Consider the following 124,937-nt stretch of genomic DNA (forward strand, 5'->3'; position numbering starts at 1 on the left):
GCTTGTCTGAGTCTAAAGCCAAATTCATGGGTTGGGTGGAGGTTGTGGTTGGCTTTGGTGTAGACCTGAGCTAAGAAAAAGTCACAGTACTCTCCTGCATAGATTTCTTCCAAATCAATCAGCAACAATGTAAAATGAACATTTTTGACCCTACAAATTCTTAGAGAACTTTTCTGTTTTTAATTGTTGCCATAGGATAGGCTTACTTAGGTAAGTATATCTATCTCAGAATCCAAATGACCTTTATATCTCAGTTTTGGTTTATATCGCAGAATCCAAATGACTGGAAGATGCTTGACCCCTTTCCAGAGTCCTACACGTGCAGCACAATCCAGTTTGTATACTGTGAGGGGGGCTGCAGACCTCATTATTCTGGTGGTACATTAATAAATATACTGTATTTAGTTAACCACAAAATGTAAGATTATAACATATTTGGGTTTTTTATGTACTGACTTTTAATAATGGGTAATCACTGTTTAAATTGTTTACCTTACAAAAATCTTCCTTTGAATAAAAAAGTTTAATTTTAGGCATCATTAGATAAATTCTTACCATTATATTACAAAATCATCAAATGTTGGTGTCCTTTTGTCTCCTTACTCAACCACATTTACACCAGTTGTGTCGTTTTTCCGGATGGGGAGGGCACCATTCAGTAACAATGTGATTTGTACTCCATGGTAGTCCTGAGGCACAAGGGGCCTTTGTTTGAAAAGGACATTACATGGTAGGTAGATGGAGTTTTATCTACACAAGTCAGAAAATAACGAACCCTTAACCATGAGCTCAGACCCAACTATTTCATCTTTCTGATTTCTCAGCTTTAGCCTTTGTTAAAAAGAATACTTATAATTATCCATGTCATTGCCACTGATATCAGTAATAAAAAAGTTTTTTTAATTATTAATAAAGCATGTCATCTTGAATGTGTACACAATGGGAAATTGTGACCTGAAGAGACCCTTGACAGAATAAAACGAGTGATTCATTTTTCAGGTTTTTATTAGTACCTAACAGCGGTATTTAAAGGCTAATTGTCATTACAGTGCACATCTCCAGATTTTTGTTTTTTCTACTTGTCATTTTATTAATTTTAGTCTCCATATTTCAGAAATAACATAGCTGCATTTTACTGAAATAGGCACGTCAATCCACATTTTGCTCTTTTTGTTTATATCTGCAGTCCTATTTAAATTCAGTATTTCCAACCACAAAAGGTGTTAGAAAATTCTATTTCAGGCTTATGAGAAAAAGTACAGCAGGATGTGGTTCAAATCTTAAGCTGTATTTATTTCTGATCCTGTACAGCTAACATTCTACAAGAGTGTTAGGCTGAAACAGTTAAATAACCGTAGGGAACTGGTGGTTTCAAGGTTGTCTTCACTTTCTAAGCCCTTCTCCATATGGAGCCTGAACACAGTTGGTGAGGTCATGCCTGTCTGTGGCGATGCTACTGGAGTTCATGCAAAGTATCACCATATAGGTTAAAACTCTCCAATAAGGCTCTTCACAATCTGCCCAGCTGGAGCAACCCTGTGCTCTCTGTGCACGTGCTGGAAAAGAGGCTCCAGTGTATCGTGGGACAGTGTTTACAACTGACTTTGTAATAGCAGGGGAAAAAATGCATGACTTTTCCTAATGGAGAGCAGTCACAGTCCCATCCGAAGGAGGGAGGATGAGTCTGGTGCACAGCCTGCCACCCACGGAGTGGGTATTGCCTCCTCAGCTGGTTTGGATGGTTTGGCTTAAGTTTTTTAACTTCTTAATAAGTTCAGTTATTTCTTCTATTTTCTTAAATGCAAAATTGACAGTATAACACCTACCTCATAGGGTTACGTGGATTAAATGCCTCGTCGAGTTCTGACACGGTTCTGGAGGGTACCTGGTTCCAAGCCCTGTAACTTGGAGTAAGGCATTCGGTCTGTTTTGAGCCTCAGTTTCTTCATCAGCAAGATAGATGGTAAGACTTAAACTTTACAGGACTGCTATGAAGACTAGCAACCACGTCTACGAGGGGCCTGGCCATCCAGGAGCTCAAACACTGGTTGCTGTTACAGTTTGAGCATTAACTGTGAGGGGGGTAGAATGAAGCTGCCTTTATAAATAATGATATCAACACTTCTTGTTACCACCTTGGAAAGGAACCTAAAAACCAAGCTGATGTGTATTTTGAGGAAGGATACTCAAAACAAAATATCCTATCCCTTAAAAAAACAAAAAAAGACAAACCTGGTTTATCAGTACCTACACTATAGTATATAATCCATGTCACACCTAAAAAGGTAAGAGTCCAGGAGAAAGTGTTAGAACATTACCCTGTTACCATCATGTTAAGTTCATAGAATCATTCTCTTACACCTATAAACTACCATTAAGGACTATTTGAGAATGGCCCTTTCCCTAAATAAGCTGATGAGCTGGCTGCATTGGCAAAACTTAGGCCCAAAGAGAGAATCGTACTTAGGATTGCATGTACTCTGTAATCAGCTGCTAACTATATGGGAGTGAGTGCAATGCACTGGACTATTTGGGAAAGGTGGAAGTTCTCAGAGACACTGAGAAATGGCCTGTCTCAGACTGCAAGGCTCGCACTTGTTAAGGCAGGCTTTTAACCATCACACAAGGACAGTTTGATCTGCAGGACTCTGGTGCAGAGCAGTCCTAATTCTGAAATGTACCTGCAGGCCAGTCACGATGCTCGCCTCCCCAGGTGGGGTGCTCTCCTATGGGCCTGGGATGTAGCTTTCCTAGTTCCTCCACGTGGACTTGTGATCAGGTAGGAAAACGGCAGAAGTGGCATTGGATAAAACCATATCAGCATTTGTGTTTAACCGTATCCACTGATGTCACTTACTCCTAAAAGGTGAAATGGAGCAAGAGAGCTTAGTAGCCATATTTCCAGCTATAAGTTATACCTTACAAAACAAAAATGGATATGCACAGAAGTGAGATGGAAAACAAAACCTTCCCACAGTAAGGCTCCTTTTGTGTAAATAGCTGCACCTTGTAATACCTTGTATTAGATAGCCTATGGGTTTGTTTTTGAATTCCAGAAAACACTACATCTTACCTGCATAATAATTTCCATTTATATAGCACCTTTCAGACAATTTACTCAAACATTTAGCAAACATTTACTAATCGAGTTTCTAAATGCCCCCAACCAAGCTCTTCTGGTAAAACCTATCCAGTAAAATTAAATTTCCAGTTTTAAAAAAATCTATATTTTTGGGGCTGGCCCTGTGGCTGAGTGGTTAAGTTCGCGCGCTCCGCTGCAGGCGGCCCAGTGTTTCGTTGGTTCGAATCCTGGGCGCAGACATGGCACTGCTCATCGAACCACGCTGAGGCAGCATCCCACATGCCACAACTAGAAGGACCCACAACAAAGAATATACAACTATGTACTGGGGGGCTTTGGGGAGAAAAAGGAAAAAAATAAAATCTTTAAAAAAAAATCTATATTTTGCCATAAAGGTGGCAGTGGTCCTTAAAACTAGGAAATCTGCATTTAGTAGCCAATCAGCTACATTTTAGATTGATTTTGGACCCTTTACTAATAACTAAATTACTCCAGTTCTGCTTCTCAGTCATAAGGCATTCCCACACACTAGCTTTATATAAGAATTCTTAACATTGCTTGTGCTTACAGAGTTTGTGATCATCAAAGAAACAAGACGAATGGTGTGCATGAAATACACATTCAACCTTAACCCTGAAAAGAAAGCACTTTTCCCATGAGTTGCAACAGACACTGCTAGTTGTCCCCCAACATCTAGTCTTCTCTTCTGTGGTGGTAGAATTTTTAGCTGGGCACCTAAAAGCCAGGCTATTTCCCAGTGTCCCTTAGAGCTGGGCAAGGCCATGTGACCAAATTACGGCTCACGGCATAGGAGTAGAAGTGATATATGAAACTTCTAGGTTGTGCCCTTAAAATTAAGAGGGCTTCCATCCCCTTCCCTTCGTTCTCTTTTCTGCTGTTACATGAATGTGGTGATGAGCCATCACTACAAGAGCCAGTGTGACACCCTGATGACAGCAGCGCAATGAGACAGAAAGACTCTGGGGTCCCTGACACTGGAACTGGACTGCTCACATGGGAGAAAGAAATGTCTGGTTTAAACCAGTTTGGTGAGGTATTGTTTCAGCAGCCCAACCTGTATCTTAATTAATACAGAATCCTCAGCCATTATTTCTAGTCTGCCTCTCCCCTCCTCCATCTTTAGATAGTGAAAATCCATTAAAAGGAAAAGTATATCTCCAGGATTTGGGCAGGGCTCCAACCACCAAAACTTTAATCTAATCAGTGTTTCAACTCTTTTTTCATTATCACCCACCTAAGGAGCATTTTTTAGACCTTTTTTCCCCTAATCAGCCCCTCCCCATGAAATTTGCATACCTTAGATATACTGTATATCTGTGCTTTACATACATAAAAAGAGTAAGATTTTTTCTTCAATCCCCAATTTTCTCCCTCTTGGGGATATCACCATGGAGAATGCATGCTCTTATATAGATGAACTGATTAATGATAGTTGTGGGGAGAGAAAGATACTCTGAACTTCATTTCCTGGTATCTTAACTGAAAATTCAAAGGGTCATCAAGAGATTGTGATTACAAACTTCTCAGAGGTGGCTGCGTTTGTTCCTCTGTCATGTGGGGATCACTAAACTACGGAATCCACCCAGTACAGTCTACACAGAGTTGGTGGGGTCTTTTGAGTCCTAGCAGCTTTCAGGCCTGGAGAGTTGCGATCAAACCCCTGAATTCTTATGCATAAGGAGGCCCTCAGGCTAGCTTATCAATATTCAGGGTGGACTCAGGAAGCTTTGGGGGGGGGGGGGGAGCACTTCACAAGTGTTCGTGAAAATGCAGCCCAGTGCTAGATTACCCATAATTTGAGGCATGATAAAATATCTGGATTTGAGAGTGTTAGAAACACATACATTTCTGGCTGAAAGGCCTACTTCTTCCTACAGAAAAAAAAAAAAAAAAATCCCAAGCCAGACAATATGCTTTGGCATCTGTTGATAGGAAAAGGCTACTTCTAGGATTTTTAGACACCTGTTGTGTAAATGCCTGTTTTGCAGAGAATGACATCACAGCAGTCCAAAGGAACAAACTGGAAAGACCAGCCAAGGCCACTGGATCATGGACTAGAACAACCAACATCTAGGAATCATCACATTCGGCAAAGAGCTTATGGGATAAAGGATCATCATCTGATTTAATTGAATAACCTGACTCTTCCATGTCGTCATTCAAAAATATACAACAGTTGTTCTAACCATGGAAATGAAAAAGCAAGGTGTAGGTGGGGTGAGCAGCCAAGTAGAGGCAAGAAGACTAGCAGGTGTTAAGGAGGAAAATGAAACAAAGTTGATAATGTTTAAATACTTTGTTAACTTTATTTAATACAGTCCTTGACTAATTGTGTGCCAACGCTAATATGCCTGTAAATTTCACTATTCTAAAACACTACAAATCTAGTTAATAAAAAGTTGATCAAAGGAAGAGAAAAAATACAGTATTTCATAATGCCTTTTGTTAAGAATCTCACGGGGAAGGAGCCATATGTTGACAAATATTTTTAAAGAGGGAAAGAGAACCCCAGTGTAATGTCAGTCCCTGTGCAACTCTGGAGTGACCTGTGAGCACTGAGGAAGCTGATCCCTAGGACTCGACATGGGTTCCTTGAGACCAACCATGCCAACCCAGGTTTGGAAGAAGGCCATATACACACCCTATGTCTGTGGTCTCTGACATGGGTCATACACGGGAGTGCATAAAACAAGCCAGTGGGATGCAGGCAGAACATATTAGGATTTCCATTTGTATTTACTTTACCTAAATATATGTATGTGTGTGGTCAAAAAGTTTGGAGACCACTGCTCTGACTTTCATCAAGACATTTGAAAAGACAACCCTTGTGGACAAGGTGGCAAGTACTGTTGGAAAAATATACATAGTGGGCCAAACTGTCTTCAACTGAATATATGTTCCTGTAAGAGAATCCTCAGCATTGTAAAGATCTCATTTCCCCCAAAGATTTCTATATACTTTATACAATTGTAGTAAAAAAGTCTCCATGGATTCTTTTTTGGAAACTGGCAAATGATTATAAAGTTTATCTGAGCAAATAAAGATGAGAAACCTGCCAAGACGTGTTTAAAAGAAGTATAATGAAGGGGCAATTGCTCTCCCAAATATCAAAGCATTCTAGAAAGAAACATTAATTAAAAATATGTCAAATTGTTGCATACTATTCTTTTTTAAAATCATTTAAACATAATAGTGAGTTTACAAATAGGCCATATACATACAGGAATTAGTATGTGATACAGGTAATTCAAATCAGTAGGGTAAGAATGATCGTGAAAAAACTGTCCAATAGAAAAAAATTAATTATGTCAGAACTCTATCTCATCCCATATTAAAAAGATGCAATATTTTTAAAAACTGGAGGAAAGTATTTTAAAATTTTTACAATCTTGGCATGGGAAAAGTTTTCCTAAGTGATAGAAAAACCCAGAAGCTACAAAGGAATGATAATGTAAGAATGGAAAATCACTGCATAGCGAAAGCCACCATATGAGGTACACAATAATGAGAAAATATCTGCAAGGTATATGACAAAAAGTTAAATCCGTAATCTATAAATAATCTCTTCACATCAAGATTAAATCAATGACTGGCCAAAGAACGCAAAAATAAACCATAGAAAAAGAAATACAAACAGCCAATAACCCCTGATATACCTGCCTCCACCTCACTAATACGTTTAAAATAATCTGTCACTTGTCACCTGACTGGCCAAGATTAAAAATATCCATTGTTGGCAAGGACATGCAGAAATAAGCACCATGATACATGTTGGTGGAAGTGTAAAGTAATAGATTTTTAACCTTTTTGGAATGGAGTTTGCCAATGTTTATCATAAATTAAAATATGAGTTCTAGCAATTCTATTTCTAGAAATATATCCTAAAGAATTGCATGAATATAAGGATATTCTCTACAGCATTGCTTTCAATAGGATAAAACTAGAAACAACCTAAATGTCCAATTAGAGGGGAATAGTTAAATAAATTATGATACACGCATACAGAGGGTTATTACTGTATTGATTACCTATCATTGTATAACAAAATTACCCCAAAACTGAGTGGCTTAAAACAACCATAAACATTTATTATCCTTATTCTTTCTGTGTGTCACACAGTCGGGAGTGCAGATGGGCAGTTCTGACTCAGGATCTCTCCTGAGGTTGCAGTCATCTGAAGGCGGACTTAGAGTTGGCAGGTCTTCCTCCGAAGTGGCTCACCCACATGGCTGGCAAGGTAGTGCTGGTTGTAAGAGTGCTCATACCACTAAGCCCAGCAATTTAAAACTGAACAAACATTGTACATCAGATAGGCAAAAGCCAACAGAATAGGAAAGCCCTCTCCTCCCTTGGTCCTAAGGCAAGATACTTTCATGGGAAGGATGCGAACAGCGTTAATGACTTCTGTGTAGTGCTTCTCAAAGTGCGATGTGCACACAGATAACCGGGCATCTGCATCAAAGTTTTATCTTGCCTAGTAAAGCCACTTTATGATAAAACAAACAAGCAGCTGCTAATGAGTACCATTTCCTTTACTCATGCACGTCTCACAACTGACACATTTTCCCCCAGAGTGAGACAATTTAAGAAAAAAACCCTATACAATAAAAGGGGAGAAGTTCTGTTTCAGGAAGAATAAATTCACATATGTATTTACTAAGCACACAGATGTATTTTATGTAAGGCATCTTCACATGAAAGAGAGATTATATACAGTCTCTGCTCTCAGGTCTGTAACATAGAAAGAAGACACCAACAGTCATGCCGAAACACGACAAATGCTATCTGAAAAAGCAGCTAACATTTATTTTTATTAAAGTCACCCTGCAGATACCTCAATCCATTGGCACAAAATATGTGCTTGTTCCTAATAGCAACAGACACCCAGAGGAGAAGAAATATATCCAACAGGAGCGACTAGGAAAGGCTTCCTGGAATTAGACGGAGGGGCAGTCTTTCCACAGGCGCAGGGCCCAGAAGACCCTTCCTGAAGAGAAATCAGTTCACACGTGGTTTGTGTATCTGCTGACAAAAGGCTTTATCTACTGCTCTTGGCAGTGTGCTTTATATCCAGGTATACCTGCCCTCAAAAAAGGCCTCGCCCTAGTTGGGAGGAGACTAAGACGAAACAGGAGCATATTCTTTAAGACAAAACTGGGAAGAAAACAGCGCCCCCCAGCCCAACGCTAGAGGGGTCTGCAGATGCCGAAGTACCTCGTGGGTACTCCCCGGGCATGAGGAAGAGTCCGAGCGCAGACAAGCGGAACTGGAGCCCACGCATGCCCAGACCGAGCGGGGCGCGCCAGGCCTGGCCACGCGGGAGGCTGGGAGACGTCCAGCGGCCGGACCGCTTCCGTCCGTCTTGCCCTTAGGGCCCCCGCACCCACCAGCCCTGGGGGCTGCTGCTCCCGCCGCCCCTCTCCGGGCTGGGCCCCCGCCCCGGGGCCGCACCTCTCGCTCTGGCCGGGCCGAAGCCGGTGTCAGCGCCCAGGAGCTCCGCTCTCGGGCCCGGAGCGGCAGCGTCCGGGGGCGGGGCCGGGGCCGGCCCGACGAGCGGAAGTGCGCCGCTTCCTTCCGGCCGGCGCCGCACGAGACGGGGCGGGGCGCCCCGGGAGGGGGCGGGGGCTCGCGCTGACGGACGGCTCTCGGGACCTATGGGCGCGGCCGCCGCGGCCCGGCCTCCCCGGCGCGCCCCTTCCCGGGGGCCGCTGACGCCCCCAGCCCCCCATTTCCAGGGTGTCGCCCGCAGCCCTGCGCGGTCGGGCCTGGCTGTCTCAGCGGCTGGTTGCGGGCGGGAGCGCGGCCCCGCCCCCGCGGCCCTCGGCGACCCTGCGCGGCCGCCCTCCGTCCGCGCCCGGAACCGCGCTCGAGGACGGCTGAGGCCGCAGGTCTGTGGCTGCGTGTCGGGCCCCGGCGGGCGGCGCGGGCGCCGGGCTTCGGCGGCGGCCTCCGAGTGGGCGCCTGCCGCGGAGTCCGCCGCGACCCCCGAAAGCCCGCGGCGGGGGCGCTGCTCCTGCGGCGCCTCGGGGGCCCGGGGTGGGACGGGGCGCACGCCCGTCGGCCCGAAATGCGGCGCCCGGGGCGGCGAGGCGGGAGCGAGCCAGCTTGCGGCGGGCGCGCGGGCAGGGCCTGGCTGCTCTCGGCCTCCGCGGCCGCGCGGCCCGCTGTGCAGGCGGCGCCGGCTCCGAACTTCCCGGGCCGTCGGCGTCTGCGGGGCCAGCGGCGGGGGCGCGGGGTGCGGGGACGTGCCGGCCCCCCGTCATGGAGAAGAAAGTGTCGCGTTCGTCGTCCTCGACAAACGTTTAAGGCGGCCTTCCTTTTAATTTGTGGGGAAACTTTGTTTCGTGGTTTGTGCGGTGATCACAGTGCCTGACGCGTAGTTGGCGCTTAAATTTGCTGCCCTGTGTCTTGCCGCGTTCGCGTTTCCCGTGGCGGGCTTTTTACAGCTCCTCTCCGAGCCCTTAGAGAGCTTGCCTCGAGGATGAGGTAATCTGGGGATAAACCGTCTCTGGCGGTACGGCTTCGCCGACTCTCCTCTCTCTCGCTGCTCCACATTCTGCATTTTCGGTGCTGGTGCTTGTCTGTTGTGCTTTTCACGTTTTTTGGAATGAATGAATGAATGAATGGATTGTATAATGTTGGTCGGTCGGTGGGTTGGTTCTTTTCTATAGAGCAAGTTGTTTACCTTTAGGAATTAATAAACTGCCCAAACAGGTGCCCTGCAACTGGTCATATTTAAGAAAGAGTTAGTAAGACCTGTTCGTTGTTCAGAGGAGAGAAGCAAGATGTTCCGGGGGACCGGAGCCAGCTTGCTCAGCGCCGCCGCTCCCCCGCCTCCCACTTGCTGCTTCCAAACCCGGCTCCCGCTCCCCGCCGCTCCTCCCACTGCTGCTCCCGGAGAGCAGCTGCCACCCTCGCCGCCGAGGCATGGGCCCGGAGCTGCCAGTGTGAACTGTTTTAAAAGAGCACAGGTATTAAAATTCAGATACCTGAGCCAAAACGGTATTTCAGTTTTTCAAAATCAGGCTATCAACAGATTTATTACTGAATACCTCTCACATGGTAGGAAAATAATAGAAAGCTGTGTAATCGTGTGACAGGTTGCATGGCACCTGCTATGGGTCAGGAAGGGGAAGGAACAGCAGGGGCTGGTGCGTCACGGAAAGAAGGCCTGGGAGAAGGGCAGGGGCTTGTCTGGGATGCTCACCTGTATCCCTGACTCCTGGCAGTGCTGGCCATAGAGCAGGCACTTCACAGACGTGATTGTGTTACGTAAGTGTTTGTGCTGTGTCTTGAGAGTAGCTTTGGAGGCTGGTTTAGAGTTGATGGGGAAATGGGAGGGCATGCTCTGCAACGGAGGAAGGCTCAAGTCAAGTCACCTAACACAGATGAGCATGGGGTGTGTTGGGGACAGGGTCCTGGCACGTGGATGGGCACTTTACTTCTGTGTTGTTTGTAGGAGTGGTTGGAAGGACAATGCGTGTAAGTCTTTGACACCATGATATCCATCAGACAAAGAAAAGGAATAAAAACCACAGAAGTTTCTGAGGATTATGCAGCACAAGAGGAAAATGTGAAATTGGAAAATAAATTGCCATCTGGTAGGTGCTTTAAATTTAAGCAGCGTTTTGGGTTGCTTTGTATTAATGTGTCATTGTCTAATAGGATAAAAATTCCTTGAGACCTAGCACTTGTGGAAATTTGTTCTGATAGCCTCATATTTTAGTTGTACGTGACTTGATTGCACTGGTTTTGCAGTCATGATCATGTAGAAGGTGCGAGAGCTCTGATTAGAACCCTTGCTTCTCAGCTGCGTGTACAGTAGCTTACGGTTGTGCCCGGCTGGTCCTTTGACTTTCTAGAGTAATGCTTCCCCCACCATTCAGATTTCAGTCTGTTTCTAATTTTTCTGGTTTGCGTATGCTGTTCACACTAGACAGCTTTACCTTGGGTGTCCCATTTCATTAAAGTACTGAAAGATGAATCAAACGTTTTTTTAGTTCTTTATTTTCAGTCAAATTCCTGAAATTTTCTCCTTTGTTTTTTTTTGGTGGGAAAAGTGATCCCATTCGGTAAGTTGTTTATTTAATGCTGAAGACTCTTGCTAAGCCTTACGACAAATGGCATTAATTACCAGCTTCTTGCCTGCAGAGTGCCTTCTTAACCTGGCTTGGTCAAGATTTTTAAAAGTAAGCGTGAAAAATTCCATGTTCAGCAGCCATTTGGGATATCTGACAGAATTTATGTGGATTGAAGCCATGTTAATTCTTATCAGCCAGAGCTAGTAAAGGAATTTTGGGAAACAGTTCTATAAAATAAAAGTAATCCATATTGGGAAGTCATGCCATCCAGCTCATCTACGTATTAGCAATTTTGGACGAGACAGTACTTTCTGAAAACTTTATACTGTGCAAATTCAAGTTTGTTTTTTTAAATTAAGACAACTTTGAGGCTTATTCATTTTACCAAAATACTGTTCAGTATTTATTTGTGTCAGAAAAAAACTTGAAAACTAGAGAAAAGCAAAAAAGAAGGAAAAGAGATTCCTACATACCCACCCATCCTGAGGCCATACCCTGGCACTTCATCTTGCTGTCTGAGTGGTGTGCTCTGCATGTGTTTACCTACAGGCATTCATACGTGGTTTTACGAAAGTGGAATCCTACGTGCCCTTTTGTAGCTAACTATATTTCTCTTATTTTGTTATGACCATATCATAAGTCAGTCAATATATTTTAAAAATATTGTCAGTGTATAGTCGTGTGGCTATAGCATAATTTATTTAATTCCTTATTGAATGTTTAGGTAGTTTTTAACCTTTTATCTATATAGAGAGAACTGTGCTAAATATCCTTGTGGTCAAATATTTATTTAAAACGTTAATTATTTCCTTGGAGTATGTGCCTAGAGTTAGAATTGCTAGTCAGATGGTATGCTCATTTTAGTGTCTTTTTCTACCTGTTGCCGTGTTGTGTTCCGTGGAGGTACCAGGTTCTTCTTCTGCCGGCAATGTTTGGAAAATGTCTGTTTTTTGTACCTTTACCAAAACAGTATTACCATTTTTAAGCTATCAAATTGGCCAACATTTAAAAAGTTACAGCTTATTGTTTTGATTTGGATTTCTTTAATCCTAATGAATTTGAACATTTTTCTGTCTATTTAGTTTATTGACCGTTTTTTCTTCTGTGCATTGCCAATCATTTCCTTAGTCCCTGCTGGAATAGTCATCGTTTTTTTGTTATCCTGAAAGTATTTATCCTATATGAAGAATATTTAAGCTTTTTTATTTGTGCTATAAATATTTTTCCTAATTTATATGACCTTTAGCTTGAGTTATGATGGATTTTTTTCCTGTGGATTTTTAAATGTTAAGTTATCAAGTTTTTGGTAGCTATTAGTGAATAAAGTTATAAGTAGATCACAAATTGAAAGTAGATCATCTGAAAGACTGTTTATATTCTAGACAGGTAACCCATTTATTCCTCCACTTAACAAACCTCATGGTTAAACTGTAGTTATTAAACTGTGCCAAACACAGCCCTAGATACTAAGATGAACGAGGCAATGTGCTTGTCCTCAGGAAGCTCGCATTCTAGTTGGCAAAACAGACAAGTGAACAGTTAGATAGAGTGGGGTGAAAACTGCAATGAAAGTACGAAAACGGATCTGTGGCATCACAGAAATGAGCCCTCACTGTCTGCTGGGACGGGGAACACTTCACCAGTGACGGCAGCTGGAGCTTAGCATACGTGATAGTCTGCAGTAGAACTATTGAATTCTAAATTCTTTTCTGACTTAGTTATTTGTGTGTTTCATTTTTCTAAAGGTTGTACCAGTGGAAGATTATGGAAGATTCTGTCATTTACAATTGGTGGAACAGTTGCCCTGTGCATTGGACTTCTTACGTCTGTCTACCTGGCCACTTTACATGAAAATGATTTATGGTTTTCTAATATTAAGGTATGGGGTTTCTATCGCCATTGTATGATGTGCTCATTGTGCCTCTAGTAGTTAGCCATATAGATGAATGACCAAGACAACACAGTTTTGCCATAAAGAATCCAGTCTCTTAAAAGGTTTGGCTATGGAGTAAAGGGACTTTGGGGCTGGCCTGGTTGTGTAGTGGTTAAGTTTGCTTTGGTGGCCTGGGGTTTGCAGGTTCAGATCCTGGGTGCGACCCTACACACCACTCATCAAGCCATGCTGTGGTGGCATCCCACATACAAAATAGAGGAAGATTGGCACAGATGTTAGTTCAGGAACAATCTTCTTCGAGCAAAAAGAAGAAGACTGGCAACAGATGTTAGCTCAGGGCCAATCTTCCTCACCAAAAGAGAGAGAGAGAGAGAGTAAATGGACTTTGGGTTTGTTAGTTAAAACTAACATCAGAATTTTTATAATAAAGTGAGTTCCCCCATTTTCATTAATTTCAATTATGTAGCAGTTACTCTAATCCAGTATTTTTCAAACTGTGGATTGTGAAATTGGTGCAGTAGGTCATGAGTAACATTTTTCTTTGTGAAATCAGATACAAGAGAATACTGTCCCATATACTAGGGTTGAGAATGATTTGTGAAACTTTAATTATGTGTGTGGTATATTCAAACTGGGTCACAATATACATTTCTTTTTCTGTTGGGTACAGTTTAAAAAAAAAAAGAAAGAAAATAGAAAGCCGCTGCTCTAAATCCTGGAGTCTTAATCTGGCTCCATAGAGGACCTCAATGTGTTCATCCCTTTCTAACAGTATATGCAGATGGTTGGGGGCAGCCAGAATTTTTCTGGGGAAAGAAGCCATAAGTTTTATCACATTCTCAAGAGGGTCTGTGACTTTTTAAATACCAGTTTCCTTGTTGTGTTTTTTCTGTCTCTCTTTTTCTCTCGCTCTCTTTTTAAACATTTTTAGTTGTCTTTTAATTAGGCATTGTTTTCAGAACAAGTATATCACACAAGGAAACTTAGACGTTGCGAGTGTTTTTCATCCAAAATGCTGTAGGTTGCGAGTGTTTTTCATCCAAATATCCTTTGGTTTGGTTCCAAAATGTCATGATCTCTGACCTTATTTACTACTGTGGCTTCTAATGACTAGTTGCTTACAAAGGTAAAATTTACCTTGTAAGGTCAAAGATTTATCTATGAGAATATTCAAAAGAATCAATGCAGAATCTAGAGACAGTTTCCAGAGAGAGAGCGTCCCAAAATATTTTGAGCTTTGGTTCCGTTATTGGAATGCGTCTCTAAAGGAGACTACTTTGAATGACAAGATTAATTTATATGAATAAGTTCTAGTATGTTTATTTTAAAAACCTGTCATATTGCTTTATAGGTACAGCATGTCTCTCTCTCTCTCTCTCTCTCTCTCTCTCTCTCTCTCTCTCTCTCTCTCTCTCTCTCTCTCTCTGTCTCTCTCTCTCTCTCTGTCTCTCTCTCTCTCTCTGTCTCTCTCTGTCTCTCTCTGTCTCTCTCTCTCTCTCTCTCTCTCTCTCTCTCTGTCTCTCTCTCTCTCTGTCTCTCTCTCTCTCTGTCTCTCTCTGTCTCTCTCTCTCTCTGTCTCTCTCTCTCTGTCTCTCTCTCTCTCTCTGTCTCTCTCTCTCTCTCTCTCTCTCTCTCTCTCTCTGTCTCTCTCTGTCTCTCTCTCTCTCTCTATGTTACAGAGACTATCATGGCACCAAATAATAATTCTGATCCTTCAGTGACAGTTGTAGTTTTTCTAGTCAAGAAAAATTTTACTCACCTGTATCTCTTTAAAATGGAGTGCTTATAAACAGATTCTCTAGAATTAGGCAATTTAATGCTTGTTGATTGACAGAAGTATCTTGAATAAAGGCTGAAATATCCCTGTGTGGGCAGACAGCCAACGTTAAATGCTGGTACCTGTACAGGAGATGTGATGACAAAGGTTGCATAACTTCATTTTAAGCTATAAGTATAGTTCTTTAATTTCAAGCGGCCTTGCTAGTATCCTTAAATACACGCCATCATCAAGAAACCTGAGCGTCCTTCATTTTTCTCTCTACTCTCACCAGGTTAAGTGAGTTGTTATACTTTTACCTAGTATTTACTGAGCACCTGTTCTGTGAGTAGCATTGATTTAAAAATTCGAGACGCGAGAATCCAGAGTGTTCCAGGTGTCGGCAGCCATTCAGCCTGGCTGGGGATAGAGGGGGAGAGGGGATATATTGGGAATGGTAAACAGAGGCCAGATCACGCAGCGACCTGTGAGACGTGGCAGAGCTTTCTCTGAACGTAGGAGTGAGCCCTGTTTTTGATGAGGCAGTGATGTGGTCATACTGGTGTTTTAGAAAGGTGGTTTGGGCTACAGTGTGGAGAATTTGAGGAAGGCTGAAGTGAGGGGAAACCACTGAGATCACCCAATTCGGTGGGTTCAGTAATAGCTGGATATCCAGTTAAGACTTGGAGTAAATGAATATCTTCTATGTGTGAGACACTGGTCTAGCCCTGAGAATACAACATTTGAATATGACATGGAACCAAATTCTAGTGAGAAAAACTAGACGCTAACAAGGAATAAGTACTCTAGTGAGAATCAAACAGCGTGATGAGACAGTTATTGGGAGGCTACTTGAGACTGGGAGATAAAGCAGACCGTTTGAGGACAAGGCATCTACCAAGACTTAAATGATGAGAAGGGGCAGCCAAGCTGAGGTCTGTGAGAGCATTGTAAGCAGAGAGAACAGGTGAAAAGGCTCCTAGGAAGGAATAAAGGAAAAATCCGTGTCGAGTTGAGGATCAGAGAGAAAACACACGTGTCCGGAATTTTATGAACACTGAGGAGAATGGTACAAGAGAGGAAAAAGCCAGACCATGTAGGGCTTTGCAGGCTGGACGGGAGTCAGAAGCGGACCGAGTGGAGCTTTCCAGGAGGCAGACTGTGAGGGACATATTGATTCACTGTGTGTGTGGAGGGCGGTTGAGAGGGAAGATTCATCAGTGATGACCTGCTTTCTCCCATTAGCAGGTAAATGGGGGAATAGGCCATTCGTGGTGATAGTGAACCCTGTGGGAGGGAGCATTTCTGGAGAATACAGTGACTTCTGACACCAACCACCCAGAGGTGAGCCCACTTCACAGGTTAAGGGCACAGACCTCCACAAAATAGCCCCTACTTCAGACACCAGTTGCAAGTTTGGGGTTCCCCAAGCTACCTCACTTCTGACCAACTGGCTACAAATTTGGGGGTACCCACTATCTCCTCATGTTCAGTAATCAACTAGAACACATCACAGAACTCGGCAAAGCGTTGTACTTATGATTCCAGTTTTCTTAATGGCAAAAGAACCAGCCAAAGGCAGAGATGCATCAGGCCAAGTCCTGGGGAGGGTCCCATTGTCCTTTCCCTGTGGCCTCAGGACTCCTTACTGTCCTGGCTCGTTGATGTGCTACAATGTGTAGAGTATTGCCAACCAGGGAAGCTCACCTGAGCTCTGATGTCCAGAGTTGTTCCGGGGGTTTCATTATGTAGGCACGATTGATTGAGTTGTTGGCCACAAGATTGAACTCAGTCTCCAGTCGCCTGCCGGTGCCTAGAGGTAGCACTGATATCAGCTGGCTCAGAGCCCCAACCCTCTCATCACATGTTGGTCTTTCTGGCTGGGCCAGCCCGTGTCCTGAGTCATCCCCTTGGCACAGACTATCAGATGTGGTCCTGAGGAACCCACCATGAGTAACAGAGACACTTACCACTCAGGAAATTCGAGGATTTTATTGTCTACCTCCCAGGAACTGGGGTGAAGGCTGCTAAATGGTTTATTTCACTGGGGGCAGCAAGGCAGGAAATGATCTGTTCAGGTTTGGATACATTGTGAGTCACTTTCAAAACAGTCCAAGTAGAGATATGGAGTAAAGGAAGCTAGATTTATGCATCTGAAGGCAGGGCTTCCATCTGTGTTGGAAATGGACATTTTCATATTACCAGCTTGCAGATGTGTGGGCAAGATTGTTTGAGGCATGTGTAGAGTGAGAAAGAGACCCTAGGCTAGATTCTGTTTGTGCCTCAGATACCATCTGGGAGAAGCTATAAAACAGGCACGTCCTCCAACAGGTTTCTCCCACCACCACCCCCATCCCCTGAACTTACATTGAGCTCAGTCTCACTGCAGTTTCTCTCTATTCAAGCAGCAGCTTATAGAAAGGACTTTTCTTTTTTCCTTTTGTGTCGCAAGAGGCATGCTCGGATGTTGTAACTATTTCTCAAACCTGATGATACCCCTGCATAAGCATTTGGTTTATTTTTCATCTTAGATTATGTAGACCCAGTGCTCTGCAGCGGAACTCGCTGTACTGACGTTGGCGCTGTGCAGTCTGGTAGCCACCAGCCTAGTCTAACGATTAAACGCCTGAAACGTGGCCAGTGCAACTGAGCAACTAAATTTTAAATTTTTTAAAATTTTAAGACGTATATACATTTTCTGTGAATATGTGAAAGAAAATTATAGCCATTATTGATCAAAGACATTACTTAGCCGAAGAAAAAGTTCATTTTCAGAGTTTACATGCCTTCATAAATTTACTGTTCTCATTTATACCGTTTTCCTATTGGGGGCTATGGGAGTATTTGAGAAATGTAAATCTGTTTTCCTTCTGTATTTGTTGGTTATAACTTATAACTAGCCTAGTTTAGGCTAGTTTTTTATGAAAATACTTTGAATTAGTTATAATTATCCAGAGAGTAAAAATATTGCTTATAAAATAGACAAATGATACATTGAGTTTATGCGTTCAGAATGATTTTTTAAATGTTCATAGCAGTGTTCGTATTTGAAATGTGGAAACCCTCCAACAGAGCAACTTGAAAGTTGGAGGAGATGTTGCTGTTAACTGGTCATAGAAAATGTGTATGTAGGAGCCTTTCTTTTAAATTAAAAAACTCTTCTCTTACTGTCTTAGCCATTGTATTTCCCTTGCTGGTAAATTGAAAGTATAAGAGGTTTTTTTTTAATATCCTTTATTGAATGTCTGCTGTGTGCTTGGCAGTGTTCTAGATGCTTTTTACACCTGTTGTATTTATTCTGTCTTCAAAGCCCAAACATTTTAACTCTAACTTGTCCTTTAAATGCAGCCTGCTCTTTTGCTGCCCTTTATGATAAACTAAATGCTCTTCCCTGCTGTGCCCCCCTTACGCTGCCTGGCCCCTCAGCAGCGCTGAGTAAATAGTGGTCTGTTTGGTGCGGAGGTAAGCTCTGGGGCTGAGGGAACTGGTGTAGGCAGGGAGACTGGGAGACAGGGAGGCGACTGGCTGCTATAAAAGATCCGCGCTGGAACCGGAGCAGAAGGACGCAGCTTCAGAGCTCGCTTCCCGGCACAGGACATCGTCAGGCGAGGGGGCAGCCAGTCAGTGCCGCTTTAATGATTTGTGCTTAGTAGATGCTAGGGGAAAAATCTGCATGGTCTTGATTCTTTTTATGTTTTTCAACGTGTATTGTGTTTTTATTGTACAGACTATACTGTGGCAACAAACATTTTTATATGAAAAACATTATTCAGTATTCATTACCCTTAACAAAGACGTTTTAATTTTTCCCTTCCATTCTTCATCCTGTATGTGTATATATTTTACCTATTTATGACTTCAATTTTTTAATAATCAGATAGCTATATCTGATGTTATATCATATGCTTTTTTCATATATAGTTAAGTATCTTCACAAGCTTTCACAGCTATTATGTAAATAATTATGGTTATATAATTTATATTTTAAAAATTTTTATGATCTTAGTTATTTCACTGTTTCCATACTTTCCAATTTTGAGTAAGACCCCTAAAATTGCTTGCTTTAACTTCTTGTTTTGAAGTGGCAGGGTAAAGATGTCAGTTCCTTCTTTTTTTAGAATTACCTCAGACCCTTAAGGAAAATGAAAAACAGTCAAATTCCACCTTGGATGAAACTAAGAGAGGTCTGTAATCTGGAACCTCAGTGTACGAGGAAGGGCTGCCAGATCCAGCACGACTCAGAGGAGTGCAGAGAGCTGCTGAGCAAGGACTCTCACGCTGCACACTTCCGATGGAGCTGCCAAAGCTCGGTTCTCCAAAGTCACGGGCATATCCTAAGGAATAAAACTGACAGTCCCCTACATAGGACCATGGACTAGATGGGAGGAGTAATGACAGAAGCATTCCTGGAGACACTTTGGTGTGAAAGAGAAGCAAGCTAGGCAGACTGAAAGGGGTAATCACAGAGACAAGCCATTTTTGTAAAAGTAGAATTTAAGGTGACCAGGATGAAGACTGAAAACTTGCATTTGAATAGCCCTAAAATGAGGAAACAACTAAGGAGCTCAGTCACGTAAACCACCCCATGTCACAAGGAAGATTCCTCCTGGCCTGAGTTACAGCCCTGGCCTCTCCCCCACGTGAACTCCCTGTGAGGAGCTGGTTTGCTAACAACCTACCATATTCACAAATGACTAATAGCCAGAAAGGAACTAGCACGAGATCTGTGCAATAATACTGCAAGAAAAAAGGGAAGAGAAAAACAAGCACAGATGACAGATGAAGAACAGTCACCAGAAAAATTTTACAGCAGAGGCACAAAGATTGTGACTGAACAAACCACATTAAAAAACAAACCAACATAATAGAGCAGTTGCCATTGTGGCAGATGAATTCAGCGCAGGGGTGTAAGAAGGTGCATACCGTCTTCAGGGAGATATAGGAAGATGACAAAGGGAAGTGAAACGTGAGCTGGCAGAACTTAGGCAAGAAATAGAATTAAAAGATATGACCATAATAGAAATCATAACCACGTTGGAATCAACTCACAGGAGACCAGAATCTGCAGAAAGCACAGAAAGAAAAATGTTGGACAGGGGTGGTGAAAGTAAACAAAATGAAATGAAATTAGTAGAGTATTAGAAAGTGACAGCTAAGGAAGACAACAGCAAACATGCATCATTTTTGTCCCAAAAGAAGAGAACCAAAACAATGAAATAGGAAAAAATGTTTAAAGATACAGTTCAAGAAAACTTTGCAAAAATAAGAGAAGACTTGAATTTACAAGTTGAGAGGGCACAATGGGTCCCAGGAAATTTGACATAGAAAAATCATGAACAGAATATAGTTCTACAAAATTGCTGGACTTAAATAGTAGGAAACCTTTTGACATGGAGACAGAGAGATCGAGGTGCCTATATGAGGGGAGATGAAGGTTAATCTGGCTTCCAGCTTTTCCAGAGTAACATTTAACACTCAAAGACCTTGAATGAGGCCTACAAAGAACTCACATAAGAGAATGTAATTTACATATTTTAGTGCAGTCATTCTATCTTGTATAAAGCACCATACAAACTTTTTGGATTCTGAGAAATATATATTTTTAAGAACACCTGAAGAAATTGGTAGAGGAAAAACTTTATCCAGCCAAGAGATAAAAGGCAAAACAATGACAGAAAAACGTCAGTGACGTTCAAATTTATAGAACTGTAGGACTAAGACTAAATAGTTACAGAACAAAATATATATGATATAAACAATGTAATAATGTTATAATTATTATGTAATAGCATAATAACAATGTAACAATATAATAACACAGGTTAGAAGAGGAAGAGAAAGAGAAGGTAAAACATGGAGGGCTCCTGATTTCTGTATCTTTTATAGCTAGAAGTCAAAAAGTTTCATTTAAAAATGATATGTCAAGAAATGAGCATAAAATATATATATAATATAAATAAAATATATATAATATATAAAAGAATTCCAAGAAAAATAATATCAAGTAAAATTGGGCAGGGGAAAAGTATGAATTTCTTAAGATTGTCATTACTTGTTATGGAAAGTCAGTAGAAACTATCCCGAGAAATAAGAATTTTGAAGTTAAAGATATAAAGGTAACCCCTTGAACAAAAACATAAACCTCCCAAATTAGAAGACACGCATACACAGAAACAAGCAGAGACAGATCCTACAGTAAAGGATTTGTTCTAAAGAGCAGTAAAAAGCACGACACAAAACATATTAACAAACACAGATATGTCCAAATATTTTTGTATAAATAAATGGACTTTACTCATGTAATCAAAACTCTGGATCACAAAGCAAAATCCAGATCACATGCTATATGCATGATATCCTCCTAGAACAAAGTTCCTTAGAAGGATGAGACCAAAGGTGTGGATAAGGACTTACTGAATAAATGCATAAAGGAAAAAGAAAGTCTCAGACAGAAAATGTTAAATGAGGCAAAGAAGGGCAGGTTTTCAGTGATAAAGGTGCAGAGCACAGATAGGACTATCCATGCGTCAAATAACTTAGCATTAATATTCATAGAGCAAAAACCACAGGAAATACAGAAGAAATTCAGGAATACGTTTGTATTGAGTTCTAATTCCTTCTCAGTTCATAAAAAAAGCAGGTGGGCAAAAATAAGTAAGAATATAGAAGACCTGGGGAAAATAATGAATATGATAGATCTGTAAATATCTAAAGACAGAATATATGTTCTCAAAAATCCATAGAACATTCACTAAAACATTGTTAAGCCATAAAGAAAATCTCAGATCCAAAAATATAGGAATTATATGGACGATACTCTAATCAGAATGTGATAGTGCTTTGTCTTGGTTTGTTCTTAACTTTGGGGATAATGGTCATAGACTCAGAGTATCCTCTTTGGTTAATTTACTCGATAATTTAAATAAAAATTGGAGATAACTAGTTAAAAATCACTTCCTGGAAATTTAAAAATACTTTCTAGATAACTTTTGGGTCACAGGAAATTAAAACTGAATTTATATAATATAAATGAAATCTAGAAAATGATGAAAACCACGTTTCAGGGTTATGGAATAATCCCTAAAGAAGTACTCCGAAGAAAACTTGTAGCTTTAAATACTGTATTATGAAAGAACAATGAATAAACTTAAATGAATTCATTATTCCACTTACGAAGTCAGAAAGTAAATAAAAATTTAGTGACAGAGCAATAACGATAAAAGGAGAAAGTGATCAACTAGAAAGTAGGAAAACAATTCATAAATGAATGGTGAGTTGGAGGTGAAACTAAAGAAAGATAAAGATGGGGTAGGAAGTACAAATATCCAAAATAAGAAATAACAAATAATTACAGACATTACGAAATACAGTAACAGAGAAATAACTATAGAGACCATGAAATAAGAAAGAGCCACACAGGACTCTTTCATTTGACTCTATGCAAATTAGATGAATGGATGATATTTTAGAAGAATACAAATTAACCAAAAATGGCCCCAGAAAACAGTTATCTCTGCAGATGTGATAGGGAAAACTTGATAAAAGTTTTCTTTCTACCCATCGCATGCCCCCAAAAATACCAGACCCCATTGATTTTATGGAGGAACTTTATCAAACCCTCAAGGAACCAAAATATTCCAATACTATTTGAGCCATTCCAGAACACCGAAGAGGAAAAAAACTTCCAAATTATTTTTATAGATCAGGCATAAGACACCAAAACCAAGGATCAGAATACAAGTATAGTCAGTTTTCCTTATTCCCAGCAGTGATGTTCTATGAAGTCCCTAAGAACACTGAAGGACAGAATACTGAACCATTGCTCCTGTGGAAATACCTACATGTATACAGACACACATGTCACACATAGGTTATAATCTTAAATCCTAAAAACTCCTCCTGGTGAATTCTATTTTATAAATGAGGTTCAGAGGTATAAAGTGACTGGCCTGAGGCCACCCCACTAACAGGTGCCAGAGTTGGGATTCACACACCTGGCCCCCAGCTGGGCTTCTTTCACTGTGCTGCACTCGCCTTAGTGTCCTCATCCTTTGGGACAAACAGGTGGCAGCCCCAGCTGGGAACCGTGCGCATTAGGCGACTCAAATTTTTCACTGTTCTGCACATGACTGCAAAAGTGCAGCAAGTATTGATTTTGTCAGTACTGTCGTTACAAGTAAATTTTAGCTAGTAAGCAAATTTGTAAATCCATAAATAATGAGAATCGACTATATAATCTAGATAATACAAAAAAGCAAAACTCAAACTAATCCCACTTAAGCATATTGAACCAAAAATCCTAATTAATACTAGCAAAGAGAATCTAGTATCACATTAAAAACATGACACACCATGAAAGAGTCAATTTTATGTCGGGAACGCAAAGGAAATTGTTGGAAAATCTATTAATATACTGGTTCACTACATTAGTACTTCAAAAGATGGAAAGCATTTGGAAAAATTCAACATTTCCTTCTAACATATGTAACTCAAAATAAAAATAGACCAGATGAGCCCACCACATCAATCGAATAAAAGGTACAAATCAGGTGATTATCTCAAAAGACACAGAGAAAGCGTATAACAAAGTTCAACAACCATCCGTGATAAAAACACTCAACAAACTAGGAATAGAAGAGAACTTTAGCTTCATAAAGGGCACCTGCCAAAAACCCATAGCTAGACTGAAAGCTTTCCCCCAAGAGCAGGAACACAACAAGGATGTCTGTTCTAGCCACTTGTATTCAACATTGTACTGGAGGTTCTAATCAGGGTAATTAGGCAAGAAAATGAAATGAAAGGCATCCAGATTGAAAGGGAAGAAGTAAAACTCTATTTGTAGACAGTGTGATTTTATATAGAATCCATTTAAAGAAAACTATTAGGACTAATAAATGAGTGTATCAGGGTTGCAGGATATAAGATCAGAATACAAGAACTAATTGTATTTTAATACAGTAGCAGTGAGCAAACCAAAAATGAAATGAAATAACTCCATTTACAATAGCAAGAAAGAATAAAATAGTAATAAATTTAACAAAAAAAAGTATAAAACTTAAACCATGTTCATGATTGAAAGACAATATATTAAGATGGCAGTACTTTCCAAGTTGATCTACAGGTTCAGCATGATGCCTTTCAGAAACCCAAGTGGGTTTTTTTGGCAGAAATTGATTGGATGACCCTAAAATTTATATGGAAACTCAAGAGACTCAGCCAAAATGATTTTGAAAAAGAACAAAGTTGGAAGACTCATACTCCCTGATTTCAAAACTTACTCTAAGGATATAATAATCAGGACAGTGTGGTACTGGCATTAGGATAGATGTATAGATCAATGGGATGGATTTGAGAGTCCAGAAATAAACCCTTAGATTTATGGTCAGTTGATTTTCAACAAAGGTACCAAGACAATTAAATGGAGAAAGAATAATCTTTTCAACAAATGATTTGGGGACAACTGGATATTCATATGCAGAAGAATGAATATGGACCCCTTTCTCATACCATATGCAAAAATTAACTCAAAATGGATCATAGGCCTAAGTGTGAGATTAGCTAAAACTAGGAAAGTTTTAGAAGAAAACATATGAATAAATCTTCATGGCCTTGAGTTAGGCCAAGCCTTCTTAGATAGAATGCCAAAAGTGTGAGTGACTAAAGGGAAAATAGTTAAATTGGACTTTATCAAAATTAGAAATTTTTGTACTCCAAAGTACACCATCAAGAAAATGAAAAGATGACACTTAGAATGGGAGAAAATATTTATAAATCTTCTGTCTGGTAAGAGACTTGTATCTGGAATATATAAATAACTGTTACTTATATAAGGACAAGCCAATTTTAAAAATGAGCAAAAGACTTGAAAGGCATTTCTCCAAAGATAATGTACAGATGGCCAAGAAGCACATGAAAAGGAGCTCAACATCAGTAGTTATAACGGAAGTTCAAATCAAAGGCACAGTGAGATAACACTTCACACCCACTAGCAGAGCCATGATTAAAAAAACAGATAATAACAAGTGTCAACAAGGATGTAGAGAAATTGGAACCCTTCTACACCACTGGTAGGAATGTAAAATGATGTGACTGCTTTGAAAACAATCCAGCAGGTTCTCAAACAGTCAAACATGGAGTTATCCTATGATCTTAGCAGTTCTAAGTATATGCCCAAGAAAAACGAAAGGATATCCATACAAAAACTTGTACACAAATGTTCATAGCAGCATTTTTCATAATAGCCAAAAAAGAGAAACAACCCAAATGTCTATCATGGATAAATAGATAAATAAAATGTGATATATCCATACAATGGAATATTTTGGCAATTTTGAAATAAATTAATGATAACATGCTGCAACGTGGATGAACCTTGAAAACATGCTAAATGAAAGAAACCTGGCACAAAGGACCAGGTATTGTATTGCATTTACATGAAATGTCCAGGATAGACCAATCTAAAGAGACAGAAAGTAGATTAATAATTGCCTTGGGGTGGAGGGCATGAGGGATTTTCAGGGTGACAGCTCAGGGGTGCTGTGTTTTTTGGAAGGGATAATGAAAATGTTCTAAAATTGATTGTAGTAATGCATGCGTAACTGTGACTATAGTAAAAGCCGTTGAATTGTACACTCAAATGAGTGAATTGTATGGTATGTGAATTCTGTCTCAGTAAAACTTAAAAGAATAGATACATACTTTTTTAAAAAAATATAGCCTGCATACATCTCAGACCAAACGTTAAGACCTTCCCCATTAGGGAAACTAGGAGAGTGCTGTCCGGTGGAACTTTCTGTGATGATGCGAAGTTCTTCGTGTGGTACACACACTCTTCCCATTAGCCAAATGTGCTCAGAAGCACATCTTAAGCCAAAGCTATCTGTTACCACTACTATTACTTAACAGTGCTTTGGAGGTACCATCAACATAAACATGTAAAGAAGTAAAAAGTATAAAAATTGGGAAGGAGGAGGTAAAATTTTTTGCAGATGATGTGATTCTATACCTGGAAACCCCAAGAGAATAATCTGAAACATTACAAGCAATAAGAAAATTCAGAAAGTTGCAGAGATTAAAGATGAAATTAAATATACAGAAACCAAAGTATTTTATTTTAAAGTTTGTCAAATTTAAATTGATAGGGAAGGAAGACCCAAATGTGCCCTTTTAAAAAGCACTGCCTGGCAGTGCTATTACCCTTCCTTGTGTCCCCAGCTCCCCAGCGTGACTCTTAACCTTTTGTTCCCCAGACCATCCCCCAGTCTTCACTGTCAGCTGATGGCCTTGCTTCCTGTTCACCTCGTTGGGGAGGAAAAAATTCTTTTTTCCTGGTACCTTCCTAAGTTCTCTGGCTGGAATCCTGTAAATTGAACTTACAAAAGACAGATTAACAAGAGAAAAGCATACAAATTTAATTAATATAAGTTTTACATGACACAAGAACCTTCATAAGGAAATGAAGACCTGAAGAAATGGTTAAAGCTGAGCGATTTGATACTAGAGTGGATCAAGAGTGGAAAGTCATGGAAAACAGTAAGACAAAGGGTGTGAGCTGGGGCCCTCGGCAAGGCCTGTCTGTGTGGACTCCTCTCAGCCTCCCTGCATCTTCGAGATAGCGGTGGCCTTTTCCTCCAGGTGTGGGGAAGGCCCTCTCCCCAGAGTCTTAGGACCTGCCTCAGGGCAGAGGGAGAGGTCAGAGTCCGCCCTGCACCTGCCATTTCTCAGCTTCCTTCAGCTTAAAATACTCAGGATGCCAGGGTGCCGTATTTTGGGGTGGTGTATTCTGAACTCTGTCACCTGAGAAAGTAGAAGCAAACTGGAGAGACCTTCCAGATGCCTCCACACCATACCTGCCTAGACCTGCGCCCACAGACGCTGACTTTCCTTTTTGTCACCTGTGCGAGGTCCTATCGCCTCTTCTCCTGAATCTCATCACTCTAGTAGTTGATTCCCTTTTGCTCTTTCTCCCTTCCCGGGGGAGGTCTATTCGATCCCCACTTTCTCTTCCAGCCAGTGTCCCATTTTTCTGCTCACCTTAGCACCGAAACTCCTTCCAAAGTTTGTCAACCTGTAGTCTCTGTTCCTCTCTCCCTATGCTCTCTCGCGCTCTCTTGCGCGCCTGCTCCAGTCAGGCTTCAGTCATGGCCCTGCTCTTAAAAAGGTCCGGTTAGACTCACTGATGACCTCCAAGTTGCTGAATTTCGTGGTCATTTCTCCGTTCCTATTTTACTTGACCTGTCAGCATTTTTTCTTGGCTCCTGGACACACATTCTCCTGGATTGACTCCTCCCTCTCTGGCTGAGCCTGTGGCTCCTCCACCGGCTCCTCCTCGGCCTCCTGGCTTCTTACTGGCAGAGAAACCCAGGACTCAGCTCCTGTTTTTTGCTGTCCACCCTCATTTCTGAGAACAGTCGAGTCTATAGCTTTAAATTCCGTCTATATGCTGATGGCCCCCAGATGCCTTTCCCTTGCTCAGACCTCTCCCCTGCACTCCAGACTTGCATGTCCAGCTGCCTGCCTGTCTTCTCGACCACCTGCATTCGGATGTGCAATGGGTAGTTCAGAGTTCACAGGGCCAAAATCTAACAGCTGAGCCTCCCTGGCCTCAGGTGTTTCTCCTTAAACCTCCATCAGTGTACATGCACCTTCATCCTTCAGTGGCTCCGTCCTTGAAGAGTCTTGGTTCTCTCAAACCCATATTGAATCCCTCAGGAAGCCCTGTCAGTTGTACTTTGACAGTGTCTGGACTCTGCTCCAGCTCACGCCCTCCGCCCTTCTCTCCTCCTGCATTCTCACGGCAGCCCGCACAGAGGTCCCTGCTCTGCCCTAGCCCCTCTAGTCTAGGCTCAACACGGCAGCTGGGTGAGGCTTTTAAATGTAAAGCAGCTGTGTGTCTGCTCCAAACCCTTCGCATTCAAACTCGGCATGCCTGAAACCAAGCTCCTCACCTCCCCACCTCCCTGCACACACACCCGGCTCACAGCACGAGCCCAGAGTCCTTGTCCTTACCAGGACCAGGTGGTCCCACCACACTACCTCAGGCTCTACTTCTGCCCCTGCCGCCTCCCTGACCTTATTAGCTGACCCTTCCGTGTCCCCTCCACTCAGCTGCGCTGCCTTCCTCACTCTGCTTCAGAGTGCGTGTGGCCTGTCCTGTCTGACCAGCAGCTCTTTTCCACATGGCTCACTGCCTCACCTCTTCAGGTCTCGCTCAGTTGTTACTTCATCCTGAGGCCTTCCCTGCCCACCTTCAGGATCACAGCACCGCCCCCTTCCCCCCCATCACCTTCTCTGCTTTACTTTTTATATTTTAACTGGCTTATTTGTGCTCTTCTCCCTCTACTCCAGATGATAAATTCCATGATGGCAGAGATTTGTGTCTCTTGTTTTCCACTGAATCTCCCAGTGGAAGAATGCTTCTCACTTTTTATTCACTGGGTATTTGTTGAATGAATGAGTGAATGAGGAAGATAGACTGGAGGAAGAAGAGACCAAGTAGAAGCACAGAATCCACGTGGAGGGACGAGTTTAATAGTTGGAGCAAAAGACTCATTCATTCCTTGTAATTTATACCAGTCTTTCTTTGAACAGTCATTTTCCTTTTTTAAAATGCGTTATTCTTTCTCATTGACACGTAAACCCCTTGGGATCAACAACTAAATTCTTATACTTTTTTGTTTCCCCAGCAAATAAGGAATAGGAAAGGTATTTCTCATTTGGCCAAAAGCTCTCAAGTCACTCAGTTTATTTTTTAGTCTTTTTTCCTTGTACTAACAATTTGCACTATTACTCCCTTATTTGTTTTTACATCGTTTGCATATCTTCCCATTGAGTACTCTTGCAAAGCAGCTAGTCTTTAGAATAAATAGAGTTAATCTGCAAAGTGGTGACTACAGTAGTACCAAGATTAATGATTGCTTCAGAGTGAGCCCAGTGGAAGTACTGTCACGCCAGCTGTGGCCTGACCTCCTCACAAACACTGCTTGGCAACTATCAATGTCACAACTTTAATCAACTCTAGGGCAAGAATCGTAAGAATCATTCCACTCTGACGGATGGACGTGAATTTAACCAGACAGTAAACCATGTATGTGCCATAAATATGCTTGCCGAGGGCATGATTCCCAGCACAGAACTTTAAGAACAGCTGTCTCATCCTGAGCTACTATTTCTTGGTGAGATAATTTGTTAACCTAATTCTGAAACAGATTACATTTATAAAGTTAATCTTTCAATAGCTTCCCCACTACCAGCAGCCTAGTTATTTTGGGGGCAATCTTTACATGAGATTTTTAAAGACTAATGACATGTTTCCTCTGCAGAGATGATGTCATTTGTCTAAAAGGGCTTGTTATCTTTTGCGTTTTGCCAGGGGGCACAAACATTAACTCTGAGCAGTCATTGGTTTTTTCTTGATGCTTTTTCCTTTTAGTTCTTCTGTTAAATTACTATATAAACTACTACTTAAATGCTTTCAGCTGTACCTTTCTTTAAAAAATACAATTCTTTTGTCCTTCCACTTCTTTCTGTCCTTATCATCAGAGATGTTTTCATTCTCTCAGCATTGCTTTCCCTGTGGAACCTCTGCAAATTAAAATATGAAGTATTTGTTCATTTTGCATTCTTCGGATGGTAACTTCTACTGGTGTACATTTTCATTGGCACAATCCACCAGACAAAGTGTAAGTTGCTGTAAAACTGGAAAAGTGTTTGAATGAGTAAAGCAGATGTTCTCTTCACATGAAGCAGATGTAAAACTTGCAAGTGTCTGTCTAATAAAGTATAGCATTTGGTTCTCTACAGCTGGTGCTGAGATTACCAATTAATCATGTTTGAATGCATTTTTACTAATTAGGTCCCCCTCTGTTCTTTACACATTCTGAGTATATTAAAGAGAAGGATGAGGCACAAAAGCTTTCTACTTTTAGTACTTTGAGTAGTGCTTTTTTTTCTTTTTCCCCATCTTTATGAAAGCAGTCTTCTTTTATTCTTAGAACTGTGTCTGTTACGAAGGCCCCACATGCACATGGCTGATTTGCCTCTCCAGTTTGATGTGGGGATGCAGGCTTGACGTTAGAATTTTCCATTGAAGGCAGACGTACTTTGAACACTTTAAGGCAGCTGGAGAGAAGAAAAGGAATGTAATTAAACTTAATGGGTTTTTTTTTCTTATTTGTGTGGACAAAAGCTAGTATTTGCTCAGTTAACATCAATTTATAGCCTCCATGGTTACTTGACCAAGGAGGAGCTTGAACATTCTAGAAATGAGTGATACCAGTTTAGTTTCCTTATCAAAAGCAATACAGCAGTTTTTCTGAAAGATTAAAGATGAATAGATTAACGTGACTGCTAGGAAGAGTTGCCTTTACTGCTGTGAAAGATACAACACAAATCAGTAGCAAATGGAAAAACTGAAAGAGCTACATCATTTTCTATGGTCCTTTTTATATAAGGCAGGTGTGCTGATGAAGTGAAATTCCAGAATGGAGCCTTCTTTTCCTGTTTGATTTCCTCAGAATAAATTTGTTTTCTATGAAAGGAAGCTCATTTTTAAGAAGGTTTGCTACCTTATCCCTCTTCCCTTTTTTTAAAAAAAAAGAACTAACAATAATAAAACATAATAGTTTGTGTTTCAAGGTCAATAATTGGATCTTTATGCTCTTAGATAATTGAGTATTTCTTCAGTGCTTTGTTCATGAATTGATTCATCATATATTTTTTTAAAGGATAGGGGAAATATTTAAAGAAAAATTTAGCGGGCGTAGAAATACATTAAATAATTTACAGGTCTGAAGATAAATGGCATGAGTGGCTGGTTTAATGAAATGTTTATTAGTATTTGAAAAATAGCTGGAGCCGGGGGAAACAAAGATGTGCTAAAAGAAGCTTATTGGCCGGAAAGCTTAGCAGTCGCTGTCCCCCCTGGAAAGCTGCATTTGTGGAACATGGCTCTGCTGGAATAGGCGCAAATACATTTTAGACAACATATCGCAGATTCTAGAACCTGTTTTTTTGAACACTGGTGTAAAAGAATCTATAATGACATAGATTGTAATTTTTTGTTCATTTATACTGTTTTATATATGTGTGAAATACAGAATTTAAGAGTATTGTTCCGGAAAGTCTTCCCCATCCTCCTTACTAGTTGCCTCCATATTTTATGTTAATGATTTAAATTTTAAATTTCATGAAAGCATCCTATAACCAAATTGACTAATAGCTATTAATTTAAATTTTTGGTTCTTCTAAAATTTAATACTTAGGTGAAAGCAATTTAATGTTTCTTGTATCCATTTTCCTACATGAACATCTTTCCACCAAGATTACACGTGACAAAGTGAAATTCACGTGGAAAAGTTCTGCCCCATTTCACTAAGAATACCTTATAGTCTTAGAATTAAAGGAAGATTACTAATCTTATATAATGTTGTTAGCTTTTAGGCAGGTGTCTAATGCAATTATATCTCTTTTCATTTGGGAGATATTTTATACTGTCTTTTTTTTTCTAATTGCATAAGAATGGTGGTGTTTTTTTTTAAAGTTTTAATTTGTGTGAAATAAAAGAAAAACATTAACTCTGAAACGTCAACTTAAGTGAAACTGGTTGTCTCCATTTTTTAAAATTGCTTGTTATGGAAAATGTTAAACATCCGCAAAAGTAAGGAGAATAGTATAATAAACCCCTATAACATACACCCAGCTTCAACAATTATCAGTCTTCTGTTGTTTTTGTTTGCCAAGATTTCTTAAGACAGTATTTTCAAAGGTTTTTTTTTTCCTTTTAAGTTGTAGTTCTGTATCCTGTTTCTACAGTGACAATAGATATTTAAATAAAACTAGGTCATGTAAACACAGTAGACCTAACTTCATTTCAGGAAGTGGAGCGAGAAATCTCCTTCAGAACAGAATGCGGACTGTATTACTCCTACTACAAGCAAATGCTGCAGGCTCCAACCCTCATGCAAGGTAATTACAACTAATAGTTTTATTTGGGGTCTACTGCACTCGTCTCAAAATTTCAGCCAAAACATACTTTTGCACTAAAGCATTTTAAATGCTTTATAGAACTTGTATTGTTTTTCTTTGACCTTGTGTAGTTTTTCTTTGTTAACATAATCAATCCGTGAAAATGTTTTGCTCTGCAAGAAGTTAAATAATACTTTATGTAACTCTCCTCTCCTTGCTTCTCACCTCTCCTCCATCCCAAAATTAATGTTTGTGATTTCTTGGTTTTGCTGCTGATTTTCCTTGTGATCATTTTGGAAAAGGTCTTTGCAGGTGAAAAGCATATTTTCTAAAAACAGGAGGCATTTTAGTAATACAAATAAAAATGACAGTTGTCCCTCTTGTCCCTAATGCCCCTATTCATTCCTTTATTTTGCAATTGCCATTTCCCCCATTTTCCTTGTTTCTAAGTGCTTTAGAGCCCATACTCTTTATTTGTAATGGAAGCCCCAAAAAGGATCTGTCGTGCTCAGTGTATGCTTGACATGCTTAACATGGGTACACGTGACAGAAAATTGCCCTTTTCTAAGCTTTGCTTGGATTCAGATATATCTTTGGCAAGAATTCTTCGTGGTGATGTTTTGTACTTCTAATTTTATCACAATAGGAGACGTGAAATTTTAGTTATCTTTCTTTTTGTGCCATAAAAATGAGTCTGTTGGTTCCTATGTAGGTAGCCAGATTCACCCATAATACGGTTAATTACCCATCAGCCTTTCACTTGATGGTTTTAGCAGCCATTGGTGATAATTGCCTACATCCATTAGTTCAATGGAGTTACAAAAGTGACCTTCTAATTCTATCATTCCTCCTGTGTTTATTAGCTGGGACTCTGTTGTATAGAAAACCTTTTTATCATCAACTATTTGATTACCCTCAGGTACAGTTTATATAAGAAAGGCAGAATAAGTGTTGTGTTTTTTCCCTATTCAGCCAATAATCATTATTCTTGGATTCCGTATTTGCAAATTCTCGTACTCACTAGAACCTATTTGTAACCCCAGAGTCAATATTGGTGGCACTTTTGCAGTCGTTCCCGGGCTTGTGCAGGGCAGTGAAAGGTTCTGGTCACCTGACATGCATGTTCCCAGCTGGGGTCAGGCGGGGCAGAGCGCTGCCTTCTTGTTTCAGCTCGCACACTGCAGGGTCCTCACAGTCCATTGAGTGCTGTGTTTTTTGCATTTTTGTTCTTTTTGTTGGGATTTTTCAGTTTAAAATGGTCCCTGAGCATAGTGCTAATGTGCTGTCTGGTGTTCCTGTTGTCTCTGAAGGCAGTGATGAAGGCATGCAGAGACGGTACATGCGCTAGATAAGCCTTGTTTAGGCCTGGGTCAGACTGCTGTTGGCCATGAGGTAAATGTTGATGAGTCAACAATATGTACTACAGAAGGTGTCTTTAGACAGAAACACGCATAAATCAAGGTCGTGTGTTGATCACTTGATGAAAATGCCTGACCAGAGGCTCGTAGGAACCTGACCCTGTATTTCCCACTACTTCAGGTTTGCAGCTTCGGTCTTCATTGCAACTTGGTAGACTATAACCACTATGAATAATGAGAATCAGCTGTACTCCGCTTCCCAAAACTGAGCTGCTTCTCTAGCATCCTCTAAAGCAGTGGTTCTCACTGAGGGGCATTTGTGTCCCTGGGGGACATCTGGAATGTCCGGAGACATTTTTGATTGTCACAACTGGGGGTGGGGAAAGTGTGCTACGAGGATTTAGTGAGTAGAGGACAGAGATGCTGCTAAGTATCCTGCAGTGCACAGAACAGTCCCCACAGCAAAGAATGGTTTACCCCAAATGACAAAATACCAGAAGTGTTGAAGGTGAGAAACTGCCTTAAAGGTGGATAGTGAGCATTTCCTTTTTAAGTATCACTGCCTACTCAGTGGGATTCACAGTCACGTTCCTTTGTTCGCAAGTCAGTGGAAAGGGTTCTCTCTGTCTGACCAAGCCACCAACTTAATAGGTTTATTTTTCTTTGTCTTGCTTTTGGTTTTCAGGGATTGCTGTGTACAAAATTTTATTTAATTATTTTCTACTTATAAAAAAAGTTACATGGTTCCAAAGTCAAACTATAAAACAGGGAGCATTTGGGGACGTCTGCTTCCATCCCTGTCCCCTCCACCCTCTTTCCTTCCTCGCCCTTTATGTAACCATTTTTATTCATTTTTGGTTTATTCTTTTAATATTTTTAATATGAGCAAATAGTTTATGTATTCATATTTCCCCTTTTATTTCCCAAAAAACCTGCTTCATACACTGTTCTGTATTTTGCTTTTTTTCACTTAACAAAAATCTTGACCACTCTATAGTAGAATATAAAGATATTCCTTATTCCTTTCTGCAGTTGCATAGTACTCCTTTGTATGAATAACCATAGTTTATTTAAGTAGCCTTCTTGACTTCTGTTCGGGCTGCCATAGCAAAATGCCGTAGATTGGATGGCTTAACCAAGAGAAGTTAGTTTTCTCACAGTCTGGAGGCTGGCCGGCTGAGATCAGAGTACCGGCATGGTCGAGCTCTGGTGAGGACTCTGCTTGGCGTGCAGATGGCCCCTCTCTTTGCATCCTCATGTGGAGACAGAGACAGAGCAGGCTCTGTGGTGTCTCTTCTGATGACCCGTCATGAGGGCCCCACCTGTGACCTTGTCTCACCCTGATTACTTCCCACAGACCTCATCTCCAAGTACCATCACGTGGGGGTTGGGGCTTCAACACAGGACTTTTGGCGACACGGTCAGTCCGTAACACTCCTGTGTTAGCCTGGTGAGACTGCCACAGCCTCGGATACCACGGACTGGGTGACTTAAACAACACAAATTTATTTTCTCTCAGTTCTGGAGGCCAGAAGTCCACGATCAAGGTTCCTTCAGGATTGGTTTCTGGTGAAGCCTCCCTTCCTGGCCTGTAGGTGGCCAGCTTCTTGCTGTGTTCGCACTAGGCCCCTCTTGTGTGTGTGCAGAGAGAGTGGGAGAGCTCTCGTGTCTGTTCCACTTCTTGTGAGGACACTAGTCCTAGGAGATTAAGGCCCCACCCTTCTGACCTCACTTAACCTTTAGTGCCTCCTTATAGAGCCTATCCAAATACAGCGCCTTGGGTTACGGCTTCAGCGTAGGAATTTGGGGGGACAGAATTCAGTCCAAAACACTCCTGCTGACGGACATGTGGGTTGTTTCTGATCTTTTGCTTTTGCAGATGGCACTGCATGAATGACCTCATGCCTAGTTTGTCATTTTGTGTCATTTTGTCTTTTTGCCAGTCTGTCTGTGGAGTCAATTCTAGATATGGGCTTCCCAGGTCAAAGGGAAAATGCACATGTACTTTTGCTGGGTGTTGCCAAACTCTCCCCCATAGGCATTATGTCCCAACTTTTTTCCCAACTGCGAAAGTTGCACAGTTCCCAAATGCGGTGTGTGAGAGAGCCTACCTCCTTACATCCTCGCCAGCAGAGCATATTGTCAGACTTCTTGATTTCTTCCAAGGGGGCAAGTGAGAAATGATCTCTCAGTGTAGTTTTAATTTGCGCTTCTAGTAGGAGTAAGGTTGAGCATTTTTTCATATGTGTAAGGACTGTGTGCATGTTTTATTCATACCTTCTATTAATTAGTCAGCTTGGTTACAGTAGCAAATGACCTCAATATAGCAATGGAATTAATTCTGTAACAACAGGCTTGTTTCTCACTCATTTATGCAGCCCCTATTTAGAACATGCTGTCACCATGGCAGAGGGAAAGAGCGAGATTGCATTGTCTCTTAAGGATTCTGCTCAGACATGACATGTGTTACATCCACTCACATGCCATTGGTCAGAGCAAGTAACTGGCCAAACCCATCCTGGGGGAGTCAGGGAGGCTGCGTTTACTCTTCCAAAGAGGTGCTGCAGGTCTCATGACAGCAGGGCAGTGCGGGGGCGTGTCAGATCCTCTCTGTTTCTGTTTCTGTAGAAGAGCCATATGGTTTTCTTTTCATTGTACTCACAAAAGTTATAATTTACCTATGTTTGTGTAAACATTTAAGTAATGTCCCTCTAATACATGGTAAGCTCTGTGAGAGCAGGACTGTGTTTTTTGCTTGCTGTTATAACTCCAATCCCCAGCACATCCTCTGGCACATGCTAAAGAATCTATGAGTAGTTTTGAATGAATGAATAATTGTAATTGTAATTATTTTTTCCTGATTTTTTCAAATATCAACCTTAGGTTTTCATGGCTTAATGTATGATAACAAAACCGAATCTATGAGGACAATTAACCTCCTTCAACGAATGAATATTTACCAAGAGGTCTTTCTCAGTATTTTATATAGAGTTCTACCCATACAGGTATGTCGTGTTCTGTGACATTTAATAGTTAATATCAGAGGAAAGTCAAAATCTGCCATTCCTAAATTGAAAGTTTCACCTGTTATTCTGATTTTCAACTGGCCTGGTATAAAAATAACAGTATCCTAATTTTCTCCATACATAATTGTGACCTTTTTATTTATATTTTATAAGATTTTTTACATAGAGATGCTTCCTGGCACAGGGAAGCTAATAAATATTTTTATTTGGAAATATGTAATCTTTCCTCATTTATCTTCGAAGTAAAAAAGAATTGGAAAATTCGCAAATCGCAGTGACTACTTCCCTTGTGCATATGATAAAGTGGATACAGTTAGGTGTGAAACTTTTCTGAAGAATGCAGCCAGAGTCCTCCAGGACTCCCTCCCTCTTTTGCTCTTGGTGGTGAGAAGAAAGGCTGCTGCACACTTTTACTTGGAAAGGGCTGGTGTGGGCTTTTTGCCTAGAATTAGTACTAAGCTTCTGAATATTAAATTTCCACTCTCATATTTTTTAAATGGCAATGAGAAGGATTAGGGCTTCCCTAACAAACATTTTTTATTGTTCCCTTTTACAGAAATATTTAGAGCCAGTTTATTTTTATATTTACACTTTATTTGGACTCCAAGCAATCTATGTCACAGCGCTTTACATAACCAGCTGGCTCCTTAGTGGTACATGGCTGTCAGGACTATTGGCAGCTTTCTGGTATGTCACCAATAGGTGAGTCGGAGTCGGTATCCCTTTCTCCCTTTCTAAAATGTAAGTTAAAGTGAAGTTACTTCATTTCCAGTTCAAAAAAAGTTGTTCTGCCCCATTTGTTTGTCTGGGAGTATTTTCTCTTTGGTTTACGTAGTGGTATTTATTTGTCTTATTTAGTTAGGTACAAATTCCTAGTTACCTATATTTCCAACTGAGGAACAGAGCGTTGAATTGCAAGTCAAGAAAATCATCCCTAATGATCCTTATTCTTTTACCAGTTTGCTGTGTGATCAATATTTCTCCAGCCACAAATCTCATCTCTTAAAGAGGTTTAATAATATTTTTACTGTCAACCTTAAAAAGGTTGTGTGTGGCGCATAATTAGCCAAGTGTAAAGCACTGTATAAATACAAGGAAGTTCTTACGTTATTTAATTAATATCTATTAGTAATTTCTACATACTGGAGCATTATGAAATAGCATTTTTAAAATGTATTGAAGGTATATTGAATTATTGCCTTGATCTACAGTAGCAACACCAGTATTCAGTAGGAGTCTTAAAACTTGAAAATGAGTTTTATTTTGATTTTATTTTGAAACCTTAAGCAAATTCCTTTTTTATTTTAACCTTTTCAAGTGCTTACTATATGCCAAGCACTTTACAAAATGCTTTCTGTGTATTCTTTTAACAGCCCTGTAGGGTAAGGACTATTATTATCATCATTCTAGGGATGAGGAAATTGAAGCTTAAGTTATATATATGTGTGTGTGTATGAGAATATATATATATATACAGGCATATATATGTGTATTTAAAGACATATGCACGTGCACACACACACAGAGCTAAGTCTTGGTGAGAATTTAAATGAAGGGTGTAAGACCACTATATTATGCTGCCTCTTTAACTTTTTAATATAACATATTATTCCTGCTAAGAGTAAGTGAAAGTCAAATTTATTGTCTCTATTAATAATAGAGTAAATAAAAGACATTTATGAAATGCCTCGTATGTGTAGGGATGGTTCTTGGTACTGGGTGTACAAAGATGAAAACTTAACAAGACTTGCCCTCTGGAGGTTCACATTTCTAGGTGAGCAAGAAGCTTTTTAAAATTATTACCGAAGACAAATTTAAGACCCAAGTGTAAATCGCTAAAGGAATAGGGAGGGGCCAGCCCAGTGGCATAGCTGTTGAGTTCACACACTCCGCTTTGGCGGCCCAGCATTCGTAGGTTCAGATCCTGGGCGCGGACGTAGCACTGCTCCTCAAGCCATGCTGTGGAGCCATCCCACATAAAATAGAGGAAGATTGGCACAGGTGTTAGCTGAGCAACAGTCTTCATCACAAAAAAAAAAGACGGAGAGGGAAAATGGAAAACATTGCTGGTGGACACTGATGAAGTTATAGAAATAGAAGTACCAGGCAGTTTGGCATGAACGTTCGTGGGCTTAGGAGTCACTCCAGCATGGGTTTGAACCCCAGTTCTACCACTTAACTAACTGCATCCCTGTGGACAGGCACTTAAAGTTTCTCAGTGCCAATTTTATGTTACAGGGATGATGACAAGGACAAATTATTATTATTGAGAACCAGTAACCAGGATCTAAGTATACTTAATGTGATAGATCTTTCACTTTGGGAATCTTTGAGGTAATTATAGTAAAATCACCACTTTGGCCATTTGTGTTTTCTTTGTGCAGAATAGACACTACAAGGGTTGAGTTCACCATCCCGTTGAGGGAGAACTGGGCGCTGCCGTTCTTTGCAATTCAGATAGCAGCAATTACGTATTTCCTGAGGCCAAACTTGCAGCCTCTTTCTGAAGTAAGTTTTTATACTGCTTTGTATGTTTTTTAATTCCCCTCTTTTATCTAAGAAGCTTAAGAAAATGTGATGTGCATAGTGTCCCAATGCATGTGAATAGTTGTTATTCTGTGACCAACTTTTTTACTTGAGTTAAATTGTTTTCTTTTTCTGAGCCTTTTCCTACTTTGCAAAGAAAATGTTTTCATTTTTGATGTTAAAAATGTGCTCTACATAATCTGCCCTTAAATAGTTGCAGCAAACCCACACACAATTTCTGCAAAGCTGTCAGAATTTTTCAGCCATTGCTCTTGAGATGTGATTTGGTGCATTATCGCCTCCATAATAGCGTGGAGTACACATACCGTATGTGAATATTTACATGCAGAGTGTCACTTTAGGATATTTAGAGCTTAAATAAAAAATGCAAGGGTTTTCAGAGCAACGGTTTATGGTTTTTCTGTTTGGTTTATAGAGATATTGGCTGCTCTTGAGAAAACTTGTGTGCAAGGCTTTTTCTTGCTAGAGACATGTAAATTATACAAAGGTTTTCTTTTCACAGAGGCTGACACTTCTTGCCATTTTCATATCAACTTTTCTCTTTAGTCTGACATGGCAATTTAATCAGTTCATGATGCTGATGCAAGCGTTAGTGCTGTTCATCCTGGACTCCTTGGACATGCTGCCAGCAGTGAAGGTGAGCTTGGCTTTCTCTGCTCACTGGAGATGGTCGTTGTTTAGTGTTTTATATCATAGAATGAGCTCAAAATAAGCACACGCTTAACAATAAAGTTGAAGCTGCTTCTAAGGTGTAATAGAAATATGCTGTGGTCAATTGAAGGTGAATAATTCATGCAGCCTCGTTTGCCCATCGTAACTTTTATTCTGTTTACTTTACATTAAAAGATAGATTTGGAGCACAAATGTCTAGATCAATTGCCTTTTATAGAGATGACTTAAATTTTAAAATATAAGATAGCTCTTTTAAAATGTGTTACTGTGTATTACCTTTTCCTTTTCAAGGAAATCAATGGGTATATAACACATTTTCTGTGATAGTTTATAAAATTTTCATAGTGACATTTAACCAGTATAAGACGTAAATCCCTATTGACTGACCAGAGGTCACATATGAAATATGGCAATTATAAGGAAACCCTTGTTTGTTTCCCAGTGTGTACTACTGTCACTTAATTGCATGGTTTTTTTCATGTGCAGAAATATGTTTTAACGTATCGTTACTATTCATAGTTACTAAAGTAGCAGTAACTTAAGTATTTTCCAGATATATTAAAATATTATCTCTAGATCTAAGGCAGCAATATAGTCTAATACAGAAGAGTTGCACTTGTTTATTCCATGTCAAAAGAGATGCAACAATCTTTGGAAAATGACTGAATCTGAATTAGGAAACGTTAAAGTCGACCAACACATGTACACCATCTGTCTACTGAGTTACTGTAATAGGACAGGCGCTACTGAAAAGCCCAGCCTGCGTAAGACACTGTCCTGTCCATAGGTAGTTTGCCGTCTAGCTTGGGAATAAAGATATGGACAACTAGAACAATTAGAGAGGTGTCTGTATTTCTATAGATGTCAATTTGCAGTAAGGATAAGTGCTAGAAGTCTAGAAGAAAGTTCTTTTTAGGCTGGAAAGGTCTCAAAGAAGTGGGAGGCTAGAGCAGGGCCACAAGTGAGGAGACTAGAGTTCGGATAGAGTGTTGGGGGCAGGATGTGAAGGTAAAATACAGTAAAGAAAGCAAGTAGATAAGGCAAAGTTAAAATATGTGTGTGTGTGTATAGTTTATATATATGTATGAATGATAGCAGATGATGATAATAGAGCTCCAGATGCCTCTAAAAGCCATATGTACAAATGAAGCTGAGTCTATTCCTGTCTGTTCATATTTGCTTTTCCTATCCATGGTGACTTGTAAGCTGAAGGGAAGGAGTGCCTGGTTGCCTTTGTATTTCTCCATGTCATGTGCTCCCAGGCCAGCTGGTCCTCCTTCCTCTCTTTGTATGTAATATCACTTTTTTCTACCTTTTTGTCAAGTAGTTTGAAAAGAACTCTGTACTTTTTTTTTTTTTTTTTTGGAGGAAGATTAGCCCTGAGCTAACTGCTGCCAATCCTCTTCTTTTTGCTGAGGAAGGCTGGCCCTGAGCTAACATCCATGCCCGTCTTCCTCTACTTTATATGTGGAATGCCTGCCACAGCATGGCATGCCAAGAGGTGCCAGGGCCACACCTGGGATCCGAACCAGCAAACCCTGGGCTGCCAAAGCAGAACGTGCACACTTAACCGCTGTGTCACTGGGCCAGCCCCGAACTCTGTACATTTTAAGATAAAAAATGTTATATTGAGCCATTTTGAAAAAATACATAAAATTTTTCTGTAGTGTATAATTTTTCTAAAGTGTAATTTCACAGTATGTGTCAAAAGCCTAAAAATGTGTTTGCCCAAGGAGCCAGCCCTGTGGCTGAGTGGTTAAAGTTCTGTGCACTCTGCTTTGGTAGCCTGGGTTCAGGGGTTTAGATCCCAGGTGCAGACCTCCTCCACTCATCAGCCATGCTGTAGAGGCATCCCATGTGCAAAAAATAGAGGAAGATTGGCACAGATGTTAGCTCAGGGCTGATCTTCCTCAAGTGAAAAAAGAGAAGGATTGGCAACAGATGTTAGCTCAGGGCAAATCTTCCTCACCAAAAAGCAAAAGTGTTTGCCCTTTCACCAACCCTTCCACCTCTAGAAATTTATCCTAAGGAAATAATCAAATATGTTCATTTTCGCAGTACTGTAATGCTGTAATAATAAACTGAAAACAAATCAATAGCAATAGGATATTGTTAGATAAATGTGGCATATCTATATAATAGAGTAGTATATAACCTTTAGTTTCCCCTCTCCCTTTTGAAAAAATAAAACAGAGAGAGAGAATGAGACTTAGGTTCTGGAGAGATAGATGTTAAAGTATTAGCAGTCAGCTATGTGATTGATGTTCTTATATTCTTTTTGTTATAGATCTTTTGAATTTTTCTATAATGGACGTGCATTTCTTTTTTTCTTTTAAATTAGGAAACAGAATGAAAGGTACTGTTTTGGCACACACACAAAACTTAAAGAATAATATAGTTAGTTTATTTCATATTCACTTCTAAACTTCGTGGAATTTTTATATTTGAAACTAGGTTGTTGTTAGAAGAAGTTATAAACATCAGAGTTTAAGAGAGAGTGGTATTATAATGAAAGGAGCCTGAGTTGTAAAATCAAGTTGCTATTATCAGCTCTGACAATAACTGGCTCTTTAAACTTTGGCAAGCAATTTAACTTCTTGAAGCCTTAATTTCTTCACAAATTGGAATCACTGATCTCTAATCATGTCAAATGGGAAAACATCAGAATCATCGATACAGAAAAAGGTAATAGAAATTCAGAGCTGATAGTGTGACAAGAAGCACTGTCTTCTTCAGTTGGTCTCATCTTGCCACATGTGATGGAAAATCTGACCATCAAAAGCTCAAGTTTTCAGTCAGAAATGTGTGCAGGTTCTTACGTATAAAGCAGAACAGTAAATGGTATTATTAAGCATATACTTTTGCATCAATAAGACTAAGAATATGGAGGTTAATAAACTTTTATTAGCCCATTGTGAAAACAACAAGACACATTAATGATCGATGCCTAAGAGGTAATTTTAAAGTACTCCGTATGGTCCAGACAAGATGGAGTAAGTGCACTTTGCCCTGTTCCTTCCAGTAAGTACCACTGAAAGCGCTGGACAGTATATATAAAACAAATATAAAAAGATTTTGAGAGGTGGAGAGAAAGCAGACTGCCTAGAGACCTAGAGACCAGAGGAAGAACATGGCAGTGAGTTCCCAGGGTTTTCTTTCTGCCTCATATATCTCAGACTTGTTGCTGGAAAAGTCAGCAACCGGGAAATACCAGTGGACTCAGAAAAAGCCAAAAGGATCAGAAAAGGGGAAGCTTAGCAAGATAGAAAACTTTTGGATGTTAACTATCCTGTTTCAGCCAAACACCACAGAAAAAAACTGCAGCCCCACTCCCATCTCCACAATAAAAGTTCATTGAGTAGTCTCGATCCGCCCTCAGCCAACTGTAACGAGGTGTTCTCCACTTCCTGCCAGGGCTGTCAGAAGAAGTCTAGTGGGGGCCCAAGCTTTCATCATCTCCCACAGGCATCAGTGAAGGCCACGTGAGGAGCAGTAATGAGGTATCCCCTTCCCCTCCCAGCGAAGATGGTGTCAGCAGAAACCTCGTAAGGAGCCTAAACTTTCACCTTCACCCAGCAGGAATGAGACACCTCCTTCCCCTGCCCCACAAAAGTCATTGGTGGTCAGGTGAGCACCCTGGACATCCATCCCCATCTGGAACTAGTGAGGCAGCATCCTTCCCCTACCGACATGGCATGGCCTGGTGTCAGGGGAGGCCTGCTGCCATGGGAGACTTCAGTAACATCCAGGGTCCCATAGCATAATACAGCACAATCGAAGGTTAGTTATTATACTAAGAACCAGGAAAATCTCTCACATGAAAAGAGACAATGAACAGGTGCCAACATGAAGACACAAGTTGAATTTCTGACAAGGAATTTAAAGCAGCCATCATAAAAAATTTTCATTGAGCAATTACAGACACACTTGAAACAAATGAAAAATAGAAACTCTCTGACTTGGGATCAAGATGGCGAGTTAGGAAGATCCTGGGCTTGCCCTCTCTTATGGACACACCAAAAGTACAACTACGTAGAGAGCAACTATCTCTGAGAGCGACTAAAGACAAGCCGGAAAGATTTTCCACAACTAAGGATGTAAAGAAAAAGCCACATCAAGATGGGTAGGAGGGGTGGAGATGTGGTCCCCAGTGTGGCAACCCACAGGTGGGAGGAATATCACAGCCACAGAGGTCCTTTCTGAGGAGCAAGGGGTCCAAACCCTAAATCAGGCTCCCCAACCATGGAGATCTGCACCAGGAAGATGAACCACCATAACGTCTGCCTTTGAAAACCAGTGAAGCTGACACCTGGAGAGCTGGAGGGCTGTAGGAAACCAAGACTCCACTATTAAAGGGTGCACACAAAAATTTGCTCACTGTGAGTCCTGGCACAGAGGTAGCAGTTTGAAAAGCACCTGGGTCATGTGTGAATGAGATTCACTGACCAGGTTTAGGGCATGTGCCAGAGGGGTAGGGATCTGCTGGAACTTTCTCCACAGATAGAGGCACTGGTGGGCACCATTTTGGTTTTTTGCTCACCTTCTACTTAGTGGGCCCGGCATTGGCATGCAGCATTTCTGACTCTCCTCATCTACCTTACTGGCACCACTCACCCCAGCCCAGCATTGTCCTGCTGACCCCCTAGCTGGTGCTCCTCCAGAGCGGCTCCACCCCAGAGGGCCAGCCCAGCACATCAGAGTGCTCACAGCAGTTGCAGCCAGCTACACTGGAGGCCTGCCCTACCCACCAGTGTCCCACAGCAATTGCAGTCCAACCACAACAGGAGGGCACATGCCACCCACACACACAGGGGACACTCCTGGAGCACCTGGCCCTGGTGACCAGGGGGACCATGCTGCTGGGTCCCACAAGACACAAGGCCACTCTTTCAAGACCAAGACATGTAGCTGCACTACTTAATACATAGAAACAAACACAGAGAGTTGGGCAAAAGGAGGAGACAAAGGAGTATGTTCCAAATGAAACAATAAGGCAAAATCTCAGGAAAAGAACTAAACAAAACGGAGATAAGCAATCTGCTAGATAAAGAGTTCAAAGTAATGGTCATAAAGATAGTTACTGAACTTGGGAGAAGAATGGATGAAAACAGTGACAATTTCAACAAAAGGATACAAAATATAAAAAAGAACCAATCAAAGCTGAAGAATACAATAACTGAAATGAAAAATACACTAGAGGGAATCAACAGCAGATTAGATGATGTAGAAGAACAGATGAGTGATCTGGAAGTCAGGGTAGTGGAAATCACCCAATAGGAACAGCAGAAAGAAAAAAGAATTTTAGAAAATGAGGATAGTTTAAGGGACCTCTGAGACAGGATCAGGCATACTAACATTCACATTATAGGGGTCTCAGAAGGAAAAAGAGAGAAAGGGACAGAAAACCTATTTGAAGAAATAATGGCTGAAAACTTCTCTAACCTGGTGAAGGAAACAGACATCCAATTTCAGGAAGCACAGAGACTTCCAAATAAGATGAACCCAAAGAAACCCACATCAAGACACATTATGATTAAAATATCAAAAGTTAAATAGAGAAAAACTAGTTACATACAACGGAGCCCGCAAAAGACTTTTCAGCAGAATTTTTACAGGCCAGAAGGGAGTGCCACAGCATATTCAAAGTGGTGAAAGGAGAAAACCTACAACCAGTAATACTCTATCTAGCAAAGTTATCACTTAGAATTAAAGAGTTTCCCAGATAAGCAAAAGCTAAAGGAGTTCATCACCACTAAACCATCCTTACAAGAAATGTTAAAGGGACTTCTCTAACTGAAACAGAAAAGGCCATAGGTAGAAATACAGAAATTAAGAAAGAAAACAATCTCGTTGGTAAAGGCCAACATATGTAAAGGTAGTGGATCAGCCACCTAGATAGCTAGAACAAAGGTTAGAGGACAAAAGTAGTAAAGTCATCTATATCTACAAGTAGTTAAGGGATACACGCAATAAAAAGATGTGAAATGTGACATCAAGAACAAAATGGGGGGAGGGGAGTAAAATGTAATGCTTTTAGAATGCACCCAAATTTAAGCAACCATCAACTTAAAATAGATTTCTGTGTACGTAGGTTTTTATATAAGAACCTCATGGTAACCACAAACCAAACACCAATAATAGATACACAAAAAATAGAGAAAGAAATACAAACTAACACTGAAGGAAGTAATCAAATCACAATGAGAAGAAAGTAAGAGCAGGAGAAAGAAACAGAGAAGAACTGCAAAAACAACCAGAAAACAATTAACAAAATGGCAGTCAGTACATATCCATCAATAATTACTTTAAATGTAAATGCACTAAATGCTCCATCAAAAGACATAGGGTGACTAAACAGATTAAAAAATAAGACCCATATATATGCTGAAGCTGTTGTGTATACACACACACACATGCACGCACACAATGGACTATTACTCAGCCATAAAAAAGAATGAAATCTTGCCATTTGTGACAACATGGATGGACCTAGAGGGTTTTATGCCAAGTGAAATAAGTCAGACAGAGAAAACAAATACCACATGATTTCACTTATATGTGAACAAACAAAAGAGAAACAGACTCATAGATACAGAGAACAAACTTGTGGTTGCCACAGGGGGCAGGAATAGAGGGTTCTTGTAAAATAGGTGAAGGGCATTAAGAGGTACGAACTTCCAGTTGTAAAATAAATAGTTCACGGGGGTGTAATATACAGCATGGGGAATATAGTCAATAATATTGTAATAGCTTTGTATGGTCACAGATGGTTACTAGATCATGGTGATTATTTTGCAATGTGTAGGAATGTCGAATCACTATGGTGTACACCTGAAACTAACAATATTACATGTCAACTATACTTCAATAAAAAAGGAAGTAAAAGAAAAATAGAAACTTTTAAGAAAGATATAGAAGATAAAAAGAAGCAGCAAATGGAAATTTTAGAACTGAGAAATTCCAATAATGACAATTTTAAAACTCGATAGATGGGCTCAACAGCAGAATGGAGTGAAGCAGAAGGAAGAATCGGTGAACTTGAAAATAGAACAATTTAGAAATTGCCTAATTTGAACAAGAGAAAATAGACTGGAAAAACATGAGCAGAGCCTAGGGACCTGTGGGACTATAACGAAAGATCTAACCTTCATGTAATCAGAATCCCAAAACGAGAGGAAGAGTGTGAGGCTGAAAAAAGTATTTAAAAAAATGTTTTGAAGGAATAGTTGAAAATTTCCCAGTTGGCAAAAGATGGAAACCTACAGTATCAAGAAGCTAAGCTGATGTCAAATAGGATAAACCCAAATAAATCCATGCCACAATACATCATAATCACACTTCTAAAGATAATGAAAAAAATCTTGAAAGCAGTCAGAGAAAAATGATATTTAACCTATAGGGGAGAATCACTTGGAATGACAGTGGGTTTCTCATCAGAAACCATAGTCCTGAAAGTACAGAATGGTAAACCTAGAGTCGTATACTCAGCAAAAATATCCTTCAGGAAAGAAGGTGAAATCAAAACATTCTTGGATCAAGGAAAACTAATAGAATTTGTTCCAAACAGACCTACCCTTAAAAAATGGCTAAAGGAAGTTCTTGAAAAAGAAAGGGAAATGATAGAAGAAATCTGGGAACATCAGGAAGAAAGAAAAGGCAATGAAAAGAGTAAAAATATGAATAAATATAATAGACTTCTCCTCTTGAGTTTTGTAAATTATGTTTGATGGCTAAAGCAAAAATTATAATATGTGGTTTATAATGTACACAGAAGAAATATTTAAGACAGTTAAATTGTAAATGAGAAGAGTAAAGGGACTGGGAGGTGAATTTTCTACACTTGGCTCAAACTGCTACATCCACACCAGTAGATTGTAATAAGTTATAAACATATAATGTGATAACCCAGAATAACCACTAAAAAATCTATACAAAGAGGTACATTCTAAAATACTGTAAATAAATAAGATGGAATTCTAAGAATGTTCAAGTAACCCACAGGAAGGCAGGAAAAAGAAAGCAGAAATGAAAAACAGAGTGAACAAACAGGAAACAGTAAAATGGTGCATTTAAGACCTAACATACCAATAATTACGTTAAAGGTAAATGATCTAAATACAACAATTCAAAGAAAGAGATGAGTAAAGAGGATTTAAAAAGCACAACCCAACTGTTGTCTACGAGAAACTCACTTCAAGCAGTATAGGTAGATTGAAAGTAAAAGGCTGGGAAAAGATATACCATGCAAACATTAATCAGAATAAAGTAAGATGGCTATATTAATATTAGATAAAGGAGGCATCAGCAAAGAAAATTACTAGGACAGAAAGAGACATTATATAGTGATAAAAGGGTTAACCTACAAGAAGTCACAGCACTCCAAATATGCATACACCAAACAATAGAGCTGCAAAATATGTGAAGCATGAACTGACAAAACTGAAAGGAGAAACAGACACATCCACACAGAGAGCTGAGGACTTCAACACCTCTCTCTCAACGATTGATAAAACACCAGACAGAAAATCATTAAGGACATAGAATTCAACAACAACAGCGACCAGTAGGATCTAATCAACATTTATAGAACACCCAGCAACAACAGAATACACAATGGATTGAATTAAGGATTCAAACTAGAAATCCTACAGAAACATAAGAAAATTTCCAGTACTTGGAAACTAAGCAGCACACTTCTAAAGAACGTGTTAAAGAGGAAGCCTCGAGGGGCCATTGAACTCAGTCACAACAAAAATGCAACATGTCAAACCTTACGTTAGAAAAGAAGACAAATCTGAAATCAGTAATCTAAGTTCCCATCTTAAGAATCTAGAAAAAGAAGAGCAAAATAAACCCAACTCAAGCAGAAGGAAGAAAATAATAAAGAGCAAAAATCAATGAAATTGAAAACAAAAGAAATAGAGGAAATCAGTGAGGTAAAAAGCTAGTTCTTTCAGAGATCAGTAAAATTATAACCTCTGGGAAGACTCCATAATTGCCTTGGAGCATTAAAAACTCAACAGACTTTGATACCGAAGTTCTGAGTCTCTTTGGCTCTAATGTTCTAGCCAGCAGAGCATAGTGGATAAGAACACAGTCTCTAGAGCCAAAATGCCTAGATTTGGGTGAGTTAATATATCTGAGTCATTTAGAACACCACCTGGTGTTTTATGAGTGTTAAACAAATGCTAACCATGGTTAATTATGAATGATGATGAACAGCATGAGCATGATCCACTGAAGAAAGCTCTAATTATTCCACGGAAAAAGAACATATTGCTGCCTTGTTTTTAAACTGTACTGGACTAATAGCACCTGAGAAAGAATATCAGATGTACCACCAATAATCCAGGACTTTCTAATGTAACTTACTGCTCAATTTTACATTTCTGGTTTCTCACCAGTAATGTTTCTTTTGAACCTAGAATATCGTTACATTTATAAACTATACAATCTTGTTATAACCCAAGCTATTGTTTTTTCCTAGAAGTGTGCCTACTTCATATAAAAAGAACTGCCAGCTACAAAAAACGCTATAACCCAAATAAAGGCAAACAAACAAATGTTTTATTTAAAAAATATATATTTGTGAATGAGTTGTTATATTTAAGAGTTCCTACAAATCAATGAGGAAAACATTTATACTTCAGTAGAAAAGAGAAAAAGGTAGAAATACTTCCTAGAAGGGAAAGCATCAAAAAGAATAAAAGACTTAGGTATAAGTTGAACAAAAGAAGTACACACTTATACTCTGAAAAGTACAAAACATTGTTGAAAGTTTTAAACACCTATATAAATTGGAAAAGATACCCATCTTCATGGATTGGAAGACTTAGTATTGTTAAGATGGCAATACTCCCCAAATTGATCTAGAGATTCAGCATGATTTCTCTCAGAATCCCAGGTATATTTTTGGCAGAAATGGACAAACTGATCCTAAAATTCATATGGAAACTTAAGGGACCCAGAATAGCTAAAACAATCATGAAAAAGAATAAAGTTTCCTTCAAAGTTCACACGTTCAAATTTCAAAACTTAGTTCCAAGCTATAGTAATCTAGATGGTGTGATACTAGCAGAAGGACAGACATAAATTGATGGAATAGAATTGAGACCAGGAATAAACCCTCACCAGAAATAAAGTCAATAGAGTTTCAACAAGGTGCCAAGATAATTATGGAAAAAGAGTAATCTTTTCAACAAATGATGCTGGGATAACTGGATATCTGCATGTAAAAGAATAAAGTTGACTCCCTCCTCTCACCATACACAATAATTAACTCAAAATATGTCATAGACCTAATTGTAACAGCTAAAACCATAAAATATTTAGAAGATAGGAATAATTCTTCATGACCTTGGAGTAGGCCAAGCTTTCTTAGATATAACACCAAAAGCACAAGTGACTAAAAATAAATGAATTAGATTTCATCAAAATAAAAAATTTTGTACTTCAGAGATACAATGAAGAAAGTGAAAGACAACTCAACAAAATGGGAGAGAATATTTGCAAATCATTTATCTGATAAGAGACTTCCAGAATATATATAAAGAACTCTTGACAACTCTTTCAATAATAAAACTTGAGCAAAGGATTGGAATTAGACATTTCTCCAAAGAAGATATATAAATGTCTACTAAGTACATGACTAGATGCTCAACATCACTAGTCATTAGGGAAATGCAAATCAAAACCACAATGACATACCACTTTACACCTACTTGGATGCCTAAAAATTTTTTTAAAAAAAGATAATATCACATGTTGGCAAGGATATGAACAAATTGGAACTCTCATGTTACTGGTGGGATTGTAAAATGGAGCAGCCACTTTGGAAAACAGTTTAGCATTTCCTCAGATGTTAAACATAGAGTTATTGTGTCACCCAGCAATTCCACTGCTAGGTAGATACCCAAGAGAAATGAAAACATATCCACATAAAAATTTGTACATGAATGTTCGTGGCAGCATGATTGACAATAGCCAAAAAGTGGAAACTACCCAAATGCCCATCAACTGATGAATGGGTAAACAAAATGTGGTATATCCATACAATGAAATATTGTTCAATAAAAAGAGTGAAATACTGATACACACTACAGCATGGATGAACCTTGAAAACATTGTGCTAATTAAAAGAAGCCAGTCACCAAAAACACATATCGTGTGGTTCTGTTTGTATGAAATGTCTAGAGTATGCAAATCTATAGAGGCAGAAAGTAGATGAGTGTTTGACAGGGACCAGGGGAAGGAAATGAGGAGTGAGGGCTAATGGATATGGGGTTTCTGTTGGAGTGATGAGAATATCTTAAAATTAGATTGTAGTGATATTTGCACGACTCTGTTAATAAACTAAAAGTCATGAATTGTATGCTTTAAATGGGTGAATTTTATGATAGATGAATTATATCTCGGTAAAGCTGTTAAAAAGGAAAAACTATTTCTTCTCTACCCAGTAGTTCTGCTTTTAGGAATCTGTTCTAAGGAAGTGCTTTCGTTCATTCATTCCTCCAGTATTTATTGAGCGACACTGCTTTAGTGGGCATTGTTTTAGGTGCTAGGGACACAGCAATAAACAAAATAAGGAACTAATCAGATATAATGACCTGAGGGATTTTTTAGAAGGAGGTTCGTAATAACACTCATTTCAATAATAATAAAAAGCTAGAAACACTTAAATGATCCAGTGGCAGACAAATTATGGCATATGGTGGAATGTTATGTAGCCATTTAAAATTAAATTTTCACAGAATAGTCATTGATATGAGAAATTATAACGTGAAATAAATGCTACATGAAATATCATACACCACTATGAAATCAAGATAATTTCTGTAGGTAATAATGTTATATTTTGACTCTAGAGCCCACTTTTCTGTCCATTACCATTGCTTTTTTATGTTTTTCTGAATTTTCTAAATCTCCTACAGTTTTAGTCCTAAGAACTATCAGCACCAATTTCCCCGAGTTTCCTTATCACCCAGCAGAAGCACTGAACTGTTACCGGCCATGCTTTTAAATGCTTAATGTGGGTTTGCTTCCTTTGAGGTTAAGAAAACCAAACTATGGGGAAAATCTGATTTGCCACTTGTCTGGCCCGATGCCCAGTTGAGCAAGAGTGGCGGATATGGTGTGGAGAGACGGAAGAAAAGACCTGGAGACGGCATATGAGACATAGAGGTTTACAGGGACTTAGGCATAGGGCATGTCCAGCAGCGGCTGGCTGGACGAGTTGTGAACCTGCTACTGTGGGCAGAGAGGGGGTTGATTATATAGGCAGAGGACAGAGGCTGCGTGCTTGCCAAGAGGGACTGTCCTTGGTAGGACCAGCGTTTCCAGGAACAGCAGCTCACATGGAAGGGCTCTGTGTGCCTTCAAGATGTGACATTCTTTGAATGAGAGAAGATCCAGGTTGGCCAGGGCCCCTGATTGTGACAAATCCCAGGTGGTTGGCGTCCTGCCCAGCAGGGGGCCAGAGGACACATGGCTCTTAAAGGGCTCAAAGTTTATTGATGAGCGTGTGAGACCCTACAGTGCTGATAAAAGTAGAATTTTTCATATGCCATTATGAATGTAAAATTATCTAATTCGAAAGATGAAAAAAGGTATCAACTCGTTCTTAGAGGCTATCTTCTTTTTCTTTGAGATGTTTTTCGTGTTTGGGTTGGTTGAGTTTTGCTTCTTTCAGTGTCAACCTGTCAGCAATTTTTATTACATCAAGAGCTGTTGCTGGTGAGTGCCTGTTAGGTGCTAGGCATTGTAAGACGTTAGCATAGCCGGCCCCCATGCCAGGTCCTTGCAGCACCTTGAGGAAGGTGTCATGGTCCCTCTTTTACAGATGAGCCAATTCCAGCACATTAAGGTCCCACAGCTGGTTTACACCATCAGCACCATGGTCTTGACCGCTGCACTGCGCTGCCTGCTCGGGACCTGTGAGGTCAAAGGGCCTGAGGCCGTGCTCCAGGGGGAGTTCCGTCTAGTGGGGGAGTTAGGCGCAACGCAGACAGATAAGATGAAGCCATGCAGGACACAGTCCTAAAGGGTACAGTTGGGGAAGTTAGGGAATAGCGGGACACGAGAAATGCTGATTGTTGTCTGCAGACAATAACTAAAAGAATTTAGAAGAAAATTGCAGATGCAAACTGCATTTGCCTATTTCCAGAATATTTTTTGCTTGCTTCTGCTACTTCATATTCTCTTTCCTCTTTAATTAATGTTATAAAATTTAAAATGTTCTTAATTAAAAAGTAAATAAACAGGGGGCTGGCCCCGTGGCCGAGTGGTTAAGTTCACGTGCTCTGCTGCAGGCGGCCCAGTGTTTTGTTGGTTCGAATCCTGGGCGCGGACATGGCACTGCTCATCAGACCACGCTGAGGCAGCATCCCACATGCCACAACTAGAAGGACCCACAATGAAGAATATACAACTATGTACTGGGGGGCTTTGGGGAGAAAAAGGGAAAAATAAAATCTTATAAAAAAAAAAGTAAATAAACAGCTGGTATGTATGTGAGTTAGTTTCCTTTTTCAGATTGTGTTACTTGAAGTTAGATGTGTTTTCTGCGTTATTTGTAACTTGAGAGGTATCCAGCCTAGTGACCGACACGTCGGTATGTGGTAGTCTCTCGATAAATCTGTATAACCATGTAATCTTTGCTTGTTGCAGGTGACATGGCTGTATGGTATACAGATAACAGGTTTGCTCCTGGTCTGCGTTCTTCAGTTTCTTAATTCCATGATTCTTGGATCATTGCTTATCAGTTTTAACCTTTCAGTATTAATTGCAAGAAAACTTCAGGTAGGACTTTTTTTGTCCTTAATCACAGTAAACTTTTTTCTTAATTTTGTGATTGATTGGACCTTATTTTCATACAGCATACAAAGGAAAATTTAAGACCAAAGTCCCACTAAAAAGCACTAGTGGCATTATTTGCCCTTTTTTTGAAGTGCATGGTATATTTCTGTTTTTGAGCTTTCTGATGTTCCATCTCTTTGTTTTGACATTTATTATTTCTTAGAGAATTGGAATCATAATTCAGGGATTAGCCAAAGATGCTTATTTGAATGCCATTGATTTAAAGTTGATATAAAAGACAAAAAAAATTTTTTTTTTTCATGTGTGAACTCAAGAGTAAGAACTTCTTGCTTGTGGGAATGTGTTCGTCACAGTCTTTCAAGTTGGTGGACACCTTGTTATTGTTTGATGTAGTAACACTACTCTTTCTCCTGTCCTTCCATATCATATTGATTTTTAAGTGAAATAAAATTAACTCTGTTTTGAGAATTCTGAGAATCCAAATAAATAGGGTATCATATTTGAAAATATTGACCTCATCTTTTGCTTTATTATATAATTAAAGTTTCTGAAATTTACTTCAGATTTGAGGGTCAGTTTCTTTCCTTAATAATGTCACAAAGTCTGTTTTCTTTCTCGAACTATATCAAGAAGCCATTTTCTTTCCACTTCGAGAGTAGTAACTCCTTTTTCTTATTACTCTTTGAGTGACAGCTGCTATGGACAAACTGTCACAAAGATTTTAAAAAACAAGCTTTTAGAGACCGGCCTGGTGGCGTACTAGTTCAGTTCGCGTGCTCCACTTCAGAGGCCCTGGGTCATGGGCTCCTGTCCTGGGCAAGGGCCTGCACACTGCTCCTCAAGCCATGCTGTGGTGGCATCCCACGTAGAAAATAGAGGAATACTGGCACAGACATTAGCTCAGGGCCAATCTTCCTCACCAAAAAAAAAACAAAAAGCAGGCTTTTTAGTTGACTGTCAAAAACGCTAGTTTTCATTCATCATTTCAACCTTAATTATAAATAAATGTCACTCATATTTGAACTCTTTAGACATTATTGTATTTGATAATCTGTAAAGTTATCTGAGGGTTATAAGAAAACTCATATATCAAAGAGCACAATTTACTTTTTTTACACCATTCAATATTTTATTTAATTGGGCTATAGTTCTGTCTGTGATATATGAATTAATGGGTAAATGATCAAAAAATTTGTTCAGTCACTATATCCTGAATACCTTCTAAGTGGCAGACCCCATACCCTAATTGCAAAGGTCTTAAAAAAAAAAAAAACAAACTAGGACACATTTCCTCATCTTAGAGCTTATTATTAGGGAATTCATTACTATTAGAAAGTTACAAATGTTAAGACCTTTTGTAAACGGTGTAACCTCATGAAAATCAGTAGGTAATATTTTCCACATATTTTCCCTATATGTTGCAATGTTCTCTGTATGATCCAATGTTTTAAATACTTAAGTAATCTCATCTTAAATATTTATGAAGTTATATTAAAGTTTAAGAATTAAAACTTAACTCTTTTAATTTCTAGAAAAATCTGAAAACTGGAAGCTTCCTTAATAGACTTGGGAAACTTTTGTTACATTTATTTGTGGTTTTATGTTTGACGCTTTTTCTCAACAACATTGTTAAGGTAGGTTAATAAAATGACGTATTTAATTTAGCTTTACTGAAGGTTACCAGTTTTACTTTAAACAGGCTCGGTTTTAGCTTTGTTTCAGTAACAGGATTATTTTCTTGATTCTAAAAACTGATTTCACTCCTTGAACTCGTCTTTTGAGTTATTAAACTTTTTTAAAAGCATTAAGTACATATTTCTCTAAATTTAAAAAATTCTACTTTTTAGAGTTAGTTTTCTGCACTGTGGAAAGAAAGATGACGTGATTTTTGTTGGGTTAAGTTAATAAATAAGCTGGCTTTACTCTGAGACAGACAGATTCGTGGAGATGGTTTCACCCCTCCTGGACGGCTGATCTCAGGACAGGAGACGTCTGCCTGTGCAGGACGTGCTCCTTCCCCTCCACAGAGAACGGCAGGCCCTCTTCCTGTCTGTTGACTGTCAGAGGAGAACAGCCTCTTCCCTCAGCCAGCCACGTTACACACCTCCGCTCCCGATCCTTGTCACTGTGTTCGGAAACTCTGTATAGTTCATACTTTTCGAAAGCTCGTCTGAGCAGAACAATCAGCATTTCTGAGAGACTGGCTGAAAGATGTGCAGTTTATCCGTTTGCCTGCTGCAGACGGGTGCTGATCTGGGCCTGGCTTACACCAGTAGAGAGCTGCCTGCCTGGACCCCCAAAGAATAACGTCTGTTGAGTTGCGCTTGATGTTTCTCCAGCGCCCTACAACGAGAGGAATTGGAAACACAGTCTGTGAGACTCCTGTTTTTGCTGTACCCATGGGCAAAACTTCTCTTGAGTCTCGGTTCTAGGACTGTTAGGGTCTCTTCTGAGCAGCTAGTTTCTTTTAATCATATGACCCCGTGAGTAACATAAATGCTTTTGTCTTCCTCTCTGCATTTGTTACTAGCATGCATAAGCCCAGATTAGTGGCTCCTCTCTAGTGACTATATTTTGTGTACTAACCTCAGTTCTGGATTCATCTTATTTTCTATCTTCATTTTTCTTCTGATAGCGGTTTCTTCACCTATTTATGTTATATGGATTTTTGTAAGCCATAAGTTAAAAATAACACTATATGAATTAAAATGATAATCAGTAATGATGACTACTGGCCTTTGTTCACCCCTTGAGGGTTTCTGCTGTGTCCTGAGCTGTCTGTCTCTGTGTGAGTGAGTCTTACAGCCGCTGTACCTCCGGACAGAAACCCCAAAGCCAAACAGGCATTACGAGCTGTAGGCCTATATGAGGTTTCAGATCATTGTATCGTTGGTTTTCTGATCTGAATAATCGTCTTCCCTGGGCTTGAGCCGTCTCTCTCTCACTGACCGAAGAAGCTCAGCTTTTATCTACTTTACGTATTGAACTTACGCATAAGATTTTGTTTGAAAAAAATGATTCTGCTAAAAAAAAAAAGAAATGGAGGGAGCTTGCAAGTCCCTCCTTTAGAATTCCTCAGTTCTAAGAACTGTTGTGAACATTTACTCATTTTACACACGCACACGCAGAGTCCTGTGAAACTGGATACTGCGTGTGTGTGTTCAGTGGGATGTTGGCAGGAAAGCGTGCCTAACGCACTAACAGCAGTTTTCATTTTCTCCCTCCCCGATAGAAAATTCTTAACCTGAAGTCAGACGAACACATATTTAAATTTCTGAAGGCAAAATTTGGGTTTGGAGCAACAAGGTATGACTGAATTTAAAGTGTATGTTTGCTTTTTTATATTAAATCATCAGGGACTTTAGAACTTAAATTGTCATTGTGCCTTCAACTATTAATTGCAGGCTCATTTCGAGGAAAAGAATTGTAATTTGTCTCGTATTGAATTTAATGCTTTGCTTTCCATTTGTTCCCTAGAGATTTTGATGCAAATCTGTATCTGTGTGAAGAAGCTTTTGGCCTCCTGCCTTTTAATACATTTGAAAGGCTTTCAGATACTCTGCTCTTTTATGCTTACATATTTGTTCTGTGCATCACAGTGATTGCAGCGTTAGCTGTGGCCTTCCATAATCTCAGGTACGGCATATTTCAGAAACCGAATGTTGTGCTTTAATGAACTTGTTCTGCGTTGCAGAAAAATTGCTAAGTTGAAAATCAAAATATCAGACACAGAACAGAGTAGTATTGTTCAGCTTAAAGGGAGAACATAGCCGATCTTGAGTGGACTCCACTCTGAGTAGTTACGGGTGGAGTAGTTAAGAGACAGCAAAAACTAGTGGCTGCCATGCACACTGGGCTGGGTTGAAGTCCTGGCTTGCACACTTGGGAACAGTGTGATCCTTGAGCCTGTTTTATAACCTCTCGGTCTTTCCACTTCCCTATCTGTAGAAAAGGAATAATGAGAGTACTTACTCTGAAGGTTTTTTTGTGAAGTAACTTAAAACAACATAAAGTACTTAAAATAGTGCCTTATGCCTAGAATATTTTGTAGATTTTAGCTATCATTAGTATTATTATTGACTCATAATCTCTATTTTTTCCCCATTATTAGTTTCCTGTGTTTTTCTACCTGTCTTCCTCTTGCTACCTTTTTTATTTCTGGTGAAACATCAAGAGTTTACTATTTATTTATTTTGTTGCATCTTGTTGAAGGGCTTATAAAGTTGTAGTGGACCATAATTATTAGTATCTACTAAAAGTCTTACATAATAATTGATGTTTTTAAAACTTAGCATGTCTACTAATCTACTAAAAGAAAAAGTGAAGGAGAATAAAGATTTTTTAAAAACTTGTAGCATACTTGCCTGTCAAGCTGCTGGAAGTTTTTTGCATTTACTCTCCTTATTAAATTGAAAGAAAATTAAGTGTAAGAAGTTGAAGCTACTGTCATTTGTGAAAACTTAATGAAGCTCAGAAGGAAGCCCATTTTCTGTGTAGTTACCTTGCCAGTTAAGGTGCTGGTGAACTGTGATTCACAGCCCCCAGAGAGCTGTCCTGGGAAAAAGTCGTTAAAATGAGCCTGGATCACTTGAGGTGTTTTATGATTATTAAGAATGAAGCAACATTGAACCATGAAAATATTTCATTGACTATAAACTATTTTAGTATCTTTCAGAAGTGTTCTTTTTTATACCTAGCTCAAGATAAAATTTAGCCCTGTGAAAATAGATGGAAATTATTCTAGACAGCATAATTTAATATTATTCCAGACACACCAGGTGTCGACAGGACTCTAGACTGCATGCAAAGTGGGAGGTGCGGGTGGCCTGCAGTTTGTGAGAATGTCTGCCGTGCTCACTGTGACCTGTGAGCCGTCTCTGGAAGCTGATTGGGTATATGATTATAGATAAAGATTTTAGAGCATCCTCGTCCACCAGGTAGGGACATTAGGACTTTATTAGAGGAAAAGCACTACGTTAATGAGAGTAATTTAAAAATTATAGTGTCTTAATATGATTAACTTTTAAGTAATTTGAAGGATATTTTATCAGCGCCAAGTATTTAAAGGACTTCTGCCTCTTTAGTACTAGGAAGGATGATGCTATTTGTGTATCCGACACGCCTGCCGTAGTGTGAAGGGTACAGCTGGAAGGGGCACTCTCTTCTGGATTCGTGGGATTAGTGAGAGTTTTCTAGCTTGGCTGGGAGGACAGTGGAAGTGTCGCAGAATCCTCCCAGGTATCAAGGGAAGATGAGGGCATATGTTCTCCTTGTCTGGAATAGTCTTTTAGTATCAATACAGAAGCCAGAGTTTGGGTTGTAATATATGATATTTAAATAAAGATTACTACCAGTGGTGAAAATTACCTCAGAGTATCATTTTAATTTTCTTATGAATCTAGGGTGGTAAAAAGAGGATTTCTAGGATATAAGAGTTCCCTAGTTACAGAAAAGCATCATACATATCTAAGTTTATTGAATTTGTGTGAAGGATAAGTGGGGCCTTTATAAAAGTATTATTTTTCTCTTAAACTGGCAGCCCTTACTGTTGTTTCCTTTTCCCCTTGATGACAAATTGTGCAACATCCGAGCCCGCTCATCCGTCTCCACATCGCTAATGCAGAGACGGCAGACAGTCTGCGCTCCCCGGTGTGATGCAGTATAGAGAACATCACAGCCCCATGAAGTGCTCTTGCCAAAATAAATGAACATGACTCTAATAATTAACCTCTAGATCTAATGACAAGTTTATAAGAAACATGGGAATGGAGAAACATATTAAACACCACCACTAGGAGACAATCAGCCAAACCCAGAAGGTGGGAATAGTTATAGGACTGATGGTACATTTTCTTCAGCCAATAAACCTTAAAAAGGTGGGGGGAATACTTTTATTAATTGAAAGATAATTTAAAGAGACATTGATGAAATGCAGTGTGCAAGCTTTGGGTCTTAATAACTACATGAAAAAAGCAATTGCAATAAACAGGGAAAATAGAGCATGAACTGGGTGTATTAGATGATATTAAGGAATTATTGTTAATGTTATGGGTGTAGTCATTTTTTTTTATTTATTTTTTTATTTATTTATTTTTTTTTAAAGATTCTATTTTTTCCTTTTTCTCCCCAAAGCCCCCCAGTACATAGTTGTATATTTCTCGTTGTGGGTTCTTCTAGTTGTGGTATGTGGGACGCTGCCTCAGCGTGGTCTGACGAGCAGTGCCATGTCCGCGCCCAGGATTCGAACCAACGAAACACTGGGACGCCTGCAGCGGAGCGCGCGAACTTAACTACTCGGCCACGGGGCCAGCCCCAGGGTGTAGTCATTTTAATGTGGCCATATTTGATAAAAATTGTCTGTTAGACGTACATAATGAGATATTGGTAGGTTAAAAATGTGATCATTGGTTCATAAAGGCACTGAGTTCCAAGGTTATGCATACATTTTTACTTTTTCTTATTTGTTTGAAAAATACTGATAATACATTTTTAAAGATCTCTTGCAGTTTCAGTGATTCCAAAAGGATTCTTTTTTGCTGTTCTCTTGTAATTTAAAAGATTGAAACACTTTACATTTTTACCATTTTATTCTAATTATTACTGGTGTTTTTTTTGAGGGATTAGCCCTGAGCTAACATCTGCCAATCCTCCTCTTTTTGCTGAGGAAGACTGGCCCTGAGCTAACGTCCGTGCCCATCTTCCTCTACTTTATATATGGGACGCCTACCACAGCATGGCGTGCCAAGCAGTGCCACGTCCACACCCGGGATCCGAACCGGCGAACCCCGGGCCCCCGAAGAGGAAGATGCGCACTTAACCACTGCACCACGGGGCTGGCCCCTATTAATGTATTTATATTCTGACACTTTCAGCCTCATAAACAAATTCAGAATTGATCCATGCTGATTCATTTTATCTTAGGAAAATAATACATTTCGAAACATATGAAGGCATAAGTTTCTTGTATCTTTAAAAAAGACTTGACTAAATTAACATTATGTGCCCAGCCTTAATTTTGTGTGTTTGCTATTTTATTCAGTGATTCTACAAATCAGCAATCCATGAGCAAAATGGGAACGTGCACAATCGGCCTGAGACCAGAAGCTGCCTACAACTTAATACATACCATTCTGTTCGGATTCTTGGCCTTGAGTACAATGAGGTACTTTTGTCTTATCTGTTTGTTTGATTTCTTTTTTTATCCAACCACTCTTTACCTGATATAATTTAGCAATATAATTTGGAAACTGACAATCATCTTCATTAATAACTATGGTTCCCAAAAAAAGTCCTTGTTTACTGTCTTCTCCCAGTATGAAATATTATTTATAACCAGTTTTTTCCTAATTACCAGCATTCCTCTATTTTTACTTATATGATAGTTGTCAAAAGGCGCTGGACTTAGTGACTAACCCATGGTTCTGCGTCGTTTTAGTAAGACTTTACTGTCACAGACAATTCACCTGCCTTTCCAGCTGCCTCAGACTCCAGGTCTCTACGCAGCCAGCACTTGTTGACCTTTGCCTGTTTCTGTTCTTACAGAATGAAATACCTCTGGACGTCACACATGTGTGTGTTTGCGTCATTTGGCTTATGCAGCCCTGAAATATGGGAGTTACTTCTGAAGTTGATCCATCTTTATAACCCAAAGAGGGTCAGTGTTGTCCCCTTTTCCATTTCTTTTTTATGACTGAGTATTCCTCTCATACCAGGTCTTTTTTCAGTAGTTTCCCATACATCAGTATAATAAAATAGATACTAAAACTTGAAGCTAAAACAAGATAATTGATAAATTATGATTTTATAAGGAATTTTTTTTAATAATTTTATTTTTAGTTTTAATTTTATCTTTTTAAATAATTTGTTCCCAGACCATAGGTTAGAAGTGTTCATTATACAGAATTTGGAAATACTGAAAAGCACAAAAAAGAAAAATCGCTAATAATCCCATTACCCAGAGTTATCACTATTATTATCATAATGTATTCTCTTAAAAACAATTATTAATAAGTGTATGGTAATGATTAATAGCCTATAAATGCAGTTTTGAGTTGTTTTGCCCCATAAATTCACTAGGTGGCAATATGGTAGACGCTACAGGAATCTTACAAATGATTGGGACCCTTGCATCGACTCAGTTGGTTTACATATTGGAGACTCATGCTCTATTAAATTATATTTCTGTTGTTTAAAAAACAAAGTCATGTTTACAAAACAAAACTGTAAGGCAGAAAAGGTCAAAATGCTTTTAATCTAAACAATGTCTTTCTTACATAGATCTGTATAATGCGATATTCGGTACCGATATTAATACTCCTGTATCTGTGCTATAAGGTAAGATTGATTTTCCTCGTTCTTGTCATTAATCATTTAGCAGAATAATTGCTTTGACTCAGTGTACTTTGTGTGTTATTGGCAGATAGAGTGCTTTGCAGAGATTATAAATATCTCTTTAGCTTCTTATGGCAGTTGGCATTGATAGGAAAACTGATCTGTTTCCCAAATAGTATTTAACAAGTAAAAACATTATGGCAAAAACTACTACAATTTAACCATTGTAACTAATTATAGTTTTGACCTACTATTCAGCTGACGCAAATTCTGAAAATAAAGATGTTTTTAGACCTATTTCGAGGTGAACAAAGTAGAAAAATTATTTTCCCCTGTTACCTGCTTTATATAGAGTAAGAAATCTTAAAATGCATCGTGCTTTAACTTACGTATTTTATTAGATACTTAAGATCACCTTTGTAAGAAGGCTGAGCACCTATAAATAAATAATCTAAAATTAGTCTTGTTATCTGCCCTTCAGTTTCCGTAGGAAGTAGTGACATTCTGCATATTCTCAGTCGATGACTAATTTCTGCAGCAGTGTTAGCTGTGCTCGAGTTCTGAGAATCCTCCACAAGAGTCAGTGAGTCGTTGGTCAGGTTGACTCCTTTGTGACTCTTTGGCACATCTTTGAGACTTAGAGGCTTGAACTGTCACCCAGGCAAGTGGCCCAGATTTTTCTATCCAGCTGAGCTCTCACCTTCTCTTTTTAAAAAAATCTTACATATTTTTTAAGTTTAAATTTTTTTCCTTCAAATGTTGTTTTAAGTTAGGACAACAGATTTCAAACTCTCCTGTGTATAGCCCCTGATTGAGGGGAGTGGCTAAATGAGGGGAGGGGGCTCACCCCCAGAGAGGACCGGCTATAGCAGCTCAGCTTTTCGTTTTGTTTGCTTATATTTTCATGTAAGATTTTATTTGAAGCAAAAGCTTTAGACTGAAAAAAAGTTTGATAATCATTATGTTGGATGATTCTATTGTAAATACTTCACAAAGTCTATTCAATCATGTCCCTACCTATCAAAACATTTACTGTTGTGGGCAGAGCACCGTGCTATCTCCTAGACAGTGGGAAACAGAAATAGATTTTTTCTGCCACCCTGCCTCTGGGAATCTCATTGCTCTAATGTAAATAAATGACACTTCTTAAAAATACCTGGAAAGCCAACAACTAAGGATAAAAGAGAGTGCACGTTTAATAATGAATGAGGTAACTTTACCTTTCCACATTGATTCTAAGGGATGAACGTCCTCTTCACAGAAGAGAGACATCATTCTTGTCTCACCAAAGATGTACACACACTACAGCAGTCTTTCCCACTGTCTCTGTGTATGTAGAAGTATGTCTCAGCTATTTATTTGAAATTTTATTGATTTTTTTAAGCCATTTGAGGACTCAAGTCACTTACACTTGATAAAATTGAGGAAAGACCTCATAGAAGAAATAAATTAGGCTGTAGAACATTGACTCTCAAAGTGTGGTCCCCAGTCAAGCAACATCAGCATCGCCTGGGAACTTGTTAGAAATACAGATGTTTGGGTCCCTCTCCAGACCTACTGAGTCAGAGACTCTGGGAGTGGAGTCCAGAGATTTAACCAGCCCTCCAGGTGGTGCCAGTGCACCATCAAGTTTAAGAAACCCCTGCGTCAAACAGGGTTTCTCAGCATTATTCCCGGCACTATTGACGCTGTGACCAGATAATTCTCTGTCATACAGGGCTGTCCTGTGCATTGTGGGATGTTGAGCAGCATCTCTGCTTTCTACCCACTAGATGCCAATAGCACCTCTCTCCCGTTGTGACCTTCAAAAACATCCCCCTTGGGGTAAGACAAAATCTCTTTCCCCTGCCCCTCGAGAACCACTGCTATAGAAGAACCAGTGAAAAAGCTATCATTTCCAGGAAATCTTTGGAGATAGTCCCTGAGTGAGTGAGTAATTCTAAAGAATGCTTCCAAAGACCATTGACAAAGCCTCTCCTAAAGTCCTGGACTTTAGGAGAAATCCTACTGCATCCAGCTTTCACTGTATAAAATAGTTTATATATTTCAGCTTCTCAAACTTGTGAAATATAAAATCACAAAGAAAATAAAGGTATTATGTATATTAGGAGTTACCCTAAATCCGTTTTCCAACTATTGAACAGATTTATCTGTAAGTAATACGAACTCCTATGTTTCAAAGCCTGATTTGAATTTTACTCAGTGATTGTAATGAGGATTTCAAAATTTCCTGTTCATAGTACCAGTTTTGCTTTGTGTCTTTTTAGGATAATCCTGTTTAAAAGTGAAAAGCTTATACTAGTCTCCAGTCTAAAATCAAGAGTTTAGTAAAATTATTACCCTCGTGTTGATTAACTAACTTGGGTTGCTGAAATCTCATAAACGACTGCTGGTCATTTAGAAGCAGCATTTAGTTAATTCAGCACTTATTTTCACATTATTTAAGGAGTTTACCACTAGACTAGATTTTAACATTTTCAGAATTAACAGCAACTTTCAAACTGGAAAAATATCTAATATTGATTGAATTCACAGCTTTCAAAATATGTTTTATACCAAACGACTTAGAACATATCATTAAAAAGTTGGTAGTTTAGTGATTACCAGAATTAGTAGAGATAATGGATAATTGAAATATTACAAAGGTATCATTTAATTACTTGCTTTTATTACATCTCTTCTAAAACCCAGAACCAGTAGCACTGACACCTGATTTTCCATCACAAGCAGTTTTCCTCGTTCACCACCTGGGAGACAAGATGTAAAAGAGCAGCAAAGACAAGATGGCGAGATAGGACAGTGACAAGGCTGAAGCGCAGCTGTAGACCGGCCAGGGGCCATTTTGGTTCCAGTAGTGGTTCTTAAATAAAATTATTATATTTTCAACATCAGTGAAGCATAGATAGATTGTCATTGGCCTTCCATTCCAGTATTGAGATGAATTCTGCAGTGCACGTTAAGATGTAGATGATCAAGTATGTTCAGCCAATTGTCATTTGATAAAACAATTAACATTTAATTAGTTGTTAAATTAAACAAATTATATTAGGAAAGCAGTAGACTCGGAGTGTCATTTTTACATTATATCTGCATATCCTTAAGTTACTCAAGTTGAGTAAGAAGCACCAGTGGCATAAATAGAGTATTTAAATGTACCACATTTTCCTGGAGAGTCCTACTTTCAAATATTCTTTTATTCCATTGTACCTGTACTTATATTAGTGTATATCAAACGATGTGTCCAGACTTTTAGTACAAAAAATATAATCACCATGTTGTGCAATGAAAGCGGGGCTGAATCTAGAGCCAGGTTTCAGGTCATGGCTTTGCCACTTTATGACCTGGTCACATCAGGTTCTGTCTCTGAGCCAAAGTCTCCGTACTAGTAAAGTGGAAAATAAATACGATAGTGATGATGCCTTCTGCATCATCTTTCTCTGGTCCTTGTGAGGATGGAGTGAAATTTCTCTATTCCAGAGCATTTTTGCAGCTCTAAAGGGCTGCTGTCGTCCACAAGTGCACTGTGCATTTAAAGGGGTGTTGCATGGTGTTAGTTACAGTTTTCTCATATGCTGTGAACTTTCTCCTGGTTGTTATTCCTGTCATATCCAAATTAATGGTTTACTAGGTATTGACACCACATACAATAGATTGTTATTAGAGTAAAATAAAAGCTCATCTTAAAAGTTGACGACACCTGTAGTCCTGATTCACTTCGGATCAAAGTAGTTTTGGAAACTTCTGAGTTCAGCTCACTTCTGCCGGGAGGGTCGACTGCAGAGGCTAGGAGGTCCTGTCTTCAGTCACCGTGTTTGTTAGTTCTCGAGTTATGTGCAGTTTCTCCTTCTTCGCTCTAATCTTAGTGCTAGTCGTGGGTGTGGGGTGGATTTTGTTTTTGTTTTGTTTTGTTTTTAATTTCAGTTCTGGCCAGGAATGATGGATGAACTCTCCGAGTTGAGAGAATTCTATGATCCAGATACAGTGGAGCTGATGAACTGGATTAAGTAAGAGGATTTTTTTTAACCTTTGAAATTTAAAGTGCCTTTTAAGAGTCACTGTAGACCTCATTTGGTTTTTGGTTTTGGGGTTTTTTTTGTTTTTTCTGAATTAATTGTAAAGATACGTTCAGTCTCAAGTTTTTCTTTAAAATGCTATATTGGAAATAATTTCTTTCCATTCAAAAAACACTGTCTGCAACCATAATCCCATGAAGAAGGGAAATAGCCACACGGAGAGGGAAGCAGCCTCGGAGGGCACGCTTCTAACCCGTGACGGCAGTGGGAATAAAGTTCTACGCTCTCTTCCAATTTGATCTTTATGATTTCTTTCATCAAATTTTCTATTAATACTGACACATACAAGTATTCTTTCCTTGTTAATCATTTAAAAATTATACGGTAAGCTGTGGTTAATTAGAGTCATAGCAGCTCAGTGCAGGTTTCTTTTTAACTAATCACATTGCCCACGCCTAGGCCTAGAGAAAATTTAAAATACAAAAATAGAAGTTTTCCTCCTACAAACATCGTGATGCCTGAGCATTATATTGGTTCTTACTTTTGCCTGCACTTTGTTGCTTTATGTCAGCATTCAGCATCAGAATGAACTTCATGTTTCAAAGCTTTGGTAATGAACCTGCCTCCCACCAGCAGAAATCAACTTTTCTACCCAGAGCAGCATTCCTGTGCCCCATAATGCTGTGTTTCCTTACTTTACAACCAAAAAGCTGCGGTGTAATTATTCACACGTAAACAGGTGTTGCAAATCTTGTGTGACATGTTCTGAAAGCCTCGACTGTATTGTCTCCATCACTTAGAATTGTAGTAGCCTTATTGGCACTTGCTCATGACTGATGCTTACCAACCAGTACAGGTTAGCACCACGCGTGTTAAGAGATGGTAAATGTTTGATAGCTTAGGTCTCTTGAGTGCGATACATGGATTTTATAGAGATTTATGTTTAAAATATGTGTGTGGCTTTGGTCCCAGTGTCGCCCTGGGTTTGAGTAGATGCAGCAAGTAGAATTTTTCATGTATTTTCAGTGCTGAGCATACTAGGCAGTGCTCTGTCTTTGTTTGTTTATTTAACTTTAAATCATGGCAGACAATTGCAGAGTAAATAACTACTTCAGTGTTTATTGTGTATGGGAAAAGAGGGTTATTTATATAAAGAAAAGCTAATTACTTTGCATTAACTATAGTCACCTGGAAATTAGTGGCATGTGCAGCTGAAGGGGAGCCTGAGATCTCTTTCACAGTGACGCCGTGGATGTGCATGGTACAGGGCACTCGCTCTCTGGTGGAATCCTGAGATCTTCCGCATCTACCTGGATCAGCATTGTAAACATCCCAGCTCCACTCCCCAGTCTTTTAGGAATTAATTATAGCATGATTAAAGACTTATTCCAGCGGAACCCCAAGTAGCCTTTGGCTGTGTTAGCCTGGATGTACTCATTGTCGTGCCTTTACTTTCGTGCTTTCCTCAGAAGTTGTTTAATGTTCTGGTTCGAGAAACTGTGGATGAGAGATCCTTCCCGGTGTGAGGGAGGCAGTCAGTCTCTTATTGCTTGCGTTTGGGGACGTGTCTTTGTTCCTCACTTCCTCCTTTTACTGACAGTTCCTCTGCCTGTGTGTAGACACACTCTTTTTACTTTTTTTTTAAGTTCTCAGCAGCTGACGGATTTATATTGTTCCAAAAAAATTGGTTCCATTGTGATCTAATCTTTCCTGTTTTCCCTTAAAATTCTTCACATCTAAATTATTGTTTTTGCAAAAATAGCTGCTAGGCATGTTGCGAAATAAGCTTAAGTGATGATGAATGTATGCCAAAATAGAGTCTATTTAGACACAAAATGTATTTGTTTAAATCAATATTTAAATCCGCTCTGGTCCGTAGGCTTCATTGCAAACACAAGTGAATGTACTCAGTGTTCTTCTAACCTGCCCTCACTTCTGTTTCTGAAACAGAGAGTAGGACCTTCAACTTTCACCTCACTGCTTTCATTAGTCACGCAGCGTTCGTGATATTAGTAGGTCTGAGCTGTGCTGGAGAAGGCTGTGGCCTAAGGATACGTGGAGCATATCTGACAGTCTGTTGGACACTGTCTGAAGGCAGGTGCCAGACCTCTGGTGGGGTCCCAGCCCTGTCTGAGGGACACCTCCTTCCCTCCATCCCGTCTGCTTCTATTCTCAAATGGCCAGAGTGGAAACACTCATGTCTGTCCTTTGTCAAGGCAGTCATGACAGCATCTTTTAGCATGGGGACACGGCTTCGATTACAGGGTGGCTGCCCTCGGGATAAGTCAGGATGAGAGACGATGACCTGCAGAAACCGTAGGGGCCCCCTGAAGTGACCCTCCGTTGTGGCACAGGGCAGCTCTCAGGGGAAGCGTTGAGAAGAAGCGTACCTGCCATCTCCTGGTCTCTGCTTCGCAGACTCGAAGCTGGGACAAACCACACACTGCCTCAGCATCGCTCTTGTGCTCTGAGGCCCCTGAGCTTCACGTGGAGATTCGCTCTTTCCAAGTAGTCACTGAGGGCTTCTCCACATGGAGGGTGCATTGAAAGACTCCTTCAGCTCAGCAGGAGTGAGTTATTTTCTTTTCTTTTTGAGGGGCTCAGTTATGACCTTTGATGGGCTAAGCAGACAGCCTCGAGGGAACATAAAGCACATTCCTTTAGGGTAACACTTATCCATATGAGAGGGGTCATGCCAAAGGGATTAGGTTTCTGTGAAGGCATTGAAAGCCTTAATATAGAGAGTTATTTCATGTCTGAGGTATACTCATTAATATAATTTAACAGGTATTTATTGAGCACCAACTGCGTACATACAGGACACTGCATTACATGTGTACACATGGGGTGACAGTTGATTTTCACTGCTTCACTGGAGTAAACATCGAACCTCCTCTCAGCACGGTTGTCTTCATTTTTTTCTTCCACATTCTTATTGTTGATTCCACTTGAAGACTAATTTTAGAGACTTAACAGCTGTTCGTGGAAATTTTTTGAGAGTTCTAATTTTTAGTAAGAGAAAATGATGTTTAATGCTTTCCTATCTTTAGTTCCTTAGAGATTTAAATTTCAGTATAAAACCAAGACTGCTTCAGGATTAGGTTTCTTAGTAACCTGCACGGTCATTTTGTCGAAATCAAGCCCCAGAGTGACCCTGTGAGGACTAGAGGTCGGCTGTCCCGCGCCCTCACGGCCCAACCTGTGTGCTCCCCTGCTGCCTGCCCTCCGGTCACACTGAGGGCCGCACGCCGTTTCCCGCAGATTTCCACTGCCTATGTTCATATTTAGCCCTTTTTGCTGATAATGTTTCCTGCTTACAAAGATTAAAAGCCAGTCGTTTGTTTTTCTGGTACTCTTTCAGCAAAACCCAGGTGGTACTTTTATTATGTATGGTTAGAAAGCACATTTACTTCAGCAAGGCCAAATGTCACAGCAGTTGGTGGTTTGTGCCTCATTTCTTTGTGTCCTTAGAGTGTTTCACTTTTGGTTCCTGAAAGTTTTCCTTTGACATTGTGCAAACAAGATAGACCTGTAGATGTGAATATTTTGAGGTGTGACATTTTAACTACTTGGCTTTAGGAGATTTTCACTAGAAATAATTTCTTTCCCGTGATGAAGCCTGCATGTACAGTATTTTCTCAATGGGACTAAGAACATGGATCAAACCTTCTACACATTTAATCAAAGCAGAAAGAGTTACTGTGTATTTTAAATATGATGTAGGTTAAGTTCAGACCTTAAATGCCTATAAGCCTCTTTTATATCTAAGGAATGATTTTGTAGTACTTGCATAATTCTATAAATTTTTAAAGTAGATAAACGACATGTTCACTCATTATAATGCTCAGTTTACCCATTAGTTCAACAGTAATTAACTTGTTGAAGTTTAGAGCTTCAAAAATAAATGAGATTATTTGTTCAAAATGCCATCAGGTCTTCCCAGAATGACATTTAAATTATATAATGTAAATCCGTTTGACCTGAGTCCTTGTCATTATTTAGTGACATTTCTTACAGAATAAATTGTTTGCAGGTTGGGCAGCCTGCTATGGAACTTGACAGAGAGCTATAAAAACAAATTATCCTTTCATTTTATACATCATTTGTTCAAACATTGGTAAAAACTGCTTTGTTTCTCTGTAATAGAGAAGTGTCACTCAGTGGTGAAAAGTGCCTTAGCCGTCTTGGCCACAGACTGCAGACTGTCGGCACAGTGTTCATACGGGAGGGGTGCCCAGCATGACATGTCACAGTGCACAGTGTGCGCTGAGGACAGAGGCCCTGCTTCCGCTGCCTCCTCAGTTTACCACAGAAAACATAGGATACAGGGAACCAGGTGTCTGAAGCCTCAAAAACGTGTGCTTATGTTTCCTTTTGTTCCACTTTGCTTGTTTGTTTTACTTCTGCATGTGCTTTACGGGTAAGCTTACATATGTAAAGTAGCAGTGAAATGTCCCAGGTTTACCGTGGGGCTAGCATAGAAGGCCAAGTCAAGGAGAGTGAAGTGAGCGAACGTGGTCTCTGCTGTGCTCCGAAGTCAGTAGTTGTCAGAGATGTATTATTGCTAGTTCGTTTCATAGGCATTAAGTGCTTGTATTTTGCTACTTTAATATAAAACCAGCGACCTTAATGGAAGACTGTGAACAATTCAGAGGATTGTTGCAGCAGCAGTTGAAACAGATTACATTTCTTTGACACTTTCTGACTCTTTACTAATGAGGCCAAACATTAAAACATGTCACAAATAAATGAGCTTTCTTCCATGTTTTTGTCAACTCCTCTAAGCAGTCATTTGACAGGTCGCCGTGCTCTGCCTGGTGATGGCGGCAGCCGCCCTGGGGACTCACTCGCTGGGGGCAGGGGGCACTCATGTGCTCTCCTAGCATGCCGAGGAGAGAGGCCGTGTTTGCCGTGTCCTACCTTGTCTGATGTGTTTCGTCTCCAGCACTGCTGAAGGCCCACAGGACGCGGTAGTGAAGATGTGAAGGATGACTTACTGGTTTATTCTGAAGCATCCACCTGTAACAGGAGCTGAGCCTGGCTCTGTTAGCTAGTAAGCTTCTTTAAGATGCCTTAGCCTACCAGGTTTGCCAGCCTAGCACGTAGTAACCCCTCAGTAATATTTTTTTGACCAAACAGAGAATAACTTTATCACTCCCCATCGAGCAGTTTGGGACTTCTGACATTTTTAAGCCTTTGTGAACTATGTAGTTCTTCAAAGTACTGTGATCATAGTCCAGCAAGGAGGAGGAAACTGTGGTTGTTACCCATGAATAGATAATGAGCCAGTCATCCATCTCTGCCCACTTATCACATATGTGCTGCAAACAGCTGTGTATCGCCCTGATACTGATCCTGTTACATGTTCAAAACGGTGAGGCTACGACAGCCTTACAATTTGAGGGGATCTTACCTGCTCAGCTGCTGGGTTTGTCTTCAGAGTAGAAAGTTTGGCACTCTTTAGGCAGTAGGACTGCACAGACCAGGATACTTCATCCCCCTTAGCACTCGCCTCCACCTCATGCACTGCCAGACATGGAGACCAGACTCGTTTTCTTCCTGTATTCCAAGTCTGTTCACTTCGTAGGATACACGGACAGCCACTTTTTGGCATTAATATGTGATGTTATTGTATCATTTATTGGAGTGGAGTGGTTTATCCAGTTAAGAGTATACAAAAGGAAGACTGGCTTGGAAAAATGATGGCATTTTCTTTAATTAACGTTCGTCCCTATTTATTCTCTTTAGCAGTTACAGTGCACTTGTAAGTGAGGGCAGCATAGCATACATATATATGGCACAGACTAAGTGTTTAGTAAGTATTGATTGAATTAAACTGGATTTTTGAAAACTTTTCACTAAGGAACACTGTGCACCTTCACAGTCTCCATATAATCCTCCTCTTCCCCAGCCACGTAGGACAGATGTCGAGAATTCCTTGTAAATTGCTGGTTCGGGGGGAAAGAGCAAACATTGATTTGTTCTTGTGTTCCTGGATCTGGTTCTCAGAATGGTGACAACCTGACAAGCACAGCCGAACTCACGTAAACTTTTCCCTGTTGTCATCCCTGTCTGGGCTCTGACCTGAGTAAGGCAGGATGTGGATGATGTCTCATTCCCTCTGTACTCGCTGTGATTCCATCCACTTGTTTTCATCACTTAAGAAAGCTCATTGGAATTCAGGGGAATGAGAGTGTCCTTGTCAGAAAATCTTGAATGTTTCAAAAGTAAATTATTCTTAAATGTTACAACTTGAACTGTAGAATGTCTTGCTCATAGACATCCTACGGCTTTTGTTGGATGGCATTCATACTGTAGTCTTAGCATTAAATAGGAATAAATAGAACACCCTCAGGGGGGCTATGTGAATATGATGGGGCTTCTCTTAGAAACTTTAGCACCAGAGCAAATTTCATGCCGTGGTCTCCAAAAACATTGAGGAGAATGTCTGCTCTAGCTTTCTCTGCAGAGTATTTTGAATTTTAATCATTTCAGTCATTTTGTGGCCTAATATGTAATCTGCCCTAGAGAATGTTCTGTGTGCATTGGAGAAGAATGTGTATTTTGTGGATTTTGGATGGAATGTTCTGTATATATCTACCAAGTCCATCTGGTCTAATGTGTCATTTAAGGCCAATGCTTCCTTATTGATCTTCTGTGTGGATTATCTATCCATTGGTGTAAGTGGAGTGGTAAAGCCTCATACTATTATTGTGTTGCTATCTATTTCTCTTTTATGTCTGTTAATAATTGCTTTACATATTTAGGTGCTCCTATGTTGGATGCATAGATATTTACAAGTGTTATATCCTCTTGTTGGGTTGTTCCCTTTATCATTGTGTAGTGTTTTTCTTTGTCTCTTGTTACAATTTTTGTTTTAAAGTCTTTCTTGTCTGATATATTCATTGCTACCTCACCTTGGCCATTTGCATGGAGTATCTTTTTCCACCCCTTGAATTCCAGTTTGTGTGTGTCTTTAGGTCTGAAGAGTGTCTCTTGTATGCAGCATATATATGAGTGTTGTTTTTTTAATCCAGTCAGCCACCCTGTGTCTTTTGATTGACATATAGTCCATTGACATTTAAAGTAGCTATTGGTAAGAATGTGCTTACTGCCATTTTGTTACCTTTTTTCTGGGTGTTTTAGTAGTTCTTCTCTTTTTCTTTCTTCTCTTGTTCTCTTCCCCTGTGGTTTGATGGCTTTCTTTAGTAGTATGTTTGTGTTCCTTTCTCTTAATTTTTTGTGTATTTATTATAGGTTTCTGGTTTGTGATTACCATGAGGTTCATATATAATAACTTTTATATATAGCAATCTATATTAAGTTGATGGTCTCTGAAGTTTGACCTCTACTCTTTTACTCCCTTCCTCCCATATTTTATGTTTTGATATACTTAACCTGTTTTCTGTGCATGTGTATCTGTTACTCTCTTATCATGGAAATAGATAATCTTAGTAATACTGTCTTTTGACCTTCATATTGGTTTCATAGGTCATTGATCTGCTACCTTTACTGTATATTTGTCTTTACCAGTGATTTTATTGTTTTGTTATGGGTTTTTTTTGTGATAATTTTCTTATTCCTATTTGTGGTCTTGTCTTTTCCACTTAAATAAGTCCCTTTAGCATTTCTTTTAAGGCTAGTTTATTGGTGATAAACTCCTTTCATTTTTGCTTGTCTGGGAAATTCTTTCTCTCTCCTTCCATTCTGAATGATAACCTTGCTGGGTAGAGTATTCTTGGCTGTAGGTTTTTTCCTTTCAGCACTTTAAATATATCATGCCAATCCCTTCTAGCCTGTAAGGTTTCTACTGAGAAGTCAGCTGATAGCTTTATGGCGTATCCTTTTATGTAATTTGTTGCCTTTCTCTTGTGGCTTTTAGGATTCTCTCTTTATTTTTAATTGTTGACATTTTAAACATAATGTGTCTTGGTGTGGGCTTCTTTGGGTTCATCTTGTTTGGTGCTCTGTGTGCTTCTTGTACGTGGATGCCTGTTTCCTTCCTTAGGTTAGGCAAGTTTTCAGCTATTATTTCTTCTAAGAGGTTTCCTGCCCCTTTGTCTCTCTCTTCTCCTTCAGGGTCACCTATACTATGGATGTTAGTGAGCTTGATGTTATCTCAGAGGTCCCTTAGACTGTTGTTGTTCTTTTTAATTCTTTTTTCTGTTCAGCTTGGGTGATTTCCTCTAGTCTTTCATCCAGCTCGCTGATCCCTTCTTCTGTGTCATCTACTCTGTTGATTCCTTCTAGTGAATTTTTCATTTCCATTACTGTATTCTTCAGTTCTAATTGGTTCTTTTTTATATTTTCCAATTCTTCATTGAAATCCTCACTGAGTTCATCCATTCTTCTCCCAAGATCCATGAGCATCTGTATGACTATTAGTTTGTCCTCTTTATCAGGTAGATTGTTTATCTCTGTTTCGTTTAGTTCTTTTTCTGAGGATTTGTCCTGTTGCCTTATTTGGAACATATTCCTTTGTCTCCTCATTTTGCCTCTTTTTCTGTACTTATGTGTATGTATTTGGTAAATCAACTATGTCTCCTGAATTTGGAGAAATGGCCTTATGTAAGAGATTCCTTATGAGGCCCAACAGTGTGCTTACCTCTTGTCACCAGTTCCAAATGTTCCAGTAGTGTCCCCTATGTGGGCTCTGTGTGTCCTTCTCTTGTGGTAGGGTTGCTCTTACTGTGGGTGCATGATGAAGCTAGGCTGTCCCCTTGGCCAGCTGGTTGTAATGGTCAATTGCCACAGTCCCTTCAGTCACTTTATCAGGCATGGGGAGTCCCAGCACAGTTGGCTGCAAGGTCTAATAGTACATTCATATTGCAGTTTTTCTGTTAAGTGAGTAGGGCCTCAGTGTGACTGGTTGCTAGGCTCAGGGCTTACAATTGGTGTAGGCCTCTGGCCTGCAAGGCTGTTGTTGGGCTCTCTCAGTAGTGCAGCTGGGTGGGGCCAGCCCCAGGCATGGCCGCATACAATTGTTTTAGGCATTGGGAGGTGGGGCTTTCCCTATATGGCTGTTTGAGAAGCACAAGTCTGCTGCAGCTGACAAGCCCCACTGCCCACAGGTCCACACACCCTATCAGTGCAGTCCTGCCCCATGTGCACCCCTCAGCCCACTGAAGTGGACCCACTCACTCCACTGCAGAGGCCCTACACACCCCAGCTATGCCTGAGGGCTTGCTGTTGGGTGGGGCCTGTCCCTGGTGCAGGCTGCCTGCCCTGGCTAGATTAAATCAGTGCTCTAGTGGGTGGGGCAGACCCCTGCGCTAACAGGCCAGGGGAAGAAATCCAGTGGCATCTGCCAGCGTCTGTGTCAGCACCCTGTACTAGGTCACAATAATGGTTGCTGCCATGTCTCAGTCCCTGAGGAGGTGGTCCCAGCCACCTCCTGCCTTGCTGAGATGCACCCAGAGCCCACCCAGTGAGTCTCTTTCACCAAAGGACTGTGCACCTTTGTGGTGATTTTAGGTTGCTTTCTGAAATGGGTAAATTTGTGTGTGGGCCCTTGAAGAGCAGGCTTTTTTTTCCCTTATGTCCCATAGCTTTTCTGGGGGGTTTCCCCATTGTTGATAGTCAACAAAGCCAGATATTATGACAGACATGTCAGATGTACTGAGTTCAAAGCTGCTTATTGTGGCGAAGCTCTCCCACTCAGATCCCCTGCTACTCCAGGGAAGGCTTCGTGCCTTAAGATTTCTCCTGGCCGTGAAGCACTGTGGCTAGAGTGTGGCTTTTTTCTCTCTAGAAAGGAATTTATGCGTCTTCCACTTCAGTCAACACTGTCCCTTATTGTGGGGCTTCTTTTTATCCAGTTTCCAGTTCCCTCTCAGGGGTAGTTGTTCCCAGAGTAGTTATAAACTTGTTGTGTCCGTGGCAGGAGGTGAGTTCACAGTCCGCCTACGCCGCCGTCTTCCAAGCAGTCCTCCAGGAGCTGAGTCTAACGATTTCAGTTAGACTTCTCAAAACTGTCTCCATCATTTTAACTCAGTGCAGCAAGCATAGACTCCTCTTTCTTAACACAAGAAGGAGAAATGTATCTTGTAGTATTCCCAGTGGGCCTCTCTGAGATTCTGCATTGAGGAGAACCCATAGTCCTGTTACGTTCTGCACAATAAAATGACACCTCATCGATCTGCAGGTGACTCCCAGGTTTCCAAAGAATGGAAGAGGAAAAGGAAAAGTGCTTTCATATAATCAGGGAGTCTTTCCTTGGTCTTTCGTTGTCGTCCCCAACACGCCATGGGGAGGTGGAGAGCCGCAGCTTGGTGGTGGCGGGAAAGTGAAATCGTAGTTTACTCTTAGAGTGCCCTGTGTTCCGTGAGGTCAACTTTCATAGTCAGGACTAACAGAAGGGAATGTATTGTATTATTGAGTAATGAGATATTGGCTATTTCAGAGTCTTCTTTTCATGTTCTTTTGTTTTTTACTAATTCCTCTTTTTTTTTTCCTGAAAAGTAGTTTATAATGATATCTGTGATCTTTTTTCTTGTTTGAAACAACCACACTTGGAATTGACTCACCATCAGCCATAGCTCCTGGCTGTATAATCTGTGCTTCTCCTCGAGGCGGCCCTTTAGTCCGTGGTAATACAGGAGCCGTGGCAGTCTCCTGGGCTCTCTGGTAGAATCTGCCCCTGTGGGGCGCGCGAGGAAGGAGTGTGGACTCTAGCCCAGAAGACTCAGATTCAGGAGATGCCCACATCCTGAGACAAGCCGATGTAAGAGGAAACCCATCAAAACAGGAAATTAGAAGCTTCCCAACCATTGCCAAAAACAGATACAGAAGTTTCATAAAATTGTTTGAGTGCAGATCAGAATCTCAGGCAGCGGGGCCGGCCCAGTGGCACAGCGGTTAAGTGCACGCATTCTGCTGCTCAGTGGCCCAGGGTTCGCCGGCTCGTATCCCGGGTGTGGACATGGCACCGCTTGGCAAGCCGTGCTGTGGTAGGCATCCCACTTATAAAGTAGAGGAAGATGGGCATGGATGTTAGCTCAGGGCCAGTCTTCCTCAGCAAAAAGAGGAGGATTGGCAGTAGTTAGCTCAGGGCTAATCTTCCTCAAAAAAAAGGAATCTCAGGCAGCCTCCTGTGCTTTTCCCCACTCTGAGCCCTCCCTCATGAAGCCGGGTGGGGCTGAGAGTGTGATATTGTCTTCATTGTTGTCTGTGAGGAAGTCTTAGCAGTGGGGTTAATTCAGACTCAAAAATCTTTTAGCTCTAACACTCCAAGAAAGGCTGTGTTTGCTGGAAGCATGCAGTTGCTGGCCGGAGTGAAGCTGTGCACGGGAAGGACCTTAACCAACCACCCGCACTACGAAGACAACAGCCTGAGAGAGCGGACCAGAGCGGTGAGGCCCGCCTGTGCCTTTCCTCCCTCTTGTGCCCCAGCAGTGCGCTTCCCTTGTTTGGTAAAGTGGGGCTTGTGCTGCTTGTAGCCGATGAGGGACGGCAGAACTTTGAGGCACTGCCTCTCCTGAGTCTAGACTTTGGCCTGCCCCACGTCCGTTAAGGTGTGCTGTTCGGGCCGTACGTTCCTCTCGGTCAAAAGAATTACTGAGGAAAAAACACCTTGAGACGTACAGAAAAGGGCATTTGAGAACAAAGCCCTCAGAGCTTTTGAACCGGAGAGAGAAGGAAAAGGAGTAGAGGCATAGTGGCCACATTTGTGTGTGTGTGTGTGTGTAGGTAATACAGCCAGGTAGTTCAAAGTTCAGAACATACGAAAGGGAACATCCCAGCCCTGTCTCCAGCTGCTGGTGACCCTCCCAGGAGACAAGTGTTACCAGTTTCTGGTGTGTGCTTCCACGGGTAGTCTGTGCATATACAGCTGTCTATATACACACATATTCCTATCATTTTCCCTCTTTTTTACAAAAGAAGTAACATACTACATCTTGCCCCTTTTTTGGGCTCTTAAGATATTTCAGAGATCATTCCCTATCAGTATATTAATTGCTTCCTTGTTATTTTTAAAGCTGCGTGATATTTTGTTATGTGGATATAGCATATTTTATTTGGTTCAATATTTATTTAGGTTGTTTCCCTGTCTTTTGCAAATATGTAAACAATGCTCCAAATAATGAACTTTTATATGCATCGCTTGCGCAGACACAGGTGTGTGTATGTGCATCCGATTCTCACAGGTGGAGTTGCTGGGCCAGGAGGTGTGGGCGTTTGTGACTGAGATGGATGATACTGTATTACCGAGTCACCCTCCCTGCTGATTATGGCAGTTTACCTTCTAGCCAACACTGCGCAAGAGTGCCTGTTTCCCTTAGTCCTCACCAGCAGTAGTTTCAAACTTTTTAATGTTTTCTATCAGTCCTTTCTTAATCCTGGTAGCTGGAAAACTTGTTGAAAACTCTTGTTTGGGGGTGAGATTTTTAACTAGCTTAAAAGCAAATGATTTTTACTAAATCCCCTATTTTTATGAGAATTGTCTGAACTTAGAATCCTGCTAAAAGGGGAATTTTTCGTTTGGCCCAAGTGTTCCAGATAGCCCCGAGTTCAGCCCAGAGTGGGCTATACTGCTTAGACACAAGAGACGCAGAAAAGACGTGTCAGGCGCATGGGGAGCCCTCAGTGCTCCACTGTCTCCAAGATCCTGTCGCTGTCTAGGTACTGACTTTTATGCCCTGAAAGCTGACATCCTGAAGGGCCTGGTGCTAGACTGTAGGTGGGATGACCTCGCAGTTTTAGCAGTGGAAGCAGCTAACCTCCCTGGCACTTCACCCATTTGTGCAGACGCACTGACTTAGGTTCTCGGAACCCAGTCTCTTAGTCAGAAACATATCATTAGAAGTCAGTGGGCAGCAAAGGAAGCCGCAGCTCTCTTCATTACCGCCCCCCCTGCACACACACACACACACGCAACGCACATCCTTTTCCCAGTGCCAAGTCCCAAAAGATAGGCCGCTTCCCGTCTGTGTCTTCACTTCGTGTGTGTGATGCTGCTGACAAATGGGAAGGCAGTGCCTCCTGTTGAACTGCCGCTGGGGGCTTCAAGTTGCTCTTCCTCCGGGAGGGATGAGAGAGCGACAAGTGTAGGGTCTCCTTCTGGTCAAGCAGGTGCAGCATAGCAGCGGTAAAGCAATGAGTGCTGCCCAGCCTGGGACCAGGGACCCTGTGGGGGGCCTTTTCCCTGACTGCTGTTATCAGAAGCTGGGTCTCCTGACAAGTATGTGTGCCCCCAAATGACCATCACCCCAATGGACCCTTTTAGTCTAAAGGTGGAGACTGTGTCTTACTTACTCAGCTGTGTGGTTTACCTCGGGGAAGCGGTCGTAGAATTGGCCTCTGCTGAGGAATATACTCGTAACTTGAAGTAAGACATTCTAAGTCCGCCTCTCTTTGGTGTCTGAGTCCAAGTGCATCAGCAGGACTCCCTCCCCCTCTTCCCAAGGCTGAGGGATACACTGTTCTTTTGAGATGTCCCCCGCACTCCAGAGCTGCAGGGGGGGCCTGCAGCAGGGGCCTGCGTGGAAGAGCGAGGGGAGCTGGTGTCGAGGTCTCAGGTTCAACCCCTGTGGGAGGTTACATCCTTAGCTCTTCCTCGGCTCACTTCCTGGCATTGACCAGTGTTTTTGTCTTATTTTGAAGGTTTATCAGATATACGCGAAGAGGTCTGCAGAGGAAGTGCACGCCCTCCTGACGTCCTTTGGCACCGACTACGTAATCCTGGAAGACAGCATCTGCCACGAGCGAAGGCACCGCCGGGGCTGCCGTCTGCGGGACCTGCTGGACATTGCCAATGGACACGTAAGCTCGCCATCTCGCCGCGTGCGGGGAGATTCCACTTGGAATCCTAAGCGATGTAAATATTTGTCTACTTTATTATAGAGTTATGTTACAAATCAAGCATTCCTTTTTCTCTTGCGTTCTGCAGAACTCCCTCCCCAGCACGTTAGTGACTGCCACGGGCCGGGCGAAGGAAGGTCGACGGGAGCTCCAGGTCTCCCACTCCCTGTCAAACAGCAGCTCTGGCTTTAGCTGCTTTGAATCACGAGGCTCCACATAAAATTTATTTTTTAAGGATTTTGCTGCTAAAATCAAAAGCAAAGCCTCAACCTTTTTTAAATTACAATTTCCTTTTTTTTTTTTTTTTTCTTGCAGGGAAAGATTCGCCCTAAGCTAACATCTATTGCCAATCATCCTGGGTTTTTTTCCTCCCCAAAGCCCCAGTGCATGGTTGTTTATCCTACTTGTGAGTCCTTCTAGTTCTTCTATGTGAGCCATGGCTGCAGCGTGGCAACTGACAGACAGGTGGTGTGGTTCCATGACCAAGGAAACGAGCCTGGGCCACTGAGGTGGAGCGCACAGAACTTTAACTACTAGGCCATCAGGGCTGGCTCCAAACCTCAGCCTTTAAGACCACTGCTCCAAAGCACCATTTGGGCTCGGCATGGACTGCTGTGCTGGCAGTGCCAGTCCCCTCCCGGCCATGGTGGTGGGCTCCTGCTGCTCTGCCATTCCCTCTTGGTGGGTGGCCCCTTTGTCCCCTGGCACACTTCCAGAGATTGCTTTCTGTGACCAAGTATGCTCTCCAGCGCTCTCTCTCCTTTCTCCCTTCCGAGGAAGATGCTCTTGGAGACCTAACAGGCTCTCAGATAGAGCAGGCAGGTGGTGCTCACCCTGCAGAGATGGTGTGTGCTGCTCTTGTTGGCATACAAGACGACAGAGAGTTATAAATGAGTTGGAAAAAAGGGTAAACCCAGCCTAAATGTGAAAACACTTGACTATACAGAATTTGAGATTCAGAACACTTACGATGTCCTCTGTTAGCAAATTTTAAGTATACGCTATATGTGTTATGACACTTATTTGCCGTGGACAAAAATCTGGATCTCATACTCTTTTTTTCCTGCAGCTTTATTGAGGCATAACTGGCAAATAAAATCGTATACATTTCAGGTGTACCACCGACGGTTTCATGTATACATACATGCTGAAATGAGTACCACCACCAAGCTAACTAACACATCTGTGTGGCCAAAGGGACAACACTGCAGTTACAGGGGAATTAGTTCTGGGGACATATGTACAACGTGGTGATTACCGTTAATAACTGGCTCGAATTCTGAGGAGACGCGAGCCAAAGGCAGCATGCGTTTACAGTCTGCTCCACATGTGAGTGTTTCAGACGAGGCCGTCTGATGAGTTGGCGAGTCTTCTCTGGTCGTCGTAATCCTTCTCTGTGTTTGATTTCTCTGAGAGAAGTGTAGTGCGTTTCTAAACCCCAGGAGATCTGCGTTCTAGTTGCAGCTTTGCCAATAAGGCGATCACTGTGTGGCATGAACTCCCCCTCAGCCTGGGTTACAATTCTCGGGGGAAGGATAGACTCCCCATCTGCAGGTAGCCATCGACACTGAAATGCTAGAATTTAGGTTCACTAACGCATCGTTCTTAAAAAGCCCTATCCCTTATCCTACTTCCATTGTCTCTTATAATTGATTTTTTTGCCCCCAAATGGTATTCGGTTCTTTTTTGTCTTTAGATGATGGATGGCCCAGGAGAGAATGATCCTGATTTGAAACTTGCCGGCCACCCTCGCTTCTGTGAAGAGATAAAAAGAAACCTGCCTCCCTACACAGCATACTTCACGAGAGTGTTTCAGAACAAAACGTTCCACGTTTACAGGCTGTCCAGAAGCAAGTGACAGAGCTTTCTGTGCAGTCTCCATTCTGATACCTGAAACTCCGTCGTAATGGAACTCAGCAGGTGACATTTTAGCCGTGGTTAGGTGGCTGAACCTTAACGCTGTGATGCAGTGAGTTCTACAGAGGTTTACCCCAGTGTTAGTACCCTTGGAAGCAGCTTATACAAGCTAAGTCTTTCTCGTCTTGTCTCATGAATGTTCTTTAGCCTGAATGTTCTCAGCTTTCTAAGAGTGATCTGTGATTTTGTGTTGGGGGGAACAGTAAGTGTTCTGTAGGTAGTCTGAACAGCCACGTATCATGTTGAAAATCCAGAGCCTGTTCAGGACTTGAAATACTTTTAATTTTCAGTTGACGTAAGACAGCTATGGTTGAATCTTATTGAGGGGATGCATAATTAAATTATTTAATATTATTTCACTAATGAAGACCATGTGCTGGCTTTTTTAAAAAAAAGCTTTTTATTGTCCTGTTTCACCTAAAAATTTTATAATATTTTCCAAGTGTCACACTTTTAATATTTCAAAAAATCATGTCAGGTCTTTGTATGTATCTAAAACTTTTTGTTGTGCTCTGTCTGAACTGTAACATGTAGTACTTCAGTAGTATGTGTCATGTATTGTGTGTGTGTGTGTGTACATGTGCATGTGCGGGCATGTTTTATTGCTAGACACAGAAAAATGTTACAAGTTCCATACTGTAAGTCCTTAAAGGAACAGAAATGTTATGCAGCCAAGTAGAATTTGTTACTGTTTAGTATTATTTTAAAACCTATTGATACTATTTAACCTATCCTGCAAGTAAGAAAATTTTTCTTTATTTCTTAACTCATTTAAATTTACTGGGTTTGCAGAATTTTGTAAACTTTTTGTTTTTAGCCTTTGTATTTTTTACAGCCTAGAACCTTGTAAAGTCTGAATATTTTTTAAATGTTGTATCTTAACTAATTCACTAATACACTATTTTTGGCAGAGAGCATTTTCATACCAAGTTTGATTTGTGGTCTCCAGTCTTCCTGTGAGGGCCCTGGTGGCGTCATTCTTTTCCTTACTAAACAGTAACCAAGTGCCTCTGGGTCATGCTGATGTGTAAACAACAAAGAAGGTTGTGTGTACCTCCTCAAAAATTTTTGATAATTGCTTTTATAATTAATTTCTAATGATGGGAACATGTAAAAGTTGCTGATAAGAGCATATTGTGCATTTAATTAAATCAAGATGGCTAATGAAATTGACTTCCTCCCCTCTTCTTGCCAGTTGGAAATGATTTAAATGTTTCTCCTTGAAGTTGTATTGAAGTAAATTACCATAGGCATCAAGATGGATATATCACATGTTCAAATGACTTTATATCCAGTTACTACTTAGTAAGCAGTATTCAAAAAGAAATTTTACATTGTCGTGTCATGTTGGACTCAAGGATAGTTGGCTTTTATCAAAACTTATTTGAATGAAAAAATTGACGGTAGCTGGGTTATTAAATTATACAACTGAAACTCCTGAATTATGTCTTTCCTGCATCCCTTAATAAGGTTGGAGACCACTGCAGTTTAGGATCGTATAATAATCAGACATTTTAATCAGCACTAGAACTGTAATGAAGCCAGTCCAACGATGCATGCCTGTTGTTGCTGACAGCATGGGTCAGTACGTCCTCAGCCAGTGCCTTACTCCAAAGGAAAGCAAGCACATGTAAGGTACAACCCGTCAGACTGTGTTGTTTCGTTTTTAAAATGCCCTGTTACTTTCTCAGATATACTTCAGTTTATTTGAAATGTTCCTATATGCACTAATCTAAGCATTTGGGTATTTGGAGTCTCAATATACAGGGAAGATGTAGTTAAATTTTGATTCTTTTCCTGACCGCATTGATGGGATCCAGTAACCATTTTTCATGTTTAGGTGCCATTGTTGCCAAAACACTGAGTGTTCAGTCTTTAGTGAAAAATATAAAGTGCCAAAAAAATCTTGCAAGACAGAATCCACGCATACTTTCCAAGACACTGTGACCATGTATAGTAGACATTTTTATTTCCTAATGACCAAATCTCTCAATGAGTCATGTTAAATATTTTTATTACTCGTCAGTATTCTCTCTTATGACCTTCTCATTGGAGTACACGGAAGGAAGGAGGGAAAGCGACTGACTCCTGGCTCTCTACCAAGCCAAAGCAAGGGACTGCGGCCTCAGCTCCCGCCACACAGATCACAGCTCTTGGGGGCTGTATTCAGATTCGGTGATAGCCTCAAATTGTGGCTGTTGTTGATGGATAGAATAACCACTTGATTTTGCTTCCGAGCTGGCATTCAGAAGAACCTCGAAGTACAATAAGTGCTCTTAATTAGCCTCTGCTTCCGTGACTCCTCAGAGCCCTTGGCAGTCTCCATCCCTCTTGTAAGCTGACTGTCTGCCTAGCACACTGGGGCTGCTCCCTGTTGTTCTCACAAGCTTCTGCCCCCTCCCGTGAGTGCTGTGCCCCTACCAGATTTCTCTGTGCCAGTTCCACTTCTGACTGTAAGTACACAATTCAACACACACCTAGGAAATGTGGCTGTAAAAAGAAAGGGTTATTTCTGCCAAGATTAACTTGAATGTTTTGGTAAGATTTGATAAAGGTCGAGTTGCTAATAAAAATTGCTTTTAATTAGGTGTGGTTGGGGAAATTATAAAATACTAGGAAAACATAAAATTCAGGAAAATTTCTGAGCTTATATTGCTTCATAGATTTATTTAAGTATTCATTCCACCTTTAAAAAATCTAGACTGATCAGAAGGTCTTAAAATGTACCCAAATCATATTATTGGTATGATTTATTCAAGAATAGAACTACAGTCGTTGGACCCTTGTGCGAAGGAAAGGCCTTGGCTTTACATCAAAAGATGAGCCAACGAATGTACATTACGCATTTAAAGGTAAGGTTCCCTACTGTAACCTGCCTACTCCATTAAATGACCAACTGCTGATACTGATCACAGTGGCTAAGAGAGATTCTACTGCAGTTGAAAGGCTCCAGTCTCTTTTATTACAGACTTAAAAAATAGGGCCTCATTTCAGCTGTGCTAGCCAGAAGCGTAGTTGTTATCTAGGGGTTTGTTATCCCCTCGAAGATGATTTTCCTGACCTCTGTGAGATCACCTAGATAAACGTGTGTTGTGTGGGTGGGTGCCCCCGGGTGGCAAGGACATATGTAGATATCTGGTCTGCATTTTTACTTCACAATTAACTAAAAAAAGGTTTATTCTGATTCCACATAAACTTTGTCTAAGATGTAACAATTTTAGTTCATCTTTGGCCAAAACCTACCTGAATTAACATAGAAATGTTCCATTTTTAAAATTTCATTGAAACCTGAGAATTAATAGGAAGATACTGCAATGTTTTCAGATCATGTATCTTGGTTAATATGCTCCCAAATGCTTTACATATTACAAACTTTTGGCCTAGAAGAAAGTGCTTGTTTGTTCATGGGAAAGAAAACTTAAGACGAAAGAGTGGCTTACTTTCTTGTGGCATTAATTTTCTGTATTTAACATCCTCTGGACTAAAATCTTACAAAGAGCTTTTATAATTTGTTGTACTGAATTGTGTGGAGATTACCTACTAAATAAAGCTCTCTTAAGTTACACAAGATGAGTGTCTTTCATTTCTTTGAAGGTCAGAAATCCAAGGAAGCAGCGTATTGAAGTGTATGAAGTATGTGCCAAATAGAGTGTAGTGTCTGAGGATGGGCGCGGCAGGGTCTTAGTTGGGATTGCTAATGACGGAGGGGTTCGTCTGTTCCCAGGATTTGGTTTGATAGCTGCTTATCTGCCTCACCTGAATTCAAGGTTGTAGTTTAGATTTCTAAAGAGAAGGCTGCTATCAGCAGAATTTATCCCCAAAGACATAGATGCTGTTTGCTTTGACCTTTGGAATTGTTTTTACCTCTTGATTAAATTCTCAATCTTTAGTAATTCAGGGAGATGGCTCATAGTCCACATTTTTGATAATAGCATCTAGATAACAGGTGTGCTTCAGTGTTAACATTGTTCAAAGCAGGTACTGAAATTCCAAGCAGGAATGGTCGGGGAGACCGGTACAGCTCCTAGTAGAGAAAAACTGGCCGTGGGGTCTCCAGGATCCTGTGCCTGTCAGCACACAGTTAGCTCTACTCGCACTTAAGCTCTTAAGAGCACTCTGCTGGGGGAAGAGTCACAAACAACAGGGATACCTGAGAGATCCAGGGCCTGAGTGAGCTGAGCGTGTGGTGGTCCAACATGGGACACCAGGCACGTGGGGGCGAAAGGCTGTTCCTCTGCCCCTCCTTTGAGGAAAGGTATGAAACTCATCTCAGACCTCAGTTAATTTAATATATAGACGTTGGCCTTATAGCATTGTTTTCCAAAGTGTAGATACTATAGTGTAATATGAAATCAATTTAGTGGGTTGCAGTCAACATTAAAAGATTGAAAGAGACAGAAAAACGTGGGGATGGGGGAGGGGCAGGGCAGGGAGAGAGCGGACAGGCCATGTGGGAAATGTAAGTATAGTTTTGTGAAATGTTTGTTTCAGTTATACATGTAGGTATTAGTGTGGTGGGTGCAGTATAAAATGTATTTCTTACTGGGAGTTATAGTCAGAGTTTGAAAGCCACGTCCTTACAGCAGGGAGGCTCTGGAAGGATGGCAGCTTAAACTTGACTGTCCTTGTCCCCTAACTCTACTTTAGCAGAACCCTTTGAACAGTGATGATATTAAAGAATTGATATACATTTTTAGGTGTGATGTGGACATTGTTATTTTTTAGAGTCCTTATCTTTTAGAAAATAGATGCTGAAATATTCGCAGATGGTATTACATGTACAATAGTCCCCCCTTATGTGCACTTTCACTTTCCTTGGTTTCAGTTACCCACGGTCAGCTACAGTCCAAAAATATTAAATGGAAAATTCTAGAAATAAGCAATTCATAAGTTTTAAATTGTGCACCACTCTGAGTAGCATGATGAACTCTCTCCTGCTCCATCTCAGCCAGAACGTGACTCATCGCTTTGTCCAGTGGATCCACGCTGTGTCATGCCATTAGTCACTTAGTCGTCTCGGTTGTCACACTGACTGTTGGCAGTATCCTAGTACTTGAGGTCAAGTAACTCTTATTCTACTTAATAGTGACCCTAAAGCACAAGAGTAGTGATGCTGGCAATTTGGATGTGCCAAGGAGAAGACGTAAAGTGCTTCCTTCAACTGGAAAGGTGAAAGTTCTCAATAAGGAAAGGAAAAAAATCATATGCTGAGGTTGCTAAGATCTACAGTAGCTTTTATTACGGTATATTGCTAAAATTGTTCTATTTTATTATTGTTAATGTCTTACTGTGCCAAATTTATAAATTAAATTTTATCATAGGTATGTACATATAGGAAAAAACATAGTATATTTATGTAGGGTTCAGTACTATCCATAGTTTCAAGCAAACACTGGGGGTCCTGGAGCATATCCCCTGTGGATAAAGGGGGACCACTGTACAGAGTTTGCATTAAAATAATCTTGTGGGGTGTATAGATGAAACAGGACTGACCATGAGTTGCTATAGTTTAAGCTAGTTTGGAATTCTTTGTAATGAGCAAAGAGAAATTAGAACCAATTAAAATTAACAAATTAAATTAAACCAGAAAACTAGGAAGATTAAAATTTAAAAGATACAAAACTGAAATCAATCAACTAGGGAAATATTAGGAAGGATAAATAAATCCCCCGAAAACAGCTGGATTTTAAAAGCTGGGTCTTTTTTAAAGACTAATGAAATAAACACCTGGTAAACCCAATTAAGGAAAAGGGCAAAAATATACAAGATTTTGGAATGTGAAAGACGTAATCCCGGAATCAAGAAAGGTAAGAAGAATTATATGAAATGATGTATACAATTCTGTGGCAAAAGATAAATTGAAACCCTACAGGAAATGGATGATTTCCTAACAAAATAGGAATTGTCAAAATGACCCAAGGGGCTGGCCCGATGGCACAGCAATTAAGTGCGTACATTCCAATTCGGCAGCCTGGGGTTCACTGGTTCGGATCCTGGGTGCAGACGTGGCACCACTTGGCAAGCCATGCTGTGGCAGGCGTCCCACATATAAAGTAGAGGAAGATGGGCACGGATGTTAGCTCAGGGCTAGTCTTCCTCAGCAAAAAGAGGAGGATTGGCAGCAGATGTTAGCTCAGGGCTAGTCTTCCTCAAAAAAACAAAACAAAACAAAACAAAAAGATGAAAACTTGAAAAGAACCATACAAGATCTGGAAAGAGATTCAGAGGTTGCAAAGGACACTTGAACAACAAAGGCACACAGCCAAATTCTTTCTAACTTTTAGAGAAAGGATGACTCCAAGTTTATTTAATCTGAGCCATAGAAAAATAAGGAAAGTGTCCAAATTTCTTTTAGGAAAATAGTCCAGTTTTATACCAGAACTCAACACAGATAGTGTATTAGTTTTCTAATGCTACATAACAAATTGCCACAAACTAAAGCTTAAAACAACATACATTTCTTATCTCGAAGTTTCCATGGGTCAGGAGTCTGAGCACAGCTTAGCTGGGTCTCACAAACCTTCAATCAAGGTGTCAGCCAGGCTGCTGGCTCCTCTGGAGTTGGAGTCCTCTTCCAAGCTCATACAAGATGGTGGCAGAATTCAGTTAGTTGTGGTTGCAGGACTGAGGCCATTAGCTCCAAAAAGCAACTGACTTGGGACCCGAATTATTTCAACAAAATCCCTTCACCTTTGCCATGTAGCATAACATACTCATGGGAGTGACACCCATCATATTCCCAGGACCTACCCACACTCAAGGAGAGGATGTGTTCACCAGGGTCAGGAATCTGGGGGACCATCTTAGAATTCTGTTTACCACAGATAGGTTAAAAAGAAAATTAGGGTCTGGCCAAAACCGAGTATTTGGCAGCAACTAACACAGGGCTATAAACTTTGAGAGAAGGGAAGCACAGAAGTTGAGTCCCAATCTTACTCTGGCTTTCTCCCTTAGGGTCTTTTCCAAACCATGGCACAGGGAAATGGAGCTCAAGCAGAGAATGGCTCTTACTGAGGACATGGATTGGAGTTCATGGCTGCTAAGGTGTCTGGGATTTGGTAGGAGTTGCAGGGGCACAGCACAGGAGAGGAGAGAGCTGCAGAAAAGAAAACCTGCAAAGTTCCATTTGAGTCCTTGGTCGATTCCTAACCTGCACATGGGCGGCTTAGCAGAGAACATCTGATAAGTGGCAGAGAACTGAACAGAGATCTCAGAGATTACACAGTGCTGAGGGTCCAGCTAGTATGGGTGACCATGGTGAATCCCCCTCTCCAGCCATTCAGTTAAGACCCCAGAAAAGCAATACCCTATCCTAGGAGTAAAGGCTGTTATCCTAACTGCCTGTCAAAAGCAAATGTGAATCCACTGTGAAGGATAATAACCTTATCCATGGCCTCAAATTACCTATATTTTTTATACACAATATCTAGCACTCAATTGAAAATAACTAGGAATAATGAAAAGCAAGACTTAAACAGAATTGAAATAGAAACAGAGCTACAGTTCAACCAGGTAATGGAGTTTAAAAAATAGACTTTAAAATAACTCTGCATATTATACTTAAGAAGATGGAGAATTTAGGTGAACTGAAAACTATAAGAAAGGACAAAATAGACTAGAACTGAAAAATGTAATAAATTAAGTATTCGATGATGGATTAAATAGCGAGTTAGACACAGCTGAAGAGAGAATTGATCAACTAGATGATAGCCTAGAAGAAAATATCCAGACTAAAACATGGGAGGAGGGAGATGAAAAAGGAAAGAGCATGAGATGCATATTAGAACATTCCACTTTATCCTGTAAGTGGAACTGAAGTCCCACAAGGAGAGGAAAGAAATTAGGCCTATATGACTTTGAGCAAGCTATTTATACTCTCAGCTTCAGTTTGTTTTTTCATAAATGGAGGTGTAATAATAATCTACCTATAGGGTCATTGTGTGGATTAAATGAGGTGACATTTAAAGCACTCGGCCCAATACTTTGCACATGGTAAGGACAATAGGTGGGAACTACAGCATGTTATCATCATCATCAACATTAGAATGTCAAGGAGAAGAGTATGAAGAACAAAGTTATGTGAGTCAGACAGATACTAAAGAGCCCTTAGAGATTTTGTGTGACCTATTTTTGCTGTAGGAAACATCTTGCAAAAAAAAAACTCTCGGGATTTAGGAGATTAACAAGAGCAGTTTGTAAGAAAACCAACTTCTTGGTAATCTCTGAGGTATGTATTTGCATCACAAGGTGAGGGGTTGTGGTGTGTGCGTGTGTGTTGTGTGTGTGTGTGTGTGTGTGTATGGGAGATAGAAACAGCTGTAGACAAAGACAGAGAGGCTGGCTGATTGCTTGTTTTTGGAAGAGGCATCCTCATTGTTGAAGGTTCATGTCAAAGCCCTGCCAAGATGCTCGAATTCCTACAGCAGGTCCAAGTGTCTGCTTGCGTATGAATCCGCTTAAGAGAGGGAAAGGAGTGAAGGAAATGATTTCAGGACTCGAACAGTAATTAGAACAGCAGTGTGCTAATTAAGGTTCATAAATTTAATGAAACTATTAGCATTTTCTCTTACAAGAAAAGGTAGATTTTTTTCCTCAGGAAATGACACCTGTGAACAATTATCTCTCTTATCGTTGCTATTAAGATTATTTACATAAGTGTGCTCATTTAGCGTGCACTGCAGTTAATGAGGCTTTTACAACACCTGATCTCATACTAGATTCTCTGGTGAGGAAAGTACTTTGGGATTATTGATAATTAATGGTGTAGTACAAATAGACAAGACCGTTGTTGGGGACCTACTGGACAGTTATTTTGCTCTTTGTGGGCATTTTTGTTTGTTTAATAGAAGATGTTTCAGGATTTGAGTATCTCTAAGAGCCTGGTGGGTTATGAACAACATGAACACAGCCTTCCCTTTGCCATCATTCAGCTCAAGGATTCTTTCCCTGAGAACTTACTGAACACCTGCTCTGTGACAGGGTGAGACCTGAGGATAGGGAAGGGCCTATGATAGAAACATGAATAAAAAAGACCCTGTTCGTGTACTGAATAAAAATGGTTGTGATGAGGTGCTATAGACAGAGCTATAAAAACTCTAAGGGAAAACAAAGGGTGTGCCAGTGAGGAAATTTCGTCCTGGGAGTTACAGAAGACCTAACACAAATTGGTTTAAACCATAAAATAAATTTTTTAGCACATTTAACTATTTCTTAGGCCTTTAGGAAAGGCTTAATCTAATGTCTTAGTGATTAAATCCATTCAGTTGATATGTATTGGGACCTGTACACATTAGTGTACAAGACAGACAAGGTTGATAGTCCCGTTGAACTTACATTTTAGTGGATGATACAGAGAGCAGATAAGAAAATATAAGAAAACGCCAAATGTTTGAAGAGAATTAAAACAAGGTGCTGTGATAGAGTGTAATTGAGTGGCTGCTTGGTTTTAAGTGCTCAGGTTCTCCAAGGAGATGACATTTAGGCTACAGTTTGACAAGAAGGAAGCCATCAGGCTAAGACTGGAGGCAAGAAGGGTTGCAGTAGGTGGGAGGAGCTTGGTGCAACTGAGGCTCAGAAAGAAGAACACAGGGAAGGGAGAGAGTAGTGGAAGCATGCAGAAGGCAGACCACTCGCCACAGTAAAGAGCTTGAGTTTCACTCTGTGTGTGATGGAAAACGCTGGAGGATTTCGAGCAGGGGAGTGACATTATCTAATTTGTATTTCAAAAACAGGTGTCTATGGATGCTCTGTTAGTTTTCTATTGCAGCCGTTTGGTAATTCAATAATTACCAAAACTTCTTTGCTGAAAACATTACAGATATATTGTTTCTCAGTTTTGTGGTCGGAAGTCAGCATGGCTCAGCTGCTTCCTCTGCTCAGCGTCTCATGCGGATGCATCTAGGCTCCTTTCTGAGGGCTCTTGGGATGAGTCCATTTCCAGCCTGACTCAGGTTGATGGCAGAATTCAGCGCCATATGTTTGCAGAACTGAAGTTCTCATTTCTTGGCTGGCTCTCAGCTGAGGACCACCCTTAGGTCCTAGAGGCCTCTCTGTGGTCCTTGCTCATAGCCCTCTACATCTCAGGACCAGGCGACAGGACGTCGGATCCTCACCCTGCTGCATCTCTTCTACCTCCTCTGCTGCGACCTTATGACTTCAGGTGGGAAATGTTCTCCACTTTTAAGGGCTCGTGGCATTAGATCGGACCCACCAGAAAATATAGGCTAATCTCCCCATCTTGAGGTTGGTAATCACATCTGCTGAGGCCCTTCTGCCAAGTGACAGGACATATTCACAGGCTCTGGAAATGAGGAAGTAAAGATGGAGGGGGCGCATTAGTCAGCGTACCACAGATGCTATGTGGAAATTAGACTTGAGTGCACAGAGGGTGAGACTGAAGCAGGAGACCAGTATTAAGGATATTTCAGAAGTCCAAGTAAAACGTGCTGGTTTGGGGAACAGAATGGTGGTGGTGGAGAAGGAAGAGAAGTAGGGTTGATAGGACTTGCTGGTGGATTGTGCATCCAGAATAAGGGAAAGAGAGGTCAAGGGTAATGCCTAGATTTTTTTTTGACTCAGTCTATGATGGTAGTGCCTTTTCTTGAGGTGGAAAAGATTGGTAGGATAGTCATTATTGGTGTTCAACAAATATTTCTGGTTCTCCCCTTTTCCTGTCCCCCTTTTGGTTGGGTGTGGCCTTGCGACCAGTTCTAGCCAATGGGATGTATCAGTTCTGGGTCAGAACATTTAACTTTGAGTGCAAAATTCTTAAGAACTCTCTCTCCCCAATGGTGGCTGCTGCTCCATCAGCCTGGATCCTGGAATAAGTGTGGTGTGGAACAGAGCTGCCTGCCAACTTGTGTTCAATGTGTAGTTTAAGATGTAAACTTTTGTTGTGATTAAGTTGCTGAGATTCAGGGCTGTTTGTTATTGCACCACTGTCTTGACTATCCTGACCTGACGTACTAGGAAGAAGTAGGCCTTTTGCAGAAGCAGGAATAAAGAGTTATGAATTGGCCACGTTAAGTTCAAGAGGCTTAATCAATGGCGCGTCCAGGAAGTTGCCTCTGTGCCCACTTTACTGCTCTACTTCGATTCATATTAACATATTGCCTCCATTCTCATATTTCTGTTCCTGTTTCTAGAACAGCTGCCAGTGCTCTCAAGGTCTATATGCCCATGGTCCAGGTCCAGAGGGAAGAGAGTATACTTCCCAGATAGCTCAAAGGTCCAAGAATGGAGACATTCTGACCTGACATGGTTCATGTGTCCATCTTAGAGCTGGTCACTGAGACTGTGGTGATGGCTTATGTTGACAACTTAGGCCAGTCAGTTTCTCCCTCTGGAACTGAATGTGAGACCAAGCCATGTAAATCATATGGCTAGGAAAACCAAAATATTATTGGGAAGGGAGAAGATGGGAATAGATGCTGGGAATGCATGTCCACTACAAGAGAAAAAAGCATTTTCAAGTTCCTATTGTAGGTCTGGCATGGTCCTTGGTACTTTGCATACACCATCATATTGGTAATCCCATTGTTCATGGAAGCCATTGTGAGCACTGAAAATCTCAGCTAAAATGGACAGAGATGTCATGTATGTAACCTTCATCCATGCACAGATTTATTTTGACAAACATTTTTCCCATAGAAGTTATGAAAACAATAAGTAACATTTTTTCCATTGCCACGACTACAATAATTAGCCATGTAGAGAGATGTCTGAAAAACCCATAGTCTGCCCACTTGTGGCAGGGGTGTTACCTGCGTTGCCCACATTTTCTTCTCAGAGTTTGTCCTCTGAGCCTCGGCTTCACAGGCAGGAGACCACGTTCATGATCCCTGCCCACAGCTGTCTTACCCAAGGTGGGCTATCAGATTCTTCTCTGTGTATTTGGAAAATGACTTAGGGACTCTGATCAGTCTGGGGCAATGTGAATTGTGAAGTCATGGGGCTGGAGCAGCTGTGTGCATGACAAAGCCAGCCTGCAGAAAGAGTGAAGCAGACACAAACAATGAGCAAAAAGAAGCCATGTGGCCCCTCAGCGAGGCAGAGAGAGACATCCTAGGGTTTTTTCCTTCTCCATCTGACAATTTTTTCCTTTTAGTAGGAGTATTTGGTCTCTCTGGATGTTAATGAAATCACTGATAGATACACTGGGATAGACACATTGTGTAGCTACACTGATACTACACAAATGATGTTGTGTCCTTCTCAAGGTATCACACCTAGAGGCACATGATATCCCTTTTCAATGATATTAATTTTGATCATTTAGTTAAGGTGTCCAATTACCCTCTGTATAATTATTAATTATGAAAGGATAAATAGTAAGTGGTGTGGGGAGATATTTTGAAACCAAAAACCCTGTTCATCAATCCTCGTTCCTCCCCTTAGATTTACCACCCATCCCTGACATTATTATTTCAATGATTCCCATTCTTTCAGATTTGGGCAGTGAACGTCCTTCAAGCTGGCTCTTGTGTGTTGTTGTTTTGTTTTGTTTTTTACATGCACCATCGTTTATCCTAGCCTTTCCTCTCTTCCTGGTACAAGACATTCCATGCTTACTTTGTATGGTCCCTTCCCCAGCCCTGTAATCAACCATTTCTCCGAGGAGCCCTGGTCATTTTAATGGGAAGTGGTATTTAGAAACCAAAATCTGGATGCTAGGTGTGCTCATTGCTATTGACTATTGTGGCTTCTAGGCTTTTTCGGTGGACTATATGAAGAACTACACACACACACACCTACACATGCACAAACACAGATAGGCAAGCATGAGAAAATTTACATACATCTATGTGTGTAGACACAAATATATACGTACATGTACACATATAAATACACATGCACATGAATTTGTGCGGATACAGCCAATGCCAATCCAATTCCACAGGGTTCTTCCTTGCCTTCCCTAAATTAAAAAAAAAAAAAAATCCATAATTTATATTTCCCTACTTCCACATTGAGAATGCTGGCTCCCAATATTATCAACCCAAAATCACACACTAGTTTCAGAATTGCTCTCCCTATAAATGTGTGTGAAAATCAAACCTACTCAGAAGAATTCAACATTTGTTTGTAGTTCTTTCTTTTTCTTCAACTGAGAGAATACAAAGTACTGTGTTCAGACGTCATGAATTAATTCTGCAACGCTCTTCATTCTGGTTATTACTCTGTTGAAATACAGTTGGGACCACTGGTTTATGTTTGCATTTAGTTTTAGGGTTCCTCCCATCCATGCTGATCTAACTTTTTTAATATTTAGAACATTAACATGATTCCAAAAGTCAAAACAATCAAAAAGACATACTCAGGGAGGCGTCAGCCCCTGCATTCTCTCTCCTGTCCCACTGCCTGAGTCTGCCCCCCGGACATAATCCATTCTATTCGTTTCTGATTTATCCTTTCTTTGTTTCTTTTCACAAAAATAAGCAGATGTGTGTATGTTTTCTTATTTTCCATTTTTCCTTACACAAAATGAATATATATTCTCTTGCACTTTGCTCTTTTTACTTAACAATATGTCCTAGAAATTGTTCCATATCTTTTCATAAAGATTTTACTCACTCTTTTTAACAGCTGTTTAGTCAAGTTAAGACCACTAACATTTCCTGATTGATATATTTGGTCTTAATGCTCTCATATTATTTTGTTATAATTACTGTGTGTATTATATTAACTGTGTTTCTTCATGTAACGTGTTGACTTCTCTCTTTCTAAAATTATTTTTTGTGTTTAGGAAAGCTTATATTTTGTTTCACTGGTTACCTTTGAATTTGTACCTTTTATGCTCTCTATTGGGCATAAATGAGAAAAACTCATTGAACTTTTCCTATCTAGTGTCTCAGTTTTAAAGGCATCTGCTGATTCTCACCTGTTACCTATTCAGCAATCAATGACCACGCTCCACTTTTCCCTCCCTCCCTCCTCTTCCTTTCAGTTGTAACTTTTGTTGTATTTTTCCTACTTTGTCAGAACACATTCTGTTTACTTTTATTTCTTCACCCATATCTCCGCCTATTGTCAGGTTCTTATATTTTAGCTGAAGTGATACAGTATTATTTGACAGTATCCTGTAATAAAGATGCATACTGTAAACCCTAAAGCAATCCCGCCCTCTCCCTCTCTCCATATATATATATGTATTCTCTCTCTCCCTCTCTCTCTCTCTATATATATAATTATGTGTAATATATATAAGATAGAGATCTATATCTGTATATATTCTCAAAGTGTGGTAAATAGCTATATAAAATTATCTAATAAAATTGAATTTGTTATCCAAAACCTTTCCAGAGAGCCCACTTCCGTCCATAATGGCAGCATGAGGAATTCTGTAGACCTGCTTCCTGGTGAAACAAGCAGAAGTGGGAAAACTATTTTTAAAAGCCAGCCATTTAAAGTCTCTGGAAATTATTTTAAGGTCATACAGAAAACAAAGAAACATCTATTCAAGGAAATCTATTAAAACTTGGTAAAAACAGTAAGAGTCTGCAGCATTTGAACCACAACCTGTTCCCACCCTCTCTCCCCCCTCCCAGTTCAGCATGACAGAAACTCCACTCCAGGCAGGTATGGCTGAGAGCGAGAGCGAGAGCAAGGGCTCCCTCTCCGCCAGCTCCCAGCTGATGACTATGGTATCTTTCCAGGAGGGGCAGGTCACCAGCATCTCTCACCTCCCAACTCCAGCGATATGTTGCAGAGACTGAATTTCAGGCAAGTGTGGCCAAGAGGTTTGGGGCTGTTGTTCCACCCAGGACCTACAGCGGGTGGAGGCTGTGAAAATTAAGGGGAAAGCTCATTTAAAATGATGTCAGAAGGTCAGAGGGGAGAGCTCCCACACAGTACCACTCAGAGGTCAATTACAGGAAACACCGTCACTTACAGACCCCAAGAGAAAAAAAGCCTTAACAGGAAAATAGTCAATTACAGACTTCAACAGAAAGAAGTCCTCAACAGGAAAGAGTCATTAACTAAAGGAAGAAATGTACATTGCATCCCAAACAGAAATCACTACCCCAGCAACTCAGCTAATGAGAAAACATCACCACCCTGAACTCTTGCTTTTCTACAACAGACTTTTTGCTCAAAACAACCCCTCCCAAGGTCCTCGTTTTTCCTCTACAAAATAAGCTTCCTCTCCCTGTTTGGTTGTATTTGCCTGTGGCCTGCCATAGCACGCACACCCCGAATCGCAATTCTTTGGCTATTCCCAAATCAACTGGTTTTGCTGGTAAAATAACTGGCTGTTTTATTTTTAAGGTTGGCAAGGCTCCACCTCAGGGATGGAACACTGAAAACACGAAGGGCAGAGGTTTGATGCCACCCGCCCTCCCCCGGGGTTCTGCTCCTAAAGCAGGACTGTCGCCCAGAAGTGCCTTCCTCTCTTTGCCTCCAACTCCTACGACCTAGCTGTCATGCTCCTTGGTATTTACCCAAATGTATTGAAAACTTATGTCCACACAAAAACCTGCACACGCATGTTTATAGCAGCTTTATTCATAATTGCCAAAACCTGGAAGCAACCAAGATGCCCCTTCGGGAGGTGAACGGATAAACTGTGGGACATCCAGACAATGGAATGTTACTCACTGCTAAAGTGAGATGAGCTATCAAGCCGCGAGAGGACGTGGAGGAACCTTAAATGCATATTATTAAGTGGAAGAAGCCAGTCTGAAAAGGCTACCTACTGTATGATTCCAACTATATTATGTTCTGGGAAAAAGCAAAACTATGGAGATAGTAAGATCAGTGGCTGCCAGAAGCCGGTGGGGAAAAAAGGATGAAGAGGAAGACACAGGATTTTTGGGGAAGTGCTCTGTATGATACCATAATGGTGGATGTATGTTATTATACATTTGTCAAAACCCGCAGAACGTACAACACCAAGGATGAGCCCTAATGTGAACTATGGATTTCGGGTGATAATGATGTGTCAGCATAGGTTTCATCGATTGTAACAAATGTACCACTCTGGTGGGAGATGTTGATAGTGGGGGAAGCTGTGTGGGGTAGGGTAGGGGGTATATGGGAAATCTCTGTACGTTCTGCTCGATTTTGCTGTGAACCTAAAACTGCTCTAAAAAATAAAGTTTAATTTTTTAAAATTGATGAAATGAAAATCGGACTTTGCTCCAAACTAACAAAGAAAATAAAATGCAGAGTATTTGAGCCTGCTGTGTAACAGCCACGTTATAAAACATAAAGAACTACTCCATGGTCAGGTGGAGTTTTTCCAGGCTGACGATATTTTGAAGGATTCAGCTTATTAGCAGCTGAGATTTCAACGTAAATCATTAGCCTATTAATATTTCCGTGATGCTTTAGGTTAAGGTACAAACTCCATAAGTGATATTTTAAGCATTCTGACACGAAACAGTGAGTCCTCTGTCAAATCTAAGCGGCTTTCTTTCTGACTACCAAAACCTAACAATACTTGTTACATTAAGATACTTAAAATTAATTTTCCTTTCACGTATATGATCCACTTCATCCAACTTAGGTTGTAATGCACACTGTTTACTAACATTTTCCAATGTCCTTCCCAGAGGCTTGGAGGAAGGCAGCACAGTGGCTGGGTTCTGCCCCAGCATCGTCCCTTGCCAGCACTGTGACCTTGGACACGAAACACACGGACTCAGGAAACCGTCTCAGTTTCCTGAACTGTAAATAGATTAAATTGATAGTCTCAGCCCATAAGGTTTTTGAAAGGATTAAATTAGTTAATAATTTAAAGCTCTTAGAACTGGGCATGAAGTAAGCACCGAATAAATATTTATTGCTGTTAACATAATTTTGACACTTCTTAAAAGGGAGTTTGGCTTGCGTAATTATTCCTTTTACCCTATGGTATAAAATGTTTACCCCCCGATGTGACTAGACCTTCTATTAATAGACACTTGCCCCCTTTTTCTACTCCATGACCTTTTGAAACACTCTGTGCCATCAGCAGAAAGCCAGTCTGACTTCCCAGTAGAGAGCACTGGCCCCTACTTGAACATTCCAGGCATGGTCCCATCTCCGGGTGTCTCCAGGGGCCACCTCTCAGCCTGTGCTTCTCTTCCTTCTCAGTTCCACAGGCCTCTCTCCATTCGGCTCTGTTCCAATCGTACCTTCTAAGAGAGGCCCTGCCCCACTCATTCTAACCCTGCTTCCTACCATCCTCCGTTGGCACCCACAATTATATTTCTGCTTGTTCGACTTTCTGTCTCCTCCACTAGAATGTATGTTTCAGGAAGGCCAGGACCTTGTCTTGTCCACTGCTCTATCTTCTGCTTCCAGGTCACACTGTAATTGGGCCGCCCTGGGCTCCCTCTGTAAAGAGCAGCCTGCACTCTCTCTCTTATTCTGCTTTCCTGTTCTTTATAGTCTGCGTTGCCATCTTGTTCCTTATTTATTTTTCATGTCCCCCACTAGAACAGTGGAACACCTGTCACCCATTAGATAATAAATAACTGTTAATGAACAAAGAGTGTCTGGCATATAACAGGCCTTCAGCAAATGTGCTGGAGGAATAAATGTCCCTGAAGATGTCATGGAAAGACTAAAGGAGGGCTAGATTTCCCATGGTCCATCAAAACATAGCAGAAATTTCCATTAGAAGAGACTCAATGATAGCCCCATTATATCTGACGTAAGCACGCTGGTTCCACTATTAAGTCAAGAGTGCTAAGCTCAGGGCCCCTCAACACAGCCCAGAAACCCCACTGTGTTGCTGGTGGACTTACCCTCCTTCTCGCTTTCCACAACTATTCCAAATCTTCTCCTGTCTTGAAACCTCTGGCACCCTCCCCATCCTACTCTCAGTAGATAAAACCATGTATTAGTTATCTATTACTGTGTAACAAATTTCCCCAGAACTTAATGGCTTAAAACATGAGAAACATTGATTATCTCATAGCTTCTGTGGCTCAGGAACCCAGGTGTGGATTAGCGGGCTGCCTCTGGCTCAAGGTCTCTCACTAGGTTCCGGCCACACTGTCAGTGGTGTCCTTGGAAGGCTCAGCTGGCGCAGGACCCTCTTCCAAACTCGCTTCACGGTTGTTGGCAGTATTTTGTTCCTTGCAGGCTGTTGGCTAGAGGCCTCCCTCAGTTCCTCACCTGTGAGCCTTTCCATAGTGTGGCTCACAACATGGCAGCTGGCTTTCCTCAAGTGCCCATGCATGAGAGAGGGGCCAAGACAGGGGCCACTGCCTTTCAGGTTATCTCATATCTGAAATCACATCCATTTCTCTGCCATGTTGTATTTGGTGGGAGCAAGTCACTAGGTCCAGCCCACACTCGAGGGATGACACAAGGGCACGAGCATCAGGAGACATCGCCAGGGGCTGTCTTAGAGGCTGCCTGCCACACCCCACTTCCACTCTGACAGAGAAAATAGAAGCCGTGGCACGAGGATTTTCTCATCTTCTGCTCCTTGCTCTGCCCTGTCCTCTTATCCTTTCCTCCTGGAGCCATAGAGGAGCGGCCCTCCCGCCTGTGGTTTGGTTCCCATTTGGATCCCTCTTCTCAGGATGCTTCCATCATTGACTATCCCTCCCTCATTACAGTCAGTCTCTCGATTCAACTGGATCTTTCCCATCAGCTTCCCAGTGAACTCGTGACTCTTCTCACAGAAACAAACCAACAAAACCACAAACCGAACCAATCTGAAACCTCACTCATCCTCTCTTTCCAACACGTATCTCTCTATTTCTTGCCTTTATTATTTTTTTCTTAAAAATTGGCACCTAAGCTAACATCTGTGGCCAATCTTTCTTCTCCTCCTCCTTCCTCTCCTCCTCCTCCCTCACGCCCTCCTCCTCCTCCTCCTCCTCCCTCTCCTCCTCCTCCCTCAGGCCCTCCTCCTCCTCCTCCTTCCCCCACAGCCCCCCCCAGTACGCAGTCGTATATTCTAGCTGTAGATCCTTCTGGCTGTGCCGTGTGGGGGACGCTGCCTCAGCATGGCTTGGTGAGCAGTGCCATGTCCACGCTCAGGATCCAAACCAGCAAAACCCTGGGCCACCTAAGCAGAGCACGTGAACTTAACCACTCGGCCATGGGGCCGGCCCTGTCTCTCCTTTATTTAATAGTCCAAATGCCCTCCCCCTCCCCCAAAAAGCTGCATGTCGTCACTTTTCAATCCACTCCAAGGTAGCTTTCGGCAGGCTTACTTGACGAGCGGAGTTCTCGCCGGTATCACCAATGACTTCATGAGTTCTGGTGCACGTTTTAGTCCTGTGCTCTCTTCCTTTGAAGCACTGGTGACCACGGCATCCTTTCTGCAGCACGCTCTCCCCGTGCCCTTTAAGACAATGCTCTCCTGGTTCGGTTCTTGCTTCCCTGGCCTCCGCTTCTCCAGCTCTTGCACAGGAACATGCCCTACTCCTCACCCTTCTGATGTGGGCGCTCCTCGGGGCTCAGGCCTGGGACTTCCCTCTCACCCTGCATTTTTCTCCTCTTGATGATCTTTCCATGTCCTGGCTTCCGGGGCCACCTGATACCAATGACCCATAAACTGATGGCTCCAGCGCAGACTTGTGGACGTGCCGGCCCATTTGACACGTCTTCCTTGATGTCTCAAAGGCAGTTCAAGCTCAAGATGTCCAAAACCAAACTCAGTTTTGTCTTCCACCAAACCTGTTCCTTTCTCAGTGTTCTCTGGTGTGTCAGTTTCCCATGGCTGTTGTAACAAGTTCCCACAAACTCAGTGGCTTAAAACTACAGAAATGTGTTCTCTCACAGTTCTGGAGACGCGACTCTGACATGAAGCCTCCCTCGGAAGGTCAGTCCCGGGGAGAGTCCCTCCTTGCCTCTCCCGGCTTCTGGTGGCTCCAGGTGTTCTTAGCTTGTGACGGCGTAACTTCAGTCTCTGCCTCTGTCTCCACACGGCCTTCTCCTCTTCTCCTTATGTGCCTCAGATCTCCGTCTGCCTTTATCTTAGAAGGACCTGGAAAAATCCAGACGATCTCATGAAATCCTAACTTAGTTACATCTGCAAAGAAATTTGTATCCAAATAAAGTCACATTTACAGGTTCTGAGGTTCTGAGACATGGCCATCTGAGGAGACCGTAACTCAGCCCACCACATCTAGCTCAGTGCATGGCACCTTCATGCAGCCTGTTGTTCAAGCCGGAAGCCTCATGACTACCCTGTGCCATCTTTTCGCTTGTTCCCAGTGCCCGACACATCCATAAGCCACTTTACTTCCTCTGCATCTCTGGTATCTGTCCACTTCTCCCTCTTTACCACAACCTAATCTAAGTGGTCATCACCTCTCACCTGCAGTCCCATAGCGGCCTTCTGCCTGTTGGCACCTGTGCCCTACCATCCGTTCCCCACACTGTGGACCTGTTCCAAAATGCAAACCTGATCGTGCTGCCCCCCCCTCCTCATCGCCCACCTCGCCACTGCTCCTGGGCAATGGACCAATAACAATGGCACAGTCTATGTTAAAAGTCAACATGACAGATGAGGACAAACTTTAAACTGTGAATCCTTTAAGAAGATGGTACAGCACACGCAAAGAAACATTTTGTAAAACAATGAAGAGGAGTCAAGTCACTCCAGACATGGATGGCTTTGAACTTGTCCTGTTCTACACCCAACGATTTATTACACTGTGACCTTACTGGGCCCCTTCCTTAGTCTGTAAGAAAACAAAGTCGATAGACACCGGTGTGCTAAAAAGCATCTGCCCCGCTTCAGCATGCATCGTGGAGTAAACCCTGAGACGGCTGGGTCCCTCCGAGTGTTCCTGAGCAGCATTTACACTCACCGTGTCTGCTTTCTCCAAGCTCCTCTTTCCTTATCATTCCTCTGCCGTGACACCCGAATGTGAGCTGTCCAAATGGTTTCACAATGAAGCGCCTCTAGGTTACCAACTTTTATATTCTTGTCACTACAAAGCAGTCTACTCCAATTTGTGTTCTAATGGTAGCTTAATGGAGACCTTATAGGCCCAAAAGACGCCAATCTCTAGCGGAAAAAATATGACGTTCACCAATCAATCATGAACCACCTGCTGGGGATCCACGATGCACTCAGTACTGTGCTCATTCCACTCTGGCAAGGGTTTTGGCCCCAAAACAGGGAGATGGAGAGCAAGGTGATTTTACACAATTGAAATATTCCCTTTACAATTTCTGTGTCTTCAGGATAGGCTTGACTGTGCTGTAGAAACAAACAGCCCTAAAATCTCAGTGGCTTAAAGCGATGAAGGCTTGTTTCCCACTCTTGCTTCATACCCAGCAGGTTGACTGGGGCTTTCCGTCAGGCTGTCCCCCTTCCTAGACCAGTTGATGGAGCAGCCTGTCCCTGTCAGGGGTGTTTCTGGTCGCTATGGCAGAGGAAGAGATGGCTTTTGGGGGTCTTGCATGGGTAATTAAATGCCCTGACCTGGAAGTGATACAGGTCTCTTCTGCTCAATACTCACTGGCCAGAATAGCATTATGGCCCCACTCAACCACCAGGGGCTTCACAGTGCCCCCTATGGTGTGCCTGGAAAGGGAGAGAAGTGGAAATCCTGGCAAACCACACGAAAGATTATCACAGTCTCTCTTTCTTGTCGCTAAATATTTAGCTCACCCTTCTTCTCAACAAGCAATATATACTTACACACCTCCCCCCAGGGGAAATAACCCCAAAGTTCCATCCAATCATGGCATCTGGTGTAAAGGACCTATGAATGATGCACAGGAATCTCTAAATTGGGTCAAAGGAGGCACTGTCTCCATCCAGAGAGTTAAGAACTAAACACCAGGTTATCTACCCACTTCCAAAGTTATTGCCCTCCTCCCAATGTACAAAAATGGAGTAGTCATAGTGTTACAGCCTCTCAGTTGGTTACAGACCCTGATATTGGTTCCCCTACATTGAACCCAGCAGATATGGGGTGAAAACCAAAAGCACTCACCCCCGTTCCCTGCTCCTTCAGTTACAATCGTGTGTAAATATCTGTCTCTTTAACCTTTGATCCCTGAGCTTTACAACCAAACGGAAGTTACAAGTTGTTCAAGCCCAGGTGGCCTCACACTCACACGAAAACTATGGCTCATCGCAGGTCCTTAAAGTTTATTACAGGCAAACGTGTCCAGAGAACATGAAGAAACCCAAGCTTCACAGGCCCAAATCCTCGGCTTCCTGGCGCCAGAGTCCACCACGGAGACAGACAGCCAAGGACACGGCCTGCGGAATCCCTTATCTCCCTGAGGGCTGCAGGCAGCCAAAGGCTGATGGGAAAACGCCGACCAGACCAGCGAGGTTACAGGCTTCCCCCTCCCCACATCCCTTGCAAACCTTTAGAACCCTTCACCCCTTGCTTGAGAGAGAGCTAGCACTTCTTAAGGCACTAGCCATTGCTTCGCTCCCTCTGCCTGGCAAAGACAGTAAAGTTGTTTTTTCTCTTCACCCAAGACTCTGGTCTCATTATTTGGATTGGCACTGGGATTAGAGACTGAACTCTCAGTTACAATAGGCTAACCACAGCCAACAAAGCCTTCAGCGAGGGGAAGAAGGGAAAGCTCCCAGACACTCAACCACTTCCCCTTCTCTGGTGTATTTTTTGCACTTAGTGTTTACATAGCGTCATTTCTCTGCCAGGAATCCATGTAAGTGCTGTATCAATTGAGTTACTGCTCACTAAAAGCCTATGAGAAAGTATGATTATAACCCCATTTTCAGGTGAGAAAATTCAAGCAATTCATTTGTTCAAGGTCACCCAACTAGTACACGCTGGAGCTGGGGTTCTAACTCAAACACCTGGCTCCAGAGTCTGCTCCTAACCATTAGGCTATGCTGCCTTTGCAGAATATCTTCATCTTTAGAGATTCATTTACAGGTAAAATTCTCAGTTAAACTTGCAACCTAAAAGTGGGGTAATGCTTATTATGAGTCGTACGTTTTAGTCTTGGAGGGAACAGATTTGGTATTGGAATTGCCCGTGCCTGCTACTCCTTCATGCTGCTGTTTTCACCCAGGACGAGCTGGCCGGACGTTCGCACCTCTCATAGGTGGGTCTCACTGTGAGATGGAGCGCACATGGAGCTCTCCCTGCTCTGTTGGTGGAGCTTCTGGATCCAAAGCAGGAGGTATTTTTTAAGACTGCCCTGATTGCTGGCTGTGGATGCGTGAACCCAGTGCCACCTGAGTCCATGTTCTCCTCCAAGGGAAGGAAGCCCAGGAGAAGATGGAGCCAGCGTGCAGAGGCAGAGGTGCGTGAGAGAACCTTAGCAGGCTTCACATCCCAGGTTCCAGTCCTTCCTGGGGATCCTCGCAGGGTGGTAGGCCCTTTCCTTCTTTTCTTGAACAGTTTGTTCAAACTGGAATTTTGTCCCTTGGTAGATTTACCATAATTTATTTGACCAATCTCCTACTGATGCCTTTGAACTTTTCTAATGCTTTTGTTAATGCAAATAATGCTTGAAAAACTTTCTTGTTCTTTGAGCCTGATTGAGTATGTCAAGAGGATGATCCTAAAAGTAGAATTGCTCTCTACTTTTGAAAAGTTATTGATGCTGTTAAAATGTATCAATACTTTATTTATTAGTTTTTTTAGGAAGATTAGCCCTGAGCTAACTGCTGCTAATCCTCCTCTTTTCGCTAAGGAAGACTGGCCCTGAGCTCACATCCATGCCCATCTTCCTCTACTTTATATATGGGGCACCTACCACAGCATGGCATGCCAAGTGGTGCCATGTCCGCACCTGGGATCCGAACCGACAAACCCCGGCCTGCCAAAGCGGAACGTGTGAACTTAAGCGCTGCGCCACTGGGCCGGCCTCCTGCATCAATACTTTTAAAAATGTACAGATATTGTTAACCCTAATGCAGAGTGCCAATGCGCAAACTCTTCAGTAGTAAACGAGGAGCCCAATTCCTCATGTCCTCACCAGCACTTGCTATAATCAGTCTTTTTATTTCTTGACAATTGGTTACAAATAAGTAATCTCTTTGCTTTAATTTGAATTTCTCTAACTTGTACAATTAAACATCCTTTCATATTTATTGATCATTTGTCACTGCTTTTTACATTCAATTTTTTTTATTTATCTGAGATTTATTTAGATGTAAGGAATAAGGTGAGGGTCCAGCTTATTTTTCTAAACACATAGTGGCTTTTTGACACTACACTGCTCTGAAAATCTACCTTTATCACAAAATTAATTTCCTTATATACTGGGGTCCACTTATGAACTTTCCTGTCTATACTATTGATTTGTCCCTCTGGTCTTACTGATTCTTATGATAAATGAAAATGGAATAAAATAATCTATCATGTGAAACAGATTCTAAAATGGGTGCAAAAATGAAATCCAGCTCTATGCTGTTTACACGAGACATACCTGAAACAAAAGAATACCACAGATTTCAAAATTAAAGGACACACAAAAATATACTGTACAAAGCAGATGCAAACCAAAGAAAGCATGGGTAGCAATATTATCATCAAATATAGAAATCATGGGCAAAAAGCATTAAATGAGTCAGAGGATCATTTTATAATAATAAAGGTTACAGTCCACAGTGAAGATAAACATTATGTACTTTTATGCACCAAATAACACAGCATTGGGAATGTATGAAAAATAACTATAGGGAATACACGGAGAGAGAGACGAGCACAGAAGTAGAGTGAGACATACCACTCTCAAAACCTGTCAGGCTGGGGCTGGCCCGGTAGTGGAGTGGTTAAGTTCGTGCACTCCTCTTCAGTGGCCCAGGTTTCTCAGGTTAAAGATCCTGGGCACGGACCTATGCACCACTCATGAAGCCATGCTGTGGTGGTGTCCCACTTACAAAATAGAGGAAGATGGGCACAGATGTTAGCTCAGGGACAATCTTCCTCAAGCAAAAAGAGAAAGATTGGTAACAGATGTTAGCTCAGGGCCAATCTTCCTCACCAAAAAAAAAAAAAAAAACCCCACAAAAACCTGTCAGGTCAACTACATATATCTATGAAGATAAAGAAGTGATTTAGTAATAATATTTATACATACATAGAATGAATTTTTTAAGTTTGTGATTATCTAAAATTAGAGGTTGGTCTGAAAAGGTCAAAATATATTTATTAGCTTTAAAATTAAAATATTATCTCTTGGTTCCCTGCTATGGTACGAATGTTTGTGCCCTCCAAAATTCATATGTTGTAATCCTAACCCCCAAAGGTGACGGTGTTAGTAGATGAGACGTTTGGGAGGTGATCAGGTCATGAAGGCGGAGCCCTCAGGATTCCTAGAAGGAGATCCCTCAGAGCTTCCTAGCCTCTTCCCCCATGTGAGTACACAGCAAGAAGTCTGCAACTCGGAAGAGACCTTCACCCAACCACGCTGGCACCCTCATCTCAGACTTCCAGCCTCCAGAACTGTGAGCAATAAATGTCTATTGTTTATAAGCCACCCAGTTTGTGGTATTCTGTTAGAGCAGCCCAAACAGATTAAGACATTCCTCTCATAGAAAGAATGAAGAGCCAAGATTCTTTCCATCCTCTCTTCTTCCATCACTCCTGCTGCCACTGGCGTGATTTTTGTGACCCCTTACATTTCTTGCATAAGCTGCCTAATGTAAAAATAATAACATTTTAATAAGTAAATGCTGATTTATGGCCACAATTGCTGGTCATTTTAACCTAATAATTTTGTTTACTTAGATTCAAGGCTCACCACAAACTTTATTCTTCATATTCATAAGTTCTTTATTTTGATTCTTCTTTTAATGTGTGTTCCATCAACTAATGCATATCACTTAAGAAGCATTTGTGAGTTCCTAGCTCAAAGGCTTTCTTCCACCATACTCTGCAAATAATTGTTCCATTGTCTTTTGGCATCTTGAGTTTTGGAGGAAAGTCTGAAGCCAACGTGAAATTTCCCATGATAAGCAGACCTTATCCTGCCCTGATGCTTGTAGAATTTGCATGCATCCTGATGGCTTTGTACCAATTTGTCTTGTTACAGTAAGAGAATCCTTTTAGTGTACAAATTACAGGCACCCTTCTATTTTATCTGGAAATTTGATTTTGTTTCATGTGTTCTGTTCTTTTCAGGAAAATCCACTCTGTGTTGCATCATTACTGTCGGCTTCCATATCCATCATCCAATCACATTTCTCCTCCACCTTTGCCTCTTGCACTTGATGGGTTCTCCCCTCAGACCTCATCTCCATGGCAACTGTACAGAATTGATTCCAAGGTACTTCTGAGGTGGTTTTCATTTTATAAAGCTTTTCCCCTCAACTCAATCTCCAGGAGGCACTTTCCCCCTCCTTCTGTTGTTTAGTGCTCTTGTCTTTGACCTCTTGCCCCTCCTGTTTGAACTCTTGCTTCATTGGCTTGCTTTAATTTCTTTGATGGTTTGGAGAAGTTTTCTCTAAATGTTTCTCAATTGCGTGATCTAATTCTTGTTCAAGAATGTATTTTTAATCGGCTCTGCCTGCCCCCATTTTTGTAATATCTAGGCCTAAGTCCCACGTTGGTTCCTTTCCGGTCATCATTTCATGGGAGTGGCTCTATCTCAGCCTGCCTGAGAATTGCCTGATGCCATCACCCTTCTTTCCTGATAATCTGGGCATCGTTTGAATTCTTCCTTTAGAAAGAGAGGTGAAGAACCAGTTATTGACTGTTTATAATGAAATATCTGCTCACTCCTTCAGCTGCTGGAGAATGGGTGAGAGGAGCGAGAAGTGAGCTGGAGTAAGTCTGCCTTGACTTGGGGATGTTGCCTGCAAAGCTTTTGCACGGTTCTCTTCTGCTATTTCAGGCATTTCTCTCTTTAGGGAAGCAAAGCGACATGGCAGCAGACCCCAGATCAAGGTAAAGCCCTACAGCTCTGGACTGCTTGTCTGTTGTGACCTTACAAACCACCCCAATACCTAACAGCAGAGAGCAGCAATTTATTATTCTATCCTACAGTGCTGTGGGTTGACCGGGCTCTGCTGTTCTCAAGGCTCATGCTGTTGCATGCCGATGGCCCCTAGTGCTGGAATCATCTGAGGGCTTCTTCATTCACACGTCTGGCACCTGGGCCAGCTAGAATGGCTGGAGCCAGTGGGACATCTCTCTCTCCATGTGGCCTCTCCAAATGGCTAACTTGGGCTTTCTCACAGTGTGGTGGGCTGAGTGTAGCTGGACTTCTTACACGGCAACCAGCTACCCCTATGCAAGAGTTCTAAAAAGCACAAGTTGGCCTTTAGACAGAGCAACCAGAGAGCTCCTGTCCTTGGCATGCCTGTGACCCAAATCGGGGTGGCAGAGACTGGAGGAATAGACAGCTGACTCCGGGGACAGAACCACTCTCGCTCTGTCTTAGGGTTGCAAAAAAGGAGTGGGGTGCTCTGAGCACGTGGGTCAAGGTAAACCTGTGTTTCTCAAACTTTGAAGTGCACGGAAACCAGTTAGTGGATTTTGATAAATGCGTAGTGTTCTGTATCCACCGCTACCATTACAGTGTCGTACAGAAGAGTTCACTGTCCTAGAAAATCCCTTGTGCTTCACCTGCTCAAACCGCTACTCAAACCCCTGGAAATCACTGATCTCTTTACCATTTTTATAGTTTTACCTTTTTCAGAAGTTATATAACTGGGATCATACAGTACACAGCCTTCTCAGACTATCTTCTTTCATTTAGCAATATGCATTTAAGATTCATCCATATCTTTGTGTGGCTTTATATTACATTCCTTTTTATTGATGAATAGAAAGTATTCCATTTGGGTTGCTTCCAGTTTGGGGAGATTGTGATTACAACTGCTATAAATATTAGTATGCAAGTTTTGTGTGGACATAAGTTTTCAAATCAGTTGGGTGAATACCTAGGAGCATGATTGCTGGGTCATATGGTAAGACTGTTTATCTTCGTAAGAAACCATCAAGCAGTCTTCCAAAATGGTTGAACCATTTTGCATTCCCACCAGCAATGAATAAGAGTTCCTCTTGCTCTGCATCCTTGCCAACAATTGGCATTATCAGTTTTTTGCATTTCAGCCATTCTAATAAGTGTATTCTGGTATTTTATTGTTGTTTTAACTTCCATTTCCCTAATGACAAATGATGTTGAGTATCTTTTCTTATGTTTATTTGCATCTCTAAATCTTGTTTGATGAAGTTTTTGCTCAGATCTTTTGTCCATTTTTTAATTTGGTTGTTTGTTTTCTTATCATTGAATTTTAAAAATTCTTTGTATATTTTGGATGCGAGTCCTTTATCAGATATGTGTTAATAATATTTTCTCCCACACTGTGGCTTGCCTTTTCATTTTCTTAACAGAGTCTTACAGAGAGAAGAAGTTTTTAATTTTAGTAAATTCCAGCTTATCAATTTTTTCATTCATAGATTGTGCCTTTAGTGTTGTTCCTAAAAACTTATCATCAAACTCTAGGCCAAGAGGATTTTCCTCTATGTTTTCTTCTAGACATTCTGTAACTTTGTGTTTTATATTTAGGCCTCTGAGCCATTTGAGTTAATATGTGTGAAAGGTATAAGGTCTATATCTAGGTTCATTGTTGTGCATATGGATGTCCAAATATTCCAGCAATATTTGTTGAAAAGATTATCCTTTCTCCGTTGAGTTGCCTTTGTGTCTTTGTCAAAAATTAGTTGACTAAATCTGTGAGTCCATTTCCAGGCTCTCTTTAGATTGATCCATGTGTGTATTCTTTTGCCAGTACTACGCTGTCTTGATTACTGTGGCACTATAGAAAGTCTTGGAGTTGGGTGGTGTGAGTCATCCCACTTTTTCCCTCTTCAGTATTGTGTTGGCTATAAGTCTTTTGCCTTTCCAAATAATCTTGAGAATCAGTTTGTTCATATCTACTGCTATGGACTTAATGTTTGTGTCCCCTCAAAGTTCATATATTGAAGCCTTCATCCCCAGTGTGATGATATTTGGGAGCTGGGCCTTTGGGAGGTAATTAGATCATGAAAATAGAGTCCTCATGAATGGGAGTAGTGCCCTTATAAGAAGATACATAAGAGAGATGATCTTTCTCTCCACCATATGAGGACACAGCAAGAAGGCAGTCATCTGCAAACCAGGAAAAAAGCACTCATCAAGAACTAAGTCAGCCAGCTTCTTGGTCTTGGACCTCCCAGCCTTCAGAACTGTGAGAGATAAAAGCCTGCTGTTTAAGCCATTCAGTTTATGGTATTTTGTTATACCAGCCCAAGATGACTAAGACATCTACAAATAGCTTACTGAGATTTTGATTGGGATTGCATTGAATCTATAGATCAAGTTAGGAAAAAATGAGATCTTGATAATATTGAGTCTTCTGATCCATGAACATAGACTATCTCTCCATTTATTTACATCTTCTTTGATGTCTTTCATCAGTGTTTTGTAGTTTTCCAAGAGTTATCCTGTATATATTATCTAAGTATTTCTTTCTTATTCTTGGTGCTATTATAAATGGTATTTTTTATTTCAAATTTAATCTGTTCATTAATGGTATGTAGGAAAGCAACTGCATTTTTTATCTTAACCTTGTATCTTGCAATTTTGCAATATTCACTTATTAGTTCCAGGAAGTTTGGTTTTGCATTGTTTTTTGTAAATTCTGTGGGATTTTCTACATAGACAATCATATCATCTGTGAATAAATGTAATCTTATATCTTCCTTTCCAATCTCTATACTTTCTCTCTCTTTTTTTTTTTTTTTTTTTTTTTTTGGTCCGATTGCACCAGCTAGGACTTCCAATATGATGTTGAATAGGAGTGGTGAAAGAGGACATCCTTGCCTTTTTCCCAGTTTTAGGGGAAAGTGTCCATTCTCTCCAGTATCATAAATATCATATTATCTATAGGTTTTGTGTAGACGTGTTTCATCAAGTTGAGGAAGTTTCCCTCTATTCCTAGTTTGCTGAGAATTTTTATCATGAACGGGTGTTACAGTTTGTCAAATGATTTTTCTCCCTCAATTGATATGATCATATTTTTTTTTTTTCCTTAGACTATTGATATGGTAGATGACTGATTTACTTTCAAATGTTGAACCAGTCTTGTATACCTGAATAAATCCCACTTGGTTGTGGTGTACAATTCTTTTTATTTACTATTGGATTTGATTTACTAATTTGTGTGTGTGCATGTGTGTCTGAGGAAGACTGGCCCTGAGCAAACATCTCTTGCCAACCTTTCCCTTTTTGCTTGAGGAAGATTGCTGCTGAGCTAACATCTGTGCCAATCCTCCTCTATTTTATGTGGGATGCCACAACAGCATTGCTTGATGAGCAGTGCTAGGTCCGTGCCCAGGATCCAAACCTGTGAATTCCGGGCCACCGAAGCAGAGCACACAAGCTTAACCACTACACGGCCAGGCCAGCCCCTTGATTTGCTGATATTGTGGTGAGGATTTTTGCATCTATGAGCATGAGAGATGTTGACCTGTAGTTTTCCTGTTTTGTGATGTCTCATCTGGTTTTGCTATTAAGTTAATGTCGGCCTCATAGAATGAATTATGAAGTGTGTCCTCTGCTTCTATATTCTGGAAAAGATTGTTGAAAGTTGATATTATTTCTTCTTAAACATTTGGTAGAATTCACCAGTGAAATTTTTGACCATCTGGGCTTGGTGCTTTCTGTTTTTGGAAGGTTATTAATTATTGATTTAATTTCTTTAATAAATATAGGGATGTTCAGGTTTCTCCTTATGTAAGTTTTGGTAGTTTGTATCTTTCAAGGAATTGGTCCATTTCATCTATGTTATCAGATTTGTGGGCATAGAGTTGTTCATAATATTCCTTCGCTATCCTTTTATTTTCTATGAGATCAGTAATGATGACTCCTTCTTTCATTTTTTATATTGATAATTCGTGTCTTCTCACCTTTTTTCCTAGGTTAGCCTGGCTAGAGATTAATCAGTTTTATTGATCTTTTCAAAGAATCAGCATTGGATTTCAGTGCTATTCTCCATTACTTTCTTGTTTTCACTTTCATTGATTTCTGCTCTAACTTTTACTCTTTCTTTTCTTCTTATTGCTTTAGGCCTAAATTACTCTTCTGTCTCTAGTTTTCTTGGAAGCTTAGGTTTTAGACAATTTTAGACAAATTTCAGACAAATTTCCAATATATGCATTTACTGGTATAAATTTCCCTCTAAGCAGTACTTTCACTGCATCCCACAAATTTTGAAGTTTATTTTCATTTTCATTTATTTGACAATATCTTTAAATTTCTCTTGAGACTTCTTCTTTAACCCACGGGTTATTTTGAAGTGTTGCCAGGGACGGAGCTGTGGCGCCACACAGACTCAGCCAGAGCCATTGCTCAGCCATTTGCTTGCTCCATGAGCCCAGTGTCCTCACCGTGAACGGGGAAGCCAAGGACCCCTATTCTCAGGAGGCCGTCATGAGAATTAAATGAAGCGAAGCATCTGCGCTTCACGAAGTGCCAACACATCACAGGTTTTCAGCAATTGTTAATTCCCTCTCCCACCCACCACTTCTCAACTCATCTCTTGAAAATATTATTTAATAGATAGCCCCAAATGCATAAGAGAAATGTACATTAAACCTACACCGAGGTATGCCTTCTCACCTCCCACATTAGCAAATATGTAAACCCTATGTGACAGAGATGGCTTTATGGGATGGAATATTCAATAATAGTATTGGGACAGTCTGTATAGAAAAAGATAAAATTGGGCAATGGATAAAATTCCTCACGAGTTACAAAGGTTTCAATCTTAAAGGAAAAACCTTAAAAATGCCTAGAGGACAACATAAGATAACATATGACCCTGAGTAGACAAGAAATTCTTTAACAAGATACAGAAAGCACCAACTGTAAAAGAAAATACTGACAAATGCGTACACTAGAATTTACACTTCTGTTCATCCAAAGCCATCATGCAGGTTATGTGAGATGTTAACAGCCGGGAAGCCGGGGAAGGGCACACAGGACCTTGCTGTACTGTGCTGAAACTCTTCCACAAGTCTCAAATTATCTCAGAATAAAAAGTTTAAAACAAACTAGAGAGAAAACGAAGAGATAAGCCACAAACATCGGAGACAGTATTTGTAACACACGTAACCAACCAAAGAGTAAAGAACTGCTACAAGTCAGTAAGAAAAAAGCACCGATAACCCAATAGAAGAAAAGCACATACACAAAATACTAAAATAAAAAAGCACATGAATTGTCTTTTCACACAAGAATGGCCCATAATCATAAAAATGCTGCTCAACCTCCTTAAACATCAGGGAAATGCAACTGGAGACCCCAGAGAATGTGTTGTATGTGATCCGCCTTAAAATACTTCCACAAATATACTCAGCTGAGGGATGGGGAAATGGGACCAGTTATACTGTTCTCTACTTATACACCTGAAAATATCCACAACAGAGAGTTTTAGAAGACCCCACAGTGAGGTACTGTATTAGCTTGCTCGGGGCAGCCATAACAAAGGACCCACAGGCTGGGGCGCTTACACGACATTCATTTCCTCACAGTTGGAGGCTAGAAGTCCAAAGTCAAGGTGTCAGCAGGGTTGGTTTCTCCTGTCGCTTCCCTCCTTGGCGTGCAGGTGGCCATCTTCTTCCTTCGTCTTCAGATCGTCTTTTTGCTACTCGTGACTGCGTCCTAATTTCCCCTTCAATAAGCACACCAGTCATATTGGGATAGAGTCCACGCTACCTACCTCATTTTAACGTAATTACCTCTTTAAAGACCTTATCTCCAATACAGTCACATTCTGAAGTTCTGGGGCTTGGGATTCCAACATATGAACCTGGGGGGAAGGCAATTCAGTCCATGACAGGTACAATTTTCCACCCAATTGATTGGCCAAAATTAAGATGCCTCACACAAGCAGATGAGCACGTGGACCAGCAGGAATTTGCCTCACCGCTGATCGGAGTACGAGCTGCCAAAACAACTCTGGAAAAGAATGAAGCAATTTTGTACAATTGAGCACACGCATATTCTGTGACCCAGCAATTCCCCACTCTTATGCATCTATAGGAAACCTTGCATATATGCCCCAAGAGACACATGGAAGATTATTCCTAGAAAAAGTGATTTATAATGCCAAAAGGGAAAAAAAGGTGGTAACCCAAAAGACAGGAGATGGGATATATGGTAACAACACATGATTTGCAAATGAAGAGGTAACACCCGGAGAGAAGTTCTCAGTTATTATGTATATGATGCTTATTATGCATATGGTAGCAAAAATTATCTTCTAATAATAAGAGATTAGTTAAATAAGCAATGTTACATACATGCAACAAAATGTCATGCAACCATTAAGAATCTTGTTCTCAAAGACTACTTTAGGATCTTGACAAATATATCATTTAATTGGAAAAAAATTTCAGAACAACACAAAGAGACTAGATCAAGATAGTGCGTCCAGCCTCCCCTAACTGCAAGTGCCTGAGTATGGCATGCACACATACTCACACATATACGTGAGTGTGTGTTTTTAATCTATCAACAATGCTGAAAAAAAGAAGAGGTGTCGTCAATGAACCAGCAATTCTGAGGAATCCTTGAAATTCAGAAGACAGATGCGCCCGAATTGGAGGAGAACTCACCAGCCCAAAACATGCACAGGAGTGGACTTCTCTGGAAAGTGGGAGCACTGGGATGCTGGGACAGGAGGGGCTCCATGCTCCAGGAGGTGTCCACCCAGGTTGACACTGAAACAGTGACCCCAAGCAGGTCCACCCAGTCTGCTCCCCAGGCCATGGCAAGCAGTGGGCAGGAGCAAGGAGCATGAGTTCCTGGGAATGCACAGAGCAAGAATGGGCTGTATGAAAAAGAACATGCAAAAATGTCAGAAATGAAGGGCTAGGAAAAGTAACAGGATGGACAGCGCTGAGGAGCCACTGAGCGAGCCCCGTGTGGATCTGGACGCACGCAGAGACTGGAGGCAGAGAGCCTGAGAGAGATCCAGGAGTTTCGACAGCAATTCAGCTGAAGACCCGGGAGGAAAAGGGAGGAAAGAAGAAAAAATGAAGGAAGAGTAACCATAGCTCAAGAGACCTGAATCCCCTGGTCGAGTACCCTCAGAGCATCATCCTTTTCACAGGAGACCTACTGAGCACAACGTGTGAAACTCAGGACGCCAGAGAGAGAGAGAGAAAGAACTCTTAGAAGCTTCCAAAGAAATATTTCCTGCGAGGAGCGAGAATCAGTAAGCTTCTCAATGACAACCCCAAACACAGCAGGGCAACTTCTGCAAGGTCTGGAGGGGCAATTATTCTGCACCTAGAATACCATTCCCAGCCTCATTATCTTTCAAAATTAAGGGGCAGGTGACAAACACAGACTTTGAGGAGTCGAGAAAGGTACCACATTAGTGAAGAAAGATACAAATGCATGTATAGTCAAGTTTCAATTAACAGACTAACGTTCCCTGTGACCTTAACAGGAGAGGAATGAGGAAGTAAAAGATGCCAGGGGTCTTGCCTTGTGGGAGGGGACAACATGGATACTGGTGAACTCTAAATCTTCGTCGAATTTAGTCATTCTACTAGATCATTGATCCCAAGGAAACCCGGATCATCACTTATGTGGGAAGCCCCACCCCACAGGTGGGCGGTTGCTTCCTCAGTCTGGAGGGCAACGTGGAGAAGACGTGAAGCAGTCTGTTGAAAGAGACGGTCACACCACTGAAAACCTGAAATGTTACAGAGTTCAGCACCTGGCGCAAAACCTTCTTAAAATTAAACCAAAAATATGCATGTTCCCATGCCGAGTCAGGCGAGTTCTGTTGCATTGGGATTTACTCACAGCATTATCTGTCATGCCTTCTGTTTCCAGGCACGTTCATGCTATAAATCTCAAACTGAGCATGGAGCAAAACCCAGCCTGTCCCACCTGGGCCACCTCCAATACGGCGTACAGAAACACCCAGGTGACCGCGGAAAGCCTGCTACAAGTCTTTCTCCTAATACATAGTGACACAGGGCTGTTTTCTTCTTCCCAAATCATGGTTGAAAAACATTGGGGCCGGCTCCGTGGCCGAGTGGTTAAGTTCGTGCGCTCCGCTGCGGCGGCCCAGGGTTCAGATCCTGGGCATGGACATGGCACCACTCATCAGGCCACGTTGAGGCGGCCTCCCACATCCTACAACTAGAAGGACATGCAACTAAGATATACAACTGTGTACGGGGCCCGGGGGGGGGGGGGGCCGGGGTTGGGAAGATAAAGCAGAAAAAAAAAACGATTGGCAACAGTCGTTAGCCCAGGTGCCAATCTTTAAAAAGAAAAAATATTATAAATTTTTTTAAAAACATTTGACAATAAAACCTGATAATTTGCTGCACATAGAATTCCTGGGCCTGATGTACCATAAAACCTTACCACAACCATAAGAGTAGCACAGGAAAAGGTAGTGTGATGGTTAATTTTATGTGTCAACTTTGAATTCCAAGTTTATAAAATGATTTATAGCTTTATAATCACCAGATAGGTGAAACAACACTCTTAGGATGAAAAACTGACCTGATAGGATTTGAAAATTAAGTCCTTTTCTTTTGGTCAACATTCCAACATGGTACAGGAAATGGAAAATATCTCAATTGTGCAGTTTTGGGGGGAGCGAGGAGTAGAATTCACTGAAGTTCTCAGTCTTTATATAAGACGGACACAAATTGGCTCTATAGAGTTTTAGCTGAATAACTAACATAGAATTCCGTTTCTTATATGTAACAAGATTGAAAAAGATAAGCAAGTCAGGCCTGTGACCATTTTACCCCCAAATACAATTTCTTCATTATAAGAACCAAACAGAAAAGAAGTTCCTTAATAAAAGCACTGAACTGCCACAAAGTCTAATAGACTATTAGAGCCTAGATGAAGACGGAAAATTGCCTAATAAAAATTGCAATTTGCATAGATTTGCCCCATAATTACAAAACTTATTAAGCTCCATTTTCCAGATAGTGTAATGGGTTCACCTTTCATTTAATGCGATCTGTGATCACTGACTACTGCAGGCAGCACACGTTGGCAAAATCAAATCCATAATTACATTTTTGGCTCATACGTGAAAGACTGAAATATTCATTAGCTGATATATATACTATTTGTTAAAATTAAGTAGAAGGAAAAAGTCTGAAGAGGCTTTTCCTCAATCCTTTAAGTACCATTCCCAGGGCTTTTGGTCCATTGAGTCTGCAAGGTAAGGTTGTGAAGGTTACAAAGCAAGGAGGGCAAACACTCCCTTTGGGTCTATATTCATTCAGTCCCGTTCAACACGGTAGATGTTTATTAAAATCCTCCCCTGTGTGTGGCCCTGTCTGAATTAAGCAGGTAGCATAAGTGCCAAATGCGCTTCATGCTGAACCTTGTAAATAGCAACCGCCTTATGGTTTCGCGGAGACAAGTGAGGCCTCCAGCGAATTACGCCTCCCCGGGGCCATGCCCCCTTTCAAGTGACTTGGTGGCTCCTCGTATCAGGTGACAGGGTCTATTTCCTCACCATGTGGGTCTAGGCTGCCTGAGAATCAGCAACCGTGAGGTCAGGCGGGAAGGAGCCGTGCAGCTTCCTCTTCCAGTTCTTGGACTGTTGCTGCTGCCATGTGAGCAAGCCAGCACCAGACTGTCGAGTGATGGGGACCAAGTAGAGCGAGACAGCCGGCTGACAGCCAGCACCAGGCCCCAGAGGCGTGAGGAGGCCACCGGACCCTCGAGCTGCTGGATAACTGGTCATGTGAGAAATCCCCCAGCCGAGCCCAGCCACCCACGGCACTGTGAGGATGAGCCAGTGCTGTTTTCAAGCGTTAGGTTCAGGGGTGGCTTGACAACTGACCCGCCTCCAAACCCCCAGTTCCCAGGAGGGAGTCTCTACGGCGCTAGAAACCACGACAGCGGGTGCGACTAGCAAGAATAACCCCTCCAGACACAAACGTGCCTTTTCCTCATTTTTGTTTTTACTGGTAATTATTGCTGCTAGTTCAAATACACTATTCCTTTTCTCTCCGTAAGTTACGATAACATCTATGATTATAAAGATTTCTAGGAAAAAATAACATGTATGTGACACCTGTGGAACGAAACTTTCAGTGTGTTCGTTCGCATGGATGAAGTCTTGCAGGGTGCTCCCCGAGGACTTGGGCGTGTGTGTGTGTGTGCGCGTGTGTGTGCATTTCCAACCTGGTTGTAATCCTCTAGCCGACTCTCAACTTCAACTACACAAGCGGATCGATGGTTTGATTGGTTAACTTACAATGAGCTAAACCCACTGATACTTGTCCCAGTGCTGTCCTCTTGCAGAGCTTGGTCTAGAGCGGTGGCTCGAAGAGGAGCCCTGCACTCCGGGGCTGGGCTCCTCCCCCTCCGTGAAGTCTTCCGGGCCTCGGCTCCCGACTGCTCCTTCCCCTTCCTTCCCGCCAGACCTCTAGGCTCTGGGCACCAAAACTCCTCTCAGATCAGGTTAAAGGGGGGATCCATTTTTAAGTACCCTAAAAGCTCTCCAAACCTTGCAGACGGATCGATGAGATTGTCTGGGCCATGCTGGCCTTGCCCCGAGACTACCCTCTAATGACAGCTCTGTATGGGCAGAGGTGAACTGAGAGACTTTTTTCCATTAGACCTGCAGATGACCTCTGACCACTGGAGATAATCCCAGATGTCGTAGTGACAGCCTTGTAGGCGATTAAGCAGTTTTTTACCTAGACTAGCCATCCCACCCTAATGTTCCTTCAAGTTACTCGAAACAGCCAGTTCCTCAAATGCGCTATGAACCAGTTTCAACATCTTCATGGTCATCTCATTAATTAATGAGTTAAAGGAAATCTTTGACACTCTTCTTTTTCTTGTTGAGATACATTATTTAACCTTTTGTAAATTATGCCATTACATAAGGGGGCATGGGGGAAGGGTCTCAGAGAACCCAAGGACTAGAGGAATTGCTCAGCCTCCCCAGGAAGCCGCACCTTGGGGTCCCTCTGGGCCACATGACCTTCCCCTCTCTCTCCCTTTCTCTCTCTCTCTGTCTCTCTCTCTCCCCTATCTCTCTCTCTCTCCCTCTCTCCCTCCCCCCCTCTTTCTCTCTCTCTCTCCCCCCCGCACCCCTTGGTCCCCACGCCTGCACTCTCTTCTTACCAAGATGGCTTTCTTTCCTGGGCCTTGGGGAAAAATGGCCATCCCACAGCTCTCAAGTTTGCATATTCTCGAGTTAGAGGAATGGTCCAGACTGACCAGAGTCGCGGAGTCTTAAATGTATTTCCAGGAGAAAGACTGCACCCACACCAGTTTGGTGCCAGCATCTGCTCCTCGACCACTGGAGAGAAGAACAAGGCTGCGAAGTTTCCGCATTTGCCTTACCAAATCCATCAGTGGCGCTCCCCAGGGAGCAGCGGTGGCCGCCTCAAGAGCTCTCACTGTGTCCTGATGCCCAGGAGAGCGGGCCCTGTGCAGAGAATGGGGGACCGCAAGGAAGCTCGTGTTGTAACTGCCCTCATCTCCATGGCTACAGGCACTTTACCATTTACCAATGCTTTCTCTTTCTTTTTCTTGAATAGCATTGCCAAAACTTGTCCTTTTTGACTTTTTCCAGAGAACCATTCCTTGTATTAAAAATTCAATTCTAGGGGCCGGCCAGTGGCGCAGTGGTTAAGTTTGCACGTTCTGCTTTGGCGGCCTGGGGTTCGCCGGTTCGGATCCCGGGTACGGACATGGCACCACTTATCAAGCCATGCTGTGGCAAGCGTCCCACGTATAAAGTAGAGGAAGATGGCCACGGATGTTAGCTCAGGGCTAGTCTTCCTCACAAAACAAAACCCCAAAAATTCAACTCTAGTTCTTTTCTCTAATTTGTTCTTCTCTAATTTTGTTTCCAGTGGTTCCATTTTTACTTTTCTTGGCTTCAGTTTCTTGGCTTCCTAGCTTTGTACTGAACAGTTAGCTTGCTTATTTGCATCCTCTCTTGCCTGATGGTGAAAGTGCTCCGCTCTCCTGCTCTGCCCCTCTCGGGAGCTGTGCCACTCCATGCTTTCCAGGGTCCTAACTTCGAAGGGACCCGTGATTGCTGTGTGGTGGAAGATAATCCTTAACAGAAGGGTTACTGAAAAGGCTTATTTGTTTATCTTCCAGGCCTTGAATTTTTAAAATAAGCTTTTTGTAATTGATTGCTAGTTCTTTTACGTTTTGTCAGAAAGTGTGCGCTGTACGGCTCCTGCCGTGTGGAACTGGAGAGTTTCCTAGGTTCTGAGACAAGAAGGTGATTACACACAGGACGCAAAGTCCCACGATCTGTAAGTCAGCCTTATCACAAGGCCTCTAACTCTTTGGTTTTTCCCATTTGACCTGTCAAAGGTTGAGAGCGGTGTGTTCCGGTGTCTCACTCTGATTTCCTTATAACAGTTTATTCTTTAATTTCCTCTAGTTTTATTTTATGTGTTTCAACTTCAGTAATTTACTATGTCTGTGTGGGTGATACGAACATCTTCATCGTGACTCGTACCCTCTGTATCATTAGTCCATTGGCCCAAGTCCATATCACGTATTAACATCATAATACCAGTTTGTTTTCTTATTGCATCTGCCTGACATTCACTCATTCAAATCTTTGAGCATCTGCCATGTGCCAGGCACTATCCCTGGTGCCAGGGACAAGGGAGTAAACGGAAACAAGGTCCCTGCCCTCACGGAGCTTCTAGCAGAGGAGAGACTGAGCCAACTTACCAATGATGTCAGCCCTGTTCTCTCATGCACACACTCCCACACCTTCTTGCACACGCTCAGCTCTAATCTGTCAGAGCGCTCTGGAGGATGGATTATCAGGAAGGGAATTCGGAGGTTGAAAGTCATGGGCACTTTAAATGGACAAAAACTGCCACCTTTGCCCTCGCCACAGACGGTACAACTTTACACTCCCATCAACAGAGCAGAAATGCCCTCCCCACCCTCACAAACTCTGAATTTTTTTCTAGATTTTTGCATTTAAGCTGGTCCAATAGGTGACTGTGAGATTTGTGCTACTTTATTTATATTTCTTTGATTCACAAACTTGAGTACCCCTTACCATATATTTTTCTATTTTTAGAAGTCCTTTACACATTATGGACATTAACATTTTGCCATATGTCACTAATACACTTTCAATTTTGTTATTTATTGTTTCATTTTCCTTATGATGGGGCTGTGTGTATATGTTGTAAATTTTTAGGTCCTGTCTTTTTTCTTCTCTTGCTTCTAGATCTATTTTCTTTCTCTCTCTCTGATTATCCAACCATGCCTCTATGTTTCTTCTGCTACTTTAATAGTTCTTTTACTTTTAGGCTTTTTAACCATCCAGACTTTTGTGAATAACATGAAAGCAGAGAAGCCAGTTGTCTTGGCGACATTCACTGACTAATCGGTGGGCCAGTCCACCGAGAGGAGTGAAATACCGTCACCAGAGGAAGGAAGAGAGGAGAGGGATGCCAGACAGAAAAGAACAAGCAGCTGTTCCAGTGCACAAAATTTTCTTTCCAAACCTAAGAGCCTATCTTCAAGAGGAAATAGGAACTACGTGGTGAGGAGCCGTGTCCAGCCCACAGAGAGCTTGCTTTATTTGGGGAAGGTGGAGCTTGTCTCGTAGAAGGGATCAAGCTTCTGGTCTGAGTCCAAGATGCAAGGAGGTGGCCGCCCATTCATGAGCTGAGCCCCCGAATCTCAGGAAACAAGTACACAGGAGCAAAGGTGGCTAATAAGAGCACGCGCGCTGTGATGAACGCTGCCGTGGGGACCGGCTTAATACGAAGCCAAGTCCTTTATTTTGATAAAATTCAAATGCTTACCCTGAAGAGGCAGGTTGTCATGGTGACTCTTTCAGAGACAATGTTTTCACCATGGACCAGTTGTCTAAACTCTGGAGAACAACCATCTCCTCTGCGATGACAATTAAAACCCAATGGGGAGGCTGAAACGGGCCGCCCCAGGGCGCCACAGGGAGACCCTCACTGGTTTTCAAAACACTTCAGAAATGGTAAAAGAAGAACTTAAAGTGATATGACACCTTCGTGAGAAGATACATTGCTTAGATCAACTGTTTTACTGCACAGATATGAAGTAGTAATCGACAAAAGTCACAAAATGAATAGCGTAACAATTATAACAATATTAGAACAAGTTTGCTTTTTTTTTAAATGGGGATATTCAATATTAAACTAAAATAACCAACCTAAATTTTCTCCATCCTCATCTCCTACAGCTTCTAAACTATTGTCTTCTTATATCTTAAATCTGTTCCTGGATACCAGGTACTGGAGCCTGAGAGAATCAGGCTGACCCCGACCCTGGCGCTTCCCATCCGTTGGCTGCATTGGTCATGGTCCCTGCTGGGTGCTCAGAAGATTTAAGAAAGGGCTTAACAAACAGGCTCTTCACAGAGGTCACAGGGAACCGACAGGGGCTGGGGAAGCATTGGGGACCAGCCACACTGGGAAGCTGTTACTCCTGGACCTGAGGGGTCAGGGGAGTGAGTGGTCTTTCTGGAATTCTGTGAGGGCTGGGGCTGTGGAGAGGGGTCCTCGACAGGAGCCGTGGCCTTAGGTAGAAGAAGGTTGCCAGGTTCTGGGAGTTAAATCCTGTCTGGACAAGCTACAGGCTTCATAACTTGTTTCCTTGTCTGTACAGCGTGGAAAATAACGCTGCAGACTCATGGGGCTGAGGATTAAATCTCATTAAAACACTGGGAACTGCGTGCGGCGCTGTTCAAAGGGTGGGTCCTCAAATGTGAGCACCATAGTAACCATCGCTAAGGAAATTAACCCTGCAAATTACTTTTTCAATGGAAAAATGCCTTCAAAGTTCTTAGGGAAAATAGTTTTGACCTCGAATTTCTACCCCAGGCCAACTGTCAATCAAGTGTTTTCAAACATGAAAAGATTTAGAAAACTGGCCTGCCCAGCGCTCATTCCGAGGATGTCAAGTGGATGCACTCAACCACGAGCGAGGGGTTCCCACGAACGGTGTTCACGGGATCTAGGTCAGCTTTTTCTGCAGATAATAGAAACGCTGTATTGGATTCTACTTTCCGAGTTAGCCTCTAGACAGATCAGGGAGAAGAAACCGCTATAGGGAAAAAACCTCAATGTTTTTACCTTGAACATAAGAAAGAGTGAAAGGTACATCTAGCAGAAGTTGGGAAATGTAAGAAGAAGGAGAAAGGAGGCTAATTAGAGGGGACCAATCTTTCTCTCTCCATGGTGACAAGCTTGGAGATCCTCCTGAACATTGGTGGCACAAGACACAGAAGTTTGAGTTATTTAATGTGACAAAGGGAACCACCACCACCTCCCATAGCAACAACAGAACGTAAACAGGAGGAGGGAGGTGGGGGGAAGGGTAAGAACACGACATCCTCATCCGCATCTGTCACCATGGGGAGTCCGTCCGTCATGTCCGTGGATCAGCAACCCATGTATGTTAATTACATTTGCAGATGTGAACACCAGAAAAACTAAATACATAGAAAAGGGCGTAGAGTGACTGAGAGGGGAAGTCGATGAGGCAGGGGACTGTTTCCATTGTAAGCGATTCTCTATGATTTAAGTTTTCAACCATGTGCAGAACTTGATAAAACAATTTTAATTTTTCTCTAAAGATCATTTCATGACATCTAAATATATCTTAAATAATACTCACCAGATGGTTTTACCATTTTAAACAGGACTTGATCAACACAAGGAAAATGGTGACATATAGATACTTAGGCATCTCAACCAATTGCAAGGTGCGGCCCTTACCTGGACGCCGATTGTGACGGACACACTCAAACAGCACTTGACTCATTTGAGCATTTGCTGTTAGACATTTGATAGCAAGGAGACGCAGGAGAAGGGGCTGCATGGGGTCGTGGGGCTGGGGATTTTTCTACAAGTCCTTCCTGTTTAGAAATACACATTGAAATTTACAGATGAAATTATGAAGAGGGTGTGGATGAAACCAAACTGACTATAAATTGATAATTATTGAAATGTGGGGATCATACTATTTTCTCAACTTATGTGTGTGTGTTTGAAATTTCCCATATTAAAGATAGGCACAGAGTAGGGATGTATACACAAGTGGCAACAGCACACATTTTGACATCTTATATTTTTTATTAGAAATATAATGCTCAGTTTTTTCTGTTTTTTCCCTAAAGATTGGCATCTGAGCTAACATCTGTTGCCAATCTTTTTTTTCCTTCTTCTCCCCAAAGCCCCCAGCACATAGTTGTATATTCTAGTTGTGGGTCCTTCTAGTTGTGGCGTGTGGGACGCCACCTCAGCGTGGCCTGAGGAGCGGTGCTAGGTCTGCGCCAGGATCCGAACTGGCGAAACCCCGGGCCGCCGACGCCGAGTGTGAGAAGTTAACCACTCGGCCACGGGGCCGGCCCCTAATGCTCTGTTTTAAGATAAAGCCTTAATTGGGGAAGACTTTCCCCTTTTAAGGGATTTGAACATAAATTTCTGAACTGAAGCGTTCAAGTGGGGGTTCTGCTGGCAATACTCTGGCTCTTGGGTGACGTGGAACAGAGAGACCAGTGAGTAAAAAGGAACCGTTCCTTGTGCTCCCCAGAACTCCAGGGACCCTCCCTGGCACAGGCCTGAGTCTCGCCCCTCCCCCCTAGGTCCAGCCCATGATTCACTTGTCTGGCTGGTTTGCTGGGCCAGGCCAGGATGCCCCGTTCCCTCGGGGGGGGGGGGGGGGGGGGGGGGGAGAAGAATGAAGAAGGACAGGGTGTGGGGCAAGATTTGGGAGCGA

General features: G+C 41.3%; 1 protein-coding gene and 2 long non-coding RNA genes across 10 annotated transcripts in view; 2 read left to right on the forward strand and 1 right to left on the reverse strand.

Annotated features, from left to right (window-relative positions):
• Positions 1–7,172: 7,172 nt before the first annotated feature.
• On the reverse strand, positions 7,173–8,644 carry LOC111775170 (uncharacterized). The gene is made up of 2 exons (XR_002810660.2): positions 8,555–8,644; positions 7,173–7,390 (listed from the first exon to the last, which is right to left on the reverse strand). It is a non-coding gene; the product is annotated as an uncharacterized lncRNA (long non-coding RNA).
• Positions 8,645–8,717: 73 nt separating this feature from the next.
• On the forward strand, positions 8,718–84,846 carry DPY19L3 (dpy-19 like C-mannosyltransferase 3). Of its 8 annotated transcripts, none has more exons than XM_023649475.2 (19): positions 8,718–8,991; positions 10,563–10,704; positions 12,930–13,063; positions 31,709–31,799; positions 36,041–36,162; positions 36,740–36,885; positions 38,568–38,691; positions 39,233–39,367; positions 53,068–53,199; positions 54,750–54,851; positions 56,450–56,523; positions 56,695–56,853; positions 60,257–60,379; positions 60,760–60,871; positions 61,495–61,551; positions 65,470–65,552; positions 76,780–76,912; positions 79,164–79,322; positions 81,058–84,846. In XM_023649475.2, exons 2-19 carry the CDS (start codon positions 10,602–10,604, stop codon positions 81,217–81,219), a joined length of 2,151 nt encoding a protein of 716 aa, XP_023505243.2. In that variant the 5' UTR covers positions 8,718–8,991; positions 10,563–10,601; the 3' UTR covers positions 81,220–84,846. The 8 variants fall into 8 exon arrangements, 6 of the variants coding, with proteins under 6 accessions (XP_023505243.2, XP_023505244.2, XP_070080093.1 ...); XM_023649476.2 differs by having other exon boundaries at positions 8,721–8,991; positions 79,164–79,377; XM_023649478.2 differs by having other exon boundaries at positions 8,766–8,991; positions 31,620–31,799.
• A 38,405-nt stretch (positions 84,847–123,251) lies between these two features.
• LOC106782022 (uncharacterized) overlaps positions 123,252–124,937 on the forward strand; it is a 2,770-nt gene continuing 1,084 nt past the window's right edge. The window contains exon 1 of the long non-coding RNA XR_001378859.3: positions 123,252–123,609. This is a non-coding gene — a long non-coding RNA (uncharacterized lncRNA). The remainder of the gene's footprint in view (positions 123,610–124,937) is intronic.

The sequence above is a fragment of the Equus caballus genome, chromosome 10 (assembly GCF_041296265.1).
Source record: "Equus caballus isolate H_3958 breed thoroughbred chromosome 10, TB-T2T, whole genome shotgun sequence".
Lineage (NCBI taxonomy): Eukaryota > Metazoa > Chordata > Mammalia > Perissodactyla > Equidae > Equus > Equus caballus.

Excerpts from the sequence above, each read along its gene's own strand:
- DPY19L3 (XM_023649475.2), top strand. The coding sequence starts at position 10,602 with ATGATATCCATCAGACAAAGAAAAGGAATAAAAACCACAGAAGTTTCT. Across the intron at positions 13,064-31,708 it reads TATGGTTTTCTAATATTAAG|GAAGTGGAGCGAGAAATCTC; the intron begins GTATGGGGTTTC and ends ACTTCATTTCAG. Across the intron at positions 36,886-38,567 it reads TTCTGGTATGTCACCAATAG|AATAGACACTACAAGGGTTG; the intron begins GTGAGTCGGAGT and ends TTCTTTGTGCAG.